Source organism: Crinia signifera, chromosome 5 (assembly GCF_055691185.1).
Source record: "Crinia signifera chromosome 5, ASM5569118v1, whole genome shotgun sequence".
Lineage (NCBI taxonomy): Eukaryota > Metazoa > Chordata > Amphibia > Anura > Myobatrachidae > Crinia > Crinia signifera.
Window position 1 is genome coordinate 265,304,255 of NC_139221.1, and position 144,179 is coordinate 265,448,433.

Sequence of the window (144,179 nt, forward strand, 5' to 3'; positions counted from 1 at the left end):
CACTACCCTCTCCCTCCATTTGTCTCTCACTACTCTCTCCCTCCATATGTCTCTCACTACCCTCTCCCTGCGTATGTCTCTTACTACCCTCTCCCTCCATGTATCTCACTACCCTCTTCCTCCATATGTCTCTCACTACCATCTCCCTTCATGTATCTCACTACCCTCTCCCTCCATTTGTCTCTCACTACCCTCTCCCGCCATATGTCTCTCACTACCTTCTCCCACCATGTTTCTCACTACCCTCTCCCTTCATATGTCTTGCATTACCATCTTTCTCCATATGTCTCTCACTACCCTCTCCCTCCATATGTCTCTCACTACCATCCCCCTCCATATATCTCTCACTACCCTCTCCCTCGCGTTGTCTCTCACTACCCTCTCCCTCCATTTGTCTCTCACTACCCTCTCCCTCCATATGTCTCTCACTATCTTCTCCCTCCATATGTCTCTCACTACCTTCTCCCTCCATGTCTCTCACTAACTTCTCCCTCTATGTATCCCACTACAATCACCCTCCATATGTCTCACATTACCTTCTCCCTTCATGTATCTAGCTACCCTCTCCCTCCATATGTCTCTCACTACCATCTCCCTCCATATGTCTCTCACTACCCTCTCCCTCTATATGTCTCTCATTACCCTCTCCCGCCATATGTCTCTCACTACCCTCTCCCTCCATATGTCTCTCACTACCTTCTCCCACCATGCCTCTCACTACCCTCTCCTTTTATATGTCTCTCGCTACCCTCTCCCTCCATATGACTCTCACTACCATCTCCCTCCATATATCTCTCACTACTCTCTCCAACGCGTTGTCTCTCACTACCATCTCCCTCCATATGTCTCTCACTAACTTCTCCCACCATGCCTCTCACTACCCTCTCCTTTCATATGTCTCGCACTACCCTCTCTCTCCATATGTCTCTCACTACCATCTCCCTCCATATGTCTCCCACTACCATCTCCCTCCATATATCTCTCACTACTCTCTCCAACGCGTTGTCTCTCACTACCCTCTCCCTCCATTTGTCTCTCACTACTCTCTCCCTCCATATGTCTCTCATTACCCTCTCCCTGCGTATGTCTCTCACTACCCTCTCCCTCCATGTATCTCACTACCCTCTTCCTCCATATGTCTCTCACTACCATCTCCCTTCATGTATCTCACTACCCTCTCCCTCCATATGTCTCTCACTACCATCTCCCTTCATGTATCTCACTACCCTCTCCCTCCATTTGTCTCTCACTACCCTCTCCCGCCATATGTCTCTCACTACCTTCTCCCACCATGTTTCTCACTACCCTCTCCCTTCATATGTCTTGCATTACCCTCTTTCTCCATATGTCTCTCACTACCCTCTCCCTCCATATGTCTCTCACTACCATCCCCCTCCATATATCTCTCACTACCCTCTCCCTCGCGTTGTCTCTCACTACCCTCTCCCTCCATTTGTCTCTCACTACCATCTCCCTCCATATATCTCTCACTACTGTCTCCAACGCGTTGTCTCTCACTACCCTCTCCCTCCATTTGTCTCTCACTACTCTCTCCCTCCATATGTCTCTCATTACCCTCTCCCTCCATATGTCTCTCACTACCCTCTCCCTCCATGTATCTCACTACCCTCTTCCTCCATATGTCTCTCACTACCATCTCCCTCCATGTATCTCACTACCCTCTCCCTCCATTTGTCTCTCACTACCCTCTACCGCCATATGTCTCTCACTACCTTCTCCCACCATGCCTCTCACTACCCTCTCCTTTCATATGTCTCGCACTACCCTCTCCCTCCATATGTCTCTCACTACCCTCTCCCTCCATATGTCTCTCACTACCCTCTCCCTCCATATATATCTCACTACCCTCTCCCTCCATATGTCTCTCACTACCTTCTCCTTTCATATGTCTCGCACTACCCTCTCCCTCCATATGTCTCTGACTACCCTCTCCCTCCATATGTCTCTCACTCCATATGTCTCTCACTACCCTCTCCCTCCATGTATCTCACTACCCTCTCCCTCCATATGTCTCTCATTACCCTCTCCCTCCATATGTCTCTCATTACCCTCTCCCTCCATATGTCTCTCACTACCCTCTCCCTCCATATGTCTCTCATTACCCTCTCCTGCCATATATCTCTCACTACCCTCTCTCTCCATCTGTTTCTCACTACTTTCTCCCACTATGTCTCTCACTACCCACTCCCTCTATATGTCTCTCACTACCCTCTCCCTCGAAGTATCTCACTGCCATCTCCCTCCATATGTCTCTGTATACCCTCTCCCTCCATATGTCTCTCACTACCTACTCCCTGCATGTCTCTCACTTCCCTCTCCCTCCATATGACTCACACTACCCTCTCCCTCCATATGTCTCTCACTACTCTCTCCCTCCATATGTCTCTCACTACCTTCTCACTCCATGTATCTCACTACCCTCTCCCTCCATATGTCTCTCACTACCTTCTCCCTCCATGTCTCACTACCTTCTCCCTTCATGTATCCCACTACAATCAGCTTCCCCATGTCAGTACCTGGGAATTATGTGGACCCGAGTGATGACCAGGAACAGGTGTAGCTTGCAGGGTAGCAGGGAGTATATAGGTCCTTCTCATATGGGACCTGGGAGGAGCTCGGAGCTTGAGGACACTGACGTGAAGGATGAATCTCAGAAGTTAGCCACGCGGAAGATAGTAAAAGAGTAGGGGGGAGATTCTCTAAGAATCTCCGCCCCCCTTCGCCGCCCATCGCATTTATAATTATCGCATATATTGTAACATATGCGATAATTATAGCAAAGGACAGCTCTTGTGTTAAGAGCTGTCCTTTGCGGTGAGAGTCGCCGGGTCCCAGCAGGTCCCGGTGGCTCCCCCCTCCCTGCGCCGGGCTCTCCTCCTCCCTACACCCGGAAGAGGATCAGTGCAGGGAGGAGGTCACAGGTCCGGGCAGCACAGCTCTGTGCTGCCCGGACACAGGTGAGGAGGGAGGGGGCGATGCGGGGCGGCGTGGGGTCGCCGCGGGGCGGCGGAGGGTTGCGGTAGAAGCCCATTGACTTCTATGGGGCATCGCCAGATTTTTCTAGCGATGCCCCCCGCCGCGTTAACCCGGCGGGGGATGCTTACAGCATCCCAAAATGCGGTAAAACCCCCGATAACGGGGGTTTTACCACATTTCTTGTTTAGAGAATCTCCCCCAATGTGACAGACGGGAGTCAGGAACCAGTTGTAACCAGGCTGGGAGTATAGCAAGATGCTGGAGGTGTACAGATTATCAGGACTGGTTGCACTTAGAGCAAGACACTGGAAGTGCACTGATGATCAGGACTGATTGCACTTAGAGCAAGATGCTGGAAGTGCACAGGTAGTCAGGAGAACACAGGACGCTGGTGTTTCCAAAGGATTGACAAGCGAAGCAATGGCGCCAGCTTGTTTCAAACATGAGTCCTTTATCCCCCTTGAGAGTCTCTGATAGGCTGCTGACTTCAGCCCGGATTGTCATTGGAGGGCTTCAACAGGATGGCGCCTGTTGTGCAGGCGGCCGGAAGCACTGCAGCTGCCGCTCCACCGCTACCCGCATCCAGGACGAGGGGACAGAGCCGGGAACCAGACCAGGACGCTTCGCGCCAGCACAAGGTGACCAGTCAGAGCGGGCACTGTCGGCACTGTCACCCACGCACAATGGTGACTGCCCAAGTCCTCCTGGCGCTCTGCTCAGACGCCAGAGACCACGCACCTGGACCAGATCCCGCAGCACTACCCGGACTGGTAAGCGACACACACGGACCGTGACAGTACCCCCCCCCCCCTTGGGAGTGGACTCCGGACACTTACCAGGCTTACCAGGATTGTTTTGATGGAACTTTCTTAATAAGGCGGGAGCATCAATGGCTGTGGCATTTACCCAAGTTCTCTCTTCCAGCCCATAATCCTTCCAGTCCAGCAAATATTGAATCCGGCCGTATCGTTTTCTGGAGTCTAGAATTATTTTCACATCAAAGGATACTCCACGATCGGTTGAAGCTGCTGTAGTCGAGGTACTTTATTTTGGAAGCGATTGAGGACTAATGGCCTTAATAATGAAATGTGGAATGTGTTCGGAATTCATAGACTGAGGCAGCTGAAGCTTATATGCCACTGGCGAAATTACAGAGATTATCGGATAAGGACCTATAAATCTGGGCGCAAATTTCATCGATGGTACTCGCAATCTGATGTTTTTTGTTGAAAGCCAGACTCTATCTCCAATTTAAAGTTTAGGAGCTGCTTTTTGGTGACGATCTGCAAATTTTTTGTAGCGCTGGGAGTTTTCGGAATACAGGAACACGATGATGCTTGCCATACACAATAGAGAATGGAGACTTGTCTGTAGCGGAATGATATGAGTTATTGTGTGCGAATTCAGCCCATGGAAGGAGTTCTAACCAGTTATCTTGAGAAGAGGACAGATAAAGTCGTAAGAATGGCTCTAGATCTTGGTTCACTCTCTCAGTTTGCCCGTTGGTCTGGGGATGATACGCTGTGGAGCACTTGAGTTTAATTCGAAATGCTGACCACGGGGACCTCCAAAATCTTGCCACGAATTGTACCCCTCTATCAGAGATTATTTCTTCGGGCAGACCGTGGAGGCGGAATATCTCTTTAATAAAGAGCTGAGCTAACTTGGGAGCTGAAGGTAACCCCTTAAGGGGGAAAAATTGTGCCATTTTGGAAAACGGTCTACCACGACCCAGATGGTATTGAATCCTTGGGAAACGGGCAAGTCAGTAATGAAATCCATTGAGAGATGAGTCCAGGGTTGTTCTGGAATGGACAAGGGCTGAAGAAGGCCGGATGGCTTTTGACGAAATGTTTTATGGAGAGCACACTCAGGACAGGAGGAAATAAAAGATGTGACATTGGCTTTCATAGAGGGCCACCAATAGGACCTTTAATGAACTCGAGGGTTTTCTTGATTCCGGAGTGGCCTGCAAATGTGAAGCATGGGCCCAAAGAAGCAAGGCGGGACGCAACTTTGTAGTCACGAATGTTTTCCTTGGAGGAATAGAAATTACTTTGGTCTTGGCTAATCTTGTAGTAATCTGGTCCTCGATTGAAGAATAAAAAGATCGGGATAAGGCATCAGCTTTGCCATTTTCAGATCCAGGCCGTCAAAGAGAAGTTGAATCTTGTAAAGAACAAAGCCCAGCGGGCTAATCTGGGGTTCAGGCATTGCGCTTTTCACAGGTAAAGGAGGTTTTTGTGATCCATGATGATGGAAAGCACCGCTCCTACTCCCACGGACGAGGCGTCTACTTCCAATATGAATGGTCGGGAAGGATCTGGCTGAATAAGGTTATATGGCTGAATAAGGTTAGGAGCTTCAGTAAAGACTTGTTTGAGCCGGTGGAAAGCAGCAATGGCTTCAGGTGACCACTGGGACGAGTTGACCCCTTTATGGGTGAGAGCAGTAATAGGACTGATAATGGAAGAAAAGTCTTTAATAAACCTTCTGTAATAGTTAGAGAATCCAATAACGCATTGAATGGATCTTAATGTAGTAGGACAGGACCAATCAAGAACTGCTTTTACTTTAGAAGGATCCATACGGAGATCTAAACCGGAGATAATATATCCCAGAAATGCAACTGAGGGCTTTTCAAATTCACATTTGGATAACTTGCAGTATAGTTGGTTATCTCGCAATCGCTGGAGCACCTCCTTGACGTGCAGAAGGTGTTCCTGAAGATTCTGAGAAAAAATTAAAATGTCATCCAGATAAACCACAACTGAATAATACAGAAGATCATGGAATATTTAATTCATAAGTTCTTGACCCGGTGCATTACTTAACCCGAACGGCATTACTAGGTATTCATAGTGACCGTCCCTTGTGTTGAATGCTGTTTTCCATTTGTCACCTGCACGAATACGAATTAAATTATAGGCCCCCCAAAAGTCGAGCTTGGAAAAGACTGTAGCCCCTTTGATCCGGTCAAATAATTCTGTAACTAGAGGAACAGGGTACAGATTTTTAATGGTAATGTCATTTAAGGCTCTATAATTAATGCAGGGTCTAAGTCCACCGTCTTTCTTTTTTACAAACCCCCCTCCCCCCGACCAGCTGGAGAGGAAGATGGTCGAATGAACCCCTTTTCAAGATTTTCCTTGACATATGATGCCATGGCTTCAGTCTCTGGAAGAGAAAGAGGGTATGTCCTACCTCTGGGAGGAGTCTTTCCAGGAATCAAGTCAATCGGACAGTCCCATTGGCGATGAGGAGGTAGTTTATCTGCCGATTTTTCCCAAAAGACGTCTGAGAATGCTTGATAGGCAGAAGGCAAGAGTATGGCTTCAGCGGTAGCTGTAGTCTGGATTGGCACGATTTTTTGAAGACAAGATTGATGACAGTTAGGACCCCAGGATAGGATTTGCATGGTTCCCCAATCCAGATGAGGAGAGTGTTTCTGGAGCCAAGGATATCCTAAAACGATTGGGTGACTGGCTTTTGGAATCACTAAGAATTGAAGTAACTCATGGTGCAGCATTGAACTGAGAGTAGGATAGTACGGTGGGTAATTGACCCTTGAGGAAGGAAGCTTCCATCCACAGCAGAAAGACGATAGGCTTGATCCAACAAGACTATTCCAAGACAATGCTGATTGACGAATTGTAAAGAAATACATTTTTTTGCTGCTGCAGAGTCCAAAATAATTGTATTTTAGCTGGTCCCCGAGGTAACAAGAGTTGTAAAGACAAAAGAGAATCGGACTTGAGTGGAGAAATATCTGCTTGTCCTAGCCTGGCTCCTCCAGGACCAGCTAGGACCGCCGGTTTAACGGACGTCGTGGACAAGAGACAACAAGATGCCCCGGCTCCCCACAGTAAAGACAAAGATTTTGGCGTTGCCTTCGTTGTCGTTCTTCAGGAGACAAGTGGGCCCTATTAACTTGTATGGGCTCTTCAGAAGCGGAGGATGGAACTGAGGATGCTAATCTGGGAGTGATTACAGATCGACTCCGTTCTTGCCGGGACTTTTCAACTTGTCTCTCTCGGAAGCGGAGGTCTAACTTATTGCAGAGGGAAATAGTGGCAGCGAGGGTAACGATGGCAGCGATCGCATGCAATTTTTCGGGAGGTGCGATGAGATGGCCTGGGGACACGAGCAGTGAATAAATTAACAAAAAAAAATTGCATCGCATCGCATGCCGCTATAATGGCCCATGCGATGCGATTTTTTACTTAATTTAAGATAACTGCTCTTATGTCCCCAGGGCCATATCATCGCATGGCATCGCACCTCCCGCAAAATCGCATGCGATTGCACGCAATTTTTTTGATCGCATGCGATTTTATGGGGTGCCATGCCATGGATGGCATGCAATTATGTTTGAATGACCCCCCACTATCCACGTGACCCCGAAGCATGGTGAGCACAGCGAGCCCCGCGAGGGGCAGCGGAACGCGTCCGTCCAACCTTTTCATTCCCCCACTATCCACGTCGGCGTGGAGTTGACTTTATATAGTGTGGCGAGTGCAGCGAGCCACCGAGCCCGAAGCGTGGCGAGTGCAGCGAGTGGTGCCCCCCCCACCTGGGGCGCTCCGGTGCCTCCCACCGGTCCTGCCCACTCCCTCTATATATGTCTCACTACCTTCTCCCATCATATGTCTCTAACTACCCTCTCTACCGAAACCGTTGGGTTGACAGTCAGCAAGGTCGACAGGGTTCTAGGTCGACATGGGTGAAGGTCGACAGGTGTCTAGGTTGACATGGGACAAGGTCAACATGGGTTTAGGTCAACAAATGCGTTAGATCGACATGGGTTAGGTCGACAGGTCGACATAGGTGTTTTCACTGTTTTTTTTATCTGAATGTCGACACAGTCAACATGGACACAGTTGAAAGTCAACCGCAGCCCCTGGCAAGGCTCGCTTCGCTCATCATGCTTCGGGAACTATTTTATTCTCCCACCTAGTGGATGGTAGGGCATGGAATACCTGTCGGCACATATTGGCTCAAAATACAGTGAAAAAAACCATGTCGACCTCGCGACCCGTCGACCCAACCCATGTCGAACTAACGCATTTGTCGACCTAAAACCATGTCGACCTAGACACCAGTTGACCTTTATCCATGTCAACCTAGAACCCTGTCGACCTTGTTGCCTGTCGACCCAAGGTGTCGACCTAATGATTGTCAACCTAAATTGGGTCGACAATATGACCGTATCCCACATACAGTGCCTTAATAAAAAATCTTTTTGAACATAATCCACTTCTTTTAACGCTCCCTGTTCCACTACAGTATTAATCCATCCCCTAGCTCATTTTATATATCCAATCCCAGAAAGGGAAAAACGGCACTCAGAAGACAAATAATCTCACAAACATATATTAAAAAGAACAGGAGAACCTTTCGGGGAATGAGCCCCTTCGTCAGCTCCAACCTACAGCCTGACACAGGGGATTATACCCCAAAACATTCTCCTGTTCTTTTTAATATATGCTTGTGGAATTATTTGTATTCTGAGTGGGATTGGATAGTATACATACAGTATCATTATATTTTTCTTGCACTGTAACAAGCTGCTCAGTTGGAGAAGAGTGTCGGCAGCGCTGGAATCATTATACAGTATATATATATATATATATGTACATATATTATTTATTTATATATAAAATATATATATATATATATATATATATATATATATAATATATATATATATATATATATATATATATATTTTATATATAAATAAATAATATATGTACATATATATATATATACTGTATAATGATTCCAGCGCTGCCGACACTCTTCTCCAACTGACTTATATATATATATATATATATATATATATATATATATATATAGATAGATGCGTGAATGAGAGTCACTCCTCAGGCTTGCTTCAAAGTAAAATTCCTTTATTGACGCCCGACAGCGTTTCGGGGAAGAGTTCCCCCGTTTTCAAGGGCACAGGATACAAACTAACACATTCTACAAACAACATTTATACAGGTGGAACAATGCAATTCATTAAAAGTAATTAAAATAACGTGGTGCTCACCTGTCCGGCGCCGCCGCTCTGCTGAAGTCTCCACACGCTGAATTTCACGTGTCATACGTATTGTGCATGAGACGGAGGCGCCGGCCAGTGACATCACTGCAATGCCCTCAGCTAGTTGCCAGGTAACCGCTGTAAACAAGAAGGAAACATTACTGACGCGGACCTTGGTAGGGTTATTGCTACTTAAAAAACATACATATATACAATAAAAACATATTTGCAACGAGCGCAGCCTGCTATACAAAGCTCTGTCATGATAGTAAGTGTTAAATAAGATGGTTATTGAACCTGTTATTAATAATGAAGCAATAATAAAGCAGATGTCTGTGCTCAATAGGCATACATCACACATGGACAGAGTGACTTACAGTATTGTATGACATGAGCTAACTTAGGTCATGATCTGGATGGATAAAACATGAATAAACATATGATGTAAGATTAAAGAAGGGATTGCCACTAATATAAACGAATATTTATAAGTAAGTGTCTATAAACAAATAGATATTTATAAAAAACAAATATCTATAAACATTTATAAAACATTTTATAAAAAACACTGTAAACCCAGCGATTCATTTAGGCCCTTGGGGGCCAAGGTGTTGAGGTCATGAATCCACCTACATTCTCTCTGCAGGAGGATTCTGCCTCTGTCTCCCCCTCTCAATGAGGGCGGTACATGATCTATGATTATCGCTCTTATGCTAGGAATATTGTGTTTCATAATAGCACAATGTCGGGCAACAGGTTGTTCACTAGTACCACTAATTAGTGCGTGTTTTATCGCACTTCGATGTTGAGCCATGCGTTCCCGGAATTGTCTTTGGGTTTTACCCACATAGGATAAGCCGCATGGACAGGTCAACATGTATATTATGTACGTTGTAGTACAGGTTACTGCTTGTATGATGTTGATGCGTTTCCCAGTGTGGGGATGATTAAATGATTTGCCTGGGGTGAGTGAATTACAGGTGGTACACCCCAGACATCTGTAGCATCCCGATTTTTGTGTTAAAAAATGGGACTGCTGTTTCTTCATAAGAGGGGTGATGTCTAGTTTTACCACTTTATCTCTTATGTTCCGCCCTCTAGTGTAACTGGGTAAAAGTTTATTATTTTTGAGTAATGGTAGGTCTTTATCGGTGGTAACCATTGGCCACCATCGTTTGGCACACCTAACTGCTGCATTAGTTTGTGTGGTGTATTTATTAACCCAAGGTACCACATCTTTGTTAACTTTTTTCGGGCGGGCCACCATGGTTTCTGATCTAGGAATAGATAACACATTACGTTTAATGATGTTTAATTCTGCTTTGTTATATCCCCTTTGTACAAATTTATTAACCATTTTATTCATGGCTTCTTCCACCTGTGTGGAGTCAGATGTAATACGTCGGACTCTCAGAAGCTGGGAATGGGGCAGACCCTTTTTGAGGGGTTCTGGATGGAAACTGTTAGATTTTAATAATGTGTTCCTATCCGTGGGTTTTACGTAAATGGCTGTGGATATGGACCCTTCTTTAATAGTTATGTCCACATCCAAAAAATGAATGTTGGTATCACTTATTTCAAAGGTGAGTTTCACCTCACTATTTGTATTGTTGTGTGTTTCCAACAATTTAATTAACTGTTCCTTAGTTCCTGACCAGAATATTATGAGATCATCGATAAACCTCTTAAAGAGGTATACCTCTGAAATCATAACACCGCTGTTGTACAACAGCGGTGTTATGATTTCAGAGGTATACCTCTTTAAGAAACAGTTAATTAAATTGTTGGAAACACACAACAATACAAATAGTGAGGTGAAACTCACCTTTGAAATAAGTGATACCAACATTCATTTTTTGGATGTGGACATTACTCAAAAATAATAAACTTTTACCCAGTTACACTAGAGGGCGGAACATAAGAGATAAAGTGGTAAAACTAGACATCACCCCTCTTATGAAGAAACAGCAGTCCCATTTTTTAACACAAAAATCGGGATGCTACAGATGTCTGGGGTGTACCACCTGTAATTCACTCACCCCAGGCAAATCATTTAATCATCCCCACACTGGGAAACGCATCAACATCATACAAGCAGTAACCTGTACTACAACGTACATAATATACATGTTGACCTGTCCATGCGGCTTATCCTATGTGGGTAAAACCCAAAGACAATTCCGGGAACGCATGGCTCAACATCGAAGTGCGATAAAACACGCACTAATTAGTGGTACTAGTGAACAACCTGTTGCCCGACATTGTGCTATTATGAAACACAATATTCCTAGCATAAGAGCGATAATCATAGATCATGTACCGCCCTCATTGAGAGGGGGAGACAGAGGCAGAATCCTCCTGCAGAGAGAATGTAGGTGGATTCATGACCTCAACACCTTGGCCCCCAAGGGCCTAAATGAATCGCTGGGTTTACAGTGTTTTTTATAAAATGTTTTATAAATGTTTATAGATATTTGTTTTTTATAAATATCTATTTGTTTATAGACACTTACTTATAAATATTCGTTTATATTAGTGGCAATCCCTTCTTTAATCTTACATCATATGTTTATTCATGTTTTATCCATCCAGATCATGACCTAAGTTAGCTCATGTCATACAATACTGTAAGTCACTCTGTCCATGTGTGATGTATGCCTATTGAGCACAGACATCTGCTTTATTATTGCTTCATTATTAATAACAGGTTCAATAACCATCTTATTTAACACTTACTATCATGACAGAGCTTTGTATAGCAGGCTGCGCTCGTTGCAAATATGTTTTTATTGTATATATGTATGTTTTTTAAGTAGCAATAACCCTACCAAGGTCCGCGTCAGTAATGTTTCCTTCTTGTTTACAGCGGTTACCTGGCAACTAGCTGAGGGCATTGCAGTGATGTCACTGGCCGGCGCCTCCGTCTCATGCACAATACGTATGACACGTGAAATTCAGCGTGTGGAGACTTCAGCAGAGCGGCGGCGCCGGACAGGTGAGCACCACGTTATTTTAATTACTTTTAATGAATTGCATTGTTCCACCTGTATAAATGTTGTTTGTAGAATGTGTTAGTTTGTATCCTGTGCCCTTGAAAACGGGGGAACTCTTCCCCGAAACGCCGTCGGGCGTCAATAAAGGAATTTTACTTTGAAGCAAGCCTGAGGAGTGACTCTCATTCACGCATCTATATGGATCTCCTTACAAGGGAAATCGAGATGGCACCCCAGCAAGTTATATCCTGGTAACAGGAGTGCCGGACACCCACTGCTATATATATATATATATATATATATATATATATATATATATATATATATATATATATAGAAGCTTGTGAGCCCGGCACTCTCAGTCCTCGTAACAGCTACCGCGGTGCCTTCCAGGGAGAATACAGACAGGTAAGTACCGGCTGGTACTATCGGGCGGCACTCCAACGGATTTAACTAAAGTAATATAGGTACAGACTCACACCTGCACAGGGAACTGATCTAACGTTTCGGTTTATTCAACCTTTATCAAAGACACATAATAACACACAATGACACTTACTTATAGCCAGAGAAAACCCCATGTGCCAGCCTGCGGCATCCACGCTCCGTCCCGGCCGCGCTTCTGACTGACGTCACATTCTTACGTTCCTAGTCACTGTCAGCAGCCGGCCTGCGGCGTTTCCATGGTAGCCAGCAGACGCTACTGAAAGAAAAAATACGTGCAATTTTAAAGAACCACAAAACAATGATCACAAAGGCAATACGATAGACATCAAACATCAACTGATTAATGCGGAAGCCTACCAACAAAAAAGTTGTTAGAGGTGAAGAATATTGAAAAAGCTTATGAGGAAAAACATGTTGCTGCAAGGCGCAATGTTAAAAACATGGGGACAGAAAAAGTCTATTTAACACTGTCATCCAATGCTAGGGCAAGGGGCTAGAATACAAGAAAAAAGGGGGATGAGAATAATGAAAAAAATCAAAAATCAACAGGGATATGAATACCAAAAAAGGCAAATGATGTCTGCAAAAGGAATAAAGCTAAAAATATGCTATATGAAGGCAATCTACTCAAAAGAAAAAAAAATTATGTGATGCAAAATGATGCTTATCGCATGCCAACTGACCATTACATGATAAATATATATGGCAAAAAATAGAAAAAGCGGTAAGGATACAAAGATATATACAGGTTAATGCTATAGCCAAAAATATCAAAGAAAACAATTGAGGGATGCATGCTCATTCAGACCAGCCGGGGCCACTACATTTAATTTAAAAATCCATTTAGCCTCCAACTGGAGTAACTTTTTGTCCCGATCACCTCCTCTCACACTTAATGGGACCTGATCAATCATCTGATATTTAAGTGTGGGGAGTGGATGTTTATACTCTTTAAAATGTCTGGCCACTGGTTGCTCCGAGGCTTCTCCCTCCAATGCACACTTTATAGAGGAACGATGCATGGCCATGCGTTCCTTGAACATTCTAGTGGTCTTGCCCACATAGGCCATGCCACAGGGGCACTTGATCATATAGACCACGTATCGGCTTGAGCACGTTAAGACCTTGTTAATCTTGTACCGGTAACCTGTGTGAGGATGTGTAAAGGTGTTGCCAGGCACCAAATATCCACAGGTAACACAGCCTGTGCAACGAAAGTTGCCAGGTTTCCGCATCATGAAATGTGTTTTCTTCATCTTGCCTAAATTGGTGACATCAGATTTAACCAGCTTGTCACGAAGGTTAACCCCCCTCTTAAAGCATGGCATTATGCTATGATTTTTAAGGGCGGGTAAATCTGGATCATTACTGACAAGGGGCCAAGCGCTTTTGACTGTATTAATCAGCACGGAGCGAGCCGTCGAATACGTGCTTACAAATGGGACCCTATTCTGCTTAGTTTTAGGTTTGCTAAGCAGAGTATCCTCTCTTCTGATGGCTAAAGCTCTCTGTTTCGCCCTTTCCAAAACCTCCTGATTGTAGCCCCTGCATTCAAATTTCTTCTTCATATCATCCATATGGAGGGCTGCTGTGTCTTTGTTACTGCATATTCTGCGAGCTCTCAACATCTGGGAAAACGGGAGCCCCTGTTTGGCTGCTGGCGGATGAAAACTAGATGCCATAAGCAGTGTGTTTCTGTCCGTCTCCTTATGATAGAGAGAGGTGGTCAGCTCATTATCACACACACTGATCTGTACATCCAAATAACTGATGGTGGAGGTGCTCTGGCATGAGGTGAACTTGATGTTGGGATCAGCAACGTTAGCATATGTTAAAACTGCATCCAGGTCCTCCTTAGCACCAGTCCACACCATCAGGATGTCATCAATAAAGCGCACATATAGTGCCACATTATTGAGCGCCTGTTGATGAGAGAGGATTAATCTGTCCTCCATGCGGAACATGTACGCATTTGCGTACGTCGGGGCTACGCAAGATCCCATTGCGCAGCCCCGACGCTGTAGGTAGTAGTGTCCGTCGAAGTAGAAATAATTTATCAGAGTAAGCTCTAAAAGACGCATGTAGAAATTGACATCTGGACCAATGTATTTGGGACTGTCTTGGATTAAAGCCCTGGTAGCCAACAGGCCATCTTAATGGGGAATGTTAGTGTATAAACTCACTACATCTAGTGAGCACAGGATGACTGAATCAGGTATAGGGCCAAGAGCTTGCAATTTGAGAATTAGATCCGTTGTATCCTTGAGGAAGGAGCTCTGCGATTGGACCACCGGCTGCAAGTAGGCATCAAGATATTGTGAGACAGTATAGTAGAGAGACCCTCTAGCGGATATTATGGGCCTCCCGGGGGGCTCTTTGGCATTCTTATGCAATTTTGGTATAGTGTATAGCAGTGGGACGACCGGACTTATAATGGTAAGTGCATCCACACACTTTTTTGAAATGATGTTGTTTTCAGATGCATTCTTCAATATCGCGTCCAGCTCACATTTATATTCTTTGGTGGGGTCACCACTCAAACGCTCATATACTGCAGGATCTGCCAGTTGTTTGTATACATCTTGTTTGTAAAAGTCGACGTCTAGAACCACCACTGCACCCCCTTTGTCCGCAGATCGTATCACAATGTCTTCATAGCTTTGAAGTTGTTTAAGCGCCTGTTGTTGAGGCTTAGTCATATTATTGCGTGTTTCCATTTCTTGATTTGATTTGACAGAGTCCAATCTTTTAGTCAAGTACTTAATGCTGGGATTACTTGAATAAGGATCATAATTTGATATGGCACGTATCGGTAGTTGTTGTTCCAAAGGAGCTGTACTGCTAACACCAAAGTGTTCTCGCAGTCGGAGATTTCTGGCGAATTTGTAATTTTCAACCTTTGTGTTAAAAGCATCAAAATAGCTTGTAGGGACATATGAAAGTCCGAGGTTGAGAACCGACATCTCCTCTGGAGATAAACTTCTTTTTGAAAGGTTGAACACTACTGGTTCCCCTTCTTCTTTGATTTGCTTGGTTCTCTGCCACTGATGCCCTCGAAGGGTGCGATGCCCAGGGCGCCTAACTTGGCCCTGGTATGAACCCCTAAAGGGGGCTTCTGTGCTTGTGAGTGGCTAGAGGGACCTGCATATTCATTGTCACTAGCAGACGAATTGCCCGTGCTTGATGTTCCTTTCGCATAGGCACCACGATTTCTTGGCTGATATCGCCTGCGTCCACGTTGTGACTGTGGTCTGTTAGGGTGGTTTGCCCATTCATAAACTTTATTCTCCGTGTAATCTTTATTCACGGTATTAACTTTGTCCCCCTTAAATTGGATAAGCTCTTTGCGGTATTTATTTCTTTTGAGTAGATTGCCTTCATATAGCATATTTTTAGCTTTATTCCTTTTGCAGACATCATTTGCCTTTTTTGGTATTCATATCCCTGTTGATTTTTTATTTTTTTCATTATTCTCATCCCCCTTTTTTCTTGTATTCTAGCCCCTTGCCCTAGCATTGGATGACAGTGTTAAATAGACTTTTTCTGTCCCCATGTTTTTAACATTGCGCCTTGCAGCAACATGTTTTTCCTCATAAGCTTTTTCAATATTCTTCACCTCTAACAACTTTTTTGTTGGTAGGCTTCCGCATTAATCAGTTGATGTTTGATGTCTATCGTATTGCCTTTGTGATCATTGTTTTGTGGTTCTTTAAAATTGCACGTATTTTTTCTTTCAGTAGCGTCTGCTGGCTACCATGGAAACGCCGCAGGCCGGCTGCTGACAGTGACTAGGAACGTAAGAATGTGACGTCAGTCAGAAGCGCGGCCGGAACGGAGCGTGGATGCCGCAGGCTGGCACATGGGGTTTTCTCTGGCTATAAGTAAGTGTCATTGTGTGTTATTATGTGTCTTTGATAAAGGTTGAATAAACCGAAACGTTAGATCAGTTCCCTGTGCAGGTGTGAGTCTGTACCTATATTGCTTTAGTTAAATCCGTTGGAGTGCCGCCCGATAGTACCAGCCGGTACTTACCTGTCTATATATATATATATACATATATATATATACACACACACACACACAAGTCTGGGTCCCACCGGATCAACATTCAGGAGACAGCGCGTCACTGCAGTAGAAAAATGGTTTATTGAAGCCTCAACGGCTCATTTTCGGGGTACAACCCCTTTCTCAAGATATATATATAGAGAGAGAGAGATTTGTGCGGCCCGGCACTCATCTGCCCTGGTGCCCTTCCACGGAATGGTTAGAGGAAAGAAAAGGCTGGCACTCCGGGGACTTGTAAAAACGTGCTGTATTGAAGCAAACAAACGACCAACGTTTCAGGGGTTGTCCCCCTTTGTCAAGGTGCGTGGTGATAACAACAGAACATAATGCATGCTTACCGTATAAAGGGGTGATTCAGTAAGCATGTCCGCTGTTTGCGAAAAAAAATCTGGCGATGCCCCATAGAAGCCAATGGGCTTCTACCGCATGCCACCGCCGCCCCGCAACGACCCTCCGCCGCCCCGCACGGACCCCCGCCGTCCCGCATCGCCCCCTCCCCCCTCACCTGTGTCCGGGCAGCACAGCTCTGTGCTGCCCGGACCTGTGACCTCCTCCTGTATGTCACCCCCCTATAGTCCCCTGCACCCTGTGTGTCACTGCACCTATACAGTCCCCTGCACCCTTTGTTTCACCACCTATACAGCACCCTGCATGTCACCCCCCTACTGTCCCCTGCACCCTATGGGTGAAATTTACTATGATGTGAAATACACTTCACAGGTTATGTTGCTATGGGCAACCAGCCACATCCTGTCTACTATCTTCTAGAGCAGGGCTGGGCAACACCGGCCCTCCAGGTGTTGATGAACTACACATCCCAGCATGCCTTGCATCAGTTTCAGCATGGCCACATAGCAAAACTAATGCAAAGCATCCTAGGATGTGTAGTTCATCAACATCTGGAGGGCCGGTGTTGCCCAGCCCTGTTCTAGAGGGTGGTAAATAAATAAGAAGTAGCTTCTGATTGGTTGCCCATAGCAACATGACCTATGAAGTGTATTTTACATCTTAGTAAATTTCACCCTGTGTCACCACACCTATACAATGCCCTGCACCCTGTGTGTCACCACCTATTCAGTCCCCTGCACCCTGTGTGTTACCCCCCTACAGTCCCCTGCACCCTGTTTGTCACACCCCCCCCCCCACAGACCCTGCATTTCACCCCCCTACAGTCTCCTGCACTCTGTGTGTTACCACCTATTCAGTCCCCTGCACCCTGTGTGTTACCTCCCTACAATCCCCTGCACCCTATGTCTCACCCCCCCCATAGACCCTGTGTTTCACCACCTATACAGTCTTGCACACCCTGTGTGTCACCCCCCCTACAGTCCCCTGCACCCTGTGTGTCACTCCCCTACAGTCCCCTGCACCCTGTGTGTCACCACCTATACAGTCCCTTGCACCCTGTGTGTCACCACCTATTCAGTCCCCTTCACCCTGTGTGTTACCCCCCTACAGTCACTACACCCTGTGTCACAAAAACCCAGAGACCCTATGTATCACCACCTATACAGTGTCGTGCACCATGTGTGTCACCCCCCTACAGTTCCCTGCACCGTGTGTCACCCCCCCCTACACCCTGTGTGTCACCACCTATACAGTCCCCTGCATCCTGTGTCTCACCATCTATACAGTCCCCTGCACCCAGTGTGTTGCCCCCCTACAGTCCCCTGGGGGTGGAATGGTCGACCATAAGATGTTCGACGGTCATTAGGTCGACACCATTGGGTCGACATACAGGATGGTTGACAGGGGTCTAAGTCGACAAGGGACTAGGTCGACGCATGCTGACATGTGCCGACAGGAGGTATTTCATGCCCTACCATCCACTAGGGCAGGGTGGGAGAATAAAATAGTGTGACCAAAGCATTTCGAGCGCAGCAAGGGGAGGCGGAGTACTTAAAATTGTGTCTATGTCAACTGTGTTGACATTCGGGTAAAAAATTAAAAAAACTGTCGACCTCTTGATTGTCGAACTAACCCATGTCGACCTAACACATGTGTCGACCTAGACCCCTGTAGACCTCGTCCTCTGTCGACTTAGACCCCTGTCGACCTTGCTGTATGTCGACCCAATGGTGTTGACCTAACGATCCCAGACCATCTCCTGGACCCTGTGTGTCACCCCCCTACAGTCCCCTGCACCCTGTGTGTCACACTCTACAGTCACTACAGAGAGACCCCTGCCCTACCTGGCACCACACAGGCACCCCCTTACCCAACCGTGCTTGCATTTCCCCCTCCCAGCACACAAAGTACTCATCACTCCCTCACCCCTGTTCATGGGGGCAGTACCCCACACAAGCTCCAGTGCTTCCCGCCGGGATCAGAGGACACACAGCCTCAGTTAGGAGTGATCAGGTGCTGGGTCGGGGTCAGGGTGCCTGTGGACATGACCACGCCCACTTCACCCAATGCCACACCCACTTTACACATGACCACACCCCTTTTGAAGTAGCCACGTCCCTTGCCCCGAGCGCGTGCGCCTCTGGCGCGCACATAATTACATCCTTATTTTTTGCATACACCCACGTCTTAATTTCCACTTCGAGCACTGATCCCACCCATATACTCGCCAAGCTGCATGGCACCTAGGCAGCCATCAGCAGTGTCGCAACAGCCAGGCAGGCAACAATACAAGCAAATAGAGTACAGTTATCACACAGGGAACATATACTCGCCGAGCTGCACGGTGCCTAGGCAGCCATCAGTGGTGCCACTGGTCGCAGCAACAGCCAGGAAGGCAACAATACAAGCAGAGACAGTACATTTATCACACAGGGAAATGTACATAAAAACAGATTTATATAAAAAAGGGGGAACATATTTGGCTGAGCTGCACAGCTCTATCAGCGGCACCATCTTGATTAAAGTTACTTCCAGTTCAGCAGCAGGACCTGAACAGGCCATCTCTTATATATTTAGCCAGATCTGTCACTCAACCCCTGTGGAGAACGTTCCTGTGTAAAACAGTTTCACTTTCATGTGTCTGACGTTCCACCCCCTTGACATCACCTCCCCCCGCCCAGCCAGGGCTACAGTACACGCCCACCATCCACCATTACTCCACAGCCACCATCCACCATTACTCCTGCACATCCCTACCCTCTGCCAGGACCCCCGCGACCCCCCCTCCCGCCATTCGCGGGACACCCCGCGACCCCCCCTCCCGCGAATCTCGGGACCCCCGCGACCCCCCTCCCGCGAATCGCGGGACCCCCGCGACCCCCCCCTCCCGCGATTCGCGGGACCCCTGCGACCCCCCCCTCCCGCGATTTGCGGAACCCCCGTGACCCCCCCTCCCGCCATTCGCGGGACCCCCGCGACCCCCCCTACCGCGATTCGCGGGACCCCCGCGAGCCCCCCTCCCGCGATTTGCGGAACCCCCGCTTTCCCCCCTCCCGCGAATCACGGGACCCCCGCTTTCCCCCCTCCCGCGAATCGCGGGACCCCTGCGACCCCCCTCCCGCGATTCGCGGGACCCCCGCGATTCGCGGGACCCCCGCGACCCCCCCTCCCGCGATTCGCGGGACCCCCGCGACCCCCCCTCCCGCGATTTGCGGAACCCCCGTGACCCCCCTCCCGCCATTCGCGGGACCCCGCACACCCCCCCGCGATTCGCGGGACCCCCGCTTTCCACCCTCCCGCGAGTTGCGGGACCCCCGCGACCCCCCCTCCCGTGATTCGCGGGACCCCCGCGAACCCCCCTCCCGCGATTCGCGGGACCCCCGCGACCCCCCTCCCGCGATTCGCGGGACCCCCGCGACCACCCCGGTATCCGGACTATTGTTAGACAGCACTTACATCGACAGCCATTACATCGACACCATTAGTTCGACAGCTCAATAGGTCGACATGGTTTTAGGTCGACATACCATTAGGTCGACATGTCATTATGTCGACAGCTCATTAGGTCGACATGTTTTTAGGTCAACACTGCCATTAGATCGACAGTGTCTATGTCGACAGTCAAAAGGTCGACATGGGTTTTTTCAATGTTTATTGAGCCGACATGTGCCGACAGGCGGTATTTCATGCCCTACTATATCCACACTAGGGCGTGGTGGGAGAATAAAATAGTGTGCCGAGCGCGTCGAGGCACCGTGCCCGAAGCATAGCGAGCGGCTGCGGTACACTTCAAACTGTGTCCATGTCGACTGTGTCGACATTTCGGCCAAAAAACAGTGAAAAAACCCATGTCGACCTTTTGACTGTCGACATAGACTCTGTCGACCTAATGGCAGTGTCGACCTAAACACATGTCGACCTAATGAGCTGTCGACATAATGACATGTTGACCTAATGGTATGTCGACCTAAAACCATGTCGACCTATTGAGCTGTCGAACTAATGGTGTCGATGTAATGGCTGTCGATGTAAGTGCTGTCTAATATCCGTCCCAGACCGACCACCCCCTCCCGCGATTCGCTGGACCTCCGCGACCACCCCCTCCCGCGAAACGCGGGACCCCCGCGACCCTCCCGCAAATTGCGGGACCCCAGCGACCGCTCCCTCCCGCGAGCCCCCTCCCGCGATTCGCAGGACCCCTGCATCCTCCCCTCCCGCGATTCGCGGGACCCCCCCTCCCGGCATTAAAAGGGCCCCCCCACGACCCCCCCTCCCGCGATTCATGGCACCCCCCCCCCCCACTACTGTGATTTGCGACCCCCCTCCTGCAATTCGCGCCGCCCCCTCCCGCGATTCACGGAACCCCCCGTAGCGCCCCCCTCCCGCGATTTGCGGGCCCCCTCGGCACTTCCATAGAGTTGGAGCAACAAAGTTGAAAGCTGGACCCCCAGATGAATTAATCGAGATTCTATGTACTGTTAGTAGTCCTTCTACAACGGATCGTAGTAATCGAGTAGGAGAGTAAGCAATCAGCAGCTGCTGCAGGTACCTTGGGTCCTGGTCATGTAGGGCCTTGAAAGTGAGTAAGCCAATCTTGAAAATTATTCACCATTTTACAGGTAGGGAATAGACAATGGGAGTTATGTGGCAGGAGCGGGGCTGGTTAGTTAATAGTCTGGCAGCTGCATTTTGTACCAGCTGCAAGCGGTGCAATTCTTTTGATGGGAGACCCAGGTAGAGGGCATTGCAGTAGTCTAGGCGCGATGATATAAATGCATGTATGACTTTAGGCAGGTCTTCTGAGGGAATTAAGGGGGATTTATGTCAGACAGCACAGGCAGTTCAAATACTAGGGTTGCCATCAGGAATTTTGGTGCCTGGGACTCAATTCCAGAATGGGCCCCGGGCCCCCTCCTATCTCACTTGAGTAACCGTAACCTGGTTCCTGCTCCCACATCTCCTCTTCTGCTGAGCTGCAGCCCAGAGGTCCCAGAGCGCAGGCTTCTTCAACTCAAGATGCCGGCGACAATTGGCTGCCGGTACACAAGCTCTAATTGGCTCAAAAGCCAGTGGTTGAATAAGCCTGCGCTCCAGGACCTGCTTTGTTCAGCACACTGAGCGCAGCAGAGAGGCTGAGGCCTTGGGCAGCTGTACCTACAGCACCCCTCTATTGGCGGCCCTGTTATCTATTGGCAGGAAAAAAAAGACAATTTGAAAGCCCTTGCACAAACGGATGGAACTGTACAGATTGAGAGGGTTGAGGAATCAGACAATGATGACATCTTGCCCTGTAGAGCCAGTCTGTGCATGGAGATAAAATTTCCAGCCAATCATTGCCAGCTTGTTTCGTGGGGGCCCAAACAAACCAATCATTTCAGTCACAAGTGTTGCAGTCCCTGTCGCTGAAATGATTGGTTTGTTAAACTTTGTGTGTCTGTTTTAATATATATGACATGAGGGTGGGTGGGAGGCTATGTGGGAGGGCCCAAGGACAATTTAATTTTGAACCTCTTTTCTTTGCATTATATGCTGTTTGGAGCATATATATGTCGTATACATTGTAGACGACAGACATATTCATTTATTAAACTGCCACCTTGTCGAGATTAAAACAATATTGTTGTAAGTTGCAATTTGGTCAAAATTTACTGGAAATAAGTGGAAATGAATGGTAATGAGGTTAATAATACCATAGGAATAAAAAAAGGCCAAAATACAGATCCAAAACCCACAAGGGCAGCTATGGTAAAACCAAGAACAGATCCAAAACCCATGATAGAGGAAAGTGCACATCCCTAGTCTGTGCATATAAAATTGTAGAAGCCAGAGACCAATTCAGGCCAGGCTCAGTAGCCATACCTGTGAGAAACTATGGGCCTGATTCAGACCTGATCGCACGGCTGCTATTTTGCAAAACCCATTGATCAGGTGTACTGTAGCTACAAATACATTCCCAAGTTGCTCATCATCCCATGATTTTTCCACTGTGTGCAGTCTGTGCATAGCCCAGAACTTACTCGGCAGCGGCGATGGAAACAGGCTGATGGGGGCTGGAGCTGACGTCACACCCCTCCCTCCAAACACTAGGGAACACCTGTGCTTTCTCATGCCTGCACATCTGTAGCCGGGCGATCAGGTCTGAGGGCCAGATGTACTAAGCTTCAAAAGTGATAAAATGTAGAGTGATAAACAGCCAGCCAATCAGCTCTTACCTTGCCAAGTCACACACTGTGTTTTAATAATGTCAGGCAGGAGCTGATTGGCTGCTTGTTTATCACTCTCCATTTTATCACTTTTGAAGCTTAGTGCATCTGGTCCTGAATCAGGCCATATGAGGCTTTGCATGCATACCAGCTTCCCATTGTAGATGGGGTCAACAAGTTATCACCAAAGCAAATAATAAATATTTATAAATATAAATAGTATCTTATATATGATTATTAATTAGAACTAATTCTCCTCTTCTGTATAAGCAGATAGATGGTGCTTCCAAAAGGCAACTCTGATTGGCCTAAGACACAAATAACAGCTGCTCCTCAGAAACTGTCTATACTCTAGACAAGCATAAACTCTCTCCAAACTATTTATTCTTGATTGGAGCACAATTGTCTGACAACTATATCTATATGAGTATGGATTCTACAGAGATTGTCTAACCTTTGATGTATTTTAATACTTTTACATTTATTATTAAATTGTTTTGAATAGAGTACATACATATGTAGTGGCATGCGATGGCATGCGATGCGATGCGATTTTCCCGTGGTTTTGTGCATTTTTTATAAAATCGCATGAGATCGCATCCGATCTGATGCGATGCGGCGGTACGCGTCCTACGACCTTTTCATACCCCCACTATCCACGTCGGCGTGGAGTTGAGAATAGAAAGTGTGGCGAGCACAGCGAGCCACCAAGCCCGAAGCTTGGCGAGCGCAGTGAGCCCCGCGAGGGGACGCGGATACCTTCACAGGTATCCGTTTCCCCTCGCGGGCTTCACAGGTATCCGTGTCCCCTCGCGGGGCTCGCTGCGCTCGCCACACTTTCTATTCTCAACTCCACACCGACGTGGATAGCGGGGGTATGAAAAGGTCGTAGCACGCGTACCGCCGCCGCTCGCCACGCTTCGGGTTGGCGTTGATAGTGGGGGTGGTACAGTGTGAAAAATGACATTTGGGGTGCATTTTACATGATGTCAACTCATGTCCATAATTTCTGTGAAAAATGACATCGCATCGCATCAGATCGCATGAGATCTCATGCGATCGCATGCGATGCGATGCGTGTTTTCCCTGTACGATGCACATCGTGGGAGCCGTGAAAGTACACAAGTACCCATACGGATGAGCATCGGTGAGGACACTGGTGCTCAGAGTAATGACACCGGCCTTCCAGATAGAAGGAATCCTGTCAGGGGTCCATTAGTACCCCATTCTCACTACAGGCAAATTCCTGGGTCTAGCATGTCGACCCGGGAATTTGCCATTTAGCACAGGTTTTTCTGCAGTGTGAACGGGTCGCATACCCGGATCTCATACACGGGTAAAACCTTTATTTTTACCCGTGTTTGAGATCCGGGTATGCCGACACGGGTTGACCCGTTCACACCCGTTTAACCCGTGTTAAAAGGCAAATTACCGGGTAGAACTTCTTCACCTGGGAATTTGCCTTGCAGTGAAAAGGGGGGTCCGTCCCTGCAGTCCCCGGCATGCCGGGGAAAAGCCGTGTATTTCTCACTGGCAGTGAGAACACGGTATAAGAATACTTACTGCCTTAACCCTCCATCACCACAGCCTCACCCGGTGGATCCTGGGTTGCTGGATATCATACGATACGCAGTATGCAGTCCTTTTGCATATGATATATCACCCCCAGCAAGGGCTACGAGTGACAAATATTTATGGCAGCCCATCTAATCACCAATTGCGATGTGATGCACATGGGAAAAGTACCCATATTGCACTAGTGGATGAAATTGTATAATCCTTCCTAACCCCTCTGGTCGGGATGTGGTCAATTTCCCGGCAGTCAAAATCCCGACCACCGAAATTCCGAAACTTTCTCCCTCCGTAGGTGTCCACGACACCCATAGAGGGAGAATAAATTAGCGTGCCGAGTGCCAATGGGTGGCGAGCCCGCAAGGGGGGGCAATCCATGTCCCCCCCCCCTCCCTGTCGGGATTTCGGCGTCGGGATTTTGACCGCCGGGATTCCATACCGAATCCCTCTGGCCTAATGCTGACCCACCCTGCATATTTACGATTGGGAGAAGCAGTTTAAGCAGATTAAGCACCACTTCATTTATTTACTGAACCTGAAAAGCTGTGTGGACACTGATTCAAGCATCAATTAATCAATCAATCAATCAATCGTTATATATGCATACATACACCATTTATTTATTAACAGTTTCTGATATAGCGCACACATATTCTGCAGCCAGTGGCGGAACTACCGTGGGTGCAGGGGGTGCAGCTGCTATGGGGCCCGGCGGCTGGGGGGGGCCCCATGGACAGGAAGCACTCCCCTGCGCCGTGACCGCGGAGTGTGAGGATTTGGGCAGGGGGATGGGGGGTGTCGCACTGTGCCGGGTGGGCGGAGATGGCCTGGGGACGCCAGGGATCTGCAGCTGGCTGGGAGAGGAAGCTCTGCGAGCGAGGACTTGGAGCTGAGGACAGCGGGCGTGCCGCTCACATGCAGTAATAAGGCGGGGAGTGGCTGCAGCAGGCTATCGGGGAAGTCAGTGCGGCGGCGCCGGCTGTATTGAATGGGCACAAAAAGGTGAATGGATGCGATCGCAGCATTGTGTACATTCTAGGGCTGTGCTCGCAAACAGTGGGACGTGTGTGTGTAGTGCATATATATATATATATATATATATAGTGTGAGATACAGTATGTGTGGGTGTGTACAGCAGTATATATAGTTTGGGACGTGTATGTTCAGTATATATAGTGTGGGATATACATTATGTGTGTTTGTACATTATATATAGCCTGGGATATGTGTTTGGACAGTATATATAGTGTGGGACGTGTGTACAATATATATATAGCCTGGGACATGTGTGTGTACATTATATATTGTGGGACGTGTGTGTACATTATACTGTATATAGTGTGGGACGTGTGTACAATATATATAATGTGGGACATGTGTGTGTACAGTATATATTGTGGGACGTGTGTGTACATTATACTGTATACAGTGTGGGACGTGTGCACGTGCAGTATATATAGTGTCGGACATATGTGTGCTTGGGAGCTGTCTGTATGACAACACTATAGATTTATGCGCCTGATTCATAGTTTTGTAGCAGTTCACAAGAATCACAGATTTGTGGGACAGACTGTGGACATTGCAGTGTGTCGCATAATATGTAATGGTCATTGCGGTGTGTCGTGTAATGGGCATTGGGGGGGGGCCCATTATAAATTTTGCTATGGGGCCCACAAAGTTCTTGTTACGCCCCTGTCTGCAGCATTTTACAGAGATTATTTTAACATTCGAATCAGTTCCTGCCCTATCTATATTCCCTACCACATGTACACGCGCACACAGACATTCTAGGGTTAATTTGTTGGGAGCCAATTAGCCTACCAGTATATTTTTGGATTTGGGTGGGAAACCCACGCAATTATGGGGAGATGGTGGGAATTGAACCCATGACCTCAGTGCTGTCAGCAATGCTAACCATTACACTATCCGTACTGCCCACAATTATAACATTGTACTCATGAACAGATGAACTACCCAACATCTTAGATTAGGAATGTGCTATGTGAGATGCTGACAGATCTCAGATGACTTAGAATTTAACCTGTGAATTTGCACCAACTCACAATACAAGAATTAGAAGGAAGTGATGGGTGGGAGGTGCATTGGGAAGTGTCCGGATGCTTGAGAAGGGTGTTGGCTGTCATCAGGGAGGTAATGTATGCTTGGGTTGTTTAATGCTTTGAATAAAGCATTGTGAAATAAAACTTGCATGTCTTATTAACAACTCCTCCTATATGATCTTGCCTTTCTTGTTTTTAGGTATTGGTAACATTTTGCAGAATGTTGAAATGAAAGTCTGGTGTACTGGTGAGCCTCACAGGAAATTCATTTGTGAAGAGGTGGTGCTCTTGCCATTCACACCTTTCAGTCCAAGATGGTAAAGGACAAAGCTAGGTCCAAGGCATTTTTTTATTTATAAAAATCAAATAGCTCAACCAAACAGGAAAAAAGAATATCATAGAAAAGACCAAACATTGGGGCAGATGTATTAAGCTTTAACAAGATATAAATGCAAGGGTGATAAGGAGAGATAAACGCCTAGCCAATTACCTGCTAACTGCCATGTTACAGCCTGTGTCAGTAAGAAGCTGATTGGCTGGACGTTTATCTCTCTTTGGCTCTTATTCTGGTTGGTGCGGTAATATCCGCGTGCGTTCGTACCGCCGATGTTTTGTGTCTGCGCATGTGCAGAGGCGTCTCTGCGCATGTGCGAGCGGGGCGTACGGCCAAATCCCGCATGAAATGTGAACACTCCGAACAGGGGGTGGAGAGGGGCGTGAAGAGCTATTTGGGCTCATTACCATATGCATACGCCCCGCGTTTCATGGGCGTTCCCATGCAAACGCTGGGCGTACGTATGGTAATGCGGCTGTGACGCACGTGTAGGGGGCGGACATATGACATCGCCGGATGTCAGCTGCCCGCCCAGATCTCTGCTTTTGCACGGAAAAATGTCCGTGTGGTCTGAGGTTGCGGGAGCTGGTGGACCACCCGGTCCTTCATTCGATGGTCGCAGACCATCGAATGATGGGGGAGGTTCCCTGAGATGGAGGAGGCGTATTCCATGAAAAATACACGTGCGGTCCGTTCGGCCAGCTTCTTACCGCGTACGGACGGAGTTGGCGATCCGTATGGAAGGCGGGGTTTCGCACGCACGGTCCTGGCCGCATATTCGGATCCGGCCGCACCGATCAGAATAAGGGCCTTTAACACCCTTGCATTTATCTCTTGTTAAGGTTTCATACATCTGCCCCACAGGGCCTAATTCAGAATTGATCGCAGAACACATTTTTTCTCAAATGGGAAAATGTATATGCGCAGACAGAGTTAGATTTGAGTGGGTGGGGTGTGTTCAAACTGAAATGTAAATTGCAGTGTAAAAATAAGTAGACAATATTTACCCTGCACAGAAACAATATAACCCCAGAAATCTAATTCTCTCTGCACATGTTACATTTGCCCATTTGAGAAAAATTGTGCTTTGCGATCAACTCTGAATTAGGCCCATAGGCCCATGCAGACCTAAAATGCATTTCATTACTAATAGGCAGGTTATTTGTACACTACACACATATCAGTGGCATAAGTTCATCCCAGTTGCCCGGAGGCAAGGTAAGTACTGGTTCCCCCCCAAATAGCTCATTCAGTAAGGTGTCTGTCTCCAGTAAGGTCATGGGTCTAATAAAGGGTGTGACACTTGCAAAAATGATGTTAGAAGGGGGAGTAAGCCACATTAGCCATATCAACTGCTTTCAATGAACTGATTCAAACTCAAAGGGAAGGAGAAGTGCCTTCTTGAGAGCAGAAGCCCGGCGGCAGATGACTCCATTGCCTCCCAGCGTTCTGCCCCTGACGCATATGTTGCTGCATTTATTTAGTCAAGGCATTAAGGGCCTAATTCTGGTTGGCTCAGTAAACTGTGAAGATCGCAGCTTACCGCCCGCCAAATACATGTGACATCAGCCGTCCGCCCCCAGCAGGAATTGGCCCGCTCACATACCCATGGGAACATCCAGCATTTTCATGGGGATTCCCATAAAACGCTGTTCCCATGTCCATGCCGCTGACTGCCCCCCACGGCCTTCCCTCTGTCACGATCCGAACTGTCAGACAGACTGTCTTACCGGCTAAGTGCCTCCGCAGGTTCAGCTTGCGGTCCAGACGTCATCTCTGCCGGCCTCCTGTCTCCCAGTGACAGTCCCCAGTGCACGGCAATCCACCTGTCCGCCGCCATTGCTCCCAGTATCCAGCATGGTGTGCACAAACACACTTTCCCGCCATAGCAGACATGGGGGCTGCCATGTTCTTTCCAGTCACATGTCTGTGCTGTCCAATCCTGTTGGTTCTGATCTCCCTGTCATACTTCCTCGGCCAATCCTGGCCACCCAGTGGGGATAAGTATGCTGGGAGCTCTCAGAACCATTGCTAGTGCTTCAGTTGTCTCCAGTGTATGGTCAGCTGTCCTTGTCTCTGTACAAGTGTATTCTCTGCTGGTGTTGTCTTCCATGCTGCAGTGTGTTCCAGGTTGTTCCATCTCCTGTGAAGTCCAGGTTATTCCACCGCCTGTGATCCTGCCTCTCAGCCCAGCGACCAAGCCTAGCTCCGGGACTCTGGTCCTTCCGATGCTCCAGCATCATCCACCATCGATGTTTCATCGCTAGTCCGATATTCCGGATCTCCTGCTTCCGTCCGTCATTCCGGACCCACAGTCATCTCCCGTCCGTCATTCCGGACCCACAGTCTCCTTCCATATCCGATACCCGAATCCGATGTTCCCACATCATCATCGATAGTCCGATATTCCGGATCTCCAAGCCAAGCTTCCGTCCGTCATTCCGGACCCACAAGTCAAGCTCAAGTCTTCCGTCCGTCATTCCGGACCCACAGTCTTCACATCTGATGTTCCACCATCGCTCCCACATCACATCACATCTGTAAAGTATTGCAATCTGCATGAACTGGACGTTTATCTCTCTTTGGCTCTTATTCTGGTTGGTGCGGTAATATCCGCGTGCGTTCGTACCGCCGATGTTTTGTGTCTGCGCATGTGCAGAGGCGTCTCTGCGCATGTGCGAGCGGGGCGTACGGCCAAATCCCGCATGAAATGTGAACACTACGAACAGGGGGTGGAGAGGGGCGTAAAGGGCTATTTGGGCTCATTACCATATGCATACGCCCCGCGTTTCATGGGCGTTCCCATGCAAACGCTGGGCGTACGTATGGTAATGCGGCTGTGACGCACGTGTAGGGGGCGGACATATGACATCGCCGGATGTCAGCTGCCCGCCCAGATCTCTGCTTTTGCACGGAAAAATGTCCGTGTGGTCTGAGGTTGCGGGAGCTGGTGGACCACCCGGTCCTTCATTCGATGGTCGCAGACCATTGAATGATGGGGGAGGTTCCCTGAGATGGAGGAGGCGTATTCCATGAAAAATACACGTGCGGTCCGTTCGGCCAGCTTCTTACCGCGTACGGACGGAGTTGGCGATCCGTATGGAAGGCGGGGTTTCGCACGCACGGTCCTGGCCGCATATTCGGATCCGGCCGCACCGATCAGAATAAGGGCCTTTAACACCCTTGCATTTATCTCTTGTTAAGGTTTCATACATCTGCCCCACAGGGCCTAATTCAGACTTGATCGCAGAACACATTTTTTCTCAAATGGGAAAATGTATATGCGCAGACAGAGTTAGATTTGAGTGGGTGGGGTGTGTTCAAACTGAAATGTAAATTGCAGTGTAAAAATAAGTAGACAATATTTACCCTGCACAGAAACAATATAACCCCAGAAATCTAATTCTCTCTGCACATGTTACATTTGCCCATTTGAGAAAAATTGTGCTTTGCGATCAACTCTGAATTAGGCCCATAGGCCCATGCAGACCTAAAATGCATTTCATTACTAATAGGCAGGTTATTTGTACACTACACACATATCAGTGGCATAAGTTCATCCCAGTTGCCCGGAGGCAAGGTAAGTACTGGTTCCCCCCCAAATAGCTCATTCAGTAAGGTGTCTGTCTCCAGTAAGGTCATGGGTCTAATAAAGGGTGTGACACTTGCAAAAATGATGTTAGAAGGGGGAGTAAGCCACATTAGCCATATCAACTGCTTTCAATGAACTGATTCAAACTCAAAGGGAAGGAGAAGTGCTTTCTTGAGAGCAGAAGCCCGGCGGCAGATGACTCCATTGCCTCCCAGCGTTCTGCCCCTGACGCATATGTTGCTGCATTTATTTAGTCAAGGCATTAAGGGCCTAATTCTGGTTGGCTCAGTAAACTGTGAAGATCGCAGCTTACCGCCCGCCAAATACATGTGACATCAGCCGTCCGCCCCCAGCAGGAATTGGCCCGCTCACATACCCATGGGAACATCCAGCATTTTCATGGGGATTCCCATAAAACGCTGTTCCCATGTCCATGCCGCTGACTGCCCCCCACGGCCTTCCCTCTGTCACGATCCGAACTGTCAGACAGACTTTCTTACCGGCTAAGTGCCTCCGCAGGTTCAGCTTGCGGTCCAGACGTCATCTCTGCCGGCCTCCTGTCTCCCAGTGACAGTCCCCAGTGCACGGCAATCCACCTGTCCGCCGCCATTGCTCCCAGTATCCAGCATGGTGTGCACAAACACACTTTCCCGCCATAGCAGACATGGGGGCTGCCATGTTCTTTCCAGTCACATGTCTGTGCTTTCCAATCCTGTTGGTTCTGATCTCCCTGTCATACTTCCTCGGCCAATCCTGGCCACCCAGTGGGGATAAGTATGCTGGGAGCTCTCAGAACCATTGCTAGTGCTTCAGTTGTCTCCAGTGTATGGTCAGCTGTCCTTGTCTCTGTACAAGTGTATTCTCTGCTGGTGTTGTCTTCCATGCTGCAGTGTGTTCCAGGTTGTTCCATCTCCTGTGAAGTCCAGGTTATTCCACCGCCTGTGATCCTGCCTCTCAGCCCAGCGACCAAGCCTAGCTCCGGGACTCTGGTCCTTCCGATGATCCAGCATCATCCACCATCGATGTTTCATCGCTAGTCCGATATTCCGGATCTCCTGCTTCCGTCCGTCATTCCGGACCCACAGTCATCTCCCGTCCGTCATTCCGGACCCACAGTCTCCTTCAATATCCGATACCCGAATCCGATGTTCCCACATCATCATCGATAGTCCGATATTCCGGATCTCCAAGCCAAGCTTCCGTCCGTCATTCCGGACCCACAAGTCAAGCTCAAGTCTTCCGTCCGTCATTCCGGACCCACAGTCTTCACATCCGATGTTCCACCATCGATCCCACATCACATCACATCTGTAAAGTATTGCAATCTGCATGAACTCTGTTATTTCTCCTGCATACTTTACTGTCTGTTTATATTACAACCATCTGCAAATAAACTCCGGTTGTATTTTACCTCTGACTGCTTATTGGCTCTGGGTGCACTGTCGCGCACTCCATGCGCAAGGGTCCTCTCCAACCTCCCCGGTCCAGGTCCCCACCAGAGGTCTTAGTCTCGTCGACTAAGCCCCCTGGTGTGACACCCTCCCCGCTGCAAACGGCCCGGCTAGTGAGTAATAAATAAACTGGTAATAAATAAAATAGAGATGAGACAGAGAAATAATGGTCAAATAGGTATGAGGACAGCCAGGAGAAGGCAGGAACATGTAGACCAAGGGACTCAACAATTTTCAGGAAGAGAGGGTGGTCCACAGTATCAAAAGCAGCAAAGAGGTCAAAGTGAATAAGCAGAGAGTAGCGGCCCTTGGATTTGGCAGCAAGGAGGTCATTGCTTACTTTTGTGAGAGCAGTTTCAGTGGAGTGTACAGAAGCAAGACTGAAATAGGTGAAGGAAGTAGGCGGAAAGAAAGGAACCAAGGCCAATGTAGACAATACACTCATGATGTTTGGAGGCAAAAGGGAGCAAAGAGACCAAGTTCGGTAATTGTATAGAGTGTTTGGATTGAGACAAGGACATATTAAAAGAGACAAGGGCATGCTTTAAGGCAAATTGGACAGTGTCTGAGGTAAAGATTGAGGTGGGCAGAGAATAGGGTCAAGGTAGAAGGAGAAACATAACAGAGGCGGTGGGATAGGTTCATTTGGGGAACTGGTGGGTGGAAGGACCAGATGAGGGCCATGATTTACACTCCAGATACAGGGGAAAAGGAAATCAGGGTTGAAAGGATCGGGAATGGTGGTCAAAGAAAAGACAGAGCAAATGACTAAGGGTCTGGTAGGATGTATATTTTGAATGTAAAGTGGGTGGCAAAGTCAATGGCACAGAGTGAGGAGGGGAGTTGAGATTGAGGTAAGCAGACAAGGGAATTGACAATGGGACAGAGATGCCAGGGGAAAGAAGTGGGTCGAATAGGTAAGATAAGGAAATGGTGCCAATAGCCCCAATCTGATGCTTCGTGATGATAGTCTTATAGGGCATACACATGGGGTGATTTTTGCCTATTTTCTAAGAGATCTGTCTAGATCACTTACAAATTAAACACAAATCGCTCCATGTGTACATCCTTTAGTGATGTTAATACGTGGTCGTGCCATTGCCACCTCAGATCTTTAGTCCATGCAGTCAAAATCTAGTAAGATCGCCTAGCAGTTTTTTTTTAGCTTATCACAAAAGGCTTAGCACAGATCACTATGTGTGTATGGGGATCTAGATTCAGGGAACTTTAAGGGAAATCACCTAGCCCAGTGGTTCCCAAACTGTGTGCCTTGGCTCCCTGGGGTGCCTTGGGACACTTACAGGGGTGCCCCAGGTTGGTGGTCCAGGACCAATTCAATTTATTTATGGTTAATTATTTATGGGCAAAACCAGTGCTGGAGGCTGCCAATCATAAAATGTGTACAAACAGAAGCAAATCCTGCCCATCAGCACATAACTGACCCAAAGAATCGCATATAAACCCAATCTAATTCATTGTTTTTGGGCCTAGGGGTGCCGCGAAAAAATTCTGATACGCTAGGGTGCCGTGATTCAAAAAAGTTTGGGAACCCCTGACCTAGCCTAAATCGCTTAGCACACATCGCTAAGCACACATATCAATGTGTGTATGCCTCTTTAGGGGTGGATGTGGAAAAACAAATAGAGGATTTGATGGTCCAAGAAGGGGAATGGGGAGCAGTGGCAAACACAGTATTTTTAGAGGGGGGGTTCCAAATGTAATCCAAATCATCCCACTCTGCAGCACATTGAGTCTGGGAGAGCGGTAACAGCCCCGAAAATTGGTCTTTTTATACACTGGATACTATATGGAATACAGTATTGATATTTAACAGTACAGATGGTCTATAGTATTATTATTTATTTATTAACAGTTTCTTATATAGCGCATACATATTCCGCAGCGCTTTACAGAGAATATTTGAACATTCGCATCAGTCTCTGCCCCAATGGAGCTTACACTCTATATTCCCTACCATAGGCTGTTTCAGACATTTAAATAAAATAAGTTGTCAGGAAAAGGTTAAATATATAATAAATAAATACACAAACATAATAGAACCAGTACTGCACTTTCTAAGCTCACGATCTCCCACTTCATGGTAAGGCTCCTGTCTCTTCCTCCTGGCAGCTACTCTCTGGTCCAGTGCGATGTTTGAGAGCTGAGATCCACACTACAGTATTTGTGCTAGAAGCTGGTACACTAGGCAGCAGCTCTGCTCTGTCCCTTACACTGCATGATGTAGTGGCAGCTCTATTGATCATATTATATACCAGTGTATTGTTGTCTCAATTTAAGGCACTTGCCAAGAGGAGGGGGGATTCCGGGCAACCAGAAACCCCCTGTGTTTTCCTATGCTATCAGAAATTGTCACGATCAATGAGATATGTGGAACTGGATTTGGATTTTGGCTTAGTGCAGGACTATGTTTTGAAGGCTGTAAATTGGCCGGCTTAAAGCTCCCATACACAAGTGCGATTTGGGCCCTTTTCACATGATTTCAATGCATCATAAATCATGCAAAAAGTGTAAAGTCGTATGTCATTTTCATCCAATTCCGAACCGATACGCAGTCCTGTACGCATTCCATAGGATGCGGAGATTTTCACTGCTGCAATAGGGTACATCAAATCCAGCATCAGTAATTGGAATTGCATGTGATACATCGTATGCAAAGTGACCACAAACGATGTATCATATGGGATCTAGCTGCCACACAGTTGTTGAGGTATCCCTTTCGAGGCTGCATGCAATAACTTGGCTACGTGTATGGAGGCTTTTAATGTACTGCTTCCTCATGTACTGATGCTCAAACAGGAATGAGTATCCAGTGGTTGACGAAGACCAAAGATGGAGGCGCAGAGTCTAAACTCACCAGTGGTCTCCTCCAGGGATCCATGCAAGGGAATTTGGACTTTGCTGTGACTTGCAAGCATGTTGCAGCCTTCCGCTCTAGTCTCCGGATACCTGGATATACCGGACTACCGCCTTGCAATTACGAAACTGAACCAACTGCAGTGGGAGAGTACTGGATTGGATGGAGGAATTGGGTGCTGTTCCAGCGACTGCTGGACTAGCTGAGAATACCAGGCTGCCAGACTGGGTGAGGACTGACACACAGAACCAATAAATGACCAGGCAGACTAGACTGGATAGTTCTTATGGTGATAACGTAGAAGGAGAAACCCAGCATGAACTGCTGAACAATGACTGCTAATCCACCATGAGGAGGTCAGAGAACACTCAAACAGATGAAACGTGAGCAACGTTGCACTGGCAAATTGGGATTTTGTCTTTCTCCTTAAATACCCAAGGCCATCTGCTGATTTGTTCCTGCTGCCTGAGAGGAAGGAAGTCAGCGAGATTGTCCTGGAGTTAGTGGCCACAACCAGAAGTAGTGCTGCTGTTGATATATCGTCAGGATTGAGCTGCATGTACAAATTACAAGGTGGGGACGGTTGCTAATGACCCTTGTGAGCGTGCATTATAAACACTATAGTGGGTACACTAGACAATGGTCCTAATTCAGGTTGGCTTGCAAAAGCAAAATCTATCTCTCTCTAATGGGCAAAACCAAACCATGAGAACTGCAGTTGGGCCGATGTAACAGGTGCAAAGAGAGTTACATTTGGGTGGGATGTGTTCAAACTAAAATCTAAATTGCAGTGTAACCATAAAGCAGCCAGTATTTACTCTGCACAGAAACAAATTAACTCACCAAAATGTAACTTTCTCTGCACATGTTACATCAGCCCCACCTGCAGCGAACATGGTTTTGTCCATTAAAGAAGGAATTTGCTTTTGCAGACCAACCTGAATTACCCCAATATGCATGAAAGTTTTGTTAAGGATGGTTGTTTTCGTATACATATCATTTAAGTTATCATCAAATGTGTACACACCTTTAGGCACTAGGGGAGGAAAGGGTTTGAAATAAAGCCATTACTTATTGCTGGATGACAAGCAGAAAATACGGTACCACCGGACTCTTGGATTTTGTATACAGTCCAAAATTATATGGAGAGTCGGGATTCCCTAGGTAAGATAGCACACTCTTTTTGCAGCTGATTGCAGGCACAATGATAGAGTACTTTGGCGCATGCCCAGTCTACCCATTAATGCTCAGCTGCGTGAACATCAGCATTGCGTACAAATCTGAATCAGGCTCTAGGAGTTTTGGAAGTAGTTTTATTGACTGTCCTATATAAAGTAAAGTGACTACCCACTTTACAAACATTTTTATATCAAACAACATCAAAGGGACTTTTGGAGTGTGGGCAGGTCCATGTGATGTCATAACGTCACACGGTAGTCGCACAGTGCTCCTCTGGGAATGTTTTTAATGGCCAGGATACTGTTATGGAGCTCCTTAGGACATGCTGGACCCTGGGAAGGGTCTAGGTTGCCATATGGAAAATCCACCTCTGGTAGCTTTGCAGGAAGGTTCGCAATCGTGAGGTCAAGCCCCCATTTTTTGTCAATGTGGGGGGCCCCATCTCCATGAATAGGGGGACTCCTAATTGAAAACCATAGGACACTGGACTTTCACAAAAAAAAAACGTGACTGTCACTGTGACACAAAAATTGGCACAGTTGGGAGGTATGGTAAAGGTCTAACTGTTGCCCTTCTTAGCTCAATTTTTGTAAACTCTCCAACCCGGCTGAAACCCCTTTCAGACTACCAGCAGGACCCAGCTTATTTGCGGATCAGCTCCTTCACTGCCTCCAGGCTCTTACAGGTGAGTGCTATGTAAGAGGCCGAAGGAGGAGTGTGAATGGGGTCCGACCATGGAGGTAATTCAGACCTGATTATTGATACAGTGGACATGCGTATTGGCTGTAATGGGCACGGGCAATGCCTTGCAGCGATGACGCTCTGCTACTTTTTCTATTCGTAAGCTGTTTGCAAGGAGACTGAGAGAAAATAGTCAGTCTGTGGGTGGTAATTGGCTGTTTCATGGGATTGCAAAAAAATTGCTAGGTTCGCCAAAAATATGCTGGTGTCCAGGAAAATGCAGGCATTCTCAAGCCTTTTAGGAGAGGGTGTGTGACATCAGCACCAGGCCGAATATGCCCATATTCATCACAGCCACAAAGTAAGTCTCTGGCTACTCTGAGCCTGAGATGACTGGTGCCCAGAGGAAAAATCATTAGGTGGTGAGCGACTTATAAGGGATTTTTGACACATTTGTTTGGCTGCAAAAGCTTCACTTGGTCATACTTGCCGACTTTTCTGTTGTCCTCTCCGGGAGAAGCCCGGAGAGGTGACCCGATAATGCTATGTCAGGGGGGCGAGGAGAGGTTGACGTTACCAAGCCCCGCCCCCATGGCAGTCAAAGAAAGCAATTTGCTGGACTGCAAATAGGGGGAGGGGCTAAAATGACGCGGTTTGCGTTATTTAGCCCAGCCCCTCACCACAGATTTAACCCCCCCCCCCTCGCTGGGTATTTTAGTACAGCATGGAAGGGGGTGCGGGGGCTGCATGACCAATGTGGGAGGATTGCCCACCTTCCCGGGGTGCTGGGAGGGGGACCAAATTCCCGGGTGCCTCACGGCTAGGGTGACCAACTCATACCTTTAATCCGGGACACATATTAATTACACAGGTTCTGTGGCAGTTTAAAACCAGGTGAAATGGAGTCTTGAGGTGCGGCAGTTTAAAACCAGGTGAAAGCCAGCCACAGAACCTGTGTAATTAATATGTGTCCCGGATTAAAGGGATGAGTTGGTCACCCTACTCCCGGCAATTCCGGGAGGGTAGGCAAGCCTGCACTAGGTACTATACACATCCATTCGCACAGCGTGCACAAGAATTTGCAACCCAGGATTTCACAACAGTGGGACTGCATCACCCTAAACACTGCACATCAAGTATGGATCAGCCCCCAGTCTGGGTCGGACTTGGGAATTTGGTGGAATTCCATATACTCCAACTGTACTGATTTAGCCGGTACAGTACCATTTTTTAACGGTCTGTACCGGCTAAAAATGGATGTACCGATTGTACCGATTTTCAGCCGGAGGCAATGGAGTCGCCACTTCTCCATTGTATCCGGCTCCATGTGTTTGGGTTCAAAGTAAGGAGGAGCAGAGCTTAACAGTGCGTGCCGTTACCCCGCTCCGTGGCTCTTACTGTAGGTGTCGGTGCTCTAGAGGGGTCACAGAGGGGCTGGGTGGCAGTGATGCTGCCTGTGAGGGCTCTAGTTTCTGGTCGCGGACGTGACATGTCATCCGTCCGTGACCACAGAGGGGCCGTGTGGCGGGAACGTTCTTCCAGAAGGAGTCCATGAGATGCAGTGCGCAGCGCACCTAGGCGAAGCACTTTCCTCCTCCAGACATCCACCGGTAAGCAGTGGTGAATGTGGAGGGTGGGGAGTGCCCACAAGGCATCTTACAAAAAATGGCATTTACAGATTTCTAAAGGGGAAGTGACCACGCCCACTTCATGTGGCCACACCCACTTTACCCTTGACCCCTTCCCCGAATGTGTACCGATTTATGCCCTACAAATGTTGGAGGGTATGGAATTCGCTATCTGTATGGAAATGATCTTACAGACCTGCAGACTTTATTTTAAATTGGGGAGATGGGCACTTTGTGGTGATTACCGATCGATATGGGATTTTGCCATCTTTATATTTATACACATTGTGGCTGTTAAAGAGTCAATACTAAGCACAGTTGTATAGAGAGAAAAGGTCAGGGGAACGCTCTATGAGCGGGGTAGACTGGAAAAGAACATGGGAAGTTGGGGCAAACGAGCCCCTCAGCAGTCATGGGCTTCCACAGTGAGGCTGGTTTCACACCCTCCGGCTCCTGCCGGACGGTGAAATCCCGCACGGCCAGGGAGCCGTGCCGCACATAGTACTTTATCATGGAGGGGATGGCCACAGCCCGGCAGCCGTCCCTTCGGCTGGTTTCACACACTCCGGCTCCTGCCGGACGGTGAAATTCCGCACGGCCAGGGAGCCGTGCCGCACACATTAGTTGTGAATGGACACTACGGCCCGGCCGCACGGCTGCAACCGGATCCCACCACTGGAAGGGACGGCTGCCGGGCATTGGCCATCCCCTCCATGATAAACTAGTGTGTGCTGCACGGCTCCCTGGCCGTACGGGCCAGGGAATGGACACAATAGTGTCTATTCACAACTAATGTGTGCGGCACGGCTCCCTGGCCGTGCGGGATTTCACCGTCCGGCAGGAGCTGGAGTGTGTGAAACCGGCCTAACTGTGCTGTTGCGCCGCGGGATGTCACTGAGCTGAGTTCATCATAGTACGGTATAAGGGTGGTGGCTCGCTCGCTGAGAACGAGATTCGAGGCGGGGATATCCCTTCAGCGTCACCGTTACACGAGCGAGGCCGCCATACTAACCCGACCCACATAGCAGCCTTCACAGTGGCTAACGCTCCTCCCCCCGCGTCACCTGTTGCTAGGAGAAAAGACGCATAAGGGGGCGGAGCTGTGGCGCAACCAAGACACGCCCTCTCAGCGCCGCCGGACTTCCCCGTGACGTCAGCGGCGGTTCCCTGCGTCAGGCGCACTGCGCTCCCGGCCGCGGCGTTACCAGCCCCCCTGACGATGGCCAATAGGTGCAGGCAGCGGGGGCGGGACTTCCGGCGGGCACAGGAAGTCAGACTGTCTCGGGTTTTTTTTCCATCCTCCACCTTCTCACGGGACAGAGAATTTGCCGTTGTCCGCGGGTTTCCCGCCGCCTGACCCCCCGTGGCTCCGGAGCTCCCTGCCCTCTCTGCCTGGTGTCCTGCGCTCGGCAGCTTCCCTCTCATCTGCGGATATATCACGCTGTGTGCGGTCTCTTTCAGCGGCCCTGTCGTCACAGAACGGACTATCCCTCACCCCTCCTATCCCGCCTGACAGCGAGAGGCCCAGCAGGACTAGACCTGGATCCCAGCCCGGGCAGGTGAGAGCGCCAGGGTGTCTGTGCGGCCCATAGAGTCCTCCCCATCTTATTTTAAGTACCCCCCACCCCTACTGACCCCACTGCTGGTACTCATACCCGTGCCCCGCCCACCATCACCAGCCATTTAGTTCTCACCATCACAACTACGTTCTCCCCCTCTATCTCAATAGTACTATCCTATCACGTATACATTCTCCCTCCCCATAGCACTAACTTATCTCGCATACCTTCCCCCTACGTAGTACTAACTTCTCATCAAATATACCTTCTCCTCCTCCATCCACATAGTACATACATTCTCCACTACCATCCCCATAGTGCTTATCACACATACATTCTCCCCTACCATCCCCATAGTACTGATCTCACACATACCTTCTCCACTACCATCCCCATAGTACTGATCTCACACATACCTTCTCCACTACCATCCCCATAGTACTGATCTCACACATACCTTCTCCACTACCATCCCCATAGTACTGATCTCACACATACCTTCTCCCCTCTATCCCAATAGTACTGATCTCACACACACATACATTCTCCCCTCTGTCCTAATAGTACTGATCTCACACACACATACATTCTCCCCTCTGTCCTAATAGTACTGATCTCCCACACATACCTTCTCCCCTCTATCCTAATAGTACTGATCTCCCACACATACCTTCTCCACTCTGTCCTAACAGTACTGATCTCCCACACATACCTTCTCCACTCTGTCCTAACAGTACTGATCTCACACACATACATTCTCCACTTTGTCCTAACAGTACTGATCTCACACACATACATTCTCCACTTTGTCCTAACAGTACTGATCTCACACACATACATTCTCCACTCTGTCCTAACAGTACTGATCTCACACACATACATTCTCCACTCTGTCCTAACAGTACTGATCTCACACACATACATTCTCCACTCTGTCCTAACAGTACTGATCTCACACACATACATTCTCCACTCTGTCCTAACAGTACTGATCTCACACACATACATTCTCCACTCTGTCCTAACAGTACTGATCTCACACACATACATTCTCCACTCTGTCCTAACAGTACTGATCTCACACACATACATTCTCCACTCTGTCCTAACAGTACTGATCTCACACACATACATTCTCCACTCTGTCCTAACAGTACTGATCTCACACACATACATTCTCCACTCTGTCCTAACAGTACTGATCTCACACACATACATTCTCCACTCTGTCCTAACAGTACTGATCTCACACACATACATTCTCCACTCTGCCCTAACAGTACTGATCTCACACACATACATTCTCCACTCTGCCCTAACAGTACTGATCTCACACACATACATTCTCCACTCTGCCCTAACAGTACTGATCTCACACACATACATTCTCCACTCTGCCCTAACAGTACTGATCTCACACACATACATTCTCCCCTCTGTCCTAACAGTACTGATCTCACACACATACATTCTCCCCTCTGTCCTAACAGTACTGATCTCACACACATACATTCTCCCCTCTGTCCTAACAGTACTGATCTCACACACATACATTCTCCCCTCTGTCCTAACAGTACTGATCTCGCACGCATACCTTCTCCCCTCTGTCCTAATAGTACTGATCTCGCACGCATACATTCTCCCACCTCCATCCCTATGGTACTGATTTAGCACGCATACCTTCTCCCACCTCCATCCCTATGGTACTGATCTCGCACGCATACCTTCTCCCACCTCCATCCCTATGGTACTGATCTCGCACGCATACCTTCTCCCACCTCCATCCCTATGGTACTGATCTCGCACGCATACCTTCTCCCACCTCCATCCCTATGGTACTGATCTCGCACGCATACCTTCTCCCACCTCCATCCCTATGGTACTGATCTCGCACGCATACCTTCTCCCACCTCCATCCCTATGGTACTGATCTCGCACGCATACCTTCTCCCACCTCCATCCCTATGGTACTGATCTCGCACGCATACCTTCTCCCACCACCTAATATAATTTATGGTACTTGTGTACAATCACGGCTCCCACGATGTCCATTGCATAGTAAAAAATCGCATGCGATCGCATGCGATTTTTAACAGAAATGAACCCAAATGCATTGAAATTACTATCAAACATGTTCAATGGCCCCCAAATGTCATTTTTCAGGCTGTACCACCCCCACTATCAATGCAAACCCGAAGCGTAGCGAGCCCGCGAGGGGCGGCGGTACGCGTCCTACGACCTTTTCATTCCCCCACTATCCACGTCGGCGTGGAGTTGAGAATAGAAAGTGTGGCGAGCGAGGCGAACGGACACGGATACCTTCACAGGTATACGCGTCCCCTCACGGGCTTCACAGGTGTCCGCGTCCGCTCGCCGCGCTTCGGGCTCGGTGGCTCGCTGCGCTCGCCACACTTTCTATTCTTAACTCCACGCCGACGTGGATAGTGAGGGTATGAAAAGGTCGTAGGACGCGTACCGCTGCGCTCGCCTCGCTTCGGGTTCGCGTTGATAGTGGGGGTGGTACAGCCTGAAAAATGACATTTGGGGGCCATTGAACATGTTTGATACAAATTTCAATGCATTTAGATGCATTTCTGTTAAAAATCGCATGTGATCGCATGCGATGCGATTTAAAAAAATGCATAAAAACGGCAAAAATCGCATGACACTACATATGGCATGTGATGGGAGCCGTGAAAGTACACAAGTACCTAATTTATTTATTACACTTTGTCCATCTCCCCTTCAATCACCATAGTACTAAACTTGCACATGCCATTTCCCTCTCAATCCTAATAGTCCTCACCATCACACATACCCTCTCCCGCTAGATCCCCATAGTAATAACTTATTTATTTATTAAAAGTTTCACACATTCTGCAGAGCTTTACAGAGAATATTTGAACACTCAAATCAGTCTCTGCCCCAGTGGAGCTTACAATCTATATTCCCTACCACATGTACTCGCGCACACATTCAATTTAGGGTTAATTTTTGTTAGGAGCCAAATAACCTACGAGTATATTTTTGGATTGTGGGAGGAAACCGGAGTACCCGGAGGAAACCTACGCAAGTACGGGTAGAATATACAAACTCTGCACAGTTAGAGCCATTGTGGGAATCGAACCCATGACCTTAGCGATATGAGGCAGTAATGCTAACCATTACACCATCCATACTACATCCGTACTGACTTATCAGAGAGCTCCTTCCCCTACCATACCCACAGTACTAACGTCACACAGCTTTTCCCTCTTCATCTGCATAATACTAACCTATCATACACATCCTCCCCATGGCTTTCTCTGCCAAAATACTAATCATTCCTCCACAATTGAAATATTTGTAATCTTATTCACCATGATACTGTCATCATTTCTTTAAAATCACCATTACCACCTCCTCCATAATCCTTGGCACTATTCTCTTCTGTCATTGGATATATAGTAGTGGGGGGCTGGATTGTACACCCTAACTAAGGGCCTTATTCTAGTTCACTCTTTCTGACAAAATCCTTCTTAGATGGACAAAACCATGTGCACTGCAGGTGGGGCAGATGTAACTTGTGCAGAGAGAATTAGATTTGGGTGGGGTTTTACTTCAAAGTGAGATCTATATTGTCGTGTAAAAATAAAGCAGCCAGTATTGACCCTGCACAGAAACAAAATAACTCGCCCAAATCTAATTCTCTCTGCACATTTTACATCTCCCCCCGTGCAGTGCACATGGTTTTGTCCATCGAAGAAGGATTTTGTCAGAGAGTGAATTAGAATAAGGCCCTAAGTGTTATGAAAGGTGCTACTTTGCTGACACTTTAGATACCACACACCGCAGATGCAAATTCTAAACATTACTAATAAGAATTGGAATACATTCTGCAATTGTCAACGGAAGAGGTTTTTAGCATAATTATGGGCCTACGCACCATGTCCAGTTGAACTTCTCATCGACTAAGTCTCTAACATTTTCAAGTCTATGGTGTAGTACACTAGCAACCGGCCCAACCAAAGCACCCTAAGGCCGGTTTCACACACTCCGGCTCCTGCCGGACGGTGAAATCCCGCACGGCCATGGAGCCGCGCCGCACACAGTAGTTTATCATGGAGGGGATGGCCACAGCCCGGCAGCCGTCCCTTCCAGTGGCAGGATCCGGCTGCAACCGTGCGGCCGGGCCGTGGCCGTCCCTTGTGAATGGACACAATAGTGTCCATTCACAACTAATGTGTGCGGCACGGCTCCCTGGCCGTGCGGGATTTCACCGTCCGGCAGGAGCCGGAGTGTGTGAAACCAGCCTAAAGGTTCATAAACTGGGTTTTTGCCCAGCGTGTATGGATAACGATGATGGGGAAAATCACTGGGATGAAAAATGCTCAGTGCATACAAACTGAGCGTTTCTCGCCCATTTCAGATATTTTCCCCAGGGTGGATGGCTTTCCATAGTGGGATGCTATGGAAATCCTTCCACTCCCTAGCTGGGGTAGCCGAGGCAGCGATGATGCAGGAGCGCACATTACCGCTTATCGTTCAGCTGAAAGTTGCTGAGTGTGTATGGGTCTTAAGACACCAAACTACTAAGAGTAAGCAAGTAAAGGGTTAGATTAGTGAAAGCTGCTACTATTTATTAAGTACAAATATGCACACACAATATAGGGGGCTAGACTGCACTGTTCTTGTCTGTCACCACAATTTTTCGCACCATCAACCCCTACCCCAACTGTGTTTTTTTTTTTAAAAAAAATTATCCTTCTGTTTTTTTCACCTTTTGATATGTAATTATATATATTTTTTTATGTTTTAGTAGCATGCAGATTTCTATAGAAGTTATATTAGGCCAGACAAAAAAAAAGCCAAATTGACGTTAGCAGCTGCACTGTATATTTGTGGTTATTTCAGGCAGTTTTAAAAATGACTGTACTCATTAGCAGGATTATACAAGTGGAATAGGGCTTGGTACCAGGTTTGGAGGTAATATTTATAATAGTTCTACTTGATTAATGTTACTGTGAAATGTCCGATCGCTCAGCACACAGCGGTCTGTCAGGGCCAGTGTTATCCGCTGGCCCTGACACTGTTGATTTATCCAGCATAGCCTGGCAATAGCGATGTGCTGGGCCGCATATTGCTATTGCCCCTACACATGGAGTGATGTAGGGGCATTTTCTAAGCGATCTAGTGAGAAAATGTCTTCACATCGCCCCTTTTGTTTTAATTGGCCTCTTGTACCCCGTCTTGATGAGGGCAGCCTTTGTACACTGTTGTGGTAAATATTTTGCTGTAAGCAAAACTTATTCAACCAGATGTAACCTATTCTCTAGCCCATTACCTTAAGTTTTTGTTCCTTGTTCATGGAACTGTTGATCCTGTAGAATAGATATAAATGAAAATTGTATAATGAGTAGATATACTATGAGTTTGTGTCTTACTATTTAAATAGTTGTACATATGACATTATAAAGCACTGGGCTGATCACCCTTAAGGGGCATACACATAGTGCGATTGGTGCTAAGCAAAAAATATAATTTGAAATAGTAGTTCGGTATCGCTCATTCTGTACATGTGTTGCGAATTGAACTCACTTGCTAGGTGATCGAACTAGAGTGACTGCATGCACGGTATAGCGCATCACTACAGTGTGTACACATGGAGCAGTTAATTTTTAAGGGATCTAGACAGATCGCTGACAAAATAACATGTTCAGGCCCCTTTAAAACGGTCATTGTTTGCTTTCGGATGAGTATTGTACTATTTACACAGCACGGCTCTTACATCGGCAAATATGTTCCTACCTGTATTTACACCCACTGATATAGTATACTTTTTACATTGCTGTGTGTGTGTTTACTTTTGAATTTTATTTAAAAAAAATTTTTTGCGGAACTGGGAAAAACACCATGCAATCTTATCAGTAAACACATTAACCCCTTCAGTGGTGATATATTTTTTTTTTTAGGTAGTGCTCCCCACTGGGCAAGATTTTTAGGGGGAGCGCTCCCTAAAAAAACCCCACCACTCTGCTTTCCGTGGCCGTGCAGCGCCGCTGTCAGCCGCAGCCTGGCCCTGCCCCTGGTAACCCGGCATGACGTCACCCAGTCACTCGCACACAGCCAGTAGGGGGAGGAGCTGCTAATAAAAAAAAAAAAAAATATATATATATATATATATATATATATATATTCATAGAACAGACAGATTTTGCAAACAGTAATTTTGTGCATATCTTCTAGTGTATCATTAATGATGGGCACTCCCGCTGGTTGTTAACAACCCCCTTCCCCTGACTGTATCGTAGATGACCGCATGCTCCTGGATGTGGTCACTGGACAACATAGTTTGTAACATTGTTTTGTGTGTGTATGCGGAATATCGAGTGTCAGGGAGTTTAAGCGAAATCATTGACCACATTGCGTTGTTTGCGGTGTCGTCGAATGTGCACCCAGCTTAAGAAAGATCTTTACTTTTCAATGTCCACTTATAAGGGAAAATAAAATCTACCGGTTTGTATCACTTTACTAGTACTATCAATTTACTTCTGGACTTGGACCAGGCTTTCTCAGTGCATCGTTACTGACCATGGTTGTGCCAGTGTTTGTGAATGGAGAGGAATCCAAAGGATCCCTTTTTCTGTGGTCTCTGAAGTGGTGCAATATTAATTAATTGAGACAATACAGAGGTTTTCAGTACACATGCTTACTACGTATGCCCCAAGATTTTCCTACTCTTCCTATGAATATATATCTGCACAATATATGAAGTACGATTTTAAATTAAAGCTGTTTGTTCATAGTATGTCTATAGTGTGTGTTGGTTTTCTATTTTACTGACTTTCCTTATTTATGGGGCTATGGATACTTTGTGGCACTTCTGTCTACTTGACACATGCTTGTTTCTGCATTTCCTCATCAACTTTAGGTCCCTGCATGCATTGCTCATGACTGTTCCATGCTGGGCACTCGTGTAAGGGGGAATACTGTACATGCTAGGAGCTTTGTGCCTCACAACGTGTCCAACAAAACTTGTCACCTGTCATCTCTTGCATAAATCTACAGTCAACTGCTTTAGAAGCATGACCCTAGGTGGGTCTGTGGGTTTTTCTTTTTTTCTTACACAACTCATTCTTTCCTGTCAGGAGACTTGTAAGCTGTGTCAGCTCCTGCAGGACCTGCACTGCGTCTGCTGCATCCTGTGTCTTGCAGCTGCCAGCAGCTACTAACTTCATATCTACTTTTGTCCTCTACTTCCTTTGTCTGCTCAGTACCACTGTATCTAAAGTTTCTCAATGGGACACACCATAGTATTGGTAGGTACCAAATATTCAGGACAGGAAGTTCTACCTTCCAGTACTGCACGGGTACTATTATATATGTTTATTTTTTTTCTATATTATTGGTCTTATATTTAATGTAGTCTATTGATCTGCTATGTCTTTGCCTCCTGATGATTACGTCATTCACTTGTTTTGGCATTGACTAATCAGCATACATGCTTTATTTTTCACACAAGTGCAGTGCTGCAATCAGAAGCTAACTATTGGCAAATACTAGTTCTTGAGAAATAAAGAGCAACAAACGGCTCTTTATTTATTAACAGTTTCTTATATAGCGCATACATATTCCTCAGCTCTTTACAGAAAATATTTGAACATTCACATCAGTCTCTGCCCTAGTGGAGCTAACAATCTATATTCCCTACCACAAACGCAGACATTCCAGGGTTAATATTGTTTGGAGCCAATTAGCCTACCAGTATATTTTTGGATTGTGGACGGAAACCAGAGTACCCGGAGGAAACCCACGCAAGTACGGGGAAAATATGCAAACTCCGCACAGTTAGAGCAATGTTGGGAATTGAACCCATGTCCTCAGCGTTGTGAGGCAGTAATGCTAACCATTACACCATCCGTAATGCCTTATTGGGCATGGGAAGAAAATAAGAGTTTTTTGTTGCTATTTTGGGCAGAATTCAATACTCTTGATTCACCTTTTTTTTTTCAGTGAACAGGGCTGTTTTTCAGCAAACCAGAGAATTTTTTTTCTCAAAATATTTGCCGTATTCAATGATCACTGTTCGACGAAAGCAAACAGTGAATGCCGGCCAATTCACCATTTCATAGTCGCTGCTATTTGCTTTAGGTTTTCAATGGGAAAATCAGCACAGTTCGCCGAATGTGTATTCCATGCCAAAATAGGGAACTGTGTTCACTGGTTTTTTTTGTTTTTTTTGGGGGGGGGGGGAGGGGGGGGGGAGGGGGGGGATTTGCGTTACGGGGTGGCTGTGCATTCAGGCGGGAGGCGTTTACCTGCTCGCTAGACAACGAATACCTGCTGCCTAGCGAACAGGTCTGAATCAGGCCCATTGTTAGGCTCGATTGACTTTATTACTTAGAGCCAATCACAGCACAGTGTTTACCCCTGCAGCAGCCAGCTATGAAATCACAGTCCTCCAGTGTCAGCTGACTGCATGAGCAACTTTTTACAATTTTTATTTTTTATTAATCATTCAAAAGTGAACCACTTCATAATCTACACAAAATGTGTTTAAGTTTGTACTTGCGTCACCTTTTTTCTTTTAATATAACCACTGCTACAATGCCCTTTTTACCTGCTGTACAATGCAATGGCAGCAATCACTGGAGGTCAAACTGGCAGGATAAAATAATGAGCCATTTGATTACATTGTAGAGCCAGCATGCTGTTAGTATCCAGAGTAGGCGCCTGTTGATGCTTAGCTGCCAGCAGTAGCTTTTTTTGGCTGCATTGTCTCTAGAAGTTGTGAAATTGCAGAATCCTGGCAGCAGATTTGCTTTTTTTTTTTTTGTTGAAGGCCAACGATCAATTCTACAATTTTCTGTATCCACTTGCTCTCAAATGCATATCTTAATGAACATACTGGCGTACCTGTTTTGCATTCTTGTGTAGCTTTTCAATACAAATCCTGTAATACCCATTTCCTTGCTTCATTGGTAAAGGCCTGTGTTCGTTCTTCATGTGGATGACCATATACAGGTTCAAGTACACTGAAGCTGTAGGCTTTTTAGTAGATTCAAAGTATGACTACATACTAGGGGTCTGATTTTATGTTGTAAGTAAAGCAAAAAAGCATTGAATGGGCAAAACCGTGTTGCACTGCAGGTGGGGTAGATGTAACGTGCAGTGCGCGTAAGATTTGGATGGATAAAATCTGTAATTTAAAAAAAATAAATTGTACAGGGTAAATACTGGGCACGTTTTATGTAGCCCACAAATAACAGCTTTATTTGTACACTGCAATTTTGATTTAAGTTTGAATACACCCCACCCAAATTTAATGCAGGGTATACTCTGGGTGTCATCCTTTTTGACCGACCAATCGCGCACAGTGGCCAATGCGTACGTACTGTTGTGTGCTCCTGCCAGTCATTTTATTGGGTGGTGTTAAATTGTTTAAGCCCCTCCCCACAATGCTAAGCAGCTATTCAGTTGTTTCAGCCGATGGGCGCACTATCATTATTTCAGCTCTCTACCCCTGGGCGCAAAGCAAAAAGTCTGTTTTTATTGAGTACTCGTCATTGTGTGTTCTGATCTGCCTGCGATGAGATCTTTAATGGCGCTGCACTCTAGGATGGGGCCACCGAACCACAGACGATGCGATTGTGCACTATATTGGTCTGTGTGTGCGGTCAACGTACTTATTGTACCAGGGTATTTGAGGGTCCAGCTTTAAGTTCCTGCACATTACGTCTGTCCCACCTGCTTTACTTACAAACCTCAGTCTGGCTCTATATTTCTCTTTTTTTAATAAATGCATTTTAGCCATTGGATAACTGTTTCCGGAGAAGCATTCTCTCCATTAAGATACAGTTAGGGCGGGAAACCAAAGCGTTAACCCTGATAATATGCGCATGATATTTTTCCATGTTTATAATTTCATGTAAAATGTATGAAGAGAAGTCACATTGATTTGCCCAAGGATAAGATGCACACCTGCTCTCTGCGTTCTGTGAGCGCTGAGCATTGGCTATGAGGCAGAGAGTAAGGGCACCACAGGAGCATGAGTTCATATCTTAGGAACAGATGAGCAGGGTTTTCCAGCTTCGGATTAGAGCCTTTCACTCATCCCATTAGTAATAATGCCCGAATCTAGACTGGCCAACTGATCTAAAACAGGCAGTTTTATTTTGAGCTTTTGATCTTCACCACTACTCTCCAGTAATCTTTAATATTAGAGTCTGGTTTTATATCGTGTATTATAATATTGTGCATTATGAGGAAGCTGATTTAATATTAAAATACTTCAATAATAAAACTATAACCTTTGGACTCTTGGAGCTAAAGGGGGCATTCAGGTAAACACCAGCTTGTTTAATAGACGTTGGAAGGTAGAGTTGAGCACAACTATTGCCTGGGGTTTGTGCTGGGTGCACACTTGGCCTGATTCAGACTTGGTGGCTGCTGTGCGAATTTGCAGAGGGCTGCAAGTAGATAGCTGCCAACTAGACAGTGAAATACCGCCCTGAGACAGTCTGCGAAGGACATGCAAATAGGTGCTGATCTGCAAATCATTCTCAACTCACTCACCAGCAAATGATTATCTCAGTCTGTGCAAGTGTGCGGAACTCCGACCCTTCCACAACAGAGACCGGAACTGGGGAAAAATGAATCGATGATTTCTGTCGCTGTATGAGTAGTACGCTTGCACAGTTGTTTGATAATAGTCTTGTCTGCTGTAGTGCTTCTAGTACAGTGTGGTCTGTATATCAGCACTGATGAACGGCAGCTTGCTATCTCTGTACTGACATGCGTATGGGCGGGGCATTTGAGTTTGTCTGTTCAGCCCCTGCAGCAGGAGTATCTTTGGATATATCTGCCATCCGCTAACGCAATATGCCACGAACTACGTTGTCACAGATTATATTGCGTGTATAAACTTGTCAGCAGTTTAACAGCATTTTACGCAAAACGCTGATGTATTTTCCATCTTTCCATGTTGGAAACTTCCTCACTTAAGTGTCGGGCACGATGCTGTTAGCGTACATGGCAAGCCCACAACTAGCGTTGTGGCACAGGTCTGATTTCAGCCTGCACCTCAACAAGTGTTCATTCTAGCACCTTTCCAAATCCATGCAGTTCCTCTGTCCTACCTGTGGTGTCGCTGTCTGCAAGTGCTTCTAATACAGTCTGTTCTGCACTGAGATCTAGACCAGACCTGTGCTAGAAACACCACAGCGGACAGGGACACCCCAGGCAGAAAAGAGGAACTGAATGGATTTGGAACGGAGCATGGTGCTCAAATGAACACTGTCCACTGCTATTTCAGAAAAATTAGCCCATGCATAGCATTGTTAGCATTTTGCAGTGCTTTGCTAGTTCTGGATTTGGGGCACATTTCATTACATTACCGTTTTTACAGCTGCAGAACACTGCTATGAAGACTTTTTTTTTTTTTGTCTGAAGTCCTGCACTACTGTGGGATTTCATTCATTTTTGTCTGCCTGTAGAGCTGTGTACACACGGGGGCAATAGGGGCTGGAAATATGGTCACAGGCGACCATATTATGCTAGTGATGGGAGTGTGCCCCAGCGATAAATCGCCAGGTGTGCACTCCCGTTTTCAGCCCCTTTCTAATCGCAAGCTCCTGCGACCAGCTGATTCTCTCTGTGGCTCCCCCGGCAGAGGTTCCTTATCAGCGACCATCTCTGGTCGCTGATGAAAAGGAAAAACTGAGCAATATATCTCCCCTCTGTGTACGCACCTTTTTAGTTCTTGTTTATGTATTTCAGACACATCATTTGGTGTTTTTGTGAGGCTTTGTTTCATTAGTGCTATTTTCTTCATTATTTAATTTAATGGATGTGTCCCATGTTGGTAACGGTTAAACCTAAGAGGATTAACGGCTGTTTTACCTCACCAATTCATTTGATATAAGATCAATTGTAAAAATTTTCATCTGGACTACATACGCAGTGTAACTACTGAATGCTTTTCCATCCTAATTGTTACTGCAAAAATATATTCTGAAATGTCCTATTACAAATGGAGCACCAGGCTGTGCAGGTTCCTTATTTACATAGTATGCTAATAAGGTCACAGCCAGGCCGAGCCTGAGCAGGGATTCCTGAAGATGGGAGGTAACCAACCCAGTGATAAGGTGTTGAAAAGCACATTTAAAGTCTAATGTAGGGTACACACCAGGACGACCTGCTCACGATGCACATCGTGAGCGGGTCGTCAGTGTCTCGTCCGACCCGCTCACGATGACGCGGGAGGGCACGACCCGCTCACGATGTGCACCGTGAGCGGGTCCGATCCGATGGCGACCCGCACCCGGTTGTATGGTCGTCATTGAGATCCTACCTGCAGCAGGTAGGATCTCAATAACGACCGACCGACCCGCGGGACCGCGCATCGGATCGGAATCGCTCCACACCAGCTCAGAAAAGGGCCCAATCAGCACACAATCTGCATCCAATTGATCGGAATCGGATCTAGATTGTGCTGATCGGGCCCTAGTCGTCCTGGTGTGTACCCAGCATAATCATAGGAGGTTAGCATTACAGCTGGTCTTATTATTATTGTTGTTGTTGTTGTATTATTATTTTTTTTAATGGCGCTGCACTACACCTTTTTTATTTTATTTTTGATAATTATAGCATACTATCTTGTAATTAAATACACACAACATAATTATTTTTGAAGGTCATGTCACTTTAAAGCCTGACTGTCTTCTGCATGCTACACTTTTGAGGTGCAAGCTTTTTTTGTTGGCTGGTCAGAGAGACAATTGAAGTTAAAAGTGGTAAAATATGGAAGCCCTAAACCCTGCTTCAAGACTGCTACTTTAGGTGCACACACTGGGCGATTTTGCCTGGCTGAAAATGGTTCAGTGAATAAAAACTGAGCGTTTTTGGCCCGTACAAGCAATTTTTTTCCCAGGGGTGGGTGACTTTCCATAGCAGTATGCTGGTGACACCAGCAGATGAGCGTCAGCGATGATGCGGGAGCATGCATCCGCACTCACCACTGGCCCACACACACAGGGCAGCGTTTGAGCTGCATGCAGGTCCTACCTCTGATTCCGGTCCAATGTGAATGTGACCACACATAAGACCAGATGGGGTGTCGAAAAACATTGGATTTAGGCTGATTTCTTGGCCATATCCATTGGAATTTGGTTAAATTGGACTAGTCTAGGAAAGGATGGTCAGCAAAGACGGCGTTTATAACAGTGCAGTTGATATGATTATATAAATTCTGGACCCAATTTAGGGCACAGTAGTTTCCAGAAAAACAATTTTATTTAGCATAACAATAAAAACAAGAAAGTCGTTTTCACACAAAAGTGCAAGTAGAATTTTTTATTTTTTTTTAAATGCAAATGAATGCATACAGACAAATATATAGACGGGGCAATCAAGGTCTCTATCTCACCGTTCCAAGGTGGTGCGGTGGGCTATGGTGCTATATGATGGTAAGTCCCGGGATAGCATAAAGGTGTGCACCATAGCCCACCGCACCACCTTGGAATGGTGAGATAGAGACCTTCCCTTTTTTTTTTTGTACTTATGTGATACCTTGACTTAGTGCTTTGGTAAGTTAGCTGTTCATTCTAATTATTTTATAGTTGTATACTTCGTCATTGCTTTTTATATGTACCAGTGTGTGTAACATTGTGTTCTCAGATGAGTTATTTATTAAATCCTAGACGGAATATTGCTGAGCTAGGTTTTAATTCCCTAGACATCTAGAGGAAAGTAGGAAGGCTTTATGCGCCTTGTTTCCTGAAGAACGTGGGGGAAATTGGTAATCCGTGACCTGGTGACTGGAGTACGTCCAGCCTTGTGCTGCAGTGAGTTATAGTTATTGGTGTTTAATGGAATGGATTGCAGTATGCTAGGACATGTTTGCCAGTCACAGCGAAATTGCTAAGCTTATGTAATGTCATTTTGAATAATTGATAGGCCAGTTTGATGTCTGTACTGCATACTGACTGGGTAGCAAGCAGACTTCTGATCCCCGCTTATGTATTAAGTCCGGACTGTGGGTATACATGTAACACTTACTGTATGTCTGTTGGAGTTCACAATTTCTGTAAAAGACCACTTGAAAACCTTCCATAATTTATTATGATTTGGAGATGCCAAAATCGCAGGATTATATGGGGTTGATCTATTTGAGGGGGTATTTATATTGTCTCCTTTTAAACCCCTCACTGTTGAAGATCCTTTTTATTCCCCCCCCCCCCCCCCCTCATGAAAGCACATATGAACCAGAATTATTTCAAGTAACTATTTTTGCAAATAACGGGGCTGATGGGGCTAGTTACCACCAAGCTAAAGAAAAAATCCTTGATAGGTAATGGCATTAAGGACAATTGAATGGTCAAGTGAAATATGCAATGCAACGTTACTTTTTTTATAGTCATGTAATATACATTTGCATATTGTCTATGTACTTAATTATCCTCCTTTTCATTATTTATGGTGAACAATTAAGGTTGTCACAGGCTCACCACTCTCATTGGGGACAATTCAAGTCTTAAATGGGAAGTTAGCTCTAACACTAAAGCTGTGTACACATGGTGCGATTTTTTTTAACAATCGATTTCTGACTATATAGTCAGTCGCATTGCGTTCAGCCTCATGCGATCCTGATGCACGGATGAAGTTGGATGCTAGTTTGTCCATGTACTTCCTCATTTTTAGTAGTTTATCTAATGTTATGAATTCGGGAGTCTTTAATTGACTGACTGTATTTTGGTCAAATACCAACAGTACTACTAGTCTGAGCCAGAATGCAAGAATGGAGTGAAATTTAATTTTTCCAATATAAAACCATATTTTTGATCACAAATCCTTTTTGTATTTTACTATTTTCAGAGGCATGGAAGGCTTTCATATGTCATCATTTAATGCAATATTGTTCACAAAGCCATAAGAAAATGTAAGCTTTTTCTTTCAGAATCTTTTCCATGAAAGACAAGTTTGCTGTATTCTGGGACTTGTACCTGAAACGGTTGCTTTTAGGCTTCAAAGAAAACTTAGTGGTTGTTTAGATGTCGAAACCACACGGTGGAAGGGCCAGTACCTTAGCTGGGTTTAAGGTGGCCATACATCAGAAAGATCGATCTTAAGATCGATTGTGCTCATGATTGTGTCCAATTTTCCTTTGACTCCCCGGCAGTCCTTGGACACACAATCTACTCGCAATCGATCATACAATCAATCATACAATCAATCATACAATCCTTCGGCTGCTTGATTGGAGCTTCACTTAAACAGGGGGCTGGCCAAGGGGGTTATGAATAGGGTGACAGAGGGGCTTGAGGGCAGGGTGACAGGGGTAAATATACAAACATGATCTGCTCATACCCATCTAAGAAAACACTTAATAAACACACTGCCCTATGTCACTACAGGATGGCACCATGTAGGAACTACAATACCACATTGCTAGGTGACAGCATGTCACGGTGTGCCACAGACCGGCGCACTGGCAGCACCCCCGGCCTGACCCCACAGCTTGGCACACTGGCTGCACCCCCAGGCCTGACCCCACAGTCTGGCAGCACCCCCAGTGCTGACCCCGCAGCCTGGCACACTGGCAGCACCATGCTCACACAAAGGGGGTGGCCACTACTGTCCCCTTAACCTCACTGAGGAAGGAGATGACCCTGGTGACAGTATACCCAGTGATGTGCAGTATTTGGGATGCCGGGCTCCCGGCAGTGGCAGGAGGGGCCCCTGTGGGCAGCCGCTAGTGGCACACAGGTGCCTGCAGTCGGGGCTTCCAACAGAAGGCATGCACGCAGCTATATAACCCCCTCCCCGGCCGGTACTCACAGGGCAGCGGGCGCTGTGGTTCACACACAGGGATGCGGTGCAGGCTGGATACAGCGCTGATTGCAGGGGATCTTCCTGTCTCCGTAGAACCAGCGCCGTGCTGCTGCTTCTGCTGCTCCGCCTCCTCCCTGGTTCTGCTCCGTGTCCCGGTTAGCTAGTCCCGGTTTACCGGTGCTGTAGTGTCATGACCCCGACACATCACCGGCATCTGCTTCCATGTGTGGCTACTTCCTGCCACCCGTCTGACCCATCTTACGACCGATTGCATCTGCTTAAAAGCACATGCAATCAGGTCACAATCCCAACTGATCAGTTGATCAATCCCCCAACCTGCGGGAGCGCGCATTGCACGATTGTGTGCACACAATCTGCAAGCAATTGATCGTACAATCAGTCGAGATTGTATGATTGCATACAATCTCATTCTGATGTATGGCCAGCTTTAGATGCGTCCATTTAGCACATTAATTAGTGGATACCATTCCTGATAAAAGGAGTTACTTTTTATTCAATGTGCTATTTTTAGTCTTTTTTTATTTATTTTTTTATTTACATCTTTTTACAGCTTTGCAGATTTGATAATTAGAAATATAATTTGATGAAACTTTAAAAAGTATAAAGTTTAAAAAATGCTTTTATTTCTTTCAGTGGGTTTTTTGAGAAAACCTTACTAGTGTACTTTCTGATTGTCCTCAAGAGTTTTTCCATCTGTTGGACAGAAGTTCTGGAGTCCACAGGGAAATTTTAAAGAGACAGTACATGTATAAGTGCCACTACTACTTTAGTGACTAGTCAGTCATAGATTAATTCATATAAATCTGTGTAGGCACTATTTAAAATATGTATAGAATGGCCAGGCTGATGGATATGTAATGTTAAATGTATCTTTCTCTCTGGCAGGTTGCTTGATTGTCGGATGGTTGACGTGTGACGTATGTGGGCTTCTGGGCTCTACATCTCTTTAGTGCATCTATTGGAACACTTCTAGCAGCTCTAAAAGCAGATACAGCTAAAGAGCAAGGTGAGGAACCGGACTACTGACCATCTGGTCAGGGAATGCATGTAGTACAAGGCTTGACATGCTGCATCATTTCCATATTGCACTTTTACACTGTACACTTGCTTATATAGTTGCAAGAAAAAGTATTTGAACCCTTTGAAATGACCTGGATTTCTGCATAAATTGGTCATAATGTGTTCTGATCTTCATCTAAGGCACAATAGACAAACACAGTCTGCTTTAATACCACACAAAAAATTAGATGTTCTCATGTTTTTATTGAACTCACCATTTAAGCATTCACAGTGCAAGTATGTGAACCCCTAGGCTAATGACTTCTCCAAGAGCTAATTGGAGTCAGGGGTTAGGGGTTAGCCAACCTGCAGTTCAATCAATGAGATGAGATGAGATTGGAGGTGTTGGTTAAAGCTGCCCTGCCCTATAAAAAAAAAAAAACACCAGTTTTGAGTTTGCTTTTCTAAAGATGCATTGAAAGCTGGAAAGGGTTACAAAAGTATCTCTAAAAGCCTTGAAGTAATAGACACTGTTGCTCTGATTGGGTGTCCATTGCTATATATGCTTCCAAATACACTGGATTTAGCCGTAAATAGTGGCCATCCTGTTTAGGGTTCCCAAAATCAGACTGCACACATTTATTCTCAAATGTTACCCCTGTGGCTAATGGGTGTTGAAATGGTGCAACAATTGAATTGCTCAATTTTGTAACCATAGTCGTAGTCTCGGTGAGGGATTCAATTTTTTTTTCATTATCAGTCCAGGTTTTAAGGTTAACTTTTTTTTTTTTTTTTTCATCATCTGTGCTCAAGCATGGATATACTTTAAAACCTGGACTGTTGGGGGGTCAATCAAATGATGTGTCGTTTCAATGGCACCCAAACACACACCTTTCACAGACTTAAATCAGATTTCATTTGCACAAAATAGCTTGGAGCAAGATTTTTGCATGTAAATAGATGGACTCCCTTAGTGTCCATTGTTTATCAAGTTTTGAAACTGGTTTAGATGGACAGCACATATTACTATAGTCACAAGTGGTGAAGTCATTAATTATTAATAAACCCAAATGCAGTCTCCCTGGATCAATTTACTCATTAGTAGCTTATGAAAGAGTCCCAATGATTGAATGAGTCTGAGCTGTGAATGTTCTTCTTCGATATTGAAGTATTAATTGATGCTGGTAGACCAGCCATCATTTCTAGCCTGTGACTGTGGAGGCCATTGCCATGTGGCAATGTATAATGTGTGCAATCTAAAAAATATCTGTTCATTTTATTTTTTAATCTGGAGTCTGTCGATCAAAACACTTAAGAATCCCACTGTGTGCCCTATTAAGGGGATGCTGTTGTGCCACATACACTGCTAATAGCATTTTAATGTTACATCCGAATGAGGCAGTTCCTGAATAAGGAAGAAAACCATTGTTAAGCTTTAAATAGTTTAAATTCAAATCGTTAACTCAATTAACAGTCTTGTAATTGTGTTTTAAAGTAAAAATGAATAATTTGATCTGGCAAATATAAAGCTTTATACGTAAGCCTAGACGTAATGCAGAACACACTCACGTCTTTGTGTACGTTGCAGTACGACTCTTCCAGGTCAACATCATCACTAGTTATTCCATCCACCCACAGTGGTGTGTAGGAATTAAGCAACATTGCAGTTGCTATATATATGGCAGATATGTGTACAGCCAAGCACAGTGGTGGCACATCAGCTTAATCCAATTTCCCCCATTGGATGTACACCAGGCATGTCCAAGCTATGGCCCTCCAGGCGTTGTGAAACTACAAGTCCCATCATGCCTTACCACCGTTTGGCTATTAGGGAATGCTAAACCTGTGGCAAGGCATGCTGGGATGTGTAGTTTCACAACAGCTGGAGGGCCACAGTTTGGACATGCGTTCTGTACATCTCCATTTCTGGGTAGCCTCATTTGTTGATGCTAAATATAAAATGTAAACGTTTACAAACATCCCAGAACTGCAATTTTCTGTTTATGGGGGGCTCATAAAACTATTTTTGGCTTTGTATCTTGTGATCCCCAGACTAGTGTAAATGCATTTACGTTCTCCAGCTATTCTGAGTGGAGTTTAGGGTCTCATAGCTTATCCCTACTACTAAAACAGCCTTGAATTAAAGCAAGTGATCAATAATGGTTAGCTGCCCCACGAAAGTTTCTTTTGCAGCAGTAGAACGATGTACTTCACACACAGGGATGCGGTTCAACCCTTTGAGTGCCAAAGGAATTTGTCAAAATAGGTGTGAAAATTGCTGAGCAAACCTTTTTTTTTATTAAACCTTTGAGTGCCAATGTTGCTGTGAGAGATCCTCCAAAATCTGTTAAAAATGTTAGCGACTGTTCTTTTATTGGGTGCAATATATAACTAAACTTCAATTAATTGACTTGGCTGTATTTTTTATTTATACTAGAAGAACAGTTGCTGTGAGCAACGCTGGCATTTTTAGCTGATATTTTGAGGATTTCCCACAGCAATGTTGGCACTCAAGGGGTTAATGAACTTTCGTCAGAGAAGCGGGAAGTGCTGTTCGTTTTTTGAGTGAGACCTGATTAGCTTTGAATGGAAGTTGAATAGCATGTTGAATGACAAAGGTTGTCTGGGACGCCCATCACTTGTCGTCATTTAGGGGTGGAAGGTTTTTGACCAGCCACCGTATAGTTCGGATCTTGTGCCGTGTGATTGCCACAATTTTTTATTTACAGTTAAGCTATCATTTATAATGAAGTTTTAACCATCTACAATGCTTGTTTGCTACACAGTTTGACTACAGGTGAGACTTCCATTAAATAACTGCACAGGAGAAATAAAAATGTTAGCTTAAAAAAAAATTCTGGGAACTGGAGACGAGCATATTTGCCTAAGCAGTGTGCTCCTGTCAAACACACCCCCTTCTGTGTCACTCCTGTATGTCCCTCCCCTTTAGAATGTAAGCTCTCTTTAACAGGACCTTCTCTCCTCCTGTGCTTTTCTTGGAATAGATATTGCCACCCTAATAACTGCTGTGTCCGTTCCTCTGATACAACTGTCTTTATTTGCCACGTACTTGTCCTAAATTACCTTGTGCCGTAAGTCGTTATCTTTTTTCCCCTCATTTATTTATTATTAGGCACTGCGGAACCATGTGGGGCCATATAAATAAATTATAATAACAATACTCAGTAGCACCAATTGCTTTGTTAAACTTATTCAACTCCGTCTGGTTTATCCTTTAGAGAAGGGATGGTGGACCCTTTTTCTTAAAAGGGCCATTTTAAATGGATAAAATCCTTTCGAGGACCATATCAAAATTTTGCAACTTTTTAAGTACCTTTATTCACCACCACCATGCTCGGGCTGCTGCTGATTACCGGCTGCCTGTAACGTGAACTCCCTCCTGGCGGTCTGTACGGTAGAGAAGGAAGGGATTAGGGGCAAGAATCTGTAGATGGATTCGGCATGAAAAGCCGGCGGTCGGGATCCCGGCGTTCAAAATCCCGACGCCGGAATCCCGACAAGGGGGGGGGGGGGGGGGGGCGTGGATCGCCCCCCCTTGCGGGCACACTAATTTATTCTCCCTCCGAGGGTGTCATGGACACCCACGGGGGAGAAAGTGTCGGGATTCCGGCGTCGGGATTTTGAACGCCGGGATTTAAACTGCATCCCCTGTAGATGGGTAGGGAACTGGCTGTGTAATAGAGAACTATTAAACAAAGGTGTTTTGGGGAAACTGCACTATATAATCAGAGAATTTTTACATTAGTTGGATATATTAGGGGACATAACTGACTATAATTATTTAATTCTATATATACCAACACCTGCCAACTTTCACCGGTAGGGTCCCACGTTGTATATGTGATTCTCAGTGGTGCACCCCCGAGTTATAGCAAGTTTTATAAAAAATCGGGGGGAGAAAAAAGAAACTCAGTTAGGGTGCACCATATATGGTTAAACCGCATAACGCTGAGGAGAAGTGATTGATGCTTAGAGTGCAATACCTAGGCATAAAATCACTTAGAATTGATACTTTGCCACATTGTGAGTAAGTGTCACAACCTGAATGGAGACATTAAGTTGCGTTGTGAGTGTTATAACCTGAATGGCAAAATTGTTTCACATGATTTTTTTCATGTCTGCACAGTGCACAGGATAACAAATTATAGTATTAACAACCCAATTTAGGGCATTTTGAGTGACAATATCCATTAGAAGAAGTTTGAGACAGATGAGGGCTATGTATATAGAAATGGTGTATATACTTTGTCTTTTAAGGATTTATTTTGACCAATGATTAGACCCGTATCACTACTCAATTGAGTGAAATACCTATAACATCAATGGTGTAGTAACTTTATAAAATCGCGGGGATCTTGGAAACCTTAAGTTTTTTTGGGGACATTTAAAGCTTCAAGTTTAAAATTAAATTAATTTACGCACAGCAGAAAAAAATCCCCCCCCAAAATATAAAAATGACAATAAAATGAATAAATAAATCTCAACAGAATAACTTTACTTAGGGGACCTAGTGCACCCCACCCGAGTTTCTTTTTTCTCCCCCCGTTTTTGTGTAATAGAGAACAAAGGGGCAGATTTATTAAGCTTGGAGAAGAGATAAACTGGAGATAAAGTGGAGAAAAGGTAAAAGGAGATAAATCACCAGCCAATCAACTCCCAACTGTCTTTTTCAAACACAGCTGATTGGCTGGTGCTTTATCTCCTTTTACCTTTTCTCCACTTTATCTCCAGTTTACCTCTTCTCCAAGCTTAATAAATCTGGCCCATTGAGTGGTTGTGAACAGTGCCGTATCAAATATGATACTAGTACTAAGTGGAGTGCCACAGGGTTCGGTACTAGGGCCCATTTTATTTAACATATTTATTAATGATATTGGGATAGGGTTATTCAGCAATGTATCCATCTTTGGAACTTTCTTCCAGGAGAAGTAGTGTCAGCAGACACAATAAATAATTTTTAAAATAAGGTTGGACAAACATTTATTGGTTAAAAACATCGAACTACCTACGGGGGCCGCCTAGAGAGAGCACTACAATAAGAAAGTCAAGAAGAGCAGAACTAGTACTGTTTGGAAAACAAGGTTATTGAAACGTGGAAGCATATTTCCTTTTAACTTTTAAGTTGTTATGGTGACGACCAGCCAATGAGTAGCTTACAGTGGGGTGCGAAAGTTTGGGCACCCCAGGCATGTGCAAAAAGAAGCCAAGGAAGATGGGGAAAATCTCCAAATGGAATCAAATTACAGATTGGGGTAGGGTAGGTTAGTCCCGTCTTGGCTAATAGTCTACTGAAAGGTATGCGGTGGGGAGAGATTTCTAGCAAATCATGTGCCCACAAATCTTTCCCCACCCCATACCTTTCAATAGACTATTAGCCAAGACGGGACTAACCTACCCTACCCCAATCTGTAATTTTGATTCCTTTTGGAGATTTTTCTCCACCCCGCCCTTTTTTGGTTCTTTATTCAAATTCCGGTTAAGTCATGTCAATTTTTACCAACCAAACCGGGACTGCGTTTGAATTGGATCTCACCAGCTATCCAGACTGTTATTTTGGTTTGGGTCCCCACAATATTTTGGTGATTTTGAATTTCCTGTGAACTGAGCTGCACAACTCTGGGCATAACTCACTATCCCTCATTATCTAGAAGCAATATTAGGCTGCTTTCCTCATGCACATTGGTGGCCTAGGTGCCAACACCCCACTAAGTGAACATTATATTGCGGCCTCTGTTTGGTACGTTGGTGCGCTATATGCAGTGAGTGTCAAGAAGGTGACTTTATTAGAAAAACATTTCATTAAGCTTTAAATGTGCATCCACAAAGCAAGTTTTTCATGATTAGTGACCAGAATGCACTGTAAACAGGTCTTTAATGTTATTGGATTGGAAGGATTCAGTTTTCTCTAGGCAGTAAGCTTAGTTTTTGTGTTTTTCTGTATTCCTAAAAGAATTATTGCTGTCAATTGTCAATACGATGACATAACTATAAGCTCAGAGCAAAAGCAAGCAGCAGAAACTAACCTCTCCCTGCCAGCACAGGTCAGTGAAGCTGACACACACGCTATTAGAAGCCAAGCCATGTGTCATAAGTTTATTTTATCTTGTGCGACCTGTTCTGCATTATCCGAGCAGGAGGATATGTATCACACTTCAGCTCTTGTTGTGCATGTGATGGAACCTGACAAACAACTTCATGATTTTTAATTACATATCTTTTTTTTTCGGTATGAATATGTTTAAATTGATTACTGGATAAAATGGCTTTTTGTTTGTTATTCTTTGTCTACAAGTTGTGCCCGGTTCTGTGTGTGATTTTTGTCGGCTTTTTTTTTTATTAATTTTTTTTTAGCAGGTCTTATCTACAAATATGGGGACAGGGTGCCCATTCCTTAATAAAATGGCCTTTATTCTGTATCTGGTGTGAAATGTCTCACCTTATTTTCTCTAGTGCCATTAAATCTATTTTACTATAGTTTGAAAAACCTCTGGTGCACTGATATGAATGACCCTGGCTTAGTCCATTAGGTGGGGCTACTCTTTCTATAGAAAATGCTGATCCGATATTATAATCTTGTTATAGTCACAGCTATAGGGCTGATTCATAGGTGCTGCAGCACTCAGTCAGTCAATGTTCTGTCTGCTCCTGCCTCAGTTGCACAGCGCATGAATCCTGATTGTTAGCGTACAAGAGCAGTATAGAAATGGTTGCAGAAGACAAACCGCTCTATCCCGTTGATCAGAATCCAGAAGGGCTACCCTTAACTGTAACTCTACCTGATGCCGAACTCGAACCCTCCCTGTTAGTGCCCAACCCTTAATATGTGCCCACAGAGCAATTCCTGTTACTGTGTTCTTTTTGTTTTAGTCTTCAAATACGAAAAATACTGCCTGTACAGAATAATAGCTTTGAGAACGAAAATGGTGACACAGGGAGACTATTTCTGATTCCTGCCTCCTTCCCCCCCGTTGTTAGTTGCCGCCTCCATCATTAAGATTGTGTGCCAGGTACCCGCTGCTGCTATCACTGGGTATACACTTATTTATTTAATTTATTTACAGTTTCTTATATAGCGCAGCAGATTCCGTTGTGCTTTACAATAGTAGACAGTGATAAAACAAACTTTGTAACAACAGAAAGACTTGGAGGTTAGAGGGCCCTGCTGCAAGCTTACAATCTATAGGGATATAGGAGGGAAACACAAGGACAGGCACCAGTAATAGCATAGCAGTCCCACCAAGTTACAAGTCCAGAAGGGAAGCTATATAATACATAAGTGCCTCAGAGGGTTATGCGTGTAGAACTTAAATATGATAGGCTTGCCTAAAGAGGTGAGATTTCAGGGAACACTTGAAAGTTTGGAAGCATTTCATGTAGTGTGTATCCAGCTTAACTGTATTGTAGTGCACTAATGAGAAGTTGTGTGCAAGTGTTGTCTCATCAGCCCATTGTCATGCTTCAGTGAAGTGTTCACAGAATGTAATTATTGAAGGACTCTGTAGGAATTTGCTCTAATTTGTAAATAGCTGATAACTGAAACCGGTAGCCTAAGTTAACAAAGTTGTGTACAATTTTGAATTCCCAAATGAATTGTAATGGTGCGTACACATGGTTCGATTCCGTTTTCGAATTCAATTTCTATTCAATATGGACTACTCGACCTGCTGTAAAAGTTTTTTTTTTTTTTTTTTCTACTTTTTTTTTTATTTCCACTATTTTCTATTTGATTTTTTCCATTGGATTTGCTATTAGATCAACATTGCCTTCAGGAAGGAGATGGACATGGAATCAAATGCTGCAATGAACACCTTAGATTTGCACTATATAGTCTTGGCTGACAAGACTATTTATCTATTCCATTTACACTACACGGGAGGGCACATTGGGATTGAATCTGCATCAACTGTAGAAAAACCATTCGATGCCCCTTCATTTTGCTTCTACTACATCCTGGTCATCCAGGAGCTGCAGGCCATGGATGTTTGGCTCTAAAGACCTACTTGGTGCATCAGAACTGGCTGGGTTCACTCCTGCTGCACGTGTTAATTTATTGTTTAGCCATGTCTCCTGAAATGAGTCAGCGTGTGTTTTTTTTTTTTCTTCCCTGTACTTTTGACCTAGACTTTAACTTAATCTTTAACACTGTAAGATGCTGTTTTCCCATGATGTCTGATATGTGCTTGACCTGCTGTGTATGACTATCCTTGCTAAAGACTCAATAATGTTTGTAAACCTATTGGGGGTTCTAGGTTTGAGTTTTTTATGCATCACTTTTGAAGCCTATTTGTTGTTGTAACTCATAAGTGCCAGTTTATCAAGGCCCCCAGTACACTAGGTTGAGTTACATGCAATTTGGGAGATTAATCACTGCAATTACATTAATAGTATCCATATTGCATGTGATTGACAGCAGGTCCGATGTCATGCATGGTCTCATGCGCATCACACTGGAGTCTGCAAGTCGCATTGGCTGCAGAAGCATGGTGTTGCATTGCTTCCAAGTTGGACAGGCTTCGCTAAGATTGCATGGGATCCTGCCAACTGGGTTAGCCAACTCCAATCCTCGAGAGCTACCATCAGTTCATGTTTTCCAGGTCACCTCGCAGGTACACAGGTGCACTCATTACTGGCTAACACATTTGAACAGATCCACAGGTGGAGCTAATTACTTCACTTGTGATTCTGTGAGGAGACCTGGAAAACGTTAACTGTTGGTAGCTCTCGAGGACTGGAGTTGGCTACCCTTGCCCTAGTGTATGCCCAGCTTTCAAGGGACCCACTGTAGTTTGTCCAGTAGTAAATAGATTTTATCCCATCAAAATTTGTAAGGTACTACAGTCTGTTCAGTTATTTCAGCTTTGTTCAGTGAAAAAATGTTTAGGTGCTTTGCAGATTTGTTATTCATGTGCTGATTAGAAGGTCATTATATAGCATACTACTGTAGCATCCTACCAACAGTGTATGGAGGTTTACTCTTAAATGTGACTCATTTTTGTTGCTTTGTGCATTGCCTCACAAGGTAAAACATTCATTTGGAATCATCCCAAGATGTGTTTAAACTTAAAAGCAAAGAGCTGCAGATCTAATTAAAAGAAAATGCAACAAGCCACAAATCCTTGTTAGTGCTGACAATTGTAATCATGGCACAGATGTCATTTGTTACATGTAGCTGTAGACACGTGGCACCTTGCTAATGTATCTGATAGGTAGTATATATAATAAAATGTCAGTGGTCACCACATTGTAATCAACATGGCTCATACCACCAATAGCTCTGTGGTTATTAGCTGTATATCATGCACCACCATTATTCTGATGAAGTTCCGGACTGGAACAAACACACTTTTCCTTTTCCAACATAGAGACCGAATTTGACAGGAGGGCAGAAGCACTAGTCCTCCCATGCAACACTAGAGCAACAGTTCCTAAATATTTTGAATCAGGACTCTAGAGCAGGGATGGGGAACCTTCGGCCCTCCATCTGTTGTTGAACTACATATCCCAGCATGCCCTGCAACAGTTTGAGCATGGCCAAATAGCAAAACTGTTGCAGGGCATCCTGGGATGTGTAGTTAAACAGCTGGAGGGCCGAAGGTTCCCCATCCCTGCTCTAGACTAGACTAGAGTATCAGAATTTTATTTTCTCTGCACGCCTCAGCTAAAAGCTTTGTATTGAGAAATATATATAAAAGATTTTTTTTTTTTGTGTGATTTGTATTTCTAACACAACATCAAACACTGATTTTGCCAATTACATTGACCATAAATAATTTGAATTGGTCCTGGACCACTAGTCCAAGGCTCTCCTGCAAGTGACCAGAGGCACGCCAGGGTGCCACGGCACACCGTTCAGAAACCACTGCACTAATGTTAGATTAATTGGCTTCCAATAACTATTATCAGTATATTTTTGGATTGCGTGAGAAAATGGGAGAACCCAGGGGAAACCCCAAGCATGCACGGGGAGAATATACAATCGTACTACAGTAGATTCTAGCGAGGTGGTTTTTGTGGATTCAGTATTGAATCCCGGCGGTCGGGATCCCGGCGTTCAGAATCCCGACACCGGAATCCCGACAGCCGAAATGCCGACAAGGGGGGGGACGTGGATCTCCCCCCCCCCCCCTTGCGGGCTCGCCACGCAGTGGGCCCGGTGCCTCGCTACGCTCGGCACACTAATTTATTCTCCCTCCAGGGGTGTCGTGGACACCCCAGGAGGGAGAATGTGTCGGCATTTCGGCGGTTGGGATTCTGAACGCCGGGATCCCGACCGCCGGGATTTTAACTGCATCCAGGTTTTTGTGTGTGTGTGTGTTTGAATAATACTTAATTACAATAATTTTATTTTTTTTCCCTGCAGCTTTCTGCGGTGACTCGTTTTCTCTGAGGAGCCTAGAAGCAGACGGCTCATGACTTCAGATCAGGATACTAAAGTTGTGGCTGAACCGCAGGTGCAGCAAGTCCAAGAAGCCAAAGACAGTTCACATCTTGTAAGTACTCAGCCTGACTGCTACTCCTTACTCCAAATGTTCCCTGAAAAAGCAGCAATCTCCCCCAGTCCCTGAATCAAACAGTAATGAAGTGTAATATAATTGAAAAAAATATCAGCGATGATTGACTATGATGAAGTTAAATATTGCCACATGTTTATATAGTTCCATGTGTAAATGGTGATTAGACACCACAATGATATTTTGTGCAGCCTGAATAGTTTACATGTGTTCTTCTTTCTCATGACAAAAGCTACTTGTACTTAATTTATGTATTGTGCATCTTTACCTCAGGTTCAAATTGTTGTCTAGATAGATTTTATGTAAAATATACATATACCAGTTATGAAGGAGTCGGTCCATAGTAAAATATAGAATTGTAATAGGCTTGGCATTCTGACCCCACACCATTGTTTTATCCAACAGCAGCACAGGGACCACATTAAGACTCGCTCATGTATTAGCATATTGGGTCATATTCAAGTAGTACATGTGTAAAGCCATCTGTGCTTCTGTCCATTTATCAGACGCTCCGTAGTACCATGGTTCATGTCCGTGGTGTTAGCCATGTACTTATCTCTCATAACTTCATGCACTGTGCCGCTGCACACACATTCCGTTATTATATTTGGAAAACTAGACCATAATAATTAACTTGTAGCTAAGTCACTGGTGTCTTTTTTTAATTTGCTGGAAGATCCTTTTGTGTACCTAGCTTTAATCTTTTACTTCATTAATATCCTAATGGAACCTCACAGCTATTTCTACCTTCTGTGTTCCCATATTCCCAAATATGCACCGTAGTGTTTAATATTTCTATACAGTGGCCATAATGTCCTGTATAATATTATCCTCTGCCCATACAGTGTACCTGCATGTAGATAAGGATAGAGCTGGAATGTGGACATTGATAAAAAATACATGTCTATGCTTCTTTCTTAGTGCCCACATGTGTACAGCTACGGCCACCCACATAATGATGTGCAGTGCATCTGCCCAATGTTAAGCTGTCATTGTACTTAGTTGGGTGTCCTTGTTCTATATCTGCCAGCTGAAGCGCACACCGTTGCTGGGGGTTTTGCCACCACGTTTTCAGTTTGTTCCACTCCATGTGCAGTACACTTGCATGCAATTTTCCCCTAGCTAACAAGTGCACACTGACCATGCTGATGTATTGGGCAGGCTATTTATGGTGAAAACTGTCTTGCTGCACTTTCAGCAGAGCTGTAGGCTGATAGACACACGATTTGCACCTGTTATCTGCACTCTATTTGTATCTACATGTAACCTGACCACAGATTATTCTCATGTCTCATGCTCTGCAATATGTTGCTACCAAATGTTATACCAGTCACTCGCCCTTTTTTTTTTTTTTTAATGTTTAGTTGAACTAAATGGTTATAAGATGATGTATTTATGTTTTTTATGTGGATGTTATGTTTTTGAGTACCGTCACATTGCGTGTCAGTAGATGTGAGCTTCTAATGACTTTCTAACCAGCATTTGCATAAACCTTCTAAAGGGCCAATTGAGTTGCTGGCCGTGGCTGTGAAGGCCAATGGAATGGTCAGGACATATATGCCACCGCCAGCATTAGGAAGAGCGGTATGCATTAAAATGTGCACATTTTTTATATCTTAATCTAGTGCTCTGTGTGCATCACCGTATCTGGAGGTCTGACCATCAGGCCTAGGTGGACATGGTAAAAGTACGGCATGATTATAGCTGACACGTGAAAATGTCAATACAATGTTCTTTGGGGGAATGTTTAATTTTTGGGAGATTTTTTCAAACTTTACACTTCCCAATCAGAATAAAGGTGAATGATAGTCTGCTTTGTTCGGCACTAGCAGATGGAGACACCCTGGCTCAAAGCATGTGCAGCGCAGCGGGACACTGAGTAAACCATGTTGGCATTTTCATGTGTTAACTTTTGCATGTGGACCTTATGTCGACTCTCTGCATTTTGACATTTTGGTGTCCACCTGCTATACCACATCCAGACCACAAAATATTAGAAGTTCAAGAAGTGGTTTTAGTTCCTATTTAAAATCTTTCCCTGCAAGTCTCATGACTATCCGTATTTCTTACTGGTTCTAGGACCAGGATATTTTTTTTTTCACGGTCTGTCCACAAAATGAAACTTGGGTATAATGTACTGTGCCCTAACAGTATCTATTTCACTTTCAGCAGTAGCATAACCTTTGTATGTGTTATACGAATTTGCTGTCGTTTTGTGTGCTTTACCTACAAAAACAATTTATTCTATGTTCTAACGCTATCTGGCATAGAGGAGTTAAATGGATAGCCTTTGGAGTCTGGCAGCTGTTAAGCTGTGTTCTGGCAAATCTCCTCCATACAGAGGCCTTAGTGTCTTGGATTGTAATTTGAGTGACAATGGCATGTGTTTGATTTGTGCAGTGAAGTTACTATTTTTGACTTGTGGGCAGTGGCCTTTATCCAGCTGCACTGAAACTCCTAGTAGATCCATTAAACCTTCTGCACAGCCCCGTAGCAGAGCATGGTTTTACAATGGGTTGCTGTTTTAGTAAAGAATTATGCCCACGCAAAAGCCTTGAGAGGACCAGCTTGTTCAGTTCGTGTGAAGACCTTGAGAAACCACCTACTACAAAAGATGAAATTAAAGATTTCCACACAGCCGAAATCTCATCAGCTCCAGTCTGTGCAACAGAAGGTTATTCCTCTACTGTAAAGTCTGCAGTAACAAGTAATGGATTGTGTAAGGGTTCACTGTACCCGTCCTACAACAGTATGGATAATGCTGATCCCAATGGAACAAAGCACCAAAGACCTCGCAAGGCCAGGTCAGTGAACCTTCTAAATCCAATAAATACCGCAATGAATGTCCTGTCCAAATATGAGCATTTAAAATCGGAGATTGAAGAAGACTCTCATTCTATAATCAGAAATATACAAAATGCAGAGGATTTGATGGCTGACAGCCCCGCTGTTATAGATGTATGGCCCCTGCATGACCATGCAGCTCTGGATCCACTGTCACGGAGTAAAGTACACAGCCTGCAGGAAGATACTGCCATACAAGCACATGATTTGGACAGCAGCCATACCGCATGGCAGAGCTCATTAACACAGAGAGAAGTAGAGAAAAATGCTAATAACAAAAACCTGTTGGACAGACACACAGCCAGTAAACAGATAACCGAGAACATGCTTTGTGTCAGTGATGCAGAGGAAAAACAGATTTCCAGGACTAACACGTTCTACAGTATTTGTACAGTAGATGTTGAGGATATAAGCGAAGATGACAATTCTGAGGAATCACATACGAAAAGGCAGTATGATACTATTCCTTTTAAGGATTACGCCGCTTTTGTTGTAAACATGGGTGATGGAGCAAGTCCACTGGATTTTATGATAGAAAATACAACCCAGCAGCAGCAATACACATCTTCCATGTTGGTTTCAAATGAGTTTGAAGTTTTGCCAGAATCCATTATACCAGACTTGCTCTCGTTTGAAACTTCACTACAAGGGTTCGGGGAACAAGGTGAGTCTGTTGTATATAATGGTTTTCAGGAAACTGCAAGCTTGTTGGAAGGATGTAAGGACGCTACACTAGATTTTGAAGTCCAAGAGTTTAGTTCTGGTTTACTTGCCATCCAAGAAAAGTCAGAAACCCTTGAAGACCACTCTGCAGTGCTATGTAAAGGTGAGCTAAAGACACAGACTGAGTGTGCACATACATCATTGCCCGTATGTAAAAACGTGCCTTGTAAAGTCGCAGAGACAATCGACTGTGCCATTTCTAACCACTTATTACATGGGAAAGTTGACACATTAAAGGAGATGTTTGTTCATAATCCAAACACAAATTCTAATTGCTCTAGGAGCCGAAGTCCAGAAGGGCCTTCTTTGCAAATAAAGGTGGAGAATTTGAACATTGTAAATGACCTTTTACCTATATGTAGCTGCCCAGATAATGAAGACTCTTGTGATCACTGCGAAAAGAATGTTGTAAATGATAACCTCCCTACAGATCTTGATAGTAAGCTGCCTTTTGGGGAAAATGTCTTGTATGGCAATGTAATTGCACAGGACTGCAATGGAGATTCTGGTCATCAAAGTCTTAGTAAAGTGAATTACATTGCTGAATTGTCAGATGATGATCACACATGTACTAAGGAGGTAGTGGACGGTCTAACATTGGAAAATACTAAAGATGGGAATTTCGCTGCGTTGGTCAGTCTTTGTGCGGTTAATGAGAAGTCTGACTTAATGGTTTCTATACAAAGCTCCTGCACGTTGTCACAATATGACCTAGAGCCTGCACCTGTTCTCCTCACAAATAGTCCAGACCACTGTAAGATAATAGATCTTGAATCAGCAAATACCTCAAGTAGTCAAACTGCAGAAGATTATGGCACAACAGATGATTGTAATTCTGGTACTTCTTTCGAAACCCCTGAAGAGCAGTATCTGCCAGATCCAAGTAAAAAGAGCAGTGGATCTCATGTAATGGGAAAATCTGCAGTCTGCGATATTGCCTATTTTGACATCTCTTCATCCAGTAAAAGTTATACTGACTATGAACTGGAAGACATGGACTTGACTGGGACACTATTGCACAAAATGCAGACCAACTCCATTGTAAATGCTGAGTATTCCAAGATCCTCTACGACCATTGTCCTGGAAACGCTGTTCAGTGTGACCGTACAGACCAGTCACGCGACAAAAATACCAGCTTCAGTTTTCAGAATGTAGTACCGTTATTATCGGATGTTTCAAGCGATCATTATGATGATGCTGAGCAGAAAAGTCCTTGTTCCGATTCAGAAATCGACCTCACGGAGACTGGTGATCATATGGAACGTCTTCCAGACTGGTCTCATTATGAGGAGAGCCAGGTTGATAAATATGCAGCTACACCTTCTTATGAAATCCATAAACTATCCAGTGGTTTTGCAGGTCCTCAAGCCTCTGAACAAAGTAGTGATAAATGTGTTTTGGACTTGATGCACGATCTTCTAAGGGACTCCCAAAATACAGCGAAGGACCTATTGGAAGATGAGCGTAGCTTCCCTTCATGCTGTGTTTTATCTGATGGACATTTCATGACCGGACCTGACTATAATGTGGATTACTTATGGCATAATTCTGTATCCGAGGACTCATGTTCTGACCATACTTACAATGGCATCGATGAAAATCTCCATCTTGCAGAAATCACTGCAGGGGATTATTCGTTTCAGCTACTGGTTCCAGAAAGTAAAAGCATATGGGGTTGGCCAGAAATGTGCTGCGACTCTGTAAGTCTTCTGTGCTGGGTGGTGATGTATTTCTATGAATAACTACTTCTTCTGGTTTTTGTGGTAGTGCCGTATAGGATCCCTGCAGAGGTCTTTATTGGCCTACTGTGCCATTTCCCAGGGCCGTGTGGTCACTAAGGTAATAGAGTAATGCCAGGAGGTAATTTCATTTTAGGGTATATGATTTATCTGGAGCCTGGTGTCAAAGCTCCCACATCATAAAGCCTGCACACAGGTGTGACAATAGCTTTGCACCATATACATTCTCCTGTCCTAGATGTGATCTGGGGACCTGGCTCTTTGAAAGCTGGAAACCTTGCCTATAGCAACAACAGGTTTACGGCTAGATTGTGCCGCAGGTATCTTACCCCTGATCTCTATACAATTTACATTTAGAAACTGATGTGTTGCTATGGGCAACTGCTTTTGTCTTTAGAACAGGTATGTCCAAACTATGGCCCTCCAGCTGTTGTGAAACTACATGTACCCTCATGCCTTGCCACAGTTTTGCTATTAGGGAATGCTAAAACTGTGGCAAGGCATGCTGGGATGTGTAGTTTCACAACAGCTGGAGGGCCATAGTGTGGACATGCCTGCTTTAGAAGGTTTGTGACATCTAACCCTTGGGAAAGTAACATGTAAATAAATGAGAGCGCACAAGCTGTAGTGTGAGCACTGTGCACGTATTTCTACTAGAGCATTGAATGGCTGCTGATGCCAGCTGGCCACATTCCACTGGATTATGCCTTGCTGCTGAGTTTACCACAAGGTTGCACGAGTGCATACTCTATTTTTTTTTCCTATCTTAGTTTTAATGTGACACAATTAATTTGTTTTGCATATTTCTTTATAGCAAGGTTTATACATTCCACTGAAGAGATATTTACTGTATTGATATAATTGTGTATTTTCTATAAGGTTTACGAGCATGTCCTCTATATCTGTCATGTTGTCAGGTGGAACTGTTTTGTTAGGTAACTATCAAGTGAGCTACACAGGTGTAAACTATAGCTATATAGGTCACGTTGAACATTTCCTCAAACCTTTATAATGAGCGGTTTCTGCAACGTGCAAACTTATGCAATACTGTACATTTTAATTTTTTTTTTTTTTAGCGAATACCTTTTAACTTTTGGTATTGAAAGTGTGACACTTAAGTCTTGGCCATATAGGGGTATACTTAATGCTGCCAGCGAGCTATACGGCGAACAGTGAACTGTCAGAGTATTCAACGCTGTCCCATTCACTCGCCATTTCCACCTTGCTGGTTCTATTCAGCTAGGTGGAAATGGCGAGTGGGCATCAATATGGCGGGGCTTGCCACAAAAGGCTGCGGGCTCGCTGTATTTTCAGCAAACCTCACCGTTCGGGGGAATCTTCGCCGTCGGAGGACGGCGAGGATTTCCCCGGAACAAAGAATAGGACACAGGAGGTTAGATTTGGAGGGTGGCTTGTTTTTGGCAATACTCGCCGAAAACAAGCCGTCCTCGCCATACAAACCCCCTCGTCAGCCCCATTGAATATACCCCATAGTGTAGCTGCTTAACCACTTAAATGTTTTTTTTGTTTGTGTTTTCTCCTCAAAATGTCTGTCTTAAAAACTAATTTAATATTTTAGTTAAAATATGCTTAATGGGTTGTCTTACAATGAGACCCCCACCACCCATTTTCTTGTGCCAAATGTTTCATCATAATATTATACCACTCACCATGGACAATAGATTCCCAGTTACATTTCGCCCCAAGTAGTTTGAAATCCACCAGTGACAGAACCTACTAGCTATTGTGACACTACTCCCTCCCAGTGAAACATTGTACTCCCCTATACATTTTGGCCAATACATAGTATTTGGCATTTCTCACACCTTCGAAGTCCCCATTATAAATATAACTGGCTGCTCTCCACCTGTTGATCTTGGGTGTATAAGCAGCAGAAAAGCTACATCACTGCTGGGGAAAGAGATCATGTAACTTTCTCTGATTTTTAAATGGTAATCAGTTTTTGCATCTAATTAATTAGTTTATGTATGTGCTTAAAACCAGGCTCGAAATGATTCTAAAATCCATAGCTTTTGGTGACATTCATTTTTCCTTTTTTTCCATTTTATTTCCTGACCACTTGTCTGTTTCTATAGGAATCAGCTAAGGTTTCGGAGTTAAACCCTAATGCTAAAGTATGGGGGAATCACATGCTGCATGTGGAAGCAGGCGGTGCTGCTGATGGTGCTGTGGACCAATCATGGGAGGAGCTGCCCGATGAACCTCCAGATTCCTCCAAAGAAGGTACTCCGAGCTTTACAATACTCAAAAGCAAGTTTACTTTTTATTGCAAACCGTGTGTGTTTGTGTTTTTTGAGCCTTCATTTTAATATAATTTTATCAGTGAAGGGTAAAACCTCATACCATGAGATCTAAAGGCAACAAAGAGTGATGGCTAAGACTGTGACCATTACCAACCATAGCAGGCAGTAAAGGGTGATCAGAGTTGCAGAAGGTATCTGGGTGGCTGGCTGGCAATGTCTAGGTCAACAGTCAATAGGTCCATGTGCTCAGGTGCCGACATAGGCACAAAAAAGTGGAGAAACTTGTAGCAACCTTATTTCAGTATCAACCTTGTACATGTCAACCTAAACATTAGGGGGGGGGGGGGGGATATTCAATCTCCCGCAGCCATCTAACGACGGGGGAGATGGCTTTGGGGCCCTATTCAATGCTGTCGCTGTCTTCCCCGACAGCATTGAGCAGGGGATCCCACAGAATTAGGCCAACTTTACAAGCAGTCGGGCTTGTTCTGCCAGGAATTGCCAATCTCCTGGCCGCAGCTCGCTGATTCCTGGACACCTCTCGCTGCCACGCCCCTTTCTTGTCCCGCAGCAAGCCGGGCATTGAATTTTGCCTGCGATTTCTCAGTCGAGCTGACCGAAAATGGGACAGGGTCACGACTGTCGAGCCAGCTCGACAACCGTGACGCCATATTGAATACCCCCCATTGTCTGTGAGCTATACAACCTCATTGTAGACACAGGGGTAAATTTACTAAGATGGGAGTTCTATTTCAATTAAACGCCCATCTTAGTAAATTTTCCTCTCTGATTGGGAGTTCACTTGAGACAAGGGTAGTGCAGAGTGAGAACCAAGAGGATGTATGGCCCTGCTAGTGAAAGGTTTATAGTCTAGGAAAGTGTTCCCCAACCTCAGTGCGAGTTTTAGTTATATCTATTCGTGAATGGTTAAGAAAATGAACTGAGATAAGTCACTTGAGCTCCAGTATGGCTATCCTTAAAACTTGTACTGTTAGTATGGCGTAAGGATCATGGAGTAAAACTGGAAGTATGAAGAGATGTGGAAGAAGGGCTTTATAGTAAGGCAAGTTATTAGCTTGATATTTAGAAGTGAGTTTTCTAGGGCACATTTCCTAGAGGGTAGACTGGTAGACCGTCTGGTAGGTGGCAGTTGCAGAGGATGGGTGCATCACACGAGAAATCTTTGATATGAGAGTATGGCGAGGTAATCTTACAAAGATCAGAATGCATGAGGAAGTGTGAACTGAGATTAGGTCAGATACAGGAGGCAAAGGTGCAATGGAGAGTGACCATCTTAAACCAGACTGTGTAGCGTAGGGCGTCCTGTATATGTTGTGCAGACGAAATAGGCAGGAACGAAAAAGAGCATGGATGTGAGTTGTAAAGATGCAACAAGCTAGGTGACACCCAGGCTATATACTTGTGTGTGTGTGTGTGTGTGTGTGTGTGTGTGTGTGTGTGTGTGTCAATAATACAGAATTTGGAAAAGTGCTTTGAAGCTGCGAAAATTTTCATAAACAATATTTTGCAAACTGTAAATGTAATTACACCTCAACTGCGAGTCTGACCAGACATTGTTCTTTGTTGCTTTCCAAAAGTAAAACTACGTGGCATATACGATGTTATCCCAGAATCCCCTTCTGGCTGTTAAAAAATAAAATAAAAAAATAGGCAGATATTGCGGTTTAATGACCAATGTCATCATCCACGTGGACCTACGATCAGGCGAATACACATTGGACCGGGATCCTTTCGGGTAAAGGATGCCCTTGTTGTGGCTAAAAAAATAGCCCTGGCCGAAATTATTAGCAGCAGTAAATCACCGCTGCTAATAAGATATACCTCTAAATAAAAACAGTGCAAATACAAAACTCTGCAGGCTGGAATGCATGGCATCAACTAGTCTTTAGACTGAAGTACTCTGTATTTACGTAATTTTTTCGACCTAGACTTGAGTTATGTGTTGTATATAAATATATTGTGCAAAACTTATGCTTTTAGTTTATATCCTATTGCTTTTCTGAGGGAAAGAGATTTTGAAATGTTTTATTGATTCGAGATATGATTATTCAGGACTGGATGCCAATGGTGATGGTGACAGGAAAGGAAACAATGCTGTGTTAACACAAGGCCCATGTCCATCAGTTTCTGTGTCAGACCAAACAGATATGAATACTATATCTCTGGGAAACTCAGAATATGAATCTATGCATGAAACCACCCATTCAGGTACTAGATCTTCACTAATAGATCTCAATGAAATCTTTGCTCATTTGTGTGTGTACTGTCAGATTTATTTCCAGACGTTTTGTAAAATATCTAGACTTCTAAAAGAAATGTTAAACTAGAATACAATGGTTAAACCATTCATAACCTTACTACAACTAGTAAATACAGCAGTGGCATTTTTCTCTGTCTATATATACCCCAGTTAACAACGATAACAAATGACTTGCATGGCAACCTGGACAGTATTAAAGATGAACTGCGCCGTATGAGGTAGTAAGACACTCGACACCTCTAAATACAATGGGCCTTCTGGTTCACCCTGAGGCAAATTCCTTCTCAAATGGACCAAAACCATGAGCACTGCAGGTGGGGCAGATGTAGTATGTGCAGATTGAAGTAAACCCCTCTGCCCCCCAAATCTAATTCTAAGTGAGATCTATATTGCAGTGTAAAAATAAAGCAGTCAGTACCGTATTTTTCGAACTATAAGGCGCACCTAATATCCTTACGTTTTCACCAAAATAGGCCGTGCGCCTTATACTCAGGTACGCCTTATGTGTGTACTGAGTTAGACAGTCGGACCATTTCCTGCTGACACCGGGACGTAATACGTACACTACGTATTACGTACACTGTGATGACCCCAGAAAATGGCACCAGTGAAGAGACATGCTGTTTTAGCATGCGCCTTATAATACGGTGCGCCTTATGTATGGGTCAAGTACAGAAATAGACCCTATAATTGAGACTGCGCCTTATAGTCCGGTGCGCCTTATAGTGCAGAAAATACGGTATTTTCCCTGCACAGAAACAAAATCACTCACCCGAATCTAATTCTAGAAACACGTGTTAAATCTGCCCCCCTGCAGTGCACATGGTTTTGTCCATTTGAGAAGGAATTTGCCTCAGTGAACCAGAGTAAGGCCCAATGTGTATAAGTCACAGGGTTACCTTGTACAAGAGTTCCTTCAGAATGTTTGTCCGTATGTGAGATGCAGGCCAATTCGTGTAGTTGGCTTATAGCCAGATCACGGTAGACTGCTCAAGTTGGTTTAACATTGTATATTTTTAATCTTGATAGTAATCTGTGTTCATTTTGGGTAAAGAGGCAGAAAGCTTCCCAGCTTTCTTTTGATGTTTCAGTGTATGGGAAATAAGTAGTTATCTCTTTAAATTGATTTTGCCTAGCATAGATGCCTTTTCGTATACATTATTTTTTTAGTGACCCTTATTTTATTAAAACAGATTAAAAACTGTTGCATTATTGATTTAGGTGGAAATGACCACCGTTGGCATTTTAGACGACTGATTCTTTTTTTCAAGTCTTAATTAAAATTTTCTGTGTTCAGCACATTTGAAATGTATACAGTACAGAGTTTCATACTTAATTTAAATGCAATTATAGGAGTTACATATACAATACAAATTATTCAAATTTAATGTGCACCCCTTTTTATCGGTGATCTGCTTTTGTTTGCGCTAGAAAACAGTTCAGTATAACCTAATTAAAATGTTAGAGAAAAATATTGACATATTTGTATATTTTTTATTACAAAAAAAAAAAAAAAGATGGTCACCCTCAGAATCTTGCTACATGCCATCAATTTGTGGAAAGTATTCTCAAAAGACTAAAGGTCCATCGCTGGGACGTACCATATACACTGGGTGGCTTTGAGCTGAAAGCCGCTCAAAACACCATGTTTAAACGGGATTCAGCTTAAAATCGCCCAGTGTGTATGGGCCTATAGATGAGATCTTTGGGTCACGATAAGTTGAGATAATGTATCTGCATCACTTACATAAAAGAAGGAAGAGGTAGACCCCGAAGAGACAACGATCTGGTGAAGGCATATTTATGTACGGGGTTCACTATTTTGCTGTAGCCTCTTGCTGAAAGGCAGCTGGGCCATAAATTAAGTTGATATTAAATGTGGTCTTCCATTTAAGTAGGAAAGATTTTTAGGTACAGGTCGTAAAATGTTTCGTGAACCGTTTTGGGGGATATCCAGTTAGCCACGGTAAAAATGTGATCTAACTCGTAAAGGGGACATTCTTCTGTTTAACGAGCTATACCGATAATGACCATCAAGCTAAAATTGGAGTAATAGCTGATTGTAGTAGCCAATAAATTATCGCAGATAAATGAATACCCACCAAAGAGCTATAGCTTTCAAAACTTGTTTTAAATGACTTCTAAAAGTTGTTTCAGTTCCTCAGACTGGGCAGCTTTTGAGCTGAAAGCAGGTCAGTTTACTCATTTGAGCTGCTTTCAGTTTGAAAGCCGGCCATTGTGTACGGGGCAGCGGTGAGCGCTGATGTGTGCTCCTGCATCATCACTGGACCAGCAGATGAGCGATTGGGTGGACGGCTTTCCATAGTGTCCTTCTATGGAAAATCCATAAAATGTCCAAAAACCACTCAGTGTGTATCCACAGCATTTTTCAGCTGAGTGATTTCCCTCTTCATTGGTCATTATACACGCTGGGCAAAACCTCCCAGTGTGTATGGACCTTAACACTGATTTACAGTACCGTACATTTTGACTGGGGAAGGGGGTCAGTGGCAGTACTAGTAATATATTAGAGACCATGAATCTACAGCAGGCACAAAACATCTTGATCAGTGCCTACTCAGAAGCAAAATACCATTAGTGCAAACGGGTATGAGCGGATCAGTGTTTTCCAGAAACCTGTAACGGTCTGCACTATTTATTCTGGTACAGAAGCCCATCTGAAATGCCCCCTTCCTTCTCCATTAGAGCTAGTTACCGCTATGCTTTTTAGAATAGTATGACTTTTTTTCATATTTCCCTTACAGAACACTCACTCCGTGTCATGTTCTCAGAAATTATACTTCTGAGGATTGCTTTCTCTGCCAGCATGTTTATAATACTGTGAGAATAATGGGCTGCCAATATTCATAATGTGGCTTCCGGTTTGCTTAAGTAGGCTGTCTTTTGATTACATTAAACAGAATATAGTCTTATATTTAATGTTTTTCATTTTTGTCCTATTAAATATTTAGGAGCAAATGATCTACCACAGCCAGAAGGTCAAGAAGACCTGCGTGATGTGCTTAAAAAAACACTGGAGTTTTGCTTATCTCGGTATGTACAATTTGTTAGGGATGTATGTGTAATTCTGTTAGCTGGAAATGGTAAAATATAAAGCAGGACAGTTTTTTTTTTTTTTAACCCCTTCCTGACAGAGCCAGTTTTTGCGTTCCTGACAGAGCCATTTTTTTCAAATCTGACATGTTTCACTTAAGTGGGGATAACTTTTTTTTGCTTTTACTTATCCCAGTGATTTTGAGATTGTTTTCTCGTGACACATTGTACTTCAAATTAGTGGTAAATTTGGGTCGATACAGTCTGTGGTTTTTTGTGAAAAATACCAAAATGTCGTGAAAAAATGGAAAATTTAGCAATTTGCAAAATGTCACATTTTCTGCTTGTGAGACAAATAAACATACCACTCAAAATAGTTAATAACTAACAAAGACCATATGTCTACTTTATGTTGCAATCATTATTTCAACCTCCTTTTCATTTTTTTGGACACTAGGAGGCTTCAAATATGAATAGCAAATTCTCAAATTTTCAAGAAAATTTCAAACACTGATTTTTTTTTAGGGACCAGTTCAGTTCTGATGTGACTTTGAGGGACTTGTATGTGAGACACCCCCATAAGTGATGCCATTTCAAAAACTGCACCCCTCACAGTATTCAAAACAGCATTTTGGAAGTTTGTTAACCCTTTATGTGTTTCACAGGAATTAAAACAAAGTGTCGGTGAAATTTCAAAATTTCTTTTTTTTTGCAGAGTTTCAATTTTAATACATTTTTCTAACGAATACAGTAGATTTTACTAGAGAAATGTGACTAAAAATTGATTCCCCCAATTCTTTTGTTTTCATAAATATCCTATATGTGGCCCTAGTGTGCATGGTGACCAAACCACAGGCTTCATAATAGAAGGAGCACCTACTTGATTTTGGAGCCTCCTTTTTATGAGATTTTTTTTTAGGCACCATGTAGGTTTATAGGCACCATAAGTGCTAAAAGTTAGGAACCTCCCCCACAAGTCACCCCATTTTGCAAACTACACCCTTCAGGGAATTCATTTAGGGGTATAGTGTACATTTCAAACCCCCAGGGGTTTCACCAATTTTTATACAACTGGACTGTGAAAATGAAAAAAATTAATTTTTCATTTTCACAGCTCAGTTGTATCAAAATTGGTGAAACCCCTGGGGGTTTGAAATGTACACTATACCCCCTGATGAATTCCCTGAAGGGTGTAGTTTTCAAAATGGGGTCACTTGTGGGGGGGTTCCACTGTATGGGTGCTTCAGGGGTCATTCAACCAGAATCTGTGCTGCAAAATCCAAAAATCACTCCTTCCCTTCTGAGTCCTGCCATGCACCCAAATGGTATTTTTTTGTTCACATGTGAAGCATTGCCGTACTCGGGAGAAATTGGGGCACAGATTTTGGGGTGCTTTGTCTCCTTCATTCCTTGTGAAAATGAAAAATTTTGAGCCAGATCTGCATTTTTGTGTAAAAAAATGTAATTTTTTACACAAAAATGCAGATCTGGCTCAAAATTTTTCATTTTCACAAGGAATGAAGGAGACAAAGCACCCCAAAATCTGTGCCCCAATTTCTCCCGAGTATGGCAATGCTGCACATGTGACCAAAAAATACCAGTTGGGTGCATGGCAGGACTCAGAAGGGAAGGAGTGATATTTGGTGGTGGAATGAATGGTGGGTGCTATGTCGCATTAGCAAGACCCCCGAAGCACCAATACAGTGGAACCCCCCCACATGTGACCCCATTTTGGTCACCAGCTTTGGGAGGGGGGCTGGCGCTGCGGCTGGTGGGGGGTTGGGAGGGGTGCTGGCGCTGCGGCAGCCGGGTGGGTGGGAGGGAGGGGGGGCTGCCGGGTGGGATGGGGGGGCTGGCGATCGGTGGTGATCGGTGCTGTACTTAACAGCACCGATCACTGTGTTACCGAGCGGCTTAGCCGCCGGTAACACAGAAAACGCTGCAATTGGCTGTTCACATTTGAACAGCCAATCGCAGCGATCGCCGCGAGGGGGGATGTCTGCTGTCAGGGACAGCAGACATCTCCAAACTGTCACCGCGTCTATAGACGCGGTGACAGTTTAAAACCATGACGTATATATACGTCTTCGGTCGGGAAGTACCTCCCGACCATGACGTATATATACATCATATGTCGGGAATATCTTTATATATATATATATGTGTATGTGTATGTGTATGTGTATATATATGTATATGTGTATGTATATATGTGTATATATGTATATATATATATATATATATATATATATATATACACATATATATATATATATATATATATATATATATATATATACACATATATATATATATATATATATATACACATATATATATATATATATATATATATATATATATATATATATATATATATATATATATATATATATATATATATATATATATATATATATACACACACACACACACACACACACACACACACACACACACACACACACACACACACACACACACACACACACACACACACACACACACACACACACACACACACACACACACATATACATATACATATACATATACATATACATATACATATACATATACATATACATATATATATATATTCATTACATATATTTGTGTGCTACTGTGCAGCTTGATGCTGCTGCTGCTGCTGCGGGGGGAGGGGGGAGGAGGGAGGAGGGCTGCGCTGAGCTGCCGGGGGAGACGGGGAAGCTGCTGCTGCTGCCGGGTGAGTGCCCGGCGGGTGCGAGGGGGTGGCTGCACATCGGTGGTGATCGGTGCTGTACTTGACAGCACCGATCACCACCGATCCCTGTGTTACCGAGCGGCTTAGCCGCCGGTAACACAGGAAACGCTGTGAATGGCTGTTCAGATTTGAACAGCCAATCACAGCGATCGCCGACCGGGGGGGGCACCCCTGCCCCCCCTGGGCGGCGAGGGGGGATGTCTGCAGACAGCAGACATCACCTAACTGTCACTGCGTCTATAGACGCAGTGACAGTTAGAAACCATGACGTACATTTATGCCATGTGTCGGGAAGTACTTCCCGACCATGACGTAAATGTACGTCAAATGTCGGGAAGGGGATAATATGAGTTAATATATTGATGCTTTAATGGCTGACCGTGGCCTTTTCTCTTAACCAATGTTAAAGTTATATGTGGGTCCAGGGAGCAGTGGTCTAAGCTATATTTATTAAAATAATGTAGAAATAAAGCGCCTATGATGGAATGAACCCGCACTCCAAGGTTTTTAATGTCTTCAGTGAACAAAGTTGCTGCCATTTGCATATAATTTTTCTGCGTTTTTAGATTCTGCCTGGCCAATCTGTGGCTCTCCAACGGTTGTGAAGTCCCAGTATACCCTGCCACAGTTGTGCCATTAAGGAATGCTAAGGATGCTTAGTTTCAGTACAGCCAGAGAGCCGTAGATTGGCCATGCCTGTACTAGGTGATCATTCATAACTTTTGCGTGATAACAAAACACAAGGAAGCCCTGGTGTGGTAGGAGATGATTTTATTTATGAAGCAAAAGCCTCCGTGGTTTGGAATTGAAAATGTGAAGCTGCGTTTGCAGTTCATTATAAAGCACACTGTGCTTCATTCCGACTGCGAGTGATGTTTTACACCTCCTGCTCACTGGCCCAGCATGTTTTAATACAGATCATGGTCATTTCCCAAACTGATTATCGAGAAGTAAAGACCACTATTGCACTCCACTTCTTCTCTGAATGATTGTTTAGCTGTGGGTATTTCTTTGATTATTACTGTTTTGTTTTTTTTCCCCTGTTTGTGATCACATTTTAAACTCGTAGTTGTAATTTACACATTTGTTTTCTTGTTGCAGGGAGAATCTTGCCAGTGACATGTACCTTATATCACAAATGGATAGTGATCAATATGTGCCAATTATGACTGTAGCAAATCTTGACCATGTTAAGAAACTCAGCACTGACATGGACTTAATAGTAGATGTATTAAGATGTGAGTATTGTTCCAATATTTATATGTACTGTTACTTTTCATCCATTTTAAAGTACACCTGCAAACTGCGAATGATGACATTCTGTTTACGGAATCAAATATCAGGAAATTTATATCCCCCTTTTTTATGGCTTATTTTTTTATTAAAGATTTAAAAAATACACACATATACTGCTTTCACATTGCAGAAATGGGTAATGACACGGTATTCTTAAATGGGACTTTAAAACGGGTCTGAGCCTTGAGACCTTTCACATTGCAGGTGAAAACCGTTTTAAAAATCATTTAATACCATTCAAACATTCAACCCGTTTAACCCCCAAGGGACACGTTTCAAGCCATTGAAATAGAGCCATTCACACTGCCTAAAAAACGGCTTTAAAACGTGTAGGACTCTGCTTTTTAACCGTGTTGAAATACCAGTTAACTTTAACCGGTAAATCAACTTTGGCACTTTCACATTGCAGCCTTAAACGTTTTAAAATGGGGAAAAAAACGGCATGCCCGAAGCATTGTGAGCGGCTGCGGTTCACCTCCAACTGTGTCTGTCGACTGTGTCGTCATTTGGGTAAAAAAAAAAAATCTGTGAAAAAACCCATGTCGACCTCGCGACCTGTCAACGGAAAGTCATGTTGACTTTTTCACCTGTACATTCTATATGTCGGGATTTTGACCGTCGGGATTTTGACTGCATCCCCCCAACTGTCGGATTTTGACTGCATCCCCCCAACTGTACCTGTCCTTTGCTCCAGGCACTGATAACACAATAACAACCTTAAATGGCTGCCTAGCTGAGCTCCAGGAGTGGATGAGTGCCAGTTGGCTGAGACTGAACCCAGATAAAACCGAAGTCCTGATGATAAATCACAGGACAAGATGGCAGAATAGCCAACTGACAGGTCTTAAGCTGGGGGGCACAGCACTTAAAATCTCTGATCGTGTGCAGATCTGGCTTTGCCCTGGATAGTGGCCTGACACTTAAACATCAGGTGTCAGCCACAATCAAATCATCATTCTTTCATCTGAGAAACATAGCCAGAATCAAGCACTTCATTCCCTCAGAAAACCTACCTAAAGTCATACATGCATTTATATGATCTCACCTAGACTACTGCAATGCCCTCTACCCGGGTCTTCCAGCAAAATAATTGCACCGCTTGCAGCTGGGACAAAATCTAGCCGCCAGCCAGACTATTAATCAATCAGCCCCGCTCCTGCCACAGAACTCCCATTCTCTACTCCCTTCACTGGCTACCTGTAAAATGGCGAATCGGTTTCAAGATTTGTTTCCTTACTTTTAAGGCCCTGTATGACCAAGGCCCAAGGTACCTGCAGCAGCTTCTGATTCCTTACTGCCCTAGTCGATTACTACGATCCGTTAAAGGACTACTAACCTAGAATCTCCCTGAATTCATGTGGGGTTCGAGCTTTCAACTTTGTTGCTCCAACATCGAGCTCCCTTCTTTGCACAGTGCGAGAAGCCCCCACTGTAGAATACTTTAGAAATAGACTAACGACATTCCTATTTACTCAAGCATTTTACTGATCTCTAATGTTAAGCTTGTTTTCTGTTTTGAGCTGCCAAGCACTTTGAGTCCTGGTGGGGTGAAAAGCGCTATGGGGAGACACCTACATACCACCTCATGGCAGAGCCACAGGTGCCAGCAGCTCTGTCATTTTGACTAGTTGATGACTAGTGTTAAAAACCGATAACTAACTAAAACGAGAACCATAAGACACCAGTTTTGTCCTTATAGCATAAATCCAGGATACCAGTGGCCTTCAAGTAACCTACATTAACCAACCTAGATTTGTGGTGGATAACCCAACTGTCAACATTAGACTGGACGACCAGGATGTATACTCACCATACTGCAGAGTTTATCATACAGGGTCAAAGTGTTGTTGTTTTTCTTCAGACGTGCCGACAGGCGGTCTTTCATGCCCTACCATCCACTAGGGTGTGGAGGGAGAATAAGATAGTGTGCCAAGGGTAGTGAGGCATCGTGTCCGGAGCATGGCGAGCGCAGTGGTGCACAGATATGGTGTTCATGTTGATTGTTGCCATTCTGGACAAAAACCTTGAAAACCCCATGTTGACCTTCCTGTGGTCGGCCTAATGATCAATGCCCGGTTAGGCTTGCCCCCTCTAACTTGTGCTCGCAGCCTTAAGCGTAAATTTATACTTTCAGAAATTCTACTAGATAAGTGTTTCCTCTTGCATACAGTATGGTGTGATGTTTCTATTTGAATAACTTTTTAATAAAGTGTATAATAATGTAGGTATAAGATTGTTGGACTAGTGTGGTGGTTCCCTGGGTGCCGTACCATTTGCAGGGTTGCCCTGAATTAATCATACAAGACCAATTCAGATTATTTAGGGGCAGTGTTATAAGCAAAACAGCGCTTGTGACTTCAAATAATTAAACCATGTAACTGAACCTAAAGGGCCCCTTACACTTGTGAGATTTTGTGAGATTTGAGTCAATTTATCTGACAAGGGGCCAGATTCTCTAAGCTTCAAATTTGATAAAATGGAGAGTGATAAACAGCCAGCCAATCAGCTCCTACCTGCCATGTGTTAGACTGTGTTTGAAAAGTGTCAGACAGGAGCTGATTGGCTGGCTGTTTATTACCCTCCATTTTATCACTTTTGAAGCTTAGAGAATCTGGCCCAAGATCTGATGTGCCATCTGACAAAATCTTATGTGCCTGATGTGTAGGACACAATCCACAATCCTGTGCCATTGGGTATAACCAAGAGATTGGAAGAGATTGAACCTCCTGCACATAGGATAAATCTCGAGTCAATCAGGTTCAATTTGTTGAGACAATGGGGGATATTCAATCGCCGTCGAGCATCTGCCGTGGGGGAGATGCTCGACGGGCCCTATTCAATGCTGTCTTCCCCGACAGCATTGAACAGGGTTTCCCGGCAGAACGAGCCCGACATCTCTAGCTGTTGGGCTCGTTCTGCCGAGAACAGCCGGGAAGTGACGAGCTGCCGGCTGCAGCTCGTCACTTCCCGGCCGCAACTCGCGGCCACGCCCCCTTCTCGCCCCGCTGCAGGCGGGACATTGAATCCCGCCTGCATGTTCTCGGTCGAGCTGACCGAGAACAGGACTGGGTCACGGCGGGCGAGCAAGCTCGTCTGCCGTGACCCGAAGATTGAATACCCCCCAATAAGTTGACAACTGTAAGGGGGCCTTAAGAATGATGATACATTAGCACCACTGATTTTCATTTAATTATTTTCCCTTAGAATTCCTCCGTAACAAACTTTTGGCCTAGGTGTGCCGTTAAAGTCTGATATTGTGTAATAGTTTATTAAAAAGTATTCCAAACCAATGAACTAGTGTGTTCTTTCTTTTTTTTAAATATATTTTTATTATTGAAATAAAAAAATTAAATAAAAAAAATCTTGATACAAATCAAAGCAATTTAAACTTGTCATTACCATGCCATTCCAGCTTTGCCTTTGGTCCAGGTGGATGAGAAAGGAGAAAAAGTCAGACCAAATCAGAATCGGTGCATTGTCATTTTACGGGAAGTTCCTGAATCTACTCCAATAGAAGTAAGAATAGAATTATTCAGTGATACATCAATGTAAATTGTACAGTTATAATATTAAGTGGGTTTTTCACCCTACTTGAAATAAAAAAATTTGTTTAACCCATAACTTTTGTTTAGCTTATTCTGTATTGACTTAACTTATTTAATCTCCATTTGAAAGCACTCCCTTTCAGGTTTAGCCATATGCGTAAGCCTTTAAAAGGTTCCTGGAGAGTCTATATAAATGGCATGCTGTATTATGCATCGCATTTGCTTGATTGCATAGCAACCGTATCCGCTAAAGCATGCTGATAAACTTTCTTGGATTAATTTGATTTCCACACAATGAGCTTGGTTCTCAGGCTTATGCAGTTTTATTTCTATCTAGATATATATTTTCCAATATTGTACTACTTAGATGAATAGTGGTCGCTAATAATACTTGATTCCTTACTGGTAGGAACACACAACACCTTTTTAACACCTATAGCAGTGTCATCAGCACCCCAAATATGTAATGTCCTTTTATAATTCACGACCGTTCAAATAATGTTAAAATATTTATTTAAAATACCATATCTAAAAAATACACATGGCTTCTTGTTGGAGTGATTTGTCATTTATTTTTAAAGATGTAACAAATAACCAATGCGTTTCGTCTCTAAAAGACTTAATCAGAGGTGCTTGATCTATAAATGTATTAAGTTTTTTATATAGCGCAGCATATGTAGAGCAAACTAGTAAACACACAATGACATTACATAAACAATTTTTGGTACTTCTTTACTTTCACGGCGCCAGCATGGCGCAGCGCTACTTCCGGGTTACGCTCGCCACAAACTAAGTAAAATAAACGAAGTTAACGCCATGCCAACATGGATAGTTCATACCTCCACTATCCATGTTGGCATGGAGTTGATTTTAATTAGCGTAGCGAGCCACCAAGCCCGCAGCGGGTGCGAGCGAAGCGAGCCCTGCAAGGGGACTCTGACGCGCGGCGCCATGCTGGCGCCGTGAAAGTAAAGAAGTACCCAATTTTCTTTTGATATTGCAGTACATTATATAAAAAGACATGGTATAAAAGAATAAAATTATAAAAGAACAGATGGAGAGAATAAGCAAAAGGTTATTTCCTAGGTATATTCTGGTATATAAAGACAGCATTGAGTAGGGCCCCGCCGCTATTTCCCCCGTCGGGAATAGTAGTATTGCATTGCATAAGATCTTCTTCCTTTTGAGACAGCTACAGACATAGGCCAGTATTCAATGCTCCCGATTCACATTTTTTTTTGGGCGAATCGGGCTGTTTTCACTCCTTGCGGTAAATTTTTTTCACTGAAAATCTAATTCATCCTATTCACTGTTCGCCGAAAGCGAACAGTGAATGCCGGCCAGTTCTCCGTTTCATGCTCGCTGCAATTCGCTGGTGTATTTCAATGGGGTATACACTGGGATTCTCCAAGAGTGTATTCAATGCTAGGATGGCGAATTGCTTTCTCCCTGATTTTTGCCATGATTCTCCATTTTGCATTCGACATCTTTGGTGAACTGGCAAGTGATCTTTTAATAAAATAGGGTTTTTGGTTGGCGAAGGGGCACGCCATTTTTATTCATGTGCTTGCAGCACATTAATATAATATAATTAATTTTTATTTTTTTTAAACATTTTTTTTATACTTTCACCAGCAGGGGCCGGGAGCCGCTCATTAGATATTCATATATTCACTTCACTCTGGTCCCGGCTTGTTACTTGCTGGACCAGAGCAGTGGCTCCCTACCCCTGTCCCGTGCCAGCATTCCCGGGGGGCAGCCTCTGATGCCTGTACCCCGGGAGCCCTCCCCCACAAATTCTGGGGCAGGCAGGGAGGCTTACATCTCCCTGTCTGCCTCCGGCTACCTGCGGCATTCGCCATCAGGGGCAGCGAGCCCCTGCTGCATTGAATAGGGTGACAGGGAGGGCTGGCAGCTAATGCTGCAGCCCTCCTGAACCCTGCAAATGTGCAGCGAATCCTAAACAGCCCTACTCTCTGCCGGTCCTGCACATACTTTGCAAGCGCACTTTACCTGTGGATTACAATTACCACCCAGCTGGCTGGTCCAGCAGGAGAAGGTTCCAACACAGCTTCTTCCGGAGTACATCTCTGGTAATATACCAGTTGGAGAGACTGACCTTGGTTATCCACCACTGAAAGTTCATGCAGGACTGGTAACTATGAGAATCTATCACTGCCTCTATTAAGAAGCCTATAAGCCTTTATTTCATTCTCAATTGAGTGACTTTATCACTAATAAGCAAACTGCAATCCCAGCAAGTCCAGCTTTTATTGCATTATATGTTATATGTTGTCTGTCATGTCTGTATGTTAAATTGTGCACAATTGATATTGTTCTATTCTATTTTTTTGTGTGGATTGATTCCACTTTATATGCTTTTAATAAATTGATTTATATATTCATAAAACTGTAAGGACATTCAATTTTTTCTGAGCAGGATTGCGCTTCTTAAAGTGCCAGATACTTAGGTATCTGACACTATTTTTCCGAATCCTAAACAGGATTCGCTGCACATGGAGAATACAAACATTGAATACTCCCCATAGAATAGCCAATATACTATATTGAGGCTCCAATTGTTCAGGCATGTAGGGCCCATATCCTATGAAGGTATGTAACTTTGCAGACTAAAAATAAATTGTGTAACGCCTTTTGAAATACCGAAATATACCTAGTAAATTCCTTCTGCTTGTTCTCTGTCTCTCAATCAAAAAATTGTTTATGTAATGTCATTGTGTGGTTTTTACCAGTTTGCTCTACATTTGTAAATCAAGCACCCCTGATGAAGTCTTTTAGAGACTAAACACATTAGATATTTGTTACATCTTTGAAAAAATCACTCCAACAACAAGAAGCCATAGGGGTGTTTTTTATATGGTATTTTAAATAAAAATGTAAAATTATTTGAATTGTTAATTGTAAAAGGACATTACATATTTGGGGCGCTGATGACACTACTGTAGGTGTGTGTGTATGTATGTATATTATATATTCTGAAAGTGTTTACATTTCTCCATATCACAGTTTACAGTATTAGTATTTTTAGTATTTTTTTTTTTTGTGGGTTTCCTTTGGTGGATACTAATATCAAATCAGTGGAACAAACAAAGAGGAAGATTTTTTTTTTTTAGGGCCCCATTTCCAAACCTTATAAAAAATGAAGATCTGATAATCTGGCATGCGGTGTGACCAAACAATGTATTATTTTCAGTTCTTTTTAATATCCGATCTATAATGACTTCTTTTGCTTTGTTTCCCAGGAGGTCGAGGCTCTCTTCAAAGGAGAAAACTTGCCGAAGTTTATTAATTGTGAATTTGCCTATAATGACAATTGGTTCATCACATTTGAATCGGAAGCTGATGCACAACAGGTAAAATGATGAGCGATTCCGATTTTGTTTTGACCTGGATCGGTTATTGAACTATCATGTTTTGGATCGCCAATAAGATATATCCTTGTTCTAATTTGGTGAAAGAAAATATAATGGAACTGATTATCTCTATTAAAGGCCCATACACACTGGGCAACTTTGAGCTAAAAGCCGCTCAAAACAGCCACTCAAAGCCGCCCAGTGTGTATGCCCCAGCGATCATCGCAACATCGCCGGTAAAGCCGCTCATCTACTGGTAATAACAGCAGATGAGCGGTTTTGAGGATGGCTTTGCATAGCTCTGCACTATACAAAGCCCCCCTCCGTTGGCGCCAGGCAGGGGGAAAGCCGCTCAGTGTGTGTGCACTGAGCAGCTTTCCCCACAGTGGTGATTGTCCTCATCGCTGTCCATACACGCTGGGCATAGTCGCCCAGTGTGTATGGACCTTTACTCTGATTGAGGTTTCTTCAACTTTGCATCATTTTGGACGCTCATTTGAAAGGCTTAATACACAGTGGGGTGGAGTTTTCCAGGAGCAATATTTGCCAGATTTTGTCCATGGATTTGCTGGCAAGTCTTATTGCCTTGATGTTTGTAAAGTGAGGTTCCTAGTGTGCAGAATGCACTTTTTATTCCAATTTATTTTGTAAATTACGGTAGTGACAGTACATGCTGCCAGGCACACACTGGGAGACCCACTGAAATGTGTTTCTTACTGCTTGAAATGTTTTGACGTGCTGACATTCTTATATTTTTCAGCTGTGATTGCAACCACTTTATTCCGTTATGTTTGTAGGCAGTTTTAACTATATAATTCATTCTTCCATGGCTGGAAATGTTTTATTCTTTGTGTGTGTATTGGATCGGATCTATATCTATACACACACACACACACACACGCACACTTTGGGCTCTGTACGCCATCACAAAATTAAACAATTGAAGTGCAGATTTCAGCTTTAATTCAAGGGAGGGGTGAAGACAAAAATATCAGAAATGTTTAGGACTTAGCCATTTTACAAGGGTTTCAAATTTATTAGACAATTCTTTGTTGGCAATACCTGCTTGTAATGGGAAACCCATGCTGGGATTCCCACTTAATGCTTTACCAGGCATTTGCTATATGCTAGACATGAATGAGATGCCTACCTCCTGGAGAGTGATGTTTACTTGGCTGGATGTTTTTTCTTTACAATGGCTGGGATCTTACAACCCATGGACATCCATGCCCTTATTTGTTGCCAAACTCACCGGAGTGTGTGTTTTTTTTTATTTATTTTGTCTCTGAATGTACTCATCTGTTTTGGCTATTCCAAATGTTCCCTCATTTCATGGATGTATTTTTTTTTTGGCTTCTTGTTGATAGATAGCCTTTCACACTTCCAATGAGAGCTACTTTAACTGCATGTTGTGGGTTCACAGAAACAGCCTGCAAATGTCACACTTGGGAGATATTCAATTATTTTCACCAGCATTTAAGCTCCACTATCCCTGTCGGTGGTGAGCCGAAATGCGCAAATGCTTTTCTAAACCGGACCAGAATGAGCGCAAAAATTAGATCAATGAAATATTGCCCCGCGATCTCCTGTCACTTTAGATGGGAGATACGTCAAGTCGTCACAGAAGATGTACATTAACCCAGGGTTACAGGCCCTTTTATATTCCTCCAACAAACAATACAACAGTGGGTAGTTCTGCCCTCTATTCTGAGGAGCACCAGCTCTTCCCTGCAAGTCTGGCCACTCCTAGCCCTGCAGCCCTGGAATTAAACACCTGGCTGCAGTGACTCTCTGCCTCCCTGTAGTGCTGAGGTGCCCTTTGTGAAGCTCCCTGACCTCCGTTGTCGTCAGATGCCCTGCAGCTGCATCCTACCCCCAGCAAACCACACCGCCGTATATCTTTAAAGGTATTTCAATGCAGTTTTTGACCTTTAAATGGTATTTAACCTGTTTAAATCCATAGAAAACAGTGGATAAAAAAACAGGTCTGAAACGGGTAAAACACTGCTTTATTACCATTTAGAAATACCAGTTTTCTAGAACCAGTAAATTCACTCTGCACCTTTCAGACTGCACATATTACCGTTTTGAATTGGTAAAAAAAAAATGCAAAATACCAGGTACAAAGTGCGGTCTGAAAGGGGTATAAGGGTTGACCTTTATAACTGCTGCGGCCACTGCAGAGGTTTCGTAATGAGGAAGATCAAACACTTGTAAATATCCAGTTCATAGTGCCAGTAATTTTTCAAATCTCTGTCACCTAGCACAGATGACTTAGTACAAATTGAGGCCTAGCGCCCAATTTGTCTATTTAAAGATGGTCCTGCAGGACAGGGGTCATCACCTTCAGTGCCACGGCAGCTATCTTCTCCACCTGGGTCAGGGTCTTCAGTTACAGTGACTTTCACCTTGCTCATATTGGAATGTGGTGAATTATAAGGACATTTTACAGAATTGGAATGTTTGTGAATTTAATGCTCCGATGTTTTCATCTGTTTATCTTAATGGTAAGTATGACGTCTATAAATGAAACTAGTGACTTAACTTTTTGTTAAGTGCAAACATTAGGTGTTCTATGTGAGAAGAAAAGTCGGTCTTTACTGTGCACTAGGAGTATGGTGAAGTAACGGTTAATAAATACCAACCTCCTAACCAATTCTATTCGTGTCCACAAATTTGCTGTTGCAAATAGAATTTTGTTTACTTTTATTCTAATGTTCTTGGTGTTTCTGCTGCACTGTTCTACAGGCTTACAGATACCTGAGAGAAGAAGTGAAGACATTTCAAGGAAAACCAATAAAGGTAAGATGGTGAAATACGTTATGTTAACAAGCTTTATGTTTTGTTTATTTTAAAAAGTGGGTAATCGTTTTCTCTAATTTCAGGCAAGGATAAAAGCGAAGGCAATAGCGATAAATACATTTTTGCCAAAGAACGGTTACAGACCTCTAGACATGAACTTGTACACACAGCAACGCTACACAACTTCCTTTTACTTACCTCCAGTGTATAGTCCCCAGCAGCAGTTTCCGCTCTACAGCCTAATAACCCCACAGACCTGGTCTACTGCACACAGCTATTTGGACCCTTCTTTGGTAGGTTCTGAGTGTTCCTCTCTTTTTTTTTTTTATATTTCTCCCTTTATATGCTGATGCTTAGAACTACTCATTTGTATTTCTTTTGTGTAATATTTTTTTATCTTTTAATGAGTGCAGTTTTTTTATTTTCTGGTATATGATTCAAAAAAAATACAACATGTTTGTGCTGGCGGGTGTCTGATAGAATCTTTCAACTTTTCAGTCACAAAAAGCTGCCGATGCTGGCATTTTGCTTAAAATACCCCCTTTCTTGTGCTGGCAAGCAGCAATGTTCAAAAATGACCAGTTTGGGTGTCCAAATGGTACTTTTCTCACTTAACTTTTCATGTTCAACCCATATTGAATGGAAAACTGGACTATCTCAGTGCCTCCCCTCTTTCTTTCCCCCAACTCTGTCTAGTCACCATGACTCACCCACATTCACTCCAGTTGTAATCCCTTCTCCAGCTGACTTTCATTCACTCTCTTCTTGGCTTGACCAATTAATTATCCCAGTCATTCGATCTGCATCACCCTACCTCTGTCTCCGACAATTAAACCTGTGCCTCACCCTTTTCCTCTCCCCAAAGTCACGATCTCCCTATTGTTCTGGTTAACCTCTACATCTCCCTGGCATAAACATTTGCTTCACCCTGTCACCTACTACCACTCCATTTCCCACTATCGCTCCCAGTCATCCTCTCTATCTCCCACTAGCTTTCCCTGTCTTCAGAAAAGTAGTCTGAGATTGTGAAGAGTTGAGAAGTGCTTTGTGCAAGAACTGTCACTCTGAGACCAGAGCCTACAAAGAGTGGCTAAAGATAGTAAATGAGGACTGAAGAGGTAAAGGTTATTGAGTTGGGGCGTGAGGAGGCTAGCATTGTCGAGTGGGTACAGGCGATGATTCTGGACAACCCCTCACTTCCCATGTCATTTTGTTCTGGATCCGCCACTGTGGCTGACTGTATACAGATCTCCTTTGCAATCCGTTTATTACAGATAATCAGTCCTGATAATTCAAAACGACTTAGAAAATATGTATATTTTCTACACAATGTAAAATAAAAGGCATTCTAAGTTGCCCTTAGTTTTAGTTGTGGGTTCACATCCCCACATTTTTGGTATTTTTTTCTTGCCTCCCTGCTAACCGCTAAGTTGTACTATTGATTTCTGTTTAATATATCAAGTTATTATATGAAGTACCAGCCAGTCAGCTTCTGTCTCATTTTTCAAACATAGGGTAGATGTATGAAGCAGTGATGAGGCGAGAAACGTGCACTTGATAAATATTACTTCAAAGCTGATTGGTTGCCGTGACACTCTCATGATGTCCTCTCATTACTGCTTCATACATCTACTCCAGAAGCCTGTTGTATTACTTTTAGTAGCTGATTGGCTGGTATCTCTCCAGGTATCACTCTCAATGGCTTATTGCACTTAGTGCCCTATGTTAGTGATTTGTAATGGTATGTTGGGTAGGATATTTTTGGTTATGGACTAGAAAATAATGCTTGTTTTACACTTGACTATTGTGTATTATGTGCTGGTCATTGAGTTACGTGTTTGATATGAGCTGTGGGTGGTATAACGCATTCCAAATTTGCACAGGACCTACTGTGTTGACTGCTTCAGTGCTTTTATATAATAACTGTTTAACAAGTGAACTAGATTTAAATTTTTGTGATTTGTCTGCTTTTTTTCTAGGTTACGCATTTCCCTAATACTGGATTCATTAATGGGTTTACATCTCCTCCTTTCAAGCCAACAGCATCACCCTTAACATCTCTACGACCCTATACACCCAGGAATAGGCAAGTCTACCATATTTACTCAAACTATTTCAGGCCAGCTAGCCAAATTGTAAAATGTGGGGCCGTAATAAAAAAAAAATTACAAGTGGAGGTGTCTTTATTAGGTGCAGGAATGAAAGTTATATGGGGCAGTGAGGATGGTGTTGGAGGGGTGGGGAGAAGTGAGGCTGGCAATGGCAAGACATGGGGATTGATGGAGGGAGCTGGTCAAGGCAGCTCTGGGAGGTGAAGTGGATGCAACTGGGAATCCACACATGACAATTGAGGTGTTTAAAGAAGTTCCAGAACAGCGCAGATTATTGATAAGCTTCTCACACTTATGCAGTATCTAACACACCTTTTTGTATGAAACAAACTTACTACATCCGACTTGTTTCTTTACAAATTGAAGACCTTCAAGGCTTGAGTAAGCTTATATGATGAACTTTCACTCGTGATTGTACCAACTTGTGCTGACTTTACTTCAGCTTGTGTACTAAAGTCATTCCAATAGTGGTTAAGGTCCACTCATACCCAGTACCTCAAGCCCTGCTTACATGGTTTTTAGTCAGTGGGGCAGATGTATTAAGCCTTAACGAGAGATAAATGCAAGGGTGATAGAGAACTAAACATCCAGCCAATCACCTGCCAACTGCCATGTTACAGGCTGTGTTTGAAAAAAGTCAGTAAGGAGCTGATTGGCTGGATGTTTATCTCTCTTTTAGTGACTTTTTTCAAACACAGCCTGTAACATGGCAGTTGGCAGGTGATTGGCTGGATGTTTAGCTCTCTATCACCCTTGCATTTATCTCTTGTTAAGGCTTAATACATCTGCCCCATTGTTGAGAAAATTCAGTATGTTGACAGTGAATTTCGATTTATTTTTAAGGGTGAAGTGTAGGGTTAGGCAGGGACTGGTGTTGATTCTGTGGTTAGGCTTAGATTTGTGTACTCACCTGGTTGGCATGCTATTGTCTTTAAACATGTTGACCACCTGTTTGTGCAAACAAAATCATCAATATTTTTTTTACCACGCTCAATTGCATTATGGATTAAATACAAAAGTGTTTTGCAGCCTCAAAATAGGTTACATGCTTGACCCCCCCCCCCCCCTTACCAAAAATGTTTTTGGGTACTTATGTAATATCCGGGCTCCCGTTTTTCTTATGAGACCGCGTCCCCTTGCGGGGCTCGCTGCGCTCGCCACGCTTCGGGCACGGTGGCTCGCTGCGCTCGCCACACTATATAAAATCAACTCCATGCGTAGTTGGATAGTAGGGGTATGAAAAAATGGGGTGCATTTAACATGGGAGCCCAGATAATACATAAGTACCTGTTTTTGTTATAGATTGTTACAAATATTATAATTATTATTGAAATATTTGATCAAATGTTTATCTGCTGTAATATTCTGTGGGTACAGCTTCTTGTTCTATTTCATGTCTCTGCTAGAGGTCACCCAATAGGGCCTACACACTTAGCGATGTTGGGGCCTTTTCTAAAGGTGGCCACACACTAGAATTTATTTATTTTTTTTGCAGATTTCCGATGTTTGCCGAAAATCGGCCGATGTCTGTCGGATGCTCGCTCCCGCTGATCTTTTGCTAAAACTTCTGATCTTACATGCTGCATGAAAGATCAGAAGACTTAACAAAAGATCCATAGGAAGGCACACGGGATCTTAAGAGAAATCTTTGGTAAAAATGTGCGCTTGCCGAAAATCTTTTGTCCAGGACGGACAAAAGATTTCAAGGGTAATTTATGCGCACATCTTAAGATAACAGATCTTTCTAGTGTGTGTGGGCACCTTAAGTGATCTCACCAGATCAGTTATAAAATGTCCCTACATTGCCACGTGTGTAGGGGCTATAGCGATACATGGCCCCATGGGTTGCTATTGCCTGGCGATCAATATTCAGCATGTTGGATAAATCTAGTTAATCATTGGTCAGGGCCAGTGTTCTCACTGGAGAACACTGGCCCTGACAGATCGCTCAGCACACAGTGCTGACACATAGGTGTGTGCTGAGCATTCTATCATCACTCAGAATGCTCAGCAATCTCCCCATGTGTTGGCCCCTATTAGGCCCCACACACTAGAATGATTTTTTTTGTCTGATTTCCGACTGATCGTTTTTTTTTTTGCAATAATCGGCTGGTTATTGCCGTTTATCGGTAAAAATCGGCCGATATATCGGTCGGAAATCGGACAAAAAATTGTTCTAGTGTGTCCTTAAGTCTGGTATGTTATCAGTTGTAGTGAAGTTCAGCCTCTCCATATTGGCAGTGACTGAGTTGGCAGAGACCAGGTCTGTCAGTTTATGCCATAGAATTAGTTTGGATGTTATTGTTGTCCTGGGCATTGTTAAAATAGGTGCTAGTTAAGAAAATACTGTAGGTGACACTAAAGGTGCCCATACACGCACCAATTACCCGGTACTTTTTGTGCTAAGATAGCATCGTTGTGCATGCGATGCAATGCTATTTTAGCACAAAAAGTACAGAGTAATTGGTACGTGTATGGGCACCATTAGTGTGAACCATGATTACTGATATTAGACTAGTGTGCATATTGTTTTAATGGATTCAGTATTGAATCCCGGCGGTCGGGATCCCGGCGTTCAGAATCCCGACGCCGGAATCCCGACAGCCGAAATGCCGACAAGGGGGGGACGTGGATCGCCCCCCCCTTGCGGGCTCGCTGCGCTCGCCACGCAGCCGGCCCGGTGCCTCGCTACGCTCGGCACACTCATTTATTCTCCCTCCAGGGGTGTCGTGGACACCCACGGAGGGAGAATGTGTCGGCATTTCGGCGGTCGGGATTTTGGTGTCGGGATTCTGAACGCCGGGATCCCGACCGCCGGGATTGTAACTGCATCCCGTTTTAATACATATATAATCTTGGTGTTAACGTTCACCTCTTAACAAATACATTTTTTGTACTAATAATTTTTTTTTTAGGAATCCTGGCAAGTCTCATCTTCGGCATACAATACCTAGTACAGATAGGGGTCCTGCACTTCTTGATGGTCCAACTATCTTCAACTTTACTACTGATAGATTAATCAATGGTGTGCGTGGGCCACCAGCACGGCAGCCAGGACAAACTAGAACAAGAATGCCAAATACGGCAAGTTTTATCAAGAGGGATGTCGGTACTGGCCGAGTGGAACCTACCACTATTGAAACCTCCCCTGGTCTTGGGAGAGGGAGGTGAGTTTGAGTCCATAACCATTGGGGTTAATTGTACAAGTGCACCATTAGTATGTTGAACCAGTTTCCAGTAGAATAAAATATAGTTAACTTATACTGTTCTGCATGGGGATTATTATGCAGACATTCTTGTAACAAGTTATCTTGCATTCTAGGAAAAATTCTTATGGCTACAGAAAGAAAAGGGACGACAAGTTTGTGGTGAGTTAAAAATTGGTTGTAGCTTTTGAGCTTATTTTAACGAAGGTTTCGTTTTGTACCTCGCTAATTTCATAACTGTTAGCGAGAACAGCCGTTCATGTTAAAGGAAAATGAGTTAGAAAATCTTCAGACCTGCTGTTCTTAGCAGTTCTATAAAGGATTATGGACACTATTGTATTTTAATTTTTTTTGCCTTGCTCTCCTTTCCAATTGTATGCATGCTGTGTTTGCGTTCTCAGTGCGCTGTGACTGTATATATGACATTACTGCAAAAGCTAAGCCTTAATAAATGATCTATGTCAGGGGTAGCCAACTCCAGTCCTCGAGCGCTACCAACAGTTAACATTTTCCAGGTCTCCTCACAGATCACAAGTGAAGTAATTAGCTCCACCTGTGGATCTTTTGTAATTTGACCACCTGTGCAGCAGCTAGGTGGTCTGGAAAACATGAACTGTTGGTAGCTCTTGAGGACTGGAGTTAGCTACCCCTGATCTATGTGCATAAATGGGGATGGATCATTTTGTTAATTTTGATTGCGTTCAACCCCTGATATGTTCCATTGCAAGTATCTTTTTAGAACAAAATATTTTCCTTATGATAATTCATATGACCATAGTCTGTTTTAGTAGACAAAACTACTATCTGGAATAGTTTTGTTCTTGCAGAGATGTGCCCGGCTGAACGTCACAGCAAAGCATCGCACAAAATATTATTCCCTGCTAGTATGTGGATACAGTATCTACATGTTATATTCTGGCTGCTTTTATGGAGCAGAGTGCACAATGCAGTGGAGTCTGCTGATCCATCATGAATCTAACGTTAGCCAATGGTTGAGGGCAGATAATCAATTCCTTAGACACAAGTATTATATGTGCAATATTGATGTCTGAATGTTGTCTTTTGTTCCTCCAGCATCACTTTGTGTGTCGGTGCTTAAATTATTCTTCTGGTTCCTAGCTAGTTTGACACGCACAGCATACTTCCACATGAGGTAAAGTGGAATATCCAGTCCAGGATTTAGAGCAGAAGTTGGTCTAGTGAAATCCAGTCCGGGTTTTTCTAAGATTTATGGTCAATCACTCTCTGCTAATGAACACCTGGAACTTCCTGTTATAGGTTTGTCCAGAGCAGAGGGTCAGTGTTCCCAATGCCTGTTAGCGGCTGGGCCATAGGTTGGGGGAGGAATGTGGGGATTAAGTTAGGTATTCTCTGGAGTACCCTTATTGTGAAGCCTGTGTGTTACCTGCTGAAACCTGCCATTGCTGTAACCTAAGAATTGCTAAGCTGTTTTCCTGGTACAGTGTCTACCTGCTACAAATAAAGACCGAAACTTCCATTCAGTCCAGTCTATGCAAGTCCTTGTCATACTATAGTCTCATGAATATAGGACAAGTCCTAAAATGTAAATAAAAAATAATTACACTCAGAGCTGTTCATCTTTGTAATATACTATATAATAAGCTATATAACAAATATATGAATCACTGGTTAGTGCAGCCGGCTGTATCTAAGAAACTTTTCTGCTAAAAATAACTGAAGAAAATGAATACAATGGTTCTGTGATACATTAAATAAGATATCAAGCCAATTTTAGCAATAACCACAGTAATGTATTCATATTACTCAAACTAGTACATGGCTTCTAATTTAATACGTAAAATGAATGCAGCAATGCGGCTTTGACATGACTAGTATAAAAGACACACCAGTCATCTAGAGAGTGAGTGCCATACAATGCCCTTTCATTAAAGTTCATAATTCAGGAAATGTCTGGTAGTGATACTTGAGATAATGCAGTGTCTTGATTGTACTATAATGTCCGAAATCAGCCCATTGCTACACTAAAGCCTGCCACCACACTGAGGGATATTGCACATTTATCCCTGATTCAGAGGATCCCTTCTCATTGCTGTATATTCTGCCAGTATCTCATATATTGTGACGCTTCATTTTGGGTAATAACCTGTAATACACTTAATCACTTTAAGTAATATAGAAATAAATTATATATCGGCCATTTGATGGAATGAAAGACATATGGATGTACCATCAGCCAGTGTGTACAAGCGGTATATCTGCACAGCGGCGTTCAGATATTGTCGGTTGCGCACCACAGCCGATGCCCGATATATCGGCGCATCATACTGTGTCCGGGCAATCCGATGAACTCTCGTACAGCCACGCTGGGAGCCGCCAGTGATCAACAGCTTAATGGCCAGTGTCCGCCCATTTGTGATGTCGGTCCCGACGGATCGGGCAGCATGTATTGAGAACATTCTGCTGGATGCGTCAGTATATTTAATTACAGATCGATTTGATCTGCAGATATATCTATTAGTGTGTACCCAGCTTTGCTATTGAATATTAGTTACTGAAAACCTCAGTAACTACAATGCATTTCTTCTTTTCAGAGAGGACAGACACAGTCCCCGCCACCTACGAAGCCTCCATCTCCTAGCTTTGAATTGGGACTGTCTAGTTTTCCACCTTTACCTGGTGCTGCTGGCAACTTAAAACCTGAGGATTTCTTTGAGAACAGACTATCTAGTTTGGTAATCAGCACATCAAAAGATAAGGTAACTTCATTGGTAGACACTGCCAGAAGCCTGCTGGTGTGTTTAGTACCCCCATTTCCTGCATTTTTCTGATAGTTTCTGTTGCCCTATACATGTTTAGCACTGATTTTGCGATGTCTTATTAATATATATTTTTTAGAACTTTTTGGCATCATTGTTGTGTATAGTGGCATTTTGCAGAGCTAATATTTGCAGTAATCCTTCACAGTTTACAAGTTAATTTGTAAATCAGTGCAACTTAAGGCCCCCACACTAGAACGGCCCAAAAATCATTCTAGTGTGTTGGGGCTTAGACAGTCAACATAATTCTCTAGCTGTTGGGTTGATTGCCCTACGTAAATATCCTCCACTAAAATCATATTAGAGACTTGACCACAAACTATATATTTCTCTCTCATGCAGCAGGAGACACTGGAGATGACATCGGGTTTAGAGCTGGGAATGCTGGGAGCTAGGCACACTAAATTTGTTTCAGGGCAGGCTGGCTCCTCCCCTCTAAGACCCATCATACCCCCAGTTAGAAAATTGTGCCACGGGAGCTGGTCACAGTTTTTACACTGCTCCAGAAGTGAAGATATTTAAAAGAAAGGAACCCTTCCCTGCTTCACTTAAAAGTGTGGGTCCGGGTGTCCTGCGCCCTTGGTTATACCAAGCAGCCTGTCAGAGCCTCACTAAAGGCATCTGCCAGACTCTCCAGTGTTCCTGCGGCCGCCTATGAAGGGACCGTCAGACACAGACACAGTGAGTACCGCTGCATCGCGACCGCGCGCTTTCCCTTAGGCGGCAGCGGGGGTCAGAGCCGCGCTCCCCCGGTCTCCGGCGGTGCACGCAGAGGTGCTTGTCGGAGGTTTAGTGACAGGTGCGCGGCTGGAGCCCTCAGCAGCGCGTCGGAGGGAGCGCGGGAAGCCGCCATTTTGGGTGAGGGTGCAGGCGGGAAGAAGCCTGAGGCTGTTTGTAAGCGGCATGGCGCGGCCATAACACACACGCAAGAGCCCTGTTAATGTCTGCTTCTCCCTATAGGTGTTCAGCAGCATCGGGCTACACAGCGCAGTAGTGTGGGGAAAATTATTTGTCCTAGTGAGGACAGTAAGGGCCAATAGGTGTAAGTTTCTAACCTCCAGGACCCAACACCCCAGTAACATATCTGTACTGTGTGTCATTTGGTGTGTGTGTGTGAGTGCAGGTATCTGTATAACTATCAGACCGGGTTTGTGCTGAAATCATGACCAGCAAATCAAGCACCAAGGCTTCACAGAAGCTATATGTCTGTACTGTGTGTAATGCTAGATTTACACAGCACTCGGCTGATGGAAAGACTAATTTATGTAAAGCCTGCACTGTTTCTCCACCGTCTTCCCAGGCAGGTGATTCAGGGGAGGCACCCACACCAAAATGGGTATCTCTGTTGTCAGGTACCATGGAAAGGTTATCTGCAGAATTAGCAGAAAACCGTAGTGCTGAGCCTCCATGGGTGACTACTCTAGCTAGATCTGTAGACACCCTGGCTACATCCATGCAAAATCCCCAAAGAACAGCACCTGTGAGACAAAAGCGTCCTTTACAGGTTGTGTACTCTGAAGGGGAGGGTGATTCTGAGGAGGATCATGCTCCTTATAATGAAATGGAGGAGGGAGAATGGGAAGATGTACAGGAGGTTCTCCCAGAACCTGAGCCTGAACCCACTCACATGGGAGTGGAAGCTCTTATTGTGGCGGTAAAACAAGTGTTAAAATTACCAGACGATCCAACTCCAGAACCACAGGAGTTTGACCTGTTTGGACAAACAAAGAAATCCTCCATAGTTTTCCCCTGTCCAAACCAGGATAAATTGTTAGCTGCATGGAAGCAGCCTGACAAACGTTTCCAAATTCCAAAACGTTTTCCAGTAGTCTATCCCTTTGAAGTGTCTGCCCTAGGAAAATGGGAGACCCCGCCTCCAGTGGATGCATCGGTGTCCAGATTATCAAAAAAGACCACTCTACCGGTCCCTGGCGCATGCTCCTTAAAGGACCCGTCAGACCGTAAGTTAGAGTCCACCCTAAAAACTATTTACATGGCTGCTGGGGCTCAACTCAGACCAGCTATTGTCTCTGCCTGGGTAAACAAGGCCAATGCCAAGTGGGCGGACATGATTATTGAAGGACTAGACTCAGGTATACCTCCAGAAGAAATTAGACAACTGGCAGAACACATAAAAGAGTCAGCTAACTATTTAGGGGAAGCGGCCAGAGATATCTCTTTGATATCCGCACGCATTTCAGCTAACGCAATATCCGCCAGAAGAGCTTTATGGCTCCGCTCATGGCAGGCCGATGCTGAATCTAAGAGGGCTGTAGAAGGGCTCCCGTTCGCGGGAGAGGTCCTCTTTGGCCCAGAATTGGACAAGTGGATAGCCCAAGCAACAGGTGGCAAATCTGCGTTCCTGCCAACAGCACCTCCACCTGCTAGACGCCAATACACAGGACCATCGTTCCAGTCATTTAATTCCTTTCGCCCACAGAATTCCTTTCGAGGAAGGGGAAGAGGTTTCCACTCCACTAGAGGTACTCGTGCCAGAAGTAGACCTCAGGCCTCTGTCACCCGTACTGAGCCCAAACAAGCTCAGAAACCAGTGGCATGACAATTTGCCAGCTTTCTTAGGAGAATCTATAGTGGGGGCAAGGCTACTGGACTTCAGAACCCAGTGGTTCTCTCTAACAGAGGACCCTTGGGTTCGCAGCCTAATTTCAGAGGGTTATCGGATTCAGTTCGATTCTCCTCCCCCCACTCGATTCTTCACTACAGCTCTCCCCACTGCACAAGACAAGAGGATGGCACTGCAGAGTGCAGTAGACACCTTACTTGCGGCTCAGGTAATCATCCCAGTGCCTTCTACTCAAAGGAGCAAGGGATACTACTCCAATCTCTTTGTAGTGCCCAAGCCGGATGGGTCAGTACGACCCATCTTAAACCTCAAATCTCTAAATCTGATGGTGGCCTACCAACCCTTCAAGATGGAGTCTATTCACTCCGTAATAGCATCCTTGGAACACAACGAGTACATGCTCTCGCTGGACATCAAGGATGCCTATCTTCATATACCAATATGGAGGCCTCATCAAGCGTATCTGAGATTTGCTATAGGCAAGGAACATTTTCAGTTCAGGGCCCTGCCCTTCGGCTTATCATCGGCACCCAGGGTCTTCACAAAGACACTGTCGATCATTATAGCGTACCTCCGGAACCAAGGGGTCACTATAATACCATATTTAGACGATTTACTCGTCAAAGCACCATCTCCAGCAGTACTGGAACAGCATGCTCTGTTGACAGTCCAGACCCTGACCAAGCTGGGCTGGATCATCAACTTCAAGAAGTCATCACTCCAACCAACACAGAGGATCCTGTTCCTGGGACTCTGGCTGGACACAAGAGAGAGGAGAGTATTTCTGCCGGACGACAAAATCAGCGACATACAGAGGCTCATTCGACAGACCCTGAGTCACCGTCGAGTACAACTACATCTGTGCGTAAAGCTTCTTGGGAAGATGGTGGCAGCATTCCCAGCCATAACGTGGGGGCGCTTCCACTCAAGGCCTTTCCAGTTAGACCTACTAAGGAAAGGAGCGGGATCGCATCTGTTGCTATACAGACAGATCCAATTATCCACTCGAGCCCGCCACGCCCTATTGTGGTGGCTCCACTCCGACCATCTCAGGCAGGGGCGCCGATTTGCAATATGGGATTGGATCCTACTGACAACGGATGCCAGTCTTCGAGGGTGGGGTGCAGTGGTACTTCACCTTCGACTTCAAGGGCGATGGAGTGCAGAAGAAAGTCTATTGTCAATCAACGTCCTAGAACTAAGGGCAATCTACAACGCTCTGATAGAAGCACAGGATCTCCTACAAGGGAGGTCTGTAAAGATCCAATCAGACAACGCAACAGCAGTAGCGTATGTAAATCGACAGGGCGGCACAAAGAGCCGACAAGCAATGATAGAGGTCACCAGAATCCTCCAGTGGGCGGAGAATTGGCAGGTACATCTGATAGCCATATTCATCCCGGGAGTAGAAAATCTAGAAGCAGATTTCCTCAGCAGGGAGGATCTACACCCGGGGGAGTGGTCACTACACCCCGAGGTGTTTCTGGAACTCACAGAGAGATGGGGAACTCCCGAAGTCGACCTAATGGCGTCAAGAAAAAATCACCTCCTGCCAAGGTACGTAGCAAGAACAAGAGATCCAGGGGCCATAGCAACAGACGCATTGGCAATTCCGTGGACGTTCAACCTGGTGTATCTATTCCCACCTCTGCCCTTATTGGGACAGGTGCTAAAGAAGCTAAAGAGGGAAAGAATACAGGCAATTCTAATCGCTCCGTTTTGGCCACGGAGAAGTTGGTTCTCGGACATCCAACAAATGCTAGCCGATCAACCATACCCTCTACCGCAGAGACACGACCTTCTGATACAAGGACCTTTCCATCATCAACACCTAGCCTCCCTCCATTTGACGGCGTGGCTATTGAATCCGACGTCCTAAAGGAAAAGGGGATTCCAAGGACAGTCATCCCCACTATGTTAAAGGCGCGCAAACCATCTTCAGCTGCTCACTACCATCGCATTTGGAGATCGTATGCTGAGTGGTGCACAAGCAAGAGGTGGCCGTTTCGGATATTCAAATTATCCAGGCTCTTACTATTCCTTCAAAGAGGCCTAGACGGTGGCCTCCGCCTAGGGTCACTTAAAGTACAGATCTCTGCACTGTCGATACTATTCCAAAGGAGGTTGGCCCTCATTCCAGAGATTCAAACTTTCTTACAGGGGGTTCTTAGGATACAACCTCCCTTCGTTCCACCGGCTCCGCCGTGGGACTTAAATTTAGTCCTGGCATTCCTACAATCAGAAGTGTTCGAACCTCTGGAAGAGGTTCCTTTAAAATCTCTAGTCTGGAAAACTGTACTCTTGCTCGCCCTGGCATCAGCACGGCATGTATCCGAGCTGAGTGCACTATCATGCAAAGCACCATATTTAGTATTCCACGAAGACAGAGCAGAATTGAGGACTAAACCGTCTTTTCTACCTAAGGTAGTGTCCTCCTACCACATAAATCAACCGATAGTAGTCCCTTCTTTTCAAGGTACTCCTACGTCTCAATCTTCCTTGGACGTAGTTAGAGCTCTTAAGATTTATGTCAAAAGAACTGCACAGATCAGAAAATCGGATTGTTTGTTCGTTCTATACGATGCTTTCCGCAGAGGATGGCCAGCGTCAAAGCAGACACTGGCCAGATGGATTCGGCTGACCATTCGGCAAGCATACATCCATGCAGGAAAGACTCCGCCGTCAGTGGTGACAGCACATTCAACCAGGTCAGTAAGTACATCTTGGGCTGCCAGGCGAGGGGCTTCTGCATCTCAGCTTTGTAGGGCAGCCACATGGTCATCAGTGAACACGTTCGTTCGCTTTTACAAATTTGACACCTTTGCAACACCGGCGACAAATTTTGGTCGGTTGGTGTTACAGGATCCACAGAGCTCACCCGCCCGGGGAACGGTCTTTGGTACCTCCCCGATGTAATCTCCAGTGTCTCCTGCTGCATGAGAGAGAAAAGAGGATTTTGGTACTCACCGATAAATCCATTTCTCTGAATCAGCAGGAGACACTGGACGCCCTCCCAGCTCTTGATCCTGTTGGTTGTGGGGCCAGTTCAGGCCCGGTCTGTTCATAAAGTTAAATATGACTGTTGTATGCAAGTTGTTATATTCTAGTTGTATAATTATGTTTTTTCGTTACCATCTCCTCGAGTAGGACAATTTCCTAACTGGGGGTATGATGGGTCTTAGAGGGGAGGAGCCAGCCTGCCCTGAAACAAATTTAGTGTGCCTAGCTCCCAGCATTCCCAGCTCTAAACCCGATGTAATCTCCAGTGTCTCCTGCTGATTCAGAGAAATGGATTTATCGGTGAGTACCAAAATCCTCTTTTCTAATTAAATACAGCAGGGGTGGCCAAACCTGTACTCAAAATCTACCAACGGTGCATGTTTTCCAGGCAACCTGTGGATCTATAGTAGGAATGAATGCAGCAGGTTTGAAAATCTGACAGTTAGTATTGACTACAGCTGTGCACCAGCTAGATAACCTGGAAAACATGGACCGTTGGTAGATCTCGAGGACCGGTTTGGCCACCCCTGAAATACAGTAAACACTTAGTTAAGCTTTATTGATACTGAAGCTTCCGGTCTCGTGTTTTGACCTCTTGTGTCTAGCTAAATGTTGATCTATTGTGATAAATACATATTTGTCATATTTATACATTGGTTAATGTCCGCAAGCTTATTTAACCATAAACATGGTGTATAGCTGGAACCAATTTTCCAATTTTGGTTACCCTAGTGGAGCACTCCAGCATTTGCGCAGTAGCATTGTAATGGAAGCATGCACACTGATTTCAAACTCCTACACTGTTTTTTATTTATTTTTGATCATTGCAAAACAGTAAAGGCCCATACACACTATACGATTCTTTCCATTCTGACTGGTTGGAAGGAAAATCTGGACATTTCTGGGAATAAATTACAATCAACGGTTTGCTCCCAAATGCTAGAAAATGGCAAATAATTCCCTAGGATCGGGCAGGGAAATCAGCCCAAATTGGATGTGTGTGACATCCCCTCTGACCGGATGCGCGGTGCTGTGCGCATCGAGTCAGAATTGGTAGGTTGCACCATCACTGGTACATAAAAAAGCACCCGCGATGTGTTGGGTCCGATCCCAGGTGTGTGCCAGAGGTGGGGTCCTTTAAATTGACAGGCCAACAACACCCTTCTCCTTGCTGTTTTAACTAAAAGGCCTTCACAAGTATTCAGTCAATTATGCTGCCAAACTGCAGGGAAGAGACACCGTGAAAACATCCAGGGTTCACCACATTTTATCCCTCACTGCGGTTCTACACTCCTTCACATGTTGTTGTGTTTTATAGAACATCAATGTGGATGCAAGTACTAACACTGTCCCCTCTGGAATTCCTCGGGAGCCGTTATTGCCAGTCCCTACTGCACTACCAGTGGCTTACCAGAGTCCTCCTTCCCCATCGCATTCTCCAGAGTAAGTGAGCTTATCTGTGCAAACAGCTATATTCTTCGCATGAAACTTGTCCCTTCCACCCTCTTTATTCCTCAGCTTCACAACTGAAATCATTTGAGTCTTGATCATTGTTCATAATACTTACCAATCCAATGGTTCCAGTGATCATTGAGATGTTTAATGTGCGTGTATGTACATGTATATTTTGTGTGTGTGTTTAAGTATAAATATAAATCATTCTTTTTCTTTTTTTTTTTTTTCAGTGAAACTAAGATACCAGACGTTCAGCAAAGAGAGTCTCCAACTATTGAAAGGATTTCAAACACTCTCATCACTGCTAGTAAATCTGTTCAGGTCAATGGAGCTGCTACGGTGAGTAATATTGAAACTACTGTGACTAGTTATAGTGTCACACATCATTAAATGGCATTGTTGTGCACAGTATTTTGCAGATGATTCCAATGTTTAATGAGTGCTTTCTATTTAACAGGAAATGAGAAAACCTAGTTATGCAGAAATATGCCAGAGAACAAGCAAGGATGGCTCTGCCCTACAGCCTTCAAAAGAACAGAAGCAGAACGTACCGGTTTGTGTGAAGGAGGAAAGGAAGGCAACTGACCCATCAATAGAGAAAGCTAGAGAAACTCCTCCTACAAAGTCAAACCCAGGACGACCCAAAGACCAGAGGAGACTATCGGGCCGTAGATCGCCGCCGCCTCCTTTGGCTATTGGAAAACGTGGGCATAAAGAACCTGGAAGCCCCCTAAAATCTCCACAGTAGAAAAGGGGGGAAAAGGCCAAAGGGAGACCTATACATCACACGTTAACGGTCATGTCATGCTTGTGTATTTTGAATCAGTTGCTGGATAAGCGTGTGTAGCCATGAGCATGTGTAATTCCAAATTGGGTTTTAGATCATGTTCCACTGAACCTTTTGGCACTCAAATTGATTTGCTTCTCAATCTTCAAGGCAAGAACATTTCATGTCAAAATGTACTCACTACTGTGTAATTCACACAGTTTACTTTCCTTTTATGGGTTAGCACTAAAACTACCAGAAAGAACCTGGTTACTAAAAATAGTAATTTTCGAAAACTAGGAGCAATTTATTTGCTTAAACATGTATCATTCTTATTTTGTTTTTTTTTTATTTTGTTATGAATAACTTAACCTGAGACTTTTGTAGGTGCAAATCTTACCATGTATAGTGCCTGTATTTTGTTTTTATGTGCTACTAGCACTTGTCCAGCGACACATTTGTAAAACACAAGTTGATGCAATCGAAAATTTCAAAGCACATTGTTCTTAAACAGTTTAGAGAGCAGGGTTCGAGCACCAATGCTGGGTATCTCTGCCTCATTTAGGTTTTCATTTGCCCCTAAACAACTAGAAGTCCTATTGGATTAACTTTTTCCTTTGGCCCTTGGATTTTTTAAGACATTACTGCACCAGGAGTAACTATTTAGGTGACTTCTCCCAGTTGCCATGAACTTTTCATTGTAAATTTGAAAATGGCGTGAATTTTTTTTTTTTTTTTTTAAATTCTGGTGGAAGATGTCCTAAACACCTTGGGATAAAGGTTTATTGGAAGTTGTTCACAATAAATACTTTTTTGAAGGACAAGGATGCACTAAATTTAGCACGTTTCTAATAAAGAAGAATCTAAATTATTTTGGTTTGAAATGTGTAAAGTTAAAGTATTCAGAACAGCGTAACTTTACGCTGTAGGGTACTGTTTATTCCAAGCTTGTCTATTTTTTTGTTTTATATATATAGAAATATATCCTTAAATGCTGCCAGAGTGACCTGCAAAATATATTTGCTGGGTTTAGGCAGTGAGAAGAGTTAAACAGTTGGGGTATTTTTGTTTTAGTTTTTTTTTTGTTTTTTAAGACAAATATTTCCATCCAATATTTAAAGACTTGAATTTTATTTAAACTTGAAAATGACTTTGCCTTAACTTTTGTATAAGACAGCTTAGATTTAATTAAGTCTGACCCCCTAATGGGTTGGCATGAGTGAAATACAAGATTACTTGGGTTTCAGTGTGTATCTCTGTTATGACTGACCCTAGTAATTTACACTGTTGTACAGGAACTAGCAACAGTTTTTGTAATATACCTTCGAGATCTCAAACATTTGATCACTTTTTTTTTTTTTTTCAGATTGTTGAAATGTAAATGCAAATAGTCAATACTGTATTAAATATGTGCACTTGGAAGTGTGTGCTTTGCTTGTACAGTTGTAAATAATCAGAACATATAAAAAGGTACCCTACGAAAAATGATAAAAATTATTGTTCATATATTATAAATGTTGCTGTTAAGCTGGATGTAGATAAACTAAATGTTGTGGTTTTCATCTTCTTTCATCTACTTTTTTTTTTTTTTTTCATTTAAAACCTGGTGTGTTGAACTGACTTTGCCTATTTACTGCAAAAGGGAGATTGCTAGAGTCTTATATGAAGATTAAAACCCTCATCTATTTCATCAGTCTTGCACTATATGCTGTTCACCACCATTGAAGTATTTTAAGAATTTTAAGGGGACAGTATGTATTTTGTGACTCTTGTAACCCCTTTTGTTTTTGGTAAATCATGACAATATGTTTGACTACTAACTTTTTTTTTATTATTACCATGCAAGCATGCAGAAAAAAAATTCTTAATTTAAAAAACATCACTTTTGTTCCCTGAGCCAGTAACCATTGTAGTTTTGCATATTAAATGTCATACACCTTTCACCTTTTTAAAATAGTATTTTTTCATGATGCTTTTTTTTATTTTTAAATAAAGGTAATGCCAAATTTCTGTTATATATATATATATATATATATATATATATATATATATATATATATATATATATATATATATATATATATATATATTCTCACTATACCAACAGAGTGAACTCCTCCTTGCACATAAAAGTAACGTAACTTTATGTGTAAAATTCATGATATCACGTTTTTGTGCTATCTGCAGATTTAATATTTCCCTGTTTTGTTTTGTTAGATTTTTATGAATCCTTGATTTTTTTTTTTTTTGCCACCAAAAAATTGTTGAAACACTGCTTGTGTTTAGAAATTGATGAACTGTATTATTGTAGCCACAACAAAACAATACCTAAGTATGTGGGGTTTTATGGTGTCTTCTTTCCCTCTGCAAAAGTTGCAACACTAAAATGTTATAAGTGTTCCTTGAGCTATAACTACTGTGTGCATCTACAATACTCTGTTAGATAATGGAACTGTATTGAAATACTGCATATTTTCTCTGTATGGAGAATGCATACATTTGCCATATTTTACCAGCCTATATAATTCTTGTACAATCCCAAGATTTTCCACATATACTGTATTCAGTACTCTTTAAAAAAAAAATAGAAAGAATAGAAAGAAAAAAAATTAACTATCTGGCTCACTTGTGCGATAAGTGAGTACAATTTTAACATATGAACATAAATTGTTTCCAGATGTAACAAGTGTTTATGCTTTTTTTTTTTTTAGTTTTTTCTTCTTTTTTTTTTTGTGTTGATTATATATATTTTAATGTGCTTTATAAGCCCAGATAGAATAACATTTCAAATGATTTCTTATAACTGCAACTTGGAGGCAGGATAGTTTCACTATTTTAGAAGCAAAGGATTACTACATTGTACAAAGGATTCCTTTTCCGGAATATAATGGGTGTATAAAGCAACAGCTTGGTGCAATGGTACATATCTGTTTTATCTCCTCTGTTCAGATGGTTACATTTATTTATGTATTGTGAATTTTTTACACTACCAGCTACAGACAGTCTACTTGTGACTGTGTAGCTGCGATTACATGAAATAGACACATCTGAGGGTTTTTCACTTTGTCCTGTTTCTTCCATTAAGACTGGAATCAAGCATATGTGTAAAATATTGGTAATTTAAGGTTTTTTTGTGACATACAATGTAAAAAAAATGTCTAATTTGAAACAAAAAAAAATGTAGGTAATGAAAAATAAAGTTTTAGGCACTGTTATAATTTTTTTTTATTCCCCTCCATAAAAATAAAGGCTGTTTTTTTTTGTTTTTCATTTTTCATGGATAATTTACTTTTTCTTTGTAATAAAGTTTAGAATCTTTATTTATGTGGGTTATGAAATGGAAATGCAAGATGTTTCTTTTTTGTGGTTGATATGGCATTGTACATCCATTGTACTCAAACATGGGATGGTGTATACCATGGGTCTTCAACCTGTGGCCCTCCAGATGTTGTAAAACTACATGTTCCAACATGCATTGCCACATTTTTTCCTATGAGAGCATGCCAAAACTGTCAGGGCATGCTGGGACATGTAGTTCTACAACATCTGGAGGGCCACAGGTTGAAGACATGTGGTGTATACTGTCATTATCCTAGTTCTAATTTGCTAAATAATGTGTCTAAAAAATATGGGTCATCATTTAAAAAAAAAAAAATACTTTTTGTAGAATTAAAACAGCATGTATATGATATATTACATAAGTCCTTGAGTCTCCCATAGCCAAAACTCTGAAGTATGGCCTATTCTGTAATAATACATTTTCTGAGCACAATATAGACGCACCTTTTGCTTTCTGACACATTTGTTTAATGCACAACATTATTATAAATGTTGTATAACTTTATATTCAGGCTGTGTGACAGGTGTTTATGAAACATACATTTTTTGTATGCACAAAATTAGAATATTGTCGAAAAATCTATCAGGAAATGTGCATATGAAACATAAATGCATTTTGTGTTTAGGCTTACACTACACTAAGCGGTATATTCAATTCCCTATGGCGAGTTATGATGGTGAGTAGAACAGATAGCGCGGGGGTTAGAATTCAGCTGACCCCTTGCACTCATAGTTTCCACCTCACAGGTTTTTTCAGCAAGGTAAAAATGGTGAGTGTGGTCATCAAAATGGCAAGGGTTGCTGCTGTATGCAGTGAACCTTGGTGTTTGAGGGGAATCTTTACCGTTCTCTGACGGAAAGGAATTCCTCGTGACATAGAATAGGGTGAAAAAGTTAGACGTGAGGATGGCTTGTTTTCGGCAATCCCCACCGAAAACAAGCCACCCTCTCCGCAGAAACCCCCTCCCTGGCGGCATTCTATGCTGCCCTTTTATATATTTGGTCTCTAACATTTTTGTATATTGTAGACTCAACTTATGCAAACTTCATCTAGATCTGGGAGCTACCAACAGTTAATGATTTCCAAATCTCCTCACAGAATCACAAGTGAAGTAATTGGCTCCACCTGTGGATCTTTGAAAATGTTTCAGCTAGTAATGAGTGCACCTTTTGCAGCAGCTACAGTAGGTTGTCGGGAAAATGTGAACTGTCAATGTGAACCTACTCAAGGCTTTGCGGCAATCCAGGGTGCCTTGGCACACAGCTTGGGAACCACTGATGTGTGAATTTAGTTTCTCTAAAAGTATAGGTCTACTCCAAGAGTTTTTGACACACACTGCAGTCAGCCACCAAAAGAGCACAATAGTTTTAGAAGTTGCAAATGAGTGGTCAGCAACCAACCAAATGTTTCAACCAGAATCTTGTTCAGCAGCCTGAATCATCGGTATTCTAAAGGTGGTCCATACACTGCTGTGACTTTATTGTAGAGCCAGCTTACCCCCCTGGAACCTTACCAGATGGCAAGATTGTATTGAGGAACTCTACAGCATTGGGGCTTAATCATCTGCATACCCCTCACAGGTTTAGATGCAGAATTCAGGACTTTGGGGGTCATTTTGGTTCACTCCTTCTGGCAAATTCCTTCTTAGATGGACAAAACCATGTGCACTGCAGGGGGACAGATGTAAATGTGCAGAGAGAATTAGATTTGGGTGAGTTATTTTGTTTCTGTGCAGGGTAAATACTGACTGCTTTATTTTTACACTGCAATCTAGATCTCACTTTGAAGTAAAACCCCACCCAAATCTAACTCTTGCTGCACAAGTAACATCTGCCGCCGCCCGCTCTTTTAAGAAAACCAAGCACATGTGGGTGTCTAAACCCTTTGAGTACCAATGTTGTTTTGAGCAATCCTCGAAATATACGCTCACAGCAACAGCTGTATTTGTATTTATACTAAAAGAACAAAGTCGATTAATTGAATGTACTTAAATATTGCTCCCCAATAAAAAGAACAGTCTGTGAGTGGTGCTGGAATTCACTTGCCAGGGATTTTACTAATTTTGTCCAGACTATAAAAAACTTTCCCTATAAAAACTTAAAAAGCTTCCTTTATAACCATACCTATTTTGCAGATCCCTTTTGAGCATATTGATATGGCCTCTTTGATCCACTAACGATGGCTGCTCAGGGACATCGTTATAGTCTGGTAAAGTACTCACTGCAGAGACCAGGTCATCTGATTTGGTGATTATTAAGGGAATGGTTATGTTACTAATGGGGTAGGTGTATGAAGCAGTGATAAAGTGTCTGGTACTTTATCACCGGCCGATCAGCTGTTAAGTAACGGGCTGGGTTTAAAAAGGGACTCCTCCCTTACCACTGCTTCATACATCTGTCCCACAGTAAGGGATTTACAATGTCTTTCAAACATTGGGGCAGATGTATTAAGCCTGGCAAAGAGATAAAGCACCAGCCAATCATATCACAACTGTCATTTTCAAACACAGTTTATTGGCTGGTGCGTTATCTCCTTCCAGTTTATCTCTTCTCGAGGCCTTAATACATTTGCCCCATTGTGCTCTACCTTGCAGGTCTCAAACCGGGTAATCTGATGATATACAGTATCTGCCACATTGCTCAGTGTTGGTCTACTCTCAATGATTGTCCTGTCAGGTATGCTGAATTTGATGACCAAGGGAATAACTACATACATTTTACATGTGGTAGGCAATGGTACATCATGCTATTGTTCACAGCAGTGTTTACAGACAGCATTGTACTGCCCCTTGATACACATTGTTTAGGATACCCAGCATCAGTGTGGGGCTGTAGTCAGCCTTGTATAGGAAAGGAGTGAGATTTCAGACTCTGGGCCACTAATGTATGTAATACCAATTAGAGCAGGAATTAGAAAGGTGGTGATCTGTCTGGTTTGGGTAATCTAGTAAAAGTGACCTGTTAGATAACCACTATAGATTGCCGAAAGAAAGAATGAATGTGTGTTGAAATTCTGACAAGATTGGTTCACCAAGAATAGATTGTGTGTTTTGGAGTTAATTTTCATCACTATATATCTAAAGGTAAATGGTCTATAGATATATTATGTTGTCGCTAATTCAGGCGCATTCAATTATATGTGTGATAGAATTGGAGCTTGGTCATGTTAAATAAAAGTTTTTTTAAGTTCATAGATAGTGGCTTTAAACAGCGTGTATTACTTCCGGTTTCGGAATGGTGATGGATCCACCTGGGTATTTGGCAATGGTATATATTGGCTGGCTGGACAGGGGTGAGTAGGTCTGCTGCTCTCACAAGCCCCATTGTATGTCTTGAAAAAGGGCACATCGATGCCCGAAATGTCGACCTGCTACTTGTGACTGATGTTGGATTAAACTACAACTTTTTACCTGCTTTACTAAAACTGCCTGGTGAGTGCTCTCTGATTATATGGAATACATTCAAACTGACTTAATTGCTTCAATGAATGAAAAAGTTTTATCGTGTTTTGGTGGTGGAGCTACCGCATAGTGGGACATTCTATATAACATTCTACATATGTGTGCAGAGCCGGCCCTAGCCTAAATGATGCCCTAGGCAAGATTTAGGCTGGTGCACCCTATCACAGCCACTAGTTCCGCCTCTGACCCTGCTCCCCTTTCCCAGCACCATCAACACTCATCATAGCAGTCATCATTTTGGTGCTCCTACCCGCAATATTTTAAATAGAAACAGTGCACACATTCGGTGTGCGGCCCGAACATGGTGTGCTCTTGCTGGAAAGGGGCATAGCCACACAATAGTATCCCCAATTCAAATTATGCCACACAGTAGTGCAACTTTATTCACATTATATCATGCAATGGTGTCCCTTATTCACGTTACTTCACACAGTAGTACCACTTTACCTTATATACATTACTCCTCACATTATTCACATTATACCCTTAGAAAAAAATCCTGAGAAAATATTGTATTTTAAGCACCTCCATGGCCACACTGCAACCCAGCACAAACAGGTGTGTGCTGGGCAGAGGAGAAGAGCTGCAGCTGCTGCTGTCACTTAAGGGGAGGGGGCCCGGGCACCCCACTGGGCCCTTCCATCAGACATTGGCCTGGGTAGTTTGTACCCCCTACCCCTTTCTCTCGGCACCCCTGATAATACAACACAGTAATGCTTAGACATGACACACATTATTAATGTCCTTATGAACATAATGCCCCTTACACATTCTGCCGACCTTTATTAATGCCCTTCATACACATAATGACACATATAATGCACCTTACACATATGTTGCACATTATTAATGCCCTTATACATATGACACACATAATGCCTGTTACACATGTCACACATTATTAATGCATTTATACATGACACACATAATGCCCCTTACACATATGCCAAACACTATTGCACAACTAACCCACCCGCAGACAGCACTCACACAGCCACTATCACTGCGATCTCTGCCTCTGCTTGGATACAGATATTTCCTCATACATCTTGCCTCAATAGGTCATGCAGCTCCTGGCCAGTCCGGCTAACGTTCGGTGCCTTTTTTGCTGAAAATTAGTCTTATTTGCATTGTTATGTGACCAGGACACACAAGGAGCTTGCGGTGATTAAAATGATATGTGGCATGCATATATTCTGTGTGCGACTGTGGTTGTACCTGTATATGGAATGCTATGTTACAGTGATTTCCTCACACACAGAATATAGGCATGCTGCATATCATGTTAATCAGCAGAAGCTGCTGGTGCCCCTATGCATTCCAAATGCCCTAGGCATTTGCCTATGCCTAGGGCCGGCTCTGTATGCATTATGTATGTATGTATGTATGTGTGTGTGTGTGTATTTATTTATTAACAGTTTCTTATATAGTGCACACAGATTCTGCAGCGCTTTACAGAGTATAGTTGAACATTCACATCAGTCCCTCCCCCAGTGGAGCTTACAGTCTATAATCCCTACCACACACTTATACATGCACACAGACATTCTAGGGTTCATTTTTGTTGGGAACCAATTAGCATACCTGTATATTAATGGATTGTGGGAGGAAACCCACGCAAGTATGGGGAGAATATACAAACTCCGCACAGTTGGGGTCATGGTGGGAATCGAACCCATGACCTCAATGCTGTGAGGCAGTAATGCTAACCATTACACCATCCGTACTGCCTCGTAATGTATGTATGTATGTATACCTGTTACCTTCATTGCTGTGATGACCATGTTACCTGTTGGATACCTTACTGCCTTGAGAAACGTCGGCAGGCTCCATATTTTGACCCATTAAAAACGGGACATCGTGCTCCTGAGAATCTCCGATACTTTGAAGTCTGGTGAGTGCTGTTTTCCCTCACGGGAGTTTCTGTATTTATATAGCACTGTTTTCATTAACACTGCTATTTATATGGCACCCTAGCGGCTACCTCGACACAGGGGTGAGAGTGCAGGTCTTGTACACACACACACACATATATATGTGTGTGTATGTATGTAGATAGATAGATATATATATATATATAGTTATCAGCAGGCTGGCACTCCACCGTTCTAGAGACAGATTACTTGCCCAGGTGCCTTCCTAGGTAGAGCACAACCTATGGATATAGAGATACAGTGCGGCGGCACTCAGCAGGGCTTTCAACCAAAAAAGAACAGTCAGATCACTTTGGGGTTCTCCGTTCGACGTTTCAGTCGGCTAGACTTTTATCACGAACTAGGGCATACACAAATGATAAGTTACAGTACACCACATTTATACCGTCAAAGTGTTCTGCTTTACTTACCCCACTTCCACGCACGCAGCTGTCCTGGGATCGCGCACAGTGGTGACGTCAGATTGCTCACATCAGTCTCTCTCCGTGACCAACACTGGTAGCCGCGGATGTGAGCCACCCACTGGGGGTTGCGTCTGGCATGTCATCCGCCTAAGCACGCCTCTCTCCCTCAGTGTGCGCAACCTATGGGCAGGAACACATAGTGCAAATATTCACATGAATGGTTTCTAAAACATACAGATGAGTCAGTGTATACATATTACAGATATTAGAGAAGACAAAATTTACAAACAAAAAAAACATGAAAAAGACAAACGCTATATTACAAGCTCACTCGTCAAAGTCATTGGTCTGCACTTTAAACTGGTGTTCAGAGGTGCGAAGTTATTGTGCCTATACACAGATTCCCTGGGATTTATATCCTTATTTGAATGTATGGGTCCTCTTCTCTGAGCCCCATGATCCGTGTTGTATGTATGCAATAGGAAGAAAACTAGTGTATGTTCAATTCACAACTAGCGTGAATCGAATAATGTTGACAAGCTCACCATGTCTGGGGTGTGTGACCCATCCATAGTGTAATGTGTATACATGCGTGAATGGATCACTGCCCGAATTCTATGAAATGAAAATCAAGGATTGAGAATCAAGGGGTGTGGGGCAAGGCGGAGCAAAATTAAGATGAAAAAGGAAATTCTGTTATGAAATAAATGTGACAGTGTAATTTCGAACATAATGTGACTACAGTATTGGCTTGATAGCTGTGCAAGAGAGATACCAGTTGTGAGTAAAAAAATGGGTACTTGTGTACTATCACAGCGCCCATCGCATCGCAGACCATATCGCATGCGATGCGACACGATATCGGCCGATGTTCTACAATGGCATACAATTTTAAAATTGTATGCCATTGCATATGGCATACAATGCCATACAATGCGATGGGATGCGATTATAAATTGTAAAAGCACCCTAATGGGTGCTTACAATGCTTAAATGCACCCCCACGCCACCCCCCAAGTATAAACGTGAACCCAAAGCGTGGCGAGCGCAGCGGTAAGCGTCCTACGACCTTTTCATACCCCCACTCTCCATGTCGCCGTGGAGTTGATTTTTATAAAGTGTGGCGAGCGGACGCGGATACCTTCACATTAGGGTGCTTATGGCATGCGATGCGATTAAAAAATCGGGCGACTAATTACGGGGCGTCGAGCTAGTACACAAGCACCAAAAAATGTATTAGAAGTATGATGCGATCTAAGAGAATGCTCTAAAACTGACTGGATGCTGGTGAACCCAAAGGCATGGACACCTGGTGAAAAAGATGTGAAAAAACTTTAAACAATATGTGAACAATTCGTGACAAAAGCAACAACATGTGGCGTCCATGGAATCTAGGTCCAAGATGAAAACAGAGTTGAAGAGACCAGGGCACTCTAGGGGGATGTTTAAAGGCTAAAAGTAAGCAGGGGAATTAAAGGCCCCTAACAAATTCACAGATGTCCATATCTTGTAGGGACAATGAGGATCGGGTGACCGGACTTACTGTAAAAACGTTCAAACCAGAGGATATCAACTTCCAGAGCTTATCAAAGCAAAGACCAAAGCTATGAACACCACAAAACCTGGAATGCAGAAGACAGTCTGTAGCAAAGAGAAAGTCATACTCTTTCCTCTTGACCACACTACCAACAGCAACTTTATTGAGAAAACCACTAAACGTTTATGGCCGATTATCAGTACTGACTCTACAGTAAAACCGTTGACCAATTCCAGAGTAATGATAGCCCATAGAAGAGGCAAAAACCTCAGACTGGTTAGTGCATAATGATGTTGCAGCTGAAAATCCCACAAAAGACAGTCACTTTCTTCACAGACAGCCAGGATGCTATAAGTGCATTGGATGCACGACCTGCTGGTATATGGAAGCCGGGAAACCTGTATACCACCCACATTCCGGAAAAAAGATTCCCATTCGCCATGTACTACATTGCCTGAGCAAATATGTCATCTACACCATACGCTGCCCCTGCAGCTTAGTTTACATTGGCAAAACATGTAATTTCAGAAAAAGAATGGCACAGCATAGAATGGCCATTAGGCAAGCAGTTGAAGGGAAAGATGTGGACCAGCACGTGGCCAAACATTTTAAAGATCGGAGACACTCCCTGGCAACCTTAACATACAAAATCATCGACCATGTACCATCTTCAAAACGGGGAGGTGATAGAGAGAAGAAACTCTTACAACTAGAAGCGCAGTGGATACACAGGATGAACACTGTGGCCCCAATGGGCCTGAACGAACATTTGTCTTTCTCTATTTCTCTGATGCGAAACAGTGCTCTAGACAGAACCCTCCCCCCCTTTCTTCTTTTTCTATCTTATCATGTACAGTAGGTCCGGTCACCCGATCCTCCAAGATATGGACATCTGTGAATTTGTTAGGGGCCTTTAATCCCCCTGCTTACTTTTAGCCTTTAGACATCCTCCTAGTGTGCCCTGGTCTCTTCAAATCTGTTTTCATCTTGGACCTAGATTCCATGGACGCCACATGTTGTTGCTTTTGTAACTAATTGTTCACATATTGTTTAAAGTTTTTTCACATCTTTTTCACCAGCATCCAGTCAGTTTTAGAGTTTTCTCTTATATGGGATCATACTTCTAACACATTTTTTTACTCCCAACTGGTATCTCTCTACCACAGCTATCAAGCCAATACTGTAGTCACATTATGTTCGAAATGACGACACTGTGTCACATAATTATTTCGGAACATAATTTCCTTTTTTATCTTAATTTTGTTCCACCCTGCCCCACACCCCTTTGGGTACACTACACTCTTTCACAATCCTTGATTTTCATTTCATAGAATTCGGGCAGTGATCAATTCACACATGTATACACATTACACTATGGCATGGGTCCTCAAACTGCGGCCCTCCAGATGTTGTGAAACTACAAATCCCAGCATCTGGAGGGCCGCAGTTTGAGGACACATGCACTATGGATACTTAGAGGAATAGAAGAGCCAGTTTATTACACAGGAAGGTAGGCATTACTCTCCAGACAGGATTGAGTCACACATCCCCGACATGTTAAGCTTGTTGACATACAAGTTGACATTATTCGAGTCACGATAGTCATGAATTGAACATACACTAGTTTTCTTCCTATTGCATACATACAACATGGTTCATGGGGCTCAGAGTAGAGGACCCATACATTCAAATAAGGACATAAATCCTGGGGAATTTGTGTATAAGGACCTACACATTTAAACAGGGATACAAATCCTGGTGAATCTGTGTATAGGCACAATAACACCGCACCTCTGAACACCAGTTTAGAGTGCGGACCAATGACTTTGACGAGTGAGCTTGTAATATAGCGTTTGTCTTTTTCATGTTTTTTTTGTTTGTAAATTTTGTCTTCTCTAATATCTGTAATATGTATACACTGACTCATCTGTATGTTTTAGAAACCATTCATGTGAATATTTGCACTATGTGTTCCTGCCCCCAGGTTGCGACAGCAACGCAAGTGATGCGGCCCTGCAGATCGGCACACAGAGGGTGTGCACACTGAGGAGAGAGGCGTGCTCAGGCGGATGACACGCCAGACACATCCCCCAGTGGGCAGCTCATACCGTGGCTGCCAGCGTCGGTCACAGAGAAATTCTGACGTCATCACTGTGCGCGTTCTCCGGCCAGACGGCTGCGTGCGTGAAAGGGGGGTAAGTGAATCAGAACACTTTGAGGGTATAAAGGTGGTGTACTGTCATTTATCATTTGTGTATGAAAACAGGAGTGGGTTTGCTATTCGCACAGGACCCTCAAATATATTGAGGAGAATAGGTGGACCCCTAATGTGCGTATATACACATAAAATGTGTTTCTCACGGGGGGTGTGCTACCACTGGACACAAAAAGATTTGAACAACTAGCAAAAGAGAAAAAAGTATGTCCTGGTGTGGTGCACCTAAATAAACTCAACGAATAAAATTTAGCTTTTATTAATATCTGTTAATAAGGCGAAATATAAAAACACACAGACAAAACAACATGTATGTGGATGTGTTTAAAAAACGGTGGCTCTCTGACTCCACGTCCGTATTGACTAGAGGTAGATATGGGTATCCCCACAGGTGTGGTAGGCTGACACTTTTATTACTAATAACATGTAAATACAATGTAATAGTGTCAATATAGCTCAAAGCCCCTTCATGCAGGTGCGCACACACTAACACCAGTGCGGTAATCAGTATGGATAAACACAATATGGTTGGTGACCACAGATAGTATTAATAATCAGCAGTCTATTTGTAACTGACTGCCACTGTGTCACATGAGACACCAATACTATATGGTGAAGAGACTTCTATAGATTCCAAAGGGCTTTGGTATCAATCAGTGTTGGTGATATTTCCCATGTGTCAACATAGGTGTCGACCGACTGAGAGGCAACATTGAGTTACTCAGACCTCTATAGTATAGGCTAGAATTGCCTCCATTATGAGGGAGCCTCTCTGTTGAATTAAATACGTATGTCTACCGTGATGGGTAGACTCTGTCGGTTCACATAAGTATGTTAAAGTTATTCTGATAATTTATTAGCTGTTCCTTGGAGACTAAGTCCAATAGGCTTATGTGTATTGCCAGGTGTTTACCAGAATCTCTTATGACAAAAGAGAGGAGGAGTCGACACAGATATCGGCCAACACAGGTGTCGACTAGTGTGAATGCAACATGAGTTACTCAGACCTCTATTGTACAGGCTAGAATTGCCCTTGATATGAGGGAACCTCAGTGTTGACTAAGGTATGTCTGTCTACTAAGGTGGGTAGACTATATCGGTTGACATAAATAATAGCCAGTGTCAAAGGTATTCTCATTGGTTTATTAGCTGTTCATTAGAGACTAAGTACAGATAGACTTATGTATGTCGCCAGGTGTTTTTACAAGAGTCTCTTATGATACAAAGGGTCAACACAAAAATCGGCCAGCACTGAATAGAGCATATGTCAGGATTTCAAGATCCTCTTATTGGGCTGGAATTGCTCTTATAGAGGAGAGAAATACATGTGAAGCTCTTTTTATTCGTAAAAGATTTATTTATGACTGGTCTGTGTCGATATACAGTGGTTTGAAAATCACTTCAACTTCCTTGTCAATGAGGTTTTTTTATTTATTAAGCCCTTGAAATAAAATAGCAGTGAATCAATATACTCAAATACTGTTTATTTTAACATTCAGTAATTCACAATAAGAAGGGGCGCTGCCAGAGGCTGGTGGTGGATGCTTTGTAGCTATCCACCTGTGTAGCCCAGGTGTTGTCTGCGCTGATACCAAATTAAGAGTAGGGGCAATAATCACTGTATATGGTAGATAAATTACAGCGTGCCCTTCTCTAAATAATACATTTTGGTACAGCGATGGTGCCTTTTTAGAGGTAGCCTTAGATGCTGTGAGATCAGTCTCTGATTAGAGGTAGACTCATAGAGTGAAAATGGTATCAAAAGGCATGCCCCCAGTTAATTGCTGATAGATAGTCTCAGTGTATCACCAATGGTGCCCGCCGCACGGTGATTGAGTAGTGCGCACTAAGCAAACGGGTTCCTGTGGGTAAAATACATAAATCAAAAATACATCCTAGTCAGATGCGAGTCAGAGAGCGTCACCGCTAGCCGGCGCGCGCTTCGCATTCAGCTTTTTCAAGGCAATCATTTGTGTATGCCCTAGTCTAGCCGGCTTTGCACCCCTCTTTATGCTGCTCAGCGCCCCCTCCCCATTTTGACTGTTGTTCGTATTGTCCCCCACCTGCTCAACTATTTCCCAGTCGCCTGCCCTCAGTCACTTACCACATTCCTGTTGGTTGGCTGTGTCCTCCTTTTCTGCGATGTGAGGAAGACATTTTTGAGCAGGTGTAGCCAACTCCAGTCCTTGAGAACTACCACGAGTTCACGTTTTCCAGCTCACCTCGCAGGTACACAGGTGCACTTATTACTGACACATTTTAAAAGGTGGAGCTAACTACTTCACTCACTGATTCTGTGAGGAGACCTGGAAAACGTTAACTGTTGGTTGCTCTTGAGGACTGAAGTTGGCTACCCCTGTTTTAGATTTAAAATATTGGTGAAGAGGATTGGGGATCCTTGTGATTATCTTCTTATGCCTGAGAGTAGCAACATCTTCTAGGGGGTTGGTAGTCTGGGCTCCAACCTCTCTGTTTTTATTTTATATGTATGCATTTTCCATATGTGGGATAATAAAAACCTTTTATTAAGTCACTTTGTTTTTTCAGGTATTCTGGACCTTATTCTGGTTCGGCCGGCCAAGCGTACGTACGTTCCATATCACGTTTCCCGTACGTGGACATTGAGCGAAAGTCCACCCACAAAACATCCGCATACGGACGGTCACAAACACCGACAAAGGGGAGTGGCGTACACTTGAGCGTACGCCACCGTACACGGACGGATCTCCTCTTAGACACCGACAACTGGCGTACAACAGAGCGTTCGCCACCTTGCACGGACGGGTCTCGCCTGTTTTCAATGGAAAACTCAGCGTATGTCACCGATCGTGAGAGTGAGCGTACGTCCGTGCACGCTGGCATACCCTTTACATATATGGCCCTGCTAATCTAGCCTTTCAACTATGATTAAGCCAATTAAATGAATTATTCTAATTGTTCATCAATTATTATTTTCTATTACCTCAATTGTCTACCTTAATGAACAGCCTAATAAAAATACATTTTACCCCTCCTTACATGTATATTTAATATGTTCTAATGTTGCATTTTAATCACTATATATGTGTCCCCACATTGCTGTTACTTTTAAATCAAGTGATGTTTGTGTTTCTGTGTATGTACTAAATTATGTCCATAATTCGTTTGATCCGACTTTTTAACATGTATATCTACCCTGATGTTATGTGTGATGTTTTAATCTAACAACATTAAACATTCATGCATTTTCACTATGTGTTATTTGACTCAAAAACACACACATTCACACATCAATCCTTACCCCTCACCTCAAATTACAAATATAACTGACATTACACATCTGTATGTACCTACCCTTACAAACCCTCAAACATATTTATGATTAACAACACAGGCAACTTCTAACTGTACATAAACTTTTTTTTTTTTAAAATATAAAACTTAAACAAAACATTAAACGAGGGCCTCCAGTTGGCCAAATAGAATGGATAAATATAGGAGGGTCAGGAAGATTTCCCTCATTATCCGGGCCACCTCATCCTGGTGCTGTTCAGTGTCTGTAGTGAGGGGAAAAAAACAAGTATAATTAATATATAATATACCCAAATATTTGCTGTATTTTAACATAATAACAAGTTGTGAGTTAAGTGTGAAGGCCACATACATTTTTCTACTACATTGAAGATGGGTGTGCTGTAAACACGGTACAAAAGACTATTATGTTTTCACACACATCCTGTACATATTACATAAAATGAAAGAAATTCATCCTTATTGGATGAATGTATGCTCTATCACAATTGGGAGGTTTGTGGTGGGGGAATCACCTCTAACCTCACAATTAACCTGTGCTAGTTAAGGGTACTGATATTGTTGTGGCTTAACCACTCCTTACTTAGTAAAATGTTGGCCATTGCTGTACAAATTATAGGCCTACATCTAAGTTAGAAAAGCATGCATCTGCATGGCCTCACCCACTATTAATAAAACAATCTATAAATTAATGTGGCACATCATGCTGAGAAGTGTAGTTACACAACAGCTGGGCCCACATAACTTCAACACCACTACTGTAGGATATGTCATTGGATGTACTGTTATGTCAATTACTCAAGGGGTGAGGTGTGCCCACACTCAAAAAATACACCAAAGGGAGCCTTGTTCCTGGAGGAGGACAGGCCACAACTCAGGGTTGCAACTAATGATGATGTTGGATACACATATATGGGTGTTGTGATTGTTTATGTGTAGAAATGTGTATGTAAACATTAGGATCATTCTTTACTTACGGCTACTTGTTCCATCCTGGTCACCGATGGACGGGTGTCCTGTGGTTGTGGATGGGGGGTCAGGAGCAAGGAGGATGGGATGGGAGTTGGGATAAAGGTAGTGGGTTGGAGTGGGGATTGGTAAGGGTTGGGGGTGGGTGGTGGTGAGTTGTAGGGGGGGTTGGAAATGGGGAGGGGGAAGGGGAGTGGGTGGGGGTAGGGGAGTGGCTGGTGGAAGGTGAGGGGGAGATGGGGTGGGCACCAGCAGGCCCCAATGTCGACTCTTCCTGGTGCAGTTCGGCCTCCTGCCAGGCTGCCTCCTGCTGGGCTGCCATGCGTGCCCTGGCACGTGCTGAAATGTTCATGTTGATGGTATAGAAATTGAAGGTTGGGTTTCATGAAATGGGGGAAAGAAAAATTCACATTAGTCATGCTCATAACATTACAAATGAACATTTAAAATGTAATTAAAACATACTCATGCACTTATTTTTAAATAATACAGAAACCATTGCTAACAAATGCAGACATCTTTGTAAATATATACTTACATCGGCTAATATGCCGGCGAATTGTGCCTAGCAGTACTGGCTGCGGACGCCGGTCCGGGCAAAGATTAAGCGGCGGGCAGCGTTATACGCCCGCCGCTTCTCCTCATTGGAAACATATGGGCCCCTGGGCCCAAGGCGCTGGTCCATGACTTGGACTAACACCAGCAGCTCCTCTGTTGAAACGGGTGCAGCCCTTGTCATATACATATTGGCAATGGCGCAGTTATTAATTGCAGGTACATATATAAGTTTTGGTGGTTGCTGATTGGCCGAAAAGGTCGTTTTTTTTTATTGTTAACTTTATTAATCCATCTTACATTAACAATATGTATGCGAATAAAAACTTTCGCGGACCGTTCCGATATGCACACCATAACATACATTATGCTTTCAATGTAGGGAGACACGTACTGTATATACAGTGTGCGAAAAATTATACACACAACCATGTACTAATACATACGCTGATAACAACGCACATACAACATGTTGGTGTATGACAAATTAATACTCATAACAAATGTAAGGAAAGCATTCTAACGTTGGTATGTATTTAAATTTGTTTCAGAAAGCATACACGTCCTCCAACAGAGACCACCTGAAAACACTCATCATTGGAATGACATGTGCACACATTTAACCATGTAGCACACAATGGTCAACAACCTGTGTATATGCATGTACAGGTGAATGCTCAGGTGCGTTAAGACCTGCGTAATTTACGCGGTAATTATTGGCGGGAATTATCGGCGGAAGTTAGCTACTACATAGTGGAGAAAAAATACGCCCCTTGTTCAAGGCGGGAGTTTAGCCTATAAATATCCAGTCAAATGCAGGCCATAATTGCTGCAAAATGTCTAGCTCAGATGATTCCGCAGCTGAGGACGCCCTACAGAGAGCAAGAGCTGAATCCCTGCTTGAAACTTTGAGGCAGAGGGAGCAGGAGCGGAGAAGGAGGGCCCAAGAGCAAGGAGTCCCCTCACTAACAGGCACTGCTACACCGCCACCAGCTCAACAAGGGCCAAGCAACCAGCCAGAACAAGAGGTTGCATCTCTCCAAACATGTGTGACCCAGCAGCTGCATGGTGAGAGAACTGGGGCCACCAAAAAACGACCTGCAACGGTACTCTTTACCTAGCACGGTGCCCATCGCGGGCATCGCGGGTACATTTATGGCTGCCCGCGACGCGACCGACGCGATGCCCACGATTTCCCATTGAAACCCATGTTAAACATGGAAATCGCGTCGGTCGCGTCGCGGCCGGCCATAAATGTGCACACGATGGGCGCGACGCGATGCCCCCGATTTGCCATAGGAATCTATGTTAAAAGGCCCGATGGACACGATTTTTATGTCAAATGCCTCAATGCCCACGATTTCCACATAGGAATCAATGTTAAATGGGCCTTAGAGCCCAAATAGGCACAATTAACCCTTAAATGTCCCCCCAAATTTTTTAACGCCACCCCACGATCCACGCCAACCCGAAGCGTGGCGAGCGCAGCGAGCCCGCGAGGGGCGGCGGTACGCGTCCTCCGACCTTTTCATGCCCTACTATCCACGTCGGCGTGGAGTTGAGAATAGAATAGTGTGGCGAGCGCAGCGAGCCCCGCGAGGGGACGCGGATACCTTCACAGTTATACGCGTCCCCTCGCGGGCTTCACAGGTGTCCGTGGCGACGCGGACACCTGTGAAGTCCGCGAGGGGACGCGTTTACCTGTGAAGGTATCCGCGTCCCCTCGCGGGGCTCGCTGCGCTCGCCACGCTTCGGGCTCGGTGGCTCGCTGCGCTCGCCACACTATTCTATTCTCAACTCCACGCCGACGTGGATAGTAGGGCATGAAAAGGTCGGTGGACGCGTACCGCCGCCCCTCGTGGGCTCGCTGCGCTCGCCACGCTTCGGGTTGGCGTGGATCGTGGGGTGGCGTTACAAAATTTGGGGGGACATTTAAGGGTTAATTGTGCCTATTTGGGCTCTAAGGCCCATTTAACATTGTTTCCTATGGTAAAATCGGGTCCATTGAGCCATTTAACATGAAAATCGTGTCCATCGGGCCTTTTAACATTGATTCCTATGGCAAATCGTGGGCATCGCGTCGTGGCCATCGTGTGCACATTTATAGCCGGCCGCGACGCGACCGACACGATTTCCATGTTTAACATGGTTTTCAATGGGAAATCGGGAGCATCGCGTCGCGTCCGGGCACCTTTAGCCTGCACACGACGCGACCGACGCGATTTTTTACCTCACGATGCCCACGATCAAGATCGTGGGCGCCGTGCTAGGTAAAGAGTACCCCTGCAACATCTAGGCCAAGTACTGAGCAGGATACCACCACCAAAAAGAGAAACCATGCATTTCAAAAGGCAGAATTGAGAATTTTAGTGCCCAGAGCACGAGAATGGATAGCATTAGCTACCAGGAAGATGGTTGCCAGTGCAAGGCAAAAGATTTGGGAGAAGATCACAGAGGAAGTGAACCAGGTGTCAAGAGTGCCAAGGGATTTGACATCAGTGAAGAAAAGGCAAGTGTGTTTCCCTGATAATGTCATATGTGTGTGCATATGTTACATGTATGGTTTGAGAATAATAGAAAGGTGTGTTTGTAGATAGTGCTACACTTCAATGACACATGTGAACACAACCATGTCTAATAACCCACATTTATATATGAAACATGCACCATTGGTGTGATGTGAGGTTATGGCCACAGTTCTGCTCATGTGAAGTATGTGATGAGACAACAGCAAGTGTGTTGTTGAAAAAGAGTTGTAGTAACATGTTCCATATGATGTTACTGAAACAAGGATGTCCAAACTGTGCACATGTAGCTGTTGAGAAACTATACATCCCAGCATGCCTTCCCATAGTTAAATTCCCATTACTCCATAATATCAACACTGTCAAGCTATGGTGGGATGTGTATTTTCACAACAGCTGGAGGAGCATAATTTGCACATGGCTGCTGTCATTTCAGCATAGTGATATATGTATGTGCATTTAGCGGCCTAATGAATGAGATGAGACAGTGTAATGCCTCATAATGGAGACATAAATGTGTGTGTGGCAAACGTATGTAGGTCAGGGGGGTATCCAATATGGATAGTGGGATTCAGTACTGAATCCCGGCGTTCAGAATCCCGACAGCCGAAATGCCGACAAGGGGGGGACGTGGATCGCCCCCACTTGCGGGCTCGCTGCGCTTGCCACGCAGCGGGTCCGGTGCCTCGCTACGCTCGGCACACTAATTTATTCTCCCTCCAGGGGTGTCGTGGACACCCCTGGAGGGAGAATGTGTCGGGATTTCGGCGGTCGGGATTCTGAACGCCGGGATCCTGACCGCCGGGATTTTAACTGCATCCCGGATAGTGAGCTCCCGGTGGAGGTCTTTGCTGCTGCTTTTGATGGTAATTCACAGTAATGCATTGTTTGTGGTAAGAGAGATTGTTTGTGTATGTGATGGTGACATTGTTTTAAATTTTTATCCTAGAAGAAGCAGAAACTCCTGAGGAACCGGCAGCATCTTCCCCTTCAGAGCCACAAGTGGAGCAAGTGGTCCAGCCTCCACCAATACGCCACCCCCAGCCACAGGCCACATGGGATGCCAGGTGGATAGAGATGCTGGACAGGATCGAGCAGCAAGGGGTGGAGGCTGCAGCCCATCAACAGCAGTTTGGGGAGTTCCTGGCAGATTGGAAAGACACCAACAGGCAGCAGTTTGAGGCCTTCAACCGCCAGAATGCATGCCCAACAACACAGCCGCCACAATGACATTCTGGCGGAGCTGGTCACCACCGCCAGGTCCCAAAGGGACACCCCCCCATCTGCTGCCCCACCCTAAGCTGCTCCACAACCTTCCACCTCTGCTGACCCTCCTCTATCCACTGGCCAAAGACGGCGCAAGGCTTCAGTCCCCAAGGCCCCATCCAAGAAGGGGGAAAAAGGGCCTAAATAATGACACCTGAGTCTCTTCCTCTGTGTTTGGACCCCAAATTTTTAAATTTGCACTGGGGATCCACTTCCTGAGTTCTACATCTATCCATTTTCGTGCCAAGGGCAGTAAACTGTTTATTTTGACCTCTTGAAATGCAGGTTTTATTTTTGGTGCTGTGTATCGTGCTTAGTATTCTCCCTGGTTGTTGCAGGTCGTATTCTGGTGTCCACATTTATTTCACCATTGCAGTTGCTGGGTAACACATGTTTGGAGATATGCAACTTATTGTTCTGGCTGATTGTTATTTTTGTAAATATATTTTGTTTAAATTGTATTGATGCCATTCAATTTTCAAATAACCTATGATGCTTAACAGCAAATAAATTAAATTTCACAATTACAAAACATTTGTTGTATGTGTAATTTCTTGTGTCAAACAAATAATACATTTATGTGTACTTACTGACCTTGGTCTTTTGGTGCATTTATTGAAGTGTTGTAGAAGTTTGGCATGTATAACCCTCTCCATGGCCATGCACATGTTCATATCCAACTTTTCCCAGCTAATTTGTTTGTGGCAGCACATGTGCAGAGGAACTTTATAGATGAGAAAGCAGTTTCTGTGCAGGTGAGGTATCTCCTACATTAGTCGGTAAAAACAGGTCCAGAACAATGATTTCCTCATGGAGTGGGTGAGGTAGGCAAACAAGGGGCAAAAGTGACATTTGTGTAGGAATGCATATGTGTCCTCCCTAAAAAACCAGTCAGGTCTTGGTACAGGTATGTTAAAGATGTGTGAGTCCACAAAACATGATAAAATTGCTTGTGAACAAACATGTTAAAAATATTGCTACAAATATGAGTTTTCAGTGTCATAAGCAGATGTTGGAATCCTTTGTTAGAGAGATGTGATTGCAATAATGTGATTGGTGGCATCTTCAGTGGTGCAAGTAGAAAAAATGTCATAGTGGTATTGTCCTGCGCGCCGAAGGCGCGCGTCGAAAAATGGGCGTGGCCATGGGCGTGGCCATATGACACTAGCGGGAGTGGCTACTAGACAAAGCATAAGAACATGAACAGATAAACTACAGAGATATTGCGTGCCTAACGAGCGCGGACAAAATTTACACAGTAATGCCTGTTACGCGTCACACACCCAATACATATTACCCATGCCATAATGCCCATTGTGCCACTGCCGCACAACTGATGATGTTCATTACTAATATGCCCCCACAGTGCCAGATATGCCGCCACAGTGCTAGGTATGCCCCCAGTGGCAGATATGCCACCACAGGGCCACACATATGCCCCTACAGTGCCACACATATGCCCCCACAGTGCTATGTATACCCCCAGTGCCAGATATGCCCCCACAGTGCCACACATATGCCCCTACATGCCACACATATGCCCCCACAGAGCTAAGTATGCCCCCCAGTGCCATATATGCCCCCACAGTGCCATATATGCCCCCACAGTGCCACACATGCCCCCACAGTGCTAAGTATGCCCCCAGAGTGCCATTTATGCCCCCACAGTGCCACACATATGCCCCCACAGTGCCAGATATGCCCCCACAGTGCCACACATATATGCCCCCACAGTGCCAGATAGCGTAGCTACATTAATTTACATTAATTTACATCCATCCAGGCTGGCTCAAGACTTCTGTGACTGAGCAGCAGCTGCAGCCCCCAGCCATCGTTGAGACAGAGGAGACAGAGGAGTGTAAGAGGAGAGAACATTTACATCTATGCAGCCTACCAGCACTGGGCGCCCTGTCATGTCCCGCCGTCCTCCCGGAGACAGTGGCGGCTGCTGCCAGAGTATGCCACGGCTGACTCCCCTCCACGGTCCTGAGTCAGGCTGTGCGGCGTCGCAGCCATGTTCTCCTCCTCCTCTTCTGCCGCCGCAGTCACTACCGCGGCTTTGGAGACTCCCGGGACCCGTCCTGTGCGCACGTGATCCTGCGCATGCGCAGTGATAGCTTTCAGTATTGTGTCTTATGGCGGTACGGGGTACCGGCAGAATATATCTTAGCGGTACGCCGTACCACCCCGTACCGTCACACTTACAGGCCTGGGCATCTTACATCCAGAGTGTACTACATACAATTCATAGCAGATCAGAAAGTGGTAAAGTTATGTGTTTTGGGTACAATACAAAGATTGTGTGCTAAATAGTGGCCATGGCCTTAAAACATTGCTGAAACATCCTTGTAGCTGTTAGATGTGGTTTATGTATTTTTATCATAATTAAAAAAACTATGTTTGTATAAAGGTGCATACCCACGGTACGATTCATGTTTCGTCCGATATCGTATGCGATTTCACGGGAACGCACTATAGGCTAAAAACCATCAGATTTGGACTGAAAATAATGTACGATCTGCAAACGATATAGTATACGATCTGACGTCACAGCTAGTAGGCTAGATCCTGGACGATCACAGTGTTTGCATAATGGGCAGGGATTTGAAAAAATAACAAAACCCTCATTGGCAGGCTGTAGAAGTGGGTGTTTATGTTTGCAGGGTTGTATCAAGGCTCAGCAGCCATTTTAAAATCATTGCATTTGTGCAGAGTGAATAGTTTGGATTTCTTCCTCAGATTATAGCAGCTTGTCTGCTAATAAAGCTTTTCCAAGGTCAATAATGGATCCTTTTCATAGTAATTTGCTGGCAGCGTATGCAGGAGCTGCTGTGATAGCAGAGAGGGAGAGCTCTAATGATGATAGAGGAAAAGGCCCCAATAGGGCAAGGCGATCCTGCTGGACCAAGCATTGGCTTTTACAGAGGGATACTCTCTCTCATATGCCCTTCTTGTCCAGATTCGTGAAAACAACCCAGTAGACTACCGTAACTACCTGCGGATGGATGAAAGTACATTCCAGGAACTGCTGGGACTGGTGAGGCCCTATATCCAAAGACAGGATACCACCATGCGGAGGGCAATACCTGCAGAGGACAGGCTGATCGTCACTCTGCGTTTCCTGGCAACAGGTAGATCCCTAGCGGATCTGAAGTTTGGGTCCTTGATTTCTCCTCAGGCTTTGGGGCGTATAATTCCTGAAACCTGCAGGGCCCTATATGCTGTCCTCAAGACACAATACTTGAAGGTAAGGACAATTTAAAAGTCACATTAGTTGAAAATATGTATTCACAGCATCCTCTGTAGAGTATATGCTAATGCACATGGTCCCATTGTGTTCCCACTTAATTGCTTTATTTGAAGTGTCCTTTGTTCTCTATGTGTGCTCCCCTCATGCTCTGAAAGCAGCAGCAGTCATATACCTAGAGAATTGAGCACACACCAAATACATTGTTTAATGTTGTAAAATCTCTAAACCTGACACCGCTTAAGATTGCCGGCCGGGCCAGCGGCAGGGCTTAATGCTTACGGAGATGAGGAGGGGGAGAGATGCGGGGGGTGGGCCATAACTCTGTGGTGGGTTCTGCTGGGGCAGGACAAATCTGCCCTGGTTGGTTTGTTGTACCCCAGTAAAACACAACAAACAAGGGCTTAATACAGGCCTGGGCAACCGGTGGCTCTCCAGATGTTGTGAAACTACAAATCACATCATGCCTTGCCACAGTTTAGCAATAAAGAAAGGGAGTGTTTAAACTGTGGCAAGGCATGCTTGGATTTGTAGTTTCACAACATCTGGAGAGCCACAGGTTGGCCTGTCCATCCTTAATCCATCCATCCATGCATGGTTTGCAAAGTATAATTATCTTGAGAAATGTGTACTGTCAATCAAATTTCCTCCTTGGGAAGGCTCAATTTTGAGCATCAACAATGAAATATGCTATAAAGTTATGTTAATATAAACCTCAAATGAAATACATTTTTCTTCAAACTTCTTTTCTAGATCCCTACTACTCGTGAGGAATGGCAAGGTATTGCGGCTGATTTTGAGACCAGATGGAACTTTCCCAACTGCGGAGGGGCCATCGATGGGAAGCATGTCCGCATTACACAGCCACCCAAATCGGGTTCCTTGTACTATAACTATAAGGGGTTTTTTAGTGTAGTACTGCTTGCGATAGTTGACGCCAATTATGAATTTGTTTATGTGGATGTGGGTAAAAATGGCAGGGCATCAGATGGAGGTTCCCTGAAAGACACTCTTTTTTACCAGCACCTTGCCACAAAGCGCCTAAACCTCCCTTCTAGTGATGAATGCCAAAATGGACTAAATTTTGTTTTCTTAGCTGACGAGGCGACGCACTGTGGAAAACGCCTTCGGCATAATGAGCAACAAGTTCAGGATTTTCCACAGTGCAATCAATATGCGCATCGACAAAATCCAATGGATAGTGCTTGCATGTTGTGCCCTGCATAATTTTTTGAGGCGCAAGGCAAGACACGAAATACCCGTAGTGTCAGAATCGGAACCAGCACAGCAGTCTCAGGACATCGATGGGTGGACCTCCCTTAATGCCAACCCACTGGCACATGGGTCTTCACAGCGTGCAAAGCAGGTCAGAGAAACCAAGTAGGCCAAACCTGGCCTACTTCAATGGAGAGGGTGCATTGGACTGGCAGCTTCAAGCAATTGCCTGATACAGAACCAGCTATTTGTACACATTTGTTTATGTTACTTTACTTACTGCAATGTTCCCAAAATTTGCATGTGTTGTATTTTTGGGACAAATAATATGTTTGAAGTATTAAAATTTTTTAGATTACTATTGCATAAAGTTTGTTAAATGTTACCAAAATGTCTGTTGATTTTTTTTTAAACCCAATAGTCGTAGCTGAATGGTAGTATAATACACAGAATGTCACGTATTTATCAATACCTTTTTCAAAAGCACTAATTTACGAAAACAACAAAGTTTTGCTGATAACAATATTTATTGCCCTTTCCACAAAAACTTGCAACCAGGCAATATAGAATTTTTTTGTACAAATTTAAATGAAGTATGAAGTGTTTTAGGATCATAAAAACTAAACTTCCAAGTAATGTGTACCAAGAACTTTCCATCAAGCGAGATATCACAACTACCTAAAGGCTCAGCATAAACTTGGAGATATCAGGAACAGAGATATCTTAACTACCCAAAGGGTCTGAATCTATGATAAAATTTACAACTTGTACAGATCAGGCTCACAAAGGAGAGTGGCCTGTGCACCCACCCATACAGAGGGGGTTCCACTCGGGCCGGGAGTGGAAGTTTGATATTGGGGCTGTGATAAGGTAGCACTTGGGCTACAATACAAGGGTGGGCTTGTAGGATCAGTGAAACTTGGTGGTGGGTATGATGTGCGAGCTGGGTATTGGTTAGGGGGAGGACGATGGCCTTGCTGCGTTGTATATGATGCGAGGTTAATATCACGCCTTAATTCGCCACTGCGCCCCCGTATCATCAGATCATATACAATCCTCTTGAAATGGATGCGCTGGTCTGGTGCCATTGCCTCCAATTCCTGAGCAACATGTGTCCCAAAAGCATTAAATTCATTGGGTAACTTATGCAGAACCTCCTCTGCACTTTGGAGAAACCGTTCCGCACGGTTTGGTGCTGAACTTGAGGAAGCTCTAGACTTGATTGTGGTGAGGGTCCTTTTGGGTCTTGACGAAGGTGTGCTTTCCACCACCACAGCAGTCTGGTCCGTTTCTGATTGTTGGGTGTTGGGCTGCTCTGTCTCCGCATCCGAAAGAGTGACCTTGAATGTGCACAAAAAGGAACTGTAAATAAAACATTACATCAAGCTAAATAGCACCGTAAATAATATTATGTATGTACTCACCACGTTGCCATCCTCAGTTTCCTCCTCTGGCAATAGCCCTGGAGAGACTTCCATCATCGAGCACTGTGACTGACTTAGGGGGTCTTGATCCTGTAGGAAATGGAGCTGATCATAGTACCATAAATATGGCTTTTCAATCTCCGCTACCCCTGCTCCAGAGCGTTTGGAATCCTCATATTTCTTGCGTTCTTTTAAGTATACTGTACGAAAATTTTGAATCTTCTTTTTCACAAATTTAATGTCGGCAGAAGAATTTATGCCTTTGACGTATGTCAGCATTTCCTGGAGTGCCTTGTTGCGTTTCTCCTTATTGGCGTAATTTTTGTCCTTGACCCGCCACAGACACTCATTCGCCTCATACATGTCCAGAAATCCAGTCCAAAATTCCTGGTTTGGGGTTGCCATTTCTTAGAAATAAATGAAATAAAAAATTAATATCAACACAACACTGACATCACATATACTCTAATAAAGCACTTTCTTCACGTAGCTCGCCATCCCCTGTGATAATGCAGCATCACCCTCCATCCCCTGTGATAATGCAGCATCACCCTCCATCCCCTGTGATAATGCAGCATCACCCTCTATCCCCTGTGATAATGCAGCTTCACCCTCCATCTCCTGTGATAATGCAGCTTCACCCTCCATCCCCTGTGATAATGCAGCCTCACCCTCCATCCCCTGTGATAATGCAGCCTCAACCCCATCCCCTTCATGCAGCCAGGTCTCCCATCCCCAACCCAGCACCATTTTGTTGCAGGCACCCCCACCTTAATACCCCTTGATATATGCAGGCGCCCCCCCGGCCAACCCAGCACCATTTTGTTGCAGGCACCCCCACCTTAATACCCCTTCATATATGCAGGCGCCCCCCCGCCCAACCCAGCACCATTTTGTTGCAGGCACCCCCACCTTAATACCCCTTCATATATGCAGGCGCCCCCCCGCACAACCCAGCACCATTTTGTTGCAGGCACCCCCACCTTAATACCCCTTGATATATGCAGGCGCCCCCCCGGCCAACCCAGCACCATTTTGTTGCAGGCACCCCCACCTTAATACCCCTTCATATATGCAGGCGCCCCCCCGCCCAAACCAGCACCATTGTGTTGCAGGCACCCCCACCTACCCCTTGATATATGCAGGCGACCCCCCCAACCGAGCACCATTTTGTTGCAGGCACCCACACCGCAGTTGTAACACCCATGTAAAAATGTACTTGCTTTTTGGGCCTGTCTCCAGCTCCTCGTGCCTCCTCTGGGTGTGTGTGCGTGCGCCGTGCTTTTTTTTTCCTTGCTCCAGCTCCTCGGGCCTCCTCTGGGTGCGTGTGCGCCGCGGAATGGCTGATGGGGAGTGTCTGGGCAGTGTCCAGGAAGTGACCAGGGCGTGCCGCTGATGACGCACATTGTTTGCTAGAAAGCATACGATACAGTGTACCGTACGATATGCACTGTATTTTATGCTTTCTAGCCAAAATTCAGTTGCATGCTCACCCGACCAGCTCCCTCCCAGACGACCGGCGGGAGCGCGCATCGTACGTCGGATAGTGCGTACACACGGTAAGATATAGTGCACTATCTAGCATGCTATTCGAAACTAGCTAGATAGTGTGCTAGATTTTGCACTATATCTTACCGTGGGTACGCACCTTTAGAGTGAAAAGGTTGACACATGTCGACTTGTGTAGATTGAGTGTGCTGCTGTTTAAAGTATATGAAAACACTTACTGAATGTGTGTAAATGGTTACAAAATAACTACCTTGGCATATATAAGCAGGTCTTAAAATTAATCTTAGCTAAAATGAAACCAACCTTTACATGTAGAGAAGTGTAGAAAGATATTCTTCCAATGTGTTTGAGGGCTGTGTGTGGCTTGCAGGTAGTGAAATAATGGTTTGGACTTAATAGACTGCAGCATTGCTTATTACATTCAGGTGTATGTGTTTGACCAGTAATCAGCGTTAATTAGCAGACCCAGGCGTCCACTCTCATGCGGTATCTGTAGGGTTGGTCTGGAGGTGTCGGTGGCGGCCGCCTGTTTTGTGTCCGAAATGCACGGTGCTTTCGCCGATCGAGCGGTAGTAGCACCGTACATTTTTTGTGCACACCCCCGTGTACGCCCATGTTTACGCCCAGTTTCCCTCCTTATTTCGGCCACTCCCCTCAACACGCCCCTATGCCGCCCACAATGACTTGCGGACAGGTTTTTTCGCACGGAAAGACCCGTCCGTGAGCGTTGTGAAGTCGCCGCGCCTGTGCATTGCGGAAGGTACGCATGCGCAGATAAAAAAAAACCCAGATCCGCCGGCATACGTTAATAACGTACGAACCAGAATAACCCCCTATGTCTTTCTGAAAAAAAATTAAGATTCTAAGGGTTCTGGACACCCATAAAGAAACCGTTACAGGAGTTTTGACAGTCAGTAAAGCTGTAAGTTGGGTATGCCCCTCCCTCAAAATGTTTCACTATCTGGTGTCTTCTTGATGGTAAGGGTGCTCTTTCATTAAGATACCTTTTATAAGAGGATCATACCCCCTAGCTGTGTGAGTATAGTACATCCTCAAAATTAACTAGACAATTATTTTGAAAGATATATTTATATGCAGAACTTACTCACCTATGGTGGGAGTATGGCATGCTACCCATATTGAGCTTCCTTCTCTTGTTACAGAGACTCTAGTGTACAATATATACCCTTTCGAGAGTATAGACCTACTACGCACTAATATATATATATATATATATATATATATATGTATATATACCAAATTGTTGGTCTCGGCACTCCAGCGTTAACTTATAAACAGCGTTGCGGTGCCCTCCAGGAACAGGACGTTCAAATATAACTTTGTAGAACGGCGGCACTCAACATCAACTATGGGGAGAAAAGGATAAGTGAACTATATCCATTTGTGTGACAAAGAGATATACATAATTTGGATTACTTGTGAATGTGCCTGTGTGAGTGCCATGTGGTATATGTAAAGACTTTCTTCTCTATATCTACAGAGCAGTCCACATCAAACTCAGAAGGACTTCTTGATTGCAACATTTTTGTGTGGATTGAGGCATGGCTTTACCTGTTCTGGTGTGTGGTGAAACATCAGTGACCTTGGCCACATGTGGACTGGTACGTAAGGGCTTGCTGTTTATCAACTATGGTCATGCTTCAAAATCCAGCAGCTAGTGTTGTCTTCTGGTATATTATTTATTTTATTTATTAACAGTTTCTTATATAGCGCATACGTATTACACAGCGCTTTACAGAGAATATTTTAAACGTTCACATTAGTCCCTGCCCCCTGGAGCTTACAATCTATAATCCCTACCACATGCACACTACCACATCCCTACCACATGCACACACACACGCACACACATATTCTAGGGATAATTTGTGGAGATCCAATTAGCCTACCAGTATATTTTTGGATTGTGGGAGGAAACTGGTGTAATCTCACTGCTAGTACAGGGAGAATATACAAACTCTGCACAGGTAGGGCCATGATGGGAATGGCCTCAGTGCTGTGAGGCAGTAATGCTAACCATTAAACAGTCCGTACTATACTATACCTGTGGTATACACAGGGTCTTATGACAGTTTTAGCGAGTTAACCTGCTGGTAACGTAAAACTTTTATTAGACTATTTGTGGCCTAATTCCTTTTTTTTCACACACTGCATATGCAGCTGCATTTTCTTATGGTGCCCTCATATGGTGAAATGTGTGCTAGGTGTGATATGAGCCATACGATTACTGTACATTGGGTGTGATTTAAACTACACCCAATATTTGACTACACTATAATAGGCAATTACAGGGTACATTTTATTTATTTATTAACAGTTTTTTATATAGTGCAGCATATGCCGTTGCGCTTTACAAAGGAGACAGTGATACAACAAACTGGGTATTTACAGACAGTCATAAGGTAAGAGGGCCCTGCTCGCAAGCTTACAATCCATAGGGAAATAGGCATTGATACATACTGTATTCTTTATTGTATCGATTCCACCAGAATGCAAGGTTCTGTGACTGGTTCTGTAATTTGATAAGCTTGTCTGAAGAGATACGTTTATAGGGAACGCTTATAGGTTTGGAGACTGGAGGAGAGTCTTATTGTGCTTGGGAGGCCATTCCACAGAGTGGGTGCAGCCCGAGAAAAGTCCTGCAGTCTGGAATGGGAGCGAGTAATGGGTATGGATGAGAGACGCAGATCTTGGGAGGAGTGTAGAGGTCGGGTTGGAAGATACTTTGAGATAAGAGAATATATGTATGTTGGTGTAGTTTAGTTTATGGCTTTGTGTGTAAGTAAAAGAATTTTGTATTGAGTATGGTAGAATACAGTTAACCAATGAAGTGACTGACAGAGTAGCTTTGCAGATGATGAACATCTGGCTAGGAATATCAGCCTCGCAGCTGCATTCATGATGGACTGTAGTGGTGAAAGTCTGTATTGGGGAAAGCCAATAAGGAGACTATTGCAATAATCAATGCATGCGATGAATAGAGTTTTTGCAGTGTCTTGTGTAAGGTAAGGGCGAATTCTAAATATGTTTTTTAGGTGCATGTGGCATGATTTTGAGACAGATTGAATGTGGGGTACAAAGGAAAGCTCAGAGTCAAGGATAACACCTAGGCAGCGAGCTTGAGAGGTAGGAGTGATTGTCATCTTCTCAACAGCAATAGAGATATCAGGCTGGTAACTACTATTTATTGGCGGAAATATGATTAATTCTGTTTTTGAAATATTAAGTTTGAGGTGGCGAGATGAAATCCAGGATGAAACAGCAGAAAGGCATTCAGAGACACAGCTCAATACAGATGGGGACAGGTCCGGGGAGGATAGGTAGAGCTGAGTATCATCCGCATACAGATGAATCTACATGTGATCTAGTTAAAAAATAACTGTTTGCGTATACTTTAACCCCTTCCTGACAGAGCCAGTTTTTGCGTTCCTGACAGAGCCCTTTTTTTCAAATCTGACATGTCTCACTTAAGTGGGGATAACTTTTTTTTGCTTTTACTTATCCCAGTGATTTTGAGATTGTTTTTTCGTGACACATTGTACTTCAAATTAGTGGTAAATTTGGGTCGATACAGTCTGTGTTTTTTTGTGAAAAATACCAAAATATCGTGAAAAAATGGAAAATTTAGCGATTTGCAAAATGTTAAATTTTCTGCTTGTGAGACAAATAATCTTACCACTCAAAATAGTGAATAACTAACATAGACCATATGTCTACTTTATGTTGACATCATTATTTCAACTTCCTTTTAATTTTTTGGGACACTAGGAGGCTTACAATATGAATAGCAAATTCTCAAATTTTCAAGAAAATTTCAAACACTGATTTTTTTAGGGACCAGTTCAGTTCTGATGTGACTTTGAGGGACTTGTATGTGAGACACCCCCATAAATGATGCCATTTCAAAAACTGCACCCCTCACAGTATTCAAAACAGCATTTTGGAAGTTTGTTAACCCTTTAGGTGTTTCACAGGAATTAAAACAAAGTGTAGGTGAAATTTCAAAATTTCTTTTTTTTTGCAGATTTGCAATTTTAATACATTTTTCTAAGGAACACAGTACATTTTACTAGAGAAATGTGACTGAAAATTGATTCCCCCAATTCTTTTGTTTTCATAAATATCCTATATGTGGCCCTAGTGTGCACGGTGACCAAACCACAGGCTTCATAATAGAAGGAGCACCTACTTGATTTTGGAGCCTCCTTTTTATGAGATTATTTTTTAGGCACCATGTAGGTTTCTAGGCACCATAAGATGCTAAAAGTTAGGAACCCCCCCACAAGTGACCCCATTTTGCAAACTACACCCCTCAGAGAATTCATCTAGGGGTATAGTGTACATTTCAAACCCCCAGGGGTTTCACCAATTGTGGTACAACTGGGCAGTGAAAATGAAAAATTATTTTTTTTACACAAAAATACAGTTCTGGCTCCAAATTTGTCATTTTCAGAAGGTATGAAGGAGACAAAGCACCCCAAAATCTGTGCCCCAATTTCTCCCGAGTACGGCAATGCCTCACATGTGACCAAAAAATACCAGTTGGGTGCATGGCAGGACTCAGAAGGGAAGGAGTGATTTTTGGATTTTGCAGCTCAGATTCTGGTGGAATTTTGGTGGGTGCTATGTCGCATTAGCAAGACCCCCAAAGCACCAATACAGTGGAACCCCCCCACAAGTGACCCCATTTTGCAAAGTACACCCCTCAGGGAATTCATCTAGGGGTATAGTGTACATTTCAAACCCCCAGGGGTTTCACCAATTTTGATACAAGTGGGCAGTGAAAATGAAAAATTACATTTTTTTACACAAAAATGCAGTTCTGGCTCAAAATTTTTCATTTTCAGAAGGTATGAAGGAGAAAAAGCACCCCAAAATCTGTGCCCCAATTTCTCCCGAGTACGGCAATGCCTCACATGTGACCAAAAAATACCAGTTGGGTGCATGGCAGGACTCAGAAGGGAAGGAGTGATTTTTGGATTTTGCAGCACAGATTCTGGTGGAATGAATGGTGGGTGCTATGTTGCACCAATACAGTGGAACCCCCCCACAAGTCACCCCATTTTGCAAAGTACACCCCTCAGGGAATTCATCTAGGGGTATAGTGTACATTTCAAACCCCCAGGGGTTTCACCAATTTCGATACAAGTGGGCAGTGAAAATGAAAAATTACATTTATTTACACAAAAATGCAGTTCTGGCTCAAAATTTTTCATTTTCAGAAGGTATGAAGGAGAAAAAGCACCCCAAAATATGTGCCCCAATTTCTCCCGAGTACGGAAATGC

The 144,179-nt window shown here is 44.0% G+C and overlaps 1 protein-coding gene across 2 annotated transcripts; it reads left to right on the forward strand.

Annotated features, from left to right (window-relative positions):
- The first annotated feature begins 39,658 nt into the window (after positions 1-39,658).
- On the forward strand, positions 39,659-111,671 carry LARP4B (La ribonucleoprotein 4B). Of its 2 annotated transcripts, XM_083188976.1 has the most exons (18): positions 39,659-40,030; positions 56,747-56,867; positions 67,242-67,371; positions 74,796-74,943; positions 77,037-77,192; positions 80,217-80,298; positions 84,146-84,282; positions 87,753-87,856; positions 91,149-91,259; positions 94,008-94,061; positions 94,145-94,354; positions 96,041-96,147; positions 99,088-99,339; positions 99,495-99,540; positions 101,952-102,116; positions 109,079-109,203; positions 109,446-109,554; positions 109,673-111,671. In XM_083188976.1, exons 3-18 carry the CDS (start codon positions 67,291-67,293, stop codon positions 109,961-109,963), a joined length of 2,178 nt encoding a protein of 725 aa, XP_083045102.1. In that variant the 5' UTR covers positions 39,659-40,030; positions 56,747-56,867; positions 67,242-67,290; the 3' UTR covers positions 109,964-111,671. The 2 variants fall into 2 exon arrangements, with proteins under 2 accessions (XP_083045102.1, XP_083045103.1); XM_083188977.1 differs by lacking the exon at positions 56,747-56,867.
- Positions 111,672-144,179: the final 32,508 nt, after the last annotated feature.

Excerpts from the sequence above, each read along its gene's own strand:
- LARP4B (XM_083188976.1), top strand. The coding sequence starts at position 67,291 with ATGACTTCAGATCAGGATACTAAAGTTGTGGCTGAACCGCAGGTGCAG. Across the intron at positions 96,148-99,087 it reads CCCTATACACCCAGGAATAG|GAATCCTGGCAAGTCTCATC; the intron begins GCAAGTCTACCA and ends TTTTTTTTTTAG. Across the intron at positions 109,555-109,672 it reads AGGTCAATGGAGCTGCTACG|GAAATGAGAAAACCTAGTTA; the intron begins GTGAGTAATATT and ends TCTATTTAACAG.